The sequence below is a fragment of the Rattus norvegicus genome, chromosome 11 (genome assembly GCF_036323735.1).
Source record: "Rattus norvegicus strain BN/NHsdMcwi chromosome 11, GRCr8, whole genome shotgun sequence".
Classification (NCBI taxonomy): Eukaryota; Metazoa; Chordata; class Mammalia; order Rodentia; family Muridae; genus Rattus; species Rattus norvegicus.
The window spans coordinates 92,367,516-92,486,555 of record NC_086029.1 but is presented as its reverse complement, the minus strand read 5'-3'; the positions used below and the strand labels follow the sequence as shown (position 1 = coordinate 92,486,555).

General features: G+C 46.8%; 1 protein-coding gene and 1 long non-coding RNA gene across 3 annotated transcripts; both read right to left on the bottom strand.

Annotated features, from left to right (window-relative positions):
- Positions 1 to 7,662: 7,662 nt before the first annotated feature.
- Igf2bp2 (insulin-like growth factor 2 mRNA binding protein 2) lies at positions 7,663 to 107,648 on the bottom strand. 2 transcript variants are annotated; one of them, NM_001270598.1, is made up of 16 exons: positions 107,392 to 107,648; positions 105,846 to 105,906; positions 38,203 to 38,251; positions 36,663 to 36,714; positions 33,119 to 33,182; positions 31,022 to 31,273; positions 29,378 to 29,512; positions 28,654 to 28,776; positions 27,943 to 28,078; positions 25,675 to 25,803; positions 19,215 to 19,283; positions 17,568 to 17,684; positions 13,804 to 13,878; positions 12,235 to 12,366; positions 10,492 to 10,605; positions 7,663 to 9,526 (listed from the first exon to the last, which is right to left on the bottom strand). In NM_001270598.1, the coding sequence occupies exons 1-16, from the start codon at positions 107,567 to 107,569 to the stop codon at positions 9,434 to 9,436; spliced, it is 1,779 nt and encodes a 592-aa protein (NP_001257527.1). In that variant the 5' UTR covers positions 107,570 to 107,648; the 3' UTR covers positions 7,663 to 9,433. Both variants share the same exon structure in this region, with proteins under 2 accessions (NP_001257527.1, NP_001257528.1).
- LOC134481028 (uncharacterized) lies at positions 59,715 to 70,410 on the bottom strand. The gene is made up of 2 exons (XR_010056196.1): positions 63,467 to 70,410; positions 59,715 to 61,652 (listed from the first exon to the last, which is right to left on the bottom strand). It is a non-coding gene; the product is annotated as an uncharacterized LOC134481028 (long non-coding RNA).
- Positions 107,649 to 119,040: the final 11,392 nt, after the last annotated feature.

Here is a 119,040-nt window from a genome sequence, read left to right as displayed (position 1 = left end):
GCTGATGGATATCCTCAAGCTTGCCCTGTGTGTGCTCTTGACAGGTGTTCTTAAGCTTCAGAAAGGAAGATGGAGAGATGGTTCAGTGGTGAGGCCAGAATTGACTTTTAGTCTCAGGCCAGCACATCCATAGCAAACAAGCTGGGCTCCTGCTCACAACGATAGTCCCAGTTCCCAGCGAAGAGAGGCAGGGTGATTAGACCCTTCCTCAGGATCAGGAGGAATGACAGGACAACCTCGCCTCCCTCGGCCTCGCTCATCCGCTTCAGGTGCATACGCCGCGAGACTTTTACAGAACACGGTAAAACACGCACGTAGAGAACGTTAAACTACGACGCACTGCTTTACCTCAGTTTGTGACTCCAAGCTCAGATGCCGGAAGCCATGGCTCTCAAGGCACTGATGTCTCTCTCTGTACAAACAAGTGTGTGGGTAACAGAATTGTTACATTCAGCTTGTGAGAAGAGTAAATAAGTGATAAACAGCCCTTGGTGTAACTAGTGAGTCAGCAAAATTAAAGCAAGTAACGTTTTTTGTGGAATTTCAACTTTGGAACCTGAAAGAAATGTTGCATTGTTCTGTTTAGCCCATAGTCTCTCTAAAAATGAGTAAAAATTTAAGAAACACACTTTCTGCTGCCGAGTGCTTTATACTTCTACTTTACCCTATGTTGGAGCCGATACGGAGAAAGCCATCTGACGGCATCCCTGATTACAGATTCTACCTGAGCCAAATAAGGCTGTTAAGAACCCCTGCTCCTTCTCTGAAGTCCTGGACACAACTTGGGGACTGCTGGGGTTTGCTGAGTGTTCCCTTTCACTTACAGGATGACCACCATGCTGTGACCTTGTGTGAGTGTGGGGAGTCTTCCCAGGAACCCCAAAAACAGACACAATTTAAAGTACCGTAGTCAACCCACATTATTTAAATGACTCGGTGAACTAACTTTGAGAAAAAGTCCATGTCAAATAAGTTTTCAGAACTTATTACGTTGGCTTGCTGTGACACGGACACATGGTGGCTGAGCCTACCACTGAGACCAGGTTAGCCAGACCTGAGGGCGTGTGGCCTAACATTCAGGGGAAGCCATGAATTTACAGTTTTTAATTATTTAATATACACAAATGCTTTGGGGTGTGTTGGAATACTAGTTTTATCTACTTTCCAACAAATTAATCTCAAGTGGTTTTTAGATTTTTTTTTATTGAAACTCATTAATAAATGTTATCCAATGTCCATTACACAACACAGATATATTACTTGCTTTTAACCCCAAGGGATGCAATGCTCTCTGCTCTGGCCTCCTTGGACAACTGCACTCACTTGTGCAAAACCACATACATATATAATTAAAAACAAGTTGAGACCAGGCCCTGCCTGTTTTATGATAGGTAAATGAGACTGGTCTTGAATCAATAGAGGTCTGTCCAGCTCTAAATTTTCTGTTTCATTTCTTAGTGTGGAGGTTCTAATCCAGGGACTTTGGTATTCTGGGCAAGTGCCATCACTGAACTATAAACTATAAACTCTAAACCCTTAGCCAATAGTTGAAAACACTGGTTTTCAACTAATGACTTGAAAACAACATGAAAAGGTTTTTGTTTTTAGACAGGGAAGGAGGGAGAAAGAGAGAGGCACAATGAGTTTAAAGATGATCCATCTAACCAAACAGGCCAGAAGTTTCCAGATCCTTGATGGAAATCTGTGGGCTAATTACTCTGGTTTGTACAGCGGCCTTTCCTAAATGTGTTCAGTAGAAGTCCTGTTACTTATCTATATAAGTGACAAGACAGGAAATCTGAGATTGACACGATGGCTCAACAGGAAACTGAGTTCACTCTCCAGAATTTGGGGGGGGGAGGGGGGGGGGAGGAGAACACCAACTTCTAGATCCTTTTTTTTTTTTTTTTTTTTCTTTCGAGCTGGGGACCGAACCCAGGGCCTTGCGCTTGCTAGGCAAGCGCTCTACCACTGAGCTAAATCCCCAACCCCGAACACCAACTTCTAAATGTTCTCTGACCTCTATATGTACACCAACACACACATGCACGCGCGCACACACACACACACACACATGCACACAAAAACACACACATTCCGATTTAGAAAGCAATCTGGCTCATGACTATGGAGAATCTTTTCTGCCTGGAGATGCGTAGCCAACATGAGAGTTTTATGTTAATTATGTCTTTTGCTTTTATTTTGTATTGAGAAAGGTTTCTATAATCAAGGCTGGCCTGGAACGCACTGCCTCAACATACTGTTCTCAAGCCTGCAACAATCCCCCTGCCCCAGCTTCCTGAGTGCTGGGCTCACAGGCATGTACAACTATGCCTAGCTAAATGCCTTAGCCTAGCATTTTTCAGTGTAGATATCGAGTCTGTATCCCTAGAGACTTCCTGTCTCCAGGAAGCTGCCAGAACAACGTAGAATTTTAGGGAGCATGTGCTTCAAGTGTATCAAGAAAAGCTCTACCATCCCAAGCACACACTATGTATATGTCACATATCAAACACATGGCAGTTATACAGTGTGATTTCCAAGTAACTGATGCCTTTTACAGCATCCTTTAATATCAATATGTACCTACGATAGGAAAATAAGGTGTTGATAGAAGATAAAAAGATAAAAATTCTGGGGACCTCCACGCCCAGACCTCCCACATCTTTCAGGGTCTCACCTGGTGAGTACACCCTAGCACCCCAAATTGTTTTGTTTTTGTTTTGCAACTTGCCAGATCTAGTCAAGGTCCTACCTCTTTACCTCTCCTGAAGTCAACCTCTAGACTTCCACCAAAACCTGCACTACCTACATCCATCCACAAGACCCTTTCTCTGCCTGTACCACCCCACTCTATACCCCAACTTCCCACATCAGCCCAGTCTTACTAGCCAATTTCAATAGCCTACTCTCATCAATAGGTCATCTGAACAAAAAATAAACATACTAGTTAATTGGCATCAAGTGGACTTAACAGATACTAGAGAATATTCTATCTAGGGCTGGAGAGATGGCTCAGCGACCAAGAACACTGACTGCTCTTCCAGAGGTCCTGAGTTCAATTCCCAGCAATCACATGGTGGCTCACAACCATCTGTAATGAGATCTGATGCCCTCTTCTGGTGTGACCGAAGACAGCAACAGTGTGCTCATATAAATGTTTTTAAAAAAGAAAAAAAATTATTCTCTCCAAACACCAAAGAATACTCATTCTACTCAACAGCTTGTGGACACTTCTAAAATAGGCCACATCCTGAGACAAATCAAATAAAAAAATATTGATATAACTCCTTGTATCCTATTTGACCACATGCAATAAAACTTAAAATTGATAGCATTTAAATCTCAAACACACAAACTTGTTGACAAACTCATAAAAAAATTAGGAAGTTGAAACAGTAATAAAAAAGCTTTTGGAAAAAGGAGGAGGAGGAGGAGGAGGAAGAGGAGGAGGAGGAAAAAGAGGAGGAAGAAGAGGGGAAGAAGAGAAGAGAAGAAGAAGCCAGAACCAGATAGATTCACAGCAGAATTCTAGACATTCAGAGAAGATCCTTTTTAAACCATTCAAAGGGGGTGGGGTTGGGGAGGGGAGTGCTCCACAAAGCCAGTATCACTCTGATTAGTAAACCAGGTAAAGGCAAAACAAACAAACAAACAAACAAACAAAAAAACTATGGGCCAATATAACTCATGAACATGGACTCAAAAACAATGCTTGCAAGCATAATAATAAAAAAGATTATCCACCAAGTTGGAATTATCCCCCAAAAGCAGGGATGGATCAACCTATACAAGTTGATAAATGCAGTAAATCACATAAACAAACTTGAAGACAAAAATCACATGATCATCTCAATAGAAACAGAAAAAATACTTTGATGAAATCCAAGTTTATCATAAAAGGTACTAGAGAATATAAAGCTAGAGAGAACACACCTCGATATAATACAAGCCACATACAAGTAACCCACGGCCAACTTCGTCATACATGGAGAAAACCTTGAAGCAATCCCACCAGAGTCAGAATGAGACGGCATATCCACTATCCCCACTCCTTTTCAACACTGCTGGCAGCGCTAGCGGGAGCAGTAAGTCACGGAAATCGAAGGAATAGAAACAGGGAAAGAGGTCAAACTATCTCTATTTGCAGATGATAGGATACTATTCATTAGAGATTCCAAAAATCCCACCAGAAAACTTCTGGGAAGAAATGCAGCTCTGTGAGGACACAGAGTCAACCTACACAAATCAATAGTTTTTCCTTTGGTATTTTCTATTCCAACGTCAAGCACTGACAATAGCCTGAAAGAAAATGCAGAATCTAGGAATAAACCTAGCCAAGGGTGACGGTTTGAACGGACATGCCCCCTCCCCCCCAGACTCATGCATGCATTTGAATGTTTGGCCTGTAGTAGTGGTACTGTTAGGAAGAATGGCCTTGTTGGAGTAGGTGTGGCCAGTCTTAAGGAAATGTGTCATTGCACATGCTTGGAGGTCTCATATATGCTCCAGCCACTCCAAGTGACACAAATCTCCTTGCTGCCTGCAGCTCAAGGTATAGAAGAACTCTTAGCTGCTCCAGGATCACATCTGCCTACATGTGCTGTGCTCCCCACCGTGAGATAATGGACTGACCCTCTGAATCTGTAAGCCAGCGCCAATTTAATGTCCTTATAGGAGCTGCCCTGGTCATGGTGTGTGTTCATACCAATGGAAACCCTAACCAAGACACCATTGGAAGGGTAAGATCTCTACATAAAAACTCTAAGAAATGCCCCAATGCCATACAGGAGAAGCCCTCTTTTGAGTTGTTGTCCAGGGCTAAGGGACTCCTGACCTGTCACCCAGCCTATCGCTGTTACCCTTGGTTTCTCCCCAGGGCTGGAAGGCACTATGCACTTCAGAATCGGGGCCCAGAGATCCATGGGCTTAAACAGACCTGAAAAGTCCTCTTCCTGAGGACTGACTAGCTTTCATGGTATCAGAAGGTTCTATGTACACTTCCACCGAGGGAGGTGACCAACAGTCCTTCCCAGCCATAACACCCATGAACCACAGAAGTGACCAGCAGGGCACTGGTGTGTCTGAAGGGAATGACAGTGTACTCACATACATAAAATAAAAAAAAATAAATCTTAAAAAAAACCTTCCTTTTTGAGTAGGGGTTGAGTAAAGTTTAAGTTCCCAAAACCTCCCTGGGAACTGATATCCTACTTGGCAAAACCAGACATGAGGGAAGATAACTGACATTCTGGATAAGACATGAATGTTAGACAAGGCAAGTCCCCTGCCTGACACAGTTGAATACCCCAGCCAGTGGGAGCAGGATAAGTGTACAACAAAGACATGTTCCTGAGGAAATCCCCTATCCCTAAATCCTGATTGGTGGAGTAACTTGGCACAGATGTTTGTGGATTTTAGGCTTAAAAGCTCTGTAATCTTAACTCAGTGTCTCAGTCAGCTCTCAAGTCTGACCTACAGCCCTGATCAATCTTGGGACATATGCTCAATAAATTATCCCTGTCTGATTGAGATCGGAGTTCACATGGTTTGTGGGGCAGCTCCTGGACCCCAACAAAGTTATCTTACTGATCCTTTTCTATATTTTGTGTTGAGATTTTGCCTTTTATTGTCTATTAAAATGCTAAGTATTGGGGAGGGGGCCCTCAAGACCTGGAGTCTGCACATAGATCCTGTGACCCTGCCCTAAATTATTTCTGATTGGTGAATAAAGATGCTAATAGTCAATAGCTGGGCAGAAGAGACATGGGTGGGGTTTAGGGTTCCCTCACTTAGGGACGGAGAAGGTGGTGCAGGAGAGAAGGAAAAACCGCCACGGATTAGGTGAGTCATAAAATTGTAGCCCTGTGGGCTGTCCAACTGGAGTTAAGAGCAGCCCAGATGAAACATAGTAATAATTCAGGGTTATCAATATGAAGGCAGATTCTGATAGCATGGAGGGTAGGCTTTTGCACTGATTAAGGAATACTGTAAATATGAAAGGATGAGTGTGGTTTTGATCCAGGAACTCAATGATCAAGGCAGGGTAGAAGCCTTGGGTCAGGAATTAAAATAATTTCTACAATTTGAGACAAGAGTCTCACCGTGCAGCCCAGCTTGGCTTTGACCGTGGCCCTCCACCCTCGGCCTCCTGAAAGCTGGGACTGCAGGGTGAGCCACTATTCGTGACCTGAGAATACTCTTGGTTGAATCCTTACAAAGGAAAACCTTTCTAAAGCTTTCACACATGAAAAAGTTTGGGTATAAAAGGCTTCAGTGACATCTTACCTCCTTGGGCCTGTGCATGAGTCTTGACCAGCTGACACTATAAAGCATGGACTCCCTCAAATCCAACATGGAGTCCTTGGTTGTCCCCGGCAGGTTGGTTTTGATCCTTCAACTGGGTGAGACCGTTGGTGTCTTTTCTTGCTGAGCTGCCTGCATCACATCTTATAACACTTTGAAAATTAGCCGACAAGGAGAACACTTCCAGCTTCCTTTCCATACTGCAACCAAGATGTGGTGTTTTCCACAGAGGCTTTATCCTCTAGCGCTGGTGAGCAACCAGGATGACTGACAAGAGCCAGTATTGCTTTAGAGCTCTCTGAGCCCTCCCTGACTAGATCCTGTGGTGGTTAAAGCTGTGTTTTAAGTTTGGATTACTGTGTTTAAGAGATGCATAAAACAAAAATGGCTCTAACCTGTAAGCTCCACTTCCCACGAACAGATCTACCCTGAACGCCAGGAAGATTGCGGAGTTCCTAGGCAGCACATCCAGTACCACATCAGCCAGGGCTGCACACCAGGACCTTATCTTATAAAACAAACAACAAAAACCAAGCAAAGCAAATCCCACTTTCTTCTAATCTGTGTTCCTGCTGGCTATGCCAGTTCCACCACAGTACCCAGCTCCATATTCACATCGCTTCTGATGTGGCTGGGGCAATTGGTGAGCCCCTCCTGGAGATGGCAACTAGTCATCTTCCAACAGTCGTCTTAGCAGGCAAACAGCCGGGCACCAGGAGCTCCTCACTTCTTGCCACTCCTTTGCTCTGTGTACTGACAGCACCTACCACTGAGCTACACGCCCACAGAGCTTGGAACATGAAAAGTTGTTAAGTTTGTATATTTTAAAGCTTTTGTTTCCATTGCTTTAAAGAAGGACAATTAGAAGGGATGTGGCTAACTCAATCTGTGGGTGGTCAAACCCCTTCATGACTCAGAGGTTGCCTAAGGAGACTACAAGACACATTTACACTACAATTCAGTAACAGTAGCAAAACTAGTTACGAGGTAGCCACAAAATAATCTTAGGAGGAACTGTACTAAAGGGTCACAGCATTAGGAAGGTTGACAGCCACAGAGGCTGCGGCCCAGCTTGCAATGCAGTTTGCCCTCTAGTTCTATGATCAGCACCTCAATCACCCAGGGGGCTTAAACACTGCCATTCCAAAGGACCCAGGGGTGAGGGTTCCCCCCCTCAATACCTCAGGGAAGGCTGCAAGGGCTGCCTGCACAGCGGCTTGCTGAACCCTGTAGCCAAGGAGCTGTCCAGCTCTGACTGTCTACCTGCTATTCCCCCAGGCCTTCAGTCGATATTCTGGGAGACCCAACACTCAGAAAATGAGACACCAAGACACCAGCATCTTGTTAGCTTGGATATATTTTTTTTTCCTTTTTTTTTTTTTGTCACAGAACACTGTTTGCAGTAGAGGAAACCGGCATCACAGGCTGGTAGTTGTCATGGTTTCTTCACAATAACCAGGACGTGGTCATCCTTCAGCGCAAAAGCCCTCACGGCACGTACCCTATTGAAATTCAGGACGGCTCCAATATTCTCTGTTTTTCTTTCACCATTTTTTTTAAAAATAAACATTTTTTTAGGTTTGTCCACAAGAAGGCCACGTAGGCTCTTGGCTAGCGGAAGACAGAAGAGCTGCACACCTGGGCTGCCGCCCGCGCTGGGCTGGCAGTTTCGTCTTTTTTTTTTTTCAACTCATTTTTATTAAAAAAATAAAAAATGCTCCAACTATCAGTTTTACAAAATCTCTAAGGGAAACACAAGAGCAAGGTGCTGAGGTAAAAAACACCTGAGGTAGCTTTATTTGTGTGTGTTTTTTTTTTTTTCTCATTTAAAAAAAAAATCTGTAAATTTAACGCCCTGGGCCAACGACCTCGTATAAATTGCTATTCTCCTGCGCTTTAAATTTTTAAAGAAAGAAATAATTTCACTAAACGTTGATGGCTTATAGACCAAGATGTAAAAAAGAGAGTACATTCTTTCTTTGTGGGGTTTTTCTTTGTCTGGTTGGCTGGTTTGTTTGGTGGGTTCCTGCTTTCCTCTTCCAAATGCTAGGACAAGTTACCTCCGGCTCTTGTTAGCTTGCGTAACCAAGTGTAAGCTGAGGCTGGTCTGTGCGGTTTGCATCTGATCCGTGTGTGTGGTGTGGTACTCAGAACACTGCTTTGCCTGGGGTGGGGGCAGGGGTGCACAGATATGGGGGAACAGAGAAAGGATGAAGGAACTCAAAAGAATTTCGGGTAAAGAGGACGGAGGAAGGCAGGGGAGGGAGCTAAAGAGAGAGAGACAGAGAAATATATAGCGGTATGCAAAAAAATAAAAATAAAAAAATAAAATAAAAACCAGTCTAAAACCTGTGAAGCTGAGAAGTGGGTGTAGGGGACAGACAGGTGACGAGGGCCTAGGGCCCCTCCTCAGGGACGGTATCCCTTCTGTTGACAGACACAGGTGACCCACAACTGCCAGTAAGTGTCCTTGACAAGATTTCCCTCCAAGTGACTTTCGTGGGGGTGGCTCAAAGTTCCTTTCTGTACCAATGGACCTCACCCGAGACTTTATTCTTTGAAGTCTAGAAAAGCCTGCTTTCTCTTCAAAAAGAAAACAAAATTAATCACTGAGTAAAAAAATTGGAGTTAGTTGAGTTATTTGATATATTATTTCTAAAATATATTAACGCTGCAGGCGCCCTGTGTAACCCACAGGCCACATTTCCTAACATCCTTCCCCTTCCGATATGTACAGACATGCGCAGAGACAGCTTTCTCACAACAAAGAAACCGCTAGGACTCTCACTTTGCTTTGAGCATGTCACCTATGTTAGTTCAACTGAAAGGGATAGCGTCCTGGGAGCTGAGGAGAAATCTGAGTGGATGGGCAGTGGATGGCTGGTAAGCCTGCAGAAGCCAGGGGAAGCTGGGGACAGGCCGAGCGATGTTTCTGGAGATCCTGGCCTTCCCTGTGCCCTCCTGGATCCCAGGATGTGCAGGGGTCTGCAGGCCCTGGCTTCTCTGCAGACTTCTCACTCCTCGGGATGGTCTTTGGTTTGCTCCCGGTCTGCTGGCTGTTTGGTCTCATCTGTCAGGTGTTGGGAGGGCTACATTCATCTGTTGTTTGCTGGTGCCTGTGGGAGCCTCACTTGCTGCGCTGTGGGGCGACTCCCTGAGGGTATTTCTGCGCCTGCTGCTTCACCTGCTGTACAATTTCCCTGATCTTGCGTTGTGCAGTCTGCAGTAGAGAGAACGGAACAATGCCAGTCCTGAGGCTCCATAGGAAACAGAGGGTCTGGGGCTTGAGAAAGGAAACGTTGGATGCTTGAGCCAACTTCGCCTCCCCCCAGGCCTGGCAGTCAAGGGCAGAATTTCTCTCCACCTCACCCCAAGCCTGCCGGGTACAAGGTAGGGGTCGGGGAGCTCACAGGAGTGGGAGGGGGAGGAACCAGCAGCCTAGAGTTCACAGTAATCGGACTGGCCACGAAGCAGCAGTAGCGGGTCAGTGACTGGGGAAGAGGCCGAGGGCCCTGCCACTCACAGCTGAGTTCTGCTATGACCCACTTGCCTTTCCAAAGCACTAAAAACACCAGGAAAGGAGGGAGAGACTAGAACCCGGGCATAGCCTGAACATCTCGAGCTCGACTGTGAGCCCCAGCTCCCCACAGGATGAACTCTGAGACTGACCCAGGCAGCAACTGCTGGGGTCAGGTCAGAGAGCATCTGGGCAAGTCACCGACAAGTATGAGAAGAGCTCTTGGAGGTTCACGGTTGCTCTCTTCCAAAACCCACTCAGCAAATCGCAAAGCCATCAAGACAGCAAGGCCATGTCACCTGCAGTGCTTTTCTCCAAGCACTGGGGAGGCAGGGAAGAGAGCCACGGAAACTAGGGGCTTCCTGAGTATTCCTGAATCTTCCAGTGAAACCTGCCATCTGGCTGCTGTGGTGGCTTGCCCAACAGACATGCGGCTCCTGAGGAAGCCTGGGAGGGCTAGGGATGCTACACTCCCAACTTAAGCATGCCAAAGGGCCTTGCACCAACAGTTTCCCATCCCTGAGGGCAGGGGGCCTGGGAGGGGTTCCACAGTGTGTGTGGCAGCGGGGAGGAGCTCAAGCAGGTGGCCTGGAGACACAAATACAAAATCTGAACTAGTGGGAACAGCTGGGCAGGAGGCAGGGTTCTCACAGAATAGTTAGTAGTACCTGGCTAGCAAAAAAATGCCCGATAATTCTGACGATCACTTCCTCGTTCTCATCTGGCGTTTGGTCACGAGGCACTATAACTTCTGCACTTGTCAAGTTCTGCAGCTCATTTACCTGGGAAGGCCAAGAAGGCAGTGATCAGTGATCGAGGCGAGTCCCCACCCCCACCCCAAAGCCAACACTCTGGCTGTGGAGGGAGGGGCTAGGGAGAGAGGGGGAGTGGCTAGGGAGGCAGGGGGAGGGGCTTAGCAAACAGGAGTAAAGGAGGCAATGGGGCTCAATCCTCTTTGCTTTTGTTCTGCCTAAGCCAGGTGTGGGCTTGGGCTCCAAATAGCTGATTGACAGAAAAATGAAGGGTAGTCCTGACTCCATGGAGCCACCTCTAAGCCAAACGTTCTAATTCCGCAGATACTCGTGGGGACCCCAGTGACAGCCCACATTTGAAGCCTGCTTCTGAACCTGCTTCTTGGCTGCTAGTCATGATTTATGTGGTCTGTTGTCTGGCACAGCATAAACCACCAACTTCCTTTTCCCTCCCTCCCTCCCCTTTCTTCTGAGACAAGGCTGGCCTTGAACTTGGTACTCAGGGGAGGATGACTATCTACTTCTGATCCTCCGTGCTCCATTTCCAGAGGGCTGGGATTACAAACGCAGAGAGGTCCTGTCTGTCCCTAATCCTTGGCATGATGGGGAGAGCCAAGCACAGTTGGGGACTCAGAGAACTCAGTGACTGGTTCTAACAGGTTCAGGCTTCAACTCCACAGGGCGCTCGGTTGTGTGTAATCTGCAGTCTTTTTGTGTGTATTCTTTTGCACACACATGACTCACCACATCTCTAATCTGAGCTCCCCGGGGCACTGCAGTTCCAACAAAGTCACACCCAGTTCTACAGGGGCTGGTCCAGTCGCCCACTTGGCTAGTGAGGAAGTCAACTTCCAGAACACACTCATACCCAACATACACCCTATTCAGGTCTGGGATTAATATATGTTTCTCTGAGAGTCTGATCATTGAACCCAGGGTCCCATACTTGATAAGTGCACATTCTATCACCGAAAACATAAATTACAAATACATTTTTCTCACCTTTTGCTGAGTCAACTCCCCTAGAGCAGACATCAGACTTGTCAAGGAACCAAAGGACAGGATTTTAGGGAGGGAGGGAGGGAGGGAGGGAGGGAGGGGTCCTTGAGACGGCCATCTGGAGAAAGCATAGGTCAGGGCTGTAGCCTCTGAACTTGGAAACCAGGTAGAGTGCTGGTGTGTGTGTGTGTGTGTGTGTGTGTGTGTGTGTGTGTAGTGTATGTGTTAGAGTGAGGATGTAGATGAGTGTGTATATGAGAGTGTATGTGATTGTGTGTGAATGTGTGTGGTAGCGTGAGTATGTATGTGAGTGTATATGTACGAGTGTGCATATGATTGTGTGTGTGCTTGTATGTATGTATGTATGTATGTATGTATGTATGTATGTATGTATGTATGTCAGAAGGCCTTCTTGTCTTTGGTGTCTGAAACAAGGCTAGGAGGTACAGAGTGGTTCCTGTTCTGGGCCCTCAGTGTCAGAGCAGTGCTAATGATCTTCATGCCTCACCCACGAGCATGTGTCAGGAGAACCCAAGTCTGTCGGCCCAAGGCCCTTGCATATGCTGCGAGTGAGCAGAAGAGGCAGTGAGGATCTGAGGGAAATCAGGCCTGGCCAGGGCAGGGGAGGCATCTAGGGGAGGGAGTCAGGAGCCAACTTACGGTTTTACCGCCTTTGCCAATCACCCGGCCAGCTGTCGAGGAGGGAACTCGGATGTGGGCCTCCAGCTTCACCTCTTCTTTGGGATTAAAGAAGTTTTCTTCTTTCAGTTTCCCAAAGATCCGTCCCTGAGCCTGAGAACAAGATCCATCCCTGAGAAGAAGCAGGTGACTGGGCCAGCAGCTGGCCACGCTACTCTGCCAGTGCGAGGAGGGAGCTAGGAGCCTCAGGGATGAGTGCGGTTCTCCGTCCAAGCACAGCTGTCTCAGGGCCAGGGGTGCCTGTGCATTGCCTCACTCTGCAATCTGAGCTTCATGGCTTGTGACTGCCTCCTCTAGAAAACATGCGTGTCCATGTTGGGCCAACTGGTCCACCGCAACTCCATTCTTATTTCCACATCCCCAGTGCCTATAAGGGTTTGTTTGGTTGCACTGGTCTAAGCCTTCCATAACTGCCCCTCCACTGCATGCTCAGCTCTCTTGTTACTGAAGGCTGTGAGGGCGGTGGTGACAGGATGTGGCAAGTCTGAACCTGCTGCTACTGCTGCTTTAGTTCCCGTCTGTGGTGCTGGGAACTAAACTCATGGCCCCACATGTGCTAGTAAAGTCATCGTCTCAGCACGCACGTCAGTGGCAGGCCGTGCTGTGGGACCATCGCCAGTATCTGTGATACTCTGGTTCTATCCCTTTACCCATTAGTGGCACCAGCCCATAATCTCAGTTTCTCAGGAGGCTGAAGACAAAAATTACGAGGTCAAAAAATAAATTTGTAAGGTCAAGGCCAACCTGAGCGACCTAGTGAGACCCTGTATTAAACTTGAAAAAAAACAAAATAAAAAAACTTGGAAGGGGGCAAGGAGTATGGCTCAGTGGCCAAGAGCTTGCTACCCGCTATGTATGAGGCCCTGGGACTGGCCCTGCTGCCCCAACCACCACCACCACCAGGGCAGTCAGCAGTTGGTCCCACCCCTTCCTACTCCCATTCTCCAACAACCTCCAGTTCCCCTTCTTTCTCCACAGGTTGCTATGCAACACTTCCTGTCTGGGAAGCCATGCCTACATGCTCTCATGTGCATAGGCTCATCCCTGGGCATACATGGATACTTCATTCTTTCATGACAAAATAATAGTCTTTCACGTGATATATTTTATTTTGTTTGTCCATTACAAATTAATACACATTTCTGACTTCTCGATATTCAAGTTTTTAATTTTCCCAGAGGAAGGGCATCAGAAACAAGGGGATGCTCCTCACAGAAGAAGAACTCTCCCCAGCGTTACCAGAATTCCCTCATGGCTGTCAGAACTCCCACTACATCAGGCTTCTCTTCTGCACCCACACTAATGCCCACAGCTGGAGGCTGAAGGCCAACAGATTGGACACTAACTGACAGCCTATCTTTCTGAGGAGAGAAGGCAGAGCACAGAGGAGAAGTGAGGGATCAGGCTGAAGTCTGACGCCCACAAGCAGCAGGAGAAACGGACACTAGGGTCCCCCCAGAACTTCAGTATCTCTGAGCGGTCTGCCCTGGACCCAGAGCCTGCAGGGCTAACGTGGTCCTTAGCACTGACCTTGAACTGGGCTTCAGGAGGCCCGGTGATGATGACCATCCTCTCACTGACATCTGGACCTTCCGCTGGAGCGATCTGCGGTTCAAGGAAAGAGGAATGGTTGATGCCAGGACCCTCTGCTGACACTGGTTGATGAGAAGTTTCTGCCTTCAGATCCCAGGCACTGTCTGACATGATGCTGCCTCAGCCCCGGGTCTTAGGAAGTCACGACCTTAATTCTCAGTACTAAATCTGGGCCATTGGCTGGTTAGAGCAGGTTAAGCAGGTCAGTAGTTACCACTGCTCCCTGCAGTGAGAACTGTCTAGCTACTTGCCTCTCCCCCAGCCAATTCCTACAAAACACAGGCTCTGCCCACCGCCAGGGCCTAGAGGGAGTCAGCAGCACTGTCCAATCCTATGTAGCTGCAGGAAAGATCAGCCTGGCTCCAACTCACAATACCCATGAGCCAGCTGTAAAGGACAAGGGGGACAGTGCAGCCATGTCCGTCAGTAAATGATGAGGCTGCCTTGGTTCCACTCACAGCTCTGCAAACCCTTTCCTTGTGCACTTCCTCCCTCATTCGGGAAGACCGAGCCGGCAAGCTTTTTAATCCAGGGAGAATACAGAGACCACACCAACAGTTTGACTAGAGGTGTCTGGTGGTTTGAATGAGAATGGCCCCCATAGGTTCATGTACTTGATTGCTTAGGGAGTGGCATTAGTTTGGAAGGATTAGGAGGTGTGGCTTTGTTGGAGGAAAGGGTTTAGGAGCCTAGGTCAGGCCCATTCTCTCTCTCTTCCTACTACCTGTGGTACTAGATGTAAAACTCCAGAACACCGTGTCTGGCCATGTGACTGTGTTTCTTGTCACGATGGGAATGGACTAAATCTCCGAGCTTGTAAGCCAGTCCCAAATGAATGCTTTATGAGTTGCCAGGCTCATGACATCTCTTCACAGCACTACAACACAGACTAAGACGTGGAGTGAGTGTGGCCGGGACAGGCCTGACAACCCTGTTTGGTGGACTTTGGATGAGGAAAGCAGCTGAATGGTTTAAGCAGGGCTCACGGAGCATGAAGACAATGCCGAGAGCGATTTGAACCGTGGAGGCCCAAGTGACGACATTTCATAGGGAAGAATATTAGTACATGACCTGGAGACCATTCTTGGGATATTTTAGGGGGAAAGTGGTGGCTTTATACACTTATCCAAAAAAAAACCAAAAAACAAAAAACCTGTCTGAGGCTAAATTAGAGAGTTTTGGATTAATGTCAGCCTAGGACTGACTCTGTCACGTGGTTATCAGTGGCCACTCTCATAAGCCGACCAGGGAAAAATATAAAAAAACGTACAGTCTGAGGAGAAAAGGAGCGCCCGTATGTGTAATAGAACTAAGTCTTGTGCTCGAAGATAAAAAGTTTAAAGAAAAGCGGATGCTAAATGGAGTAAAGAATACTGTGACCTCGGGGCAAGGCTGTATCCAGCTAAGCCTCCAACTTGTGGAAAGGGATTAAACAAAGGCTTAAGCAGTGAAGAAAACCACCAAAACCAGAAAGTGGATGAAAGTGAACTTGATGGGCCGAGTTCCAGTTCCAGTAAGCATGAGAACTTGGCAGCTTCAGCCACGGGGTTCTGGCTTTAGAGTCAAGGACAGGGCTGTATCCCTCTGCAGCTACGGAAAGCCACAAGGGCCAAGCCTGTGTCAGGTTCTTATTACATTTTCCTCCCAGCACATTCTGATTTAAAAAAAAAAAATCTTTACAGGAGGAGGAAGAGACGCTGACAACAGACTTGAGCTGGATCTGGTAGTTCCAGGCAGCAGTTCTACCTACCGAGGAGGCCAAGATGGGAGAAGCATTTGAGACTAGGGTTAGAGGTCAGCTCAACAGGACCTTATGGGTGATCCAGGAGTGACACGTGCGCACATAGTGCATCGTGCAAGGACCTACGCAATTCTCAACTCTCAGCTTCTTTAGGGCATTTATTTGCACAGAGGAGCATAGACAGTACCAACCACACTCGGGGTTGGAAGCACAGAATCAAGAGTTCAAGGTCATCACAGGATACACGGTTTACAGTTAGCCTAGGCTTTTTAAAGCCATGTCCCAGGCAGGCAGGCAGGCAGGCAGGCAGGCAGGCAGGCAGGCAGGCAGGCAGGCAGGCAGGCAATCCATTAAAGAGTCACTCAGAAAGGAAGCCCAGGCTCTGGGAGGTGGCACTCCCATCACATTGTGAGTATGCAGTCTCTAGATCACCTCATCTATGCTCTAAGACCAGGTCTACTCTGGGACTTCAGGGTCTAGGGCTGCCCCAGTTTTCTTGTGAACACTCGTCCTCAGCATATGGTCACCTGCACTGGTCTAGGAGGAGGCTAGACCTCTGAGGAATTCTCTGGCCTTGATTACTTATACTCTGTGGTATGAGGATGAATGGGAGCTTCCAGGACCATCTAGGCAAACCTTGGTTGTCACACACTAGTTCTGTGGCCTTGGATAGATCAGTCAGATCTCCTGGGCCCCACTTCTCAAAGCATCAGCAAATGGGGAAGGTGTTGTGGTCACCCGAGCAGACCCTCAGAATCCCAGTGGTCAATGGAATCTCTGAGATTGAGGCTGACCACTTAGGTGTCCCAGTGAGCCCTATTCTCTGTGTGTCTTGCTTTTTTCCTGTAAAGTGAGGTTTGGGTAAAGGAAGCCCTTTGGTCCAAACTGTCTAACAAAGGTCTCCTGGGCGCTCCAGGCTGCGGTCACCCTTGCTTTCTGTATTATCTAGGCCAGGGCATTACCTGTGCCAAGCCATCGGGCATAGAGCACCTCATGCCCTCATCACACCCACAGCCCACTGGGCTAGCTAACCGCCAGTATGAGTGTGAGCCTCTAACTGCAATCACAGAAGGATGTAGCCTTAGAGTGCAGCAAGACACCATCTTTCCCAGGGGCACCACTGTCCTCATAATGTGCAACTCTGATTATTCTGGTCTTGGTTTTGTCACACTTGCTGTGGGAAAACTCCAGATCTTAGGGAGAGAGAGTAGGCTCGTGCTCTCGCGCTCTCTCTCTCTCTCTCTCTCTCTCTCTCTCTCTCTCTCTACTCTCTCTCTCTCTCTCTCTCTCTAAGTCATGAGGCTTGGCATAATTCTGGGTTGTCTCATGGCAGCAAATTCTCTCCCGTAACAACGGAAAGCGTCTCCGGAAGCATTTCACGGGGCTTTCGGAGCCACAGTCGCGTGCTGGGCCAGAGCAACAGCTGGGCTGGAGGCAGGTCTGTGGCAAACAATCCCTGATGACTGGGGGCCAGGGGTGGGGCAAAACGGGGGCTAATTACAGCCACATCTGCACACACCAGTGTTACACACCAAGGGGACTTCCCTCTTCCAGCCTTCAGCTCAGACCTGGCCTCTGTCTGTCTACGACTTTATCACCACTTCCCAGAAAGTTTTTTAATTTGCTTTCTCATAGTCTGCAAGTCCTTGAAGCCTGGGCTAAAAGAAGCATCAACGTGCTGAGCGCTAGGCACGGATGCTCGTTCTGCTTAAGCGCATCCCTTAGCTTGGGACGAACTTTGACCTTTTTTTCCTTTATCTCCAATCCTTGGGGGACCAGGCTTGGTCATTACTAGTGTCTTTAACTTCACTGTTTGGCCAAACAGGAAAGGGCTAAGATGATGAATGGAGCAGACAGGAGTGGTCGTGGGAATACATCATGCAGATCCCGTCTTTGGGTGCTCTGAGAATTCCCTCGCACTGACAAGGACACCGTGGGGACGGGCAGCCAACAATCTTACCTTGATGGAGGCACCGGCAAATCGAGCCAGCTGTTTGATGTGTGCCCCCTTTTTCCCGATGATAGCACCCACAGCCTGCGTTGGGATGAAGAGACTCACCGTCTCTTGCTCTGGGTACTAGGAGAGAACAGGCACACGGCTGTCACTGACCTGTCACCCCACAGCCCAGCCAAGTACCCAAGAGTCCCAACATAGAAGGGAGATGCCAAAATGGCTTGTCAGTGTGTGGCCTGGTGCCCTATCTACAGATGAACCTGAGGAATGAAGTTGAGCCCAAGCGAGGTTGCATGAGCCTGCAAGGACCTCTGGGTACCTGTGTTTGCAGGGCACACACAGCTGTCTGTCCCTGACAGACAGATTTGATCTATATGCTTCCTGGGTCTTCCTCCAAGAACCAAAATGGGTTCACTTGTAATGGCCCAGCGGATTTTTTTTTTTTAAAATGCTTGTCATGCAAGCTTGACGACACAAGTTCAATCCCGGGGGAGGGAGAAAATTCCTGAAAGTTGCCCTGACCCCCACAGGGTGCTGTGGTGGGTGTGAGGCTGCATACACAATACTACATAAAACTGAAAAAAGTCACTGAACACTCCTGGCTTAAGGACAGAGGGAAAGCTGTGCAGCCCGTCCTAGAACTAGGGACTCACCCTGCTGTGACCAGGCCCCACCACTCCTGGTAACCCCTGGAGAAAGTCAGAAGCTCTTAGGCCAGGCTGCCAGTGGTTGATGCTCTAGGGGTCTGTGGGAACGATGTGTCTTTGGTGGCTAGAATTTGATTAAAGATCACCGGCACAAAAATGTGTGGTGTGTCGGGACACCTGTGTACATGTTCATATGTGTGCATGCATGTTACAGGCCAGAGGCTGATGCTGGTATCTCCCTGAATGACCCTCTCTGCTCTGCCTTAGGGTTGATGTGAAGTGTCCTGTGGAACCTGGAGCTCACTGACCTAGACTCAGGGATCCCCTATGACAGCCTCTCAGAGCACCTGGCATACGTGGCTTTTATGTGGATGCTCAGAATCTGAACCGAGGCCCACACTTGTACGGCAAGCCCTTTACCAACTGAGCCACACACCCTGCCCACTGGCAGCTTTTCCTTAGTTTATTAACATTCTAACTGGTTTGTCCTTTGTGTTTTTAGTATGTCTTAAAAAGTAAGTAAGTAAGTAAGTGTGTGTGTGTGTGTGTGTGTGTGTGTGTGTGTGTGTGTGTGTACACATGAGTGCAGATAGATGCCGGCAAAAACTGGAGCCCATAGACCTGGAGTTACAAGTGACTGGGCCAGCTGATGTGGGTGCTGGGGACTCCAGTCTTCCTGAACAGTAGCATGCACTCTTAATGACGGAGCCCTAGTCTTTTTGTTCTTTAAGGAAGGATTTTACTCTGTATGCAGCTTGGGCTGGCTTGAAGCTCACTGCATAGCCCAGGCTCAGCTTGAACTGCTAGCACCACCTAAGAGGCCACAGAGGTCAGGGGGCGCCCAGGGTGGCTTGGTGCTTACACTCTGAGCTGGATTACTCCTGGGGCAGCCTGGGGACATGGCAGAGAACATTCATAGGCCCAGTAAGCAGGGATTTGTGTAGCTGTCCATGGAGCAGGAAGAACTGGGCAGGAAGTGGCTGGGGCAGAAATGAGGGGCACTTACCGAGTGGTGATGCGGGAATGGGCCGAAATGGTGATGAGGGTACAGACTGGAGAAGTATCCGGAGTGGGTCTGCATGTTAACAAGACATTCAGTGAGTCTATGAGCCAATACCACCATCACATCTACAAACATACACCTTTGTGGTCCTATTCTCTGCTCAACTCCCTTTACCATGAGACCACTAAACCCGGGGCAAGGTGCCGGCTGGCTGCAAGGCCCAGACCACTGCACTTCTAAGACGCCCTTTTTCCCTAGGAACTCAGCACACGCACACACTCACTGCCCTGACCTGCTTTGCTGGAGACAGGGCCGGTGGCTCCCATATTACAGGGGAATTACGAGTTGAGTTGTGCATTACAAGCAACAGAGAATACTGGAATAAAATCCAAGAGTTACTCAGAACAAGCAAATGTGATCCTAGGAAGACAGACCACTTAGCTGCATCAGAGGTTTCCAGAAGGAACAGAAAGTCAGTGGAAAAACTGAAAGCAACAGTAAGGGAAAGGAAGCAGACAGATAAAGGTATTGTGTGTAGATGTGGGGAGGGGAGGAGGAGGGCAGATGTGGGGAGGGGAGGAGGAGGGCAGATGTGGGGAGGGGAGGAGGAGGGCAGATGTGGGGAGGGCAGATGTGGGGAGGGGAGGGGGCAGATGAGGGGAGGAAGAGGGCAGATGTGGGGAGGGGAGGAGGAGGATGGATGTGGAGAGGGGAGGAGGAGGACAGATGTAGGGAAAGGAGGGGGCAGATGTGGGGAGGGAAGGGGGATTGATGTGGGGAAGGGAGGAGGGCAAATGTGGGGAGGGGAGGAGGGCAGATGTTGGGAAGGGAGGGGGCAGATGTGGGGATGGCAGATATGAGGGCAGATGTGGGGAGGGAGAAATGGAGCAGGAAGGCAGATGTAGACTCATGAAGTGGAGCTAGCTATTAAGAAAATCAAAGTTCAAACAGTTGTTATTTTTAACTGAATACCTACAATACAGCAAAGACCGATACAATTATTTATAAATTCTTTACCGTCATAGTGGTCCCAGGAGACATATCTGAGTCCATGTTCTTATGGGCCGGGCCCTTACTGAAGTCACCCAAACTCTGTTAATTACGCTTTACATAAGAGTAAACTCTTCTCTCATTGTCACGGCCAGGAAGGCAGTGACAGGTGCAAGGCACCAAGGTACACAGCCCTGCCGGACACATGTGGCTAAGGCTTGGGAGTCTGAGGAGAGCTGAGGGCTCTGAAGACATTTCAGAGTAACGGGCACGTCTTCCAGCTAGACCCAGTCCAGATCAAGCTACACCCACGACCCCTTAGTAACAAAACTAAGTAACTTAGTAACTGCTCTTCTGAGTTCAGAGAGAAAAGAGAGTTCTGAGCACCTGCGTGCTTCTCAGGTTCCAGGGAGGGGCCCCTCACCTGTGGCATCCCCGCTCATGCTTGGGTTGGACTGAGAGACTGAAGAGATATCTCAGTCCACAGGAGAGTGTTACCCGACCAGTGGCCTCAGGGAAACCTCAGATTTTGAAGGAATGTGAGCCAAAAGGCTCTCTACCTGCCTCAGGCCCAAAGCAACTCAGCTCTCACAGCAAAAGTGGTCACTGAACTGCGAGTCTAACAGCCACGCACGGCCAAGAACAGACCCACCCCACAGATGGTATTCTGGGGTCTCAAGGGACCCAACAGGAACACTGCCAGTCCCACCGTGGGGCAGAGATTTCTAATCTTCAGCTTGTAGAACAAGAATGAGGCCAGACTCCCTTCATCCCTAAGTCAGAGCTGAAGGGTGGCTAGAAGGAGGTCACTTCCGGCCGAGGCCCAGGCTGCAGCTGGGTCTGAATCTCTACAAACAGGACCACTTTCCTGGGTCTGCCCAGACTCAGATGCCTATTTCTGGTTGTGTTTGTTCCATTCACTTAAGAGCTACTGAGTCCACCATGTGGAAGGCATGGGACACATAGGGACTTAAGGTCTACTCGGGAGACAAAGGTTAACTTCGGAGAGGTCTTAAACCAGGGTGACCAAGGTGGAAGAGTGAGCAGCCCAGGGCCTTGTGGACCTGGGACAGTCGTGGCTTGACCTCAAGAACATCCAGGAAACAAAAAAAGTATGGGTTGTTTTCAGGAGAGTAAATTGTAAAGCCCAACCGACTCCCTTTTTGAAGAAACTCCATTTTGTAGGAGACCAGGGGCTAAACTCCAGTTCCAGGAAGAAAACCACGAGTCCACTTGAGCAAACATCCCAGTGGCAGGTCAAGGTACACAGAGACACCTAAGACATCCCGCAGAGAATAGATAACTCGGCCATCCTGTTTGTCGGGTGGGTTTGCCCCTGTGTCCGGTCCCTGCAGATCACATCGGAAATGCAGTTTTTAAAATATTAACTTGCTGACCCAAATAGAAATTCCCCAAGTTTGCTGTACAATAAATACCCTACAGCCCTAGACTTGGGGCTCTCACCCTGACTCACTGCAACGGGGAACGGAGAGAATCCTTGCTCACAAGCTCCCAATAAAAAAAAAAAAAAACCAATAAAAGAGTTTGCATCGGAATTGGCTCCTTGGTGGTCTTTGGGGTCCCTATGACTTGGGCATAACATGAATGGGTATTTATTTACAATGATGTAGGGTTCTAACCAGTGTCCTTTCTGTTTCCCATCTCCCCGTGCTAAGACAGAGTTGACAGCATCTAATGGGAAGGGATTTTCAAACTAATGTTTCCTCTGGTGATCAGAAAGCAATCTATCAATGACCTAAGGAAGGCAGGATGCAATCACCTGCCAAAAAGGCCAAGGCCTGACTTATATGTTTGTAAACATGTACACACACGCACGCACACACGCACACACCACGCGCACACACACACATATACACACACACACCCCACACACGCATGCACACACGCACACACACGCACACACACACACACCATGCACACACGACGCACACACACATACACACACACACACCCCACACGCACGCACACACGCACACACCACGCACACACACACACACCATGCACACACACCCCACACACACATACACACACACCACACACGCACGCACACACGCACACACGCACGCACACACACACACCACGCGAACACACACACACATACACACACACCACACACGCACGCACACACGCACACACCACGCGCACACACACACATATACACACACACCCCACACACGCATGCACACACGCACACACCACGCGCACACACACACATACATACACACACCCCACACACGCATGCACACACGCACACACCACGCGCACACACACACACATGCATGCACACACGCACACACCACGCACACACACACACATACCATGCACACACACCCCACACACACATACACACACACACCACACACGCACGCACACACGCACGCACACACACACACCACGCGCACACACACACATACACACACACCACACATGCACGCACACACGCACACACCACGCGCACACACACACATATACACACACACCCCACACACGCATGCACACACGCACACACCATGCACACACGACGCACACACACATACACACACACACACCACACACGCATGCACACACACACACCATGCACACACGCACACACCACGCACACACACACACACACACACACCCCACACACACATACACACACACCACACACGCACGCACACACGCACACACGCACGCACACACACACACCACGCGCACACACATACACACACACACACCACACACGCATGCACACACACACACCATGCACACACGCACACACCCCGCGCACACACACACACACACACACACCCCACACACGCATGCACACACGCACACACACCATACATACCAGTGTATGCGTATGGGGGTAATGGTTTTATGCAGGTGACAGCTAGGTGTGCCCCATGACTGACAAGGGAGAGAGGAGGAGGAGGTCTTTTTCATACACTGGTCATTAAAACCTCCCCTGTCATGCTGATGTGGGCAGATATACGGCAGACACACAGGAGTGAACATTCACCAGCTTCCTTACTTTCCTGGAAGAACTGCAGAGCGCAAAGTAGAGGCAAAAGATGGGCTGACACCTGAGTTAGGAAGAATCTTCAAGCAGGAGAAACCACAGACCAGAGGTATGAACAGTGAGAAAGGAGTATAGGAGGCCTGGGCCCGGCTTCCGCATTATACTCAAATGTCTCAACGTAGTGACAGACTCATCCCTGGCTGAGAAGAGAGTAGGTGTTCCCTCGGGGAACCGGGAAAAGCAAGGACACGGGCGGTTTTACAAGGTTAGAAAGGTTGACTGGTCTATCCCAGACTGTCAAAATGTCGATGTCCACTTATCCCAGCTTATCCACTCTGGGTTCTCTTAGGACAAGTGGGGAGAGCATGAGAGGGCTGGACACCGAGAAGCAAGAACCACAAGAAGGTGTGAACCTGGATCTATACCTGACCCTGCAGCCTGAGGTCTTAACCCTGCTGGCTTCCTTGATCTGCACACGCCTAGAGTAGTCTCAGTGAGGTGAGGGGGCCTAGGAGAAGGCTATCAGTAAACTCCTCTGGGGACTCGATAACATATCCTCTCCCGTTAAATTTTTTCCAAACAAAAGTTGCCAGGCCAAGGTGTTTTACAAATAGGACTGATCATATCTAAAATCAGTGAAAAAAATATTATAGTTTCTTCAATTTGTCAAATAGCAAAAGCTGCCATTTTTCCAATTCACTCTTTGAGGAAAGCCACATCATCAAAAGCAAGCTTTCTTTTTTTTTTTTTTTTTTTTTGGAGCTGGGGACCGAACCCAGGGCCTTGCGCTTCCTAGGCAAGCGAAAAGCAAGCTTTCTTGTTGAAGCTGCCATTAACTATGAATCTGCAGTGACTTCCGTGGAGACACGGTTGACCAGACTAAGGAAGAAGCCCAGACACAGGCTGTGAGACGGGGAACTGGGCACGGTGCTGCACTCATCCTCGGGGAGGCGGAGGCAGGAGCTCAGCAGCTCAGAGCCATCCTCAGCCACAGAGAGAGCGGGAGACCAGCCTGGGCTACAAGAGACCCTGGCTCTAAGAATCGAAGCTAAAACAAAGGGCAGAGTCTGATTTCAAGCTGATTGATAAAACAGCAGATTTCTCAATAACACACTTTGGAAAACTGGCTATATACTTGACTTGGTTAGGTCAAGATAATTTCCCCGTTAACTACAGTATAAATACCCCTAGCAAAATCAACAATTGAAAATCAGTATAAGGAAAACATTTTTATAATCTTGGATGAAGAAGGGGCTTTTTCCTTAGCATTACTTTAAAGGCCGAAACCCCCAGAGAAACTATCACATCTTTAGACCTTATTTATCTATTTCATTTTTTGAGACAGGGTCTAACCATGTCACACCCAGGGTGGCACAAAACTTTTGGAATCTTCCCCGTTCAGACTCCCGGTGCTGTGAGCCACCCGTGATATTTAAACTGCACACATCATTTTCAACTGTAATTCCCGTTATGGAGGACTCTAACTTTCAGCCAGGTTCTACAGGGCTCCCTCTGCAGCGTCTGTCCCAGGAAGTAACACATCCTTCCCTGTCTAAGGTGGTTACTACATCTCACAGCGAAGGAAAAGGATGTGACCTCCACACCATGGCTTTTGCCATGACCCCTCCCCCCATCACAGATGCACATACAGACCAGTGGCAGCGCTATCCTTCAGTTTAAGGGTGTTAAGTACAGTATGCTGCACTCTCGAACACCCCACAAGAGCTTCTGGGAGCAAGGCAGGATGGGTCGTGTCTGGGATGTGGTGACAACTCATGTCTGTTTTGAGGGTGAGCACAGGGCGCCCCACAGAGCCACCAGCAATGTCTACAGCAAACAGCACCAATCGGCAAAGAGCTCACTCACTCACTCGCTCACTCCCCCATCTACCCACAAAATAAGTCCTCGTGTTTAGAGAGGAATACATTGGGGGGAAGGTAGCTGTCACGTGGTCAGTGTCTTCAGCCTCCGTTTGGTAATGTATTAATCTTGAATGATGTTTGTGAGTAAGACTGAAAACATACCACCCGCATTCTGCTGAGAAGACTCGAACATCAGGGAGGGTACTGCTCGGACACAGACACTGTGGTGTCCTGTTTCTAAAATCTTCCTTTCAATAAAGTGTATTTGAGTATCTACTCAGGACTAATTTGCATTAAATGACCAAGGCTCATCGGAGTTGCTTGAACTAACAACTCTTGTTTTCATGCAATGTGCCCCAAGTTAAAGAATCAGTGAAGCAGGTCCTTCCTCTGTGGCTGACACCACGTTTGAGAGCCCACGTTCGGAGCTCGGTTCCATGTTTTTCCTGCAGGAAAAGCTCCTATCCAAGTCATAATCGCTCATTAGGACAGGCTGCAAACAAAAGCGTTGCCTTCCTCATCACAGGGGAGTAGCTGTGCTGCCTGAGGGGTGCCAGCACAGTGGCTCTCGGGACACCGGGTTACTTACAGCAAATGGGTGATAGGGGGGACTCGGGGGAGCTCCACGGGGCCCTGCTGGTGGAGGAAGCACAGACAGTCCTGTCGAAAAGATGCCGAGTGCACTGAGGTTCAGCCCTGGGATCAGATTGGCTTGTTGCTGGGAACAGAAGAGAAGAAAAAAAAGATGGGGGAGAGAAGCCACAGCGAGCCTCCATCTCCTGTCTGCAGTCGGCTCCAGCCAGGTACATGGACTTCCTCGCCCCGTACTGAGAGCGGAAAACGAATCTCAACCTGGCTGCTGCATCTCTTCAAAGTTTCCTTGCCAACAACACTGGGTATAGCTACATCTTACCGTGGCTAACAACGTCGTCACCAGCCCTGGTAAGCCCTGACCCCCACCCCACTAATCCTCCCTGAATACCCTGTGCCCTCTCAACTCCGAACTCTTGTGCCCCGCCGCTGCTCCTCCTTCCCCTATCTCGGCCGGTCCTACACGCCCAACACACACACATTCTAACCCTCCCGTGTCCTCAAAGGTACAAGGTGGGGTCACAAGGCTCAGAGCCTCACCCCCGCCTCACTCCCTTGAGATGGATGGCTGTTTAGAGTTGTATTCAGTGTCTGCTCAATAAATATTTGTTGAATGAAAGAGAACACCAGTCTTTTCTAATTACCCAAGGATGAGTCAGAGTCTGAGCTAGCACTGGCTCACAAGGCAAGCCTCATCGTGACTGGAGGGTGGCTCCTTTGGCATTTAGCTTCAGCTGCAAGAACATGTTACTTCACATCTCAACCTAGGATGCTCACCAGGGCTGGAGGCAGGGAAATGTTCCTATGCTGGCCCGGGCCCAGCCTGCCCCAATCCTTGGCTTCATGAAATGAAGCAATTGTCTAAGATTTTTCTGCCTTGTTTCTCTGTGGGTAAAGTCACCCTGGAAAGTGCCCCTTTATGTAAGCATTCGGAATGGCCAACTTGGATCCTTCCCCTTGTGCTGTATGTTAGGACCTGGCGACTTTGTGATTTCCCTCACGGAGCATGGATTTGGCATGGATATCTAGTGCCACGTTCGGATACGGTGATGTGAAGCACTCACACCTCTTCTGAACATCCAGATTCCACGGAAAGAGATGTTCAGCAAAGTCCACAGGAATGAGACGGCTAGAGGGTATCCGCACAGAAGGACCTCCTCTCTCTCCCTCCTCCCACTTCCTGTCCTACAATTACTGAGCGGTATGGGGTGATCAGGTGGGGCTGTACTAGGTCTCTCCATTAATATTCACTTCTCTGAAGTGTGGGGACGAAGAGTCAAGCAAGGGGCAATGAGTTGGTATTGGCTGACCCTTTCCATTCTCAGAAGGTTATAGTGAAAAAAGAACGATTTTCACTCTTCCAAGCTGAGCTTGGCTGGTGGGTAAATATCTTAGACAATTATAAATAAAGTGAGAATAATGGGAAGAATGTCGTCTTATACCAGTGACGCAGAACATTCAAGTAGGTGACGGCATTTACTAAGGGAGCTAAGAGTGCCAACCAGCGAGCAAGAGATGCCAGTCAGAAGCGAGCGCCTTCTTTTCTCCCACAGGCCAGCCTGAAATGCTTGCTCCACACAGCCCTCAGCTCTACCCCACAAGCAGCCCAGGCTAGACAAGGCCTCTGTGCCCTGGGTGGCATGTTTTTGACTCTATATAGTGAACTCTAGGCCTTATGCAGGCTGCATACATAGTACCTCAGGAGAGTACCTCCAGAGCTCAGTAGATATAAACAAACAAACAGAATAGAAACAGGGTCTCACTATGTTGCCCCGGTCTGGACCTGCTTCTGTCCTTCAAGTTCTGAGATTAAAGCTATGTGCCACTAGGCCTGGCTAAACTACATACTTGAGCTTTTAAAGAGAGAGAAGACACGACAACATTATTCAAGTTTAGAGACTAGGGGAATCCCACTTTCCTGGCCCTGTTATTTTTATTCTCATATCCAGCACCCAGTCCTGTTTGCCTACACGCTTGGCACACATATGTGTAGCCCAGCTCTGACAGCTTCCTTTTCTAATACAGTGGTCATGGGCATCACTCCACGTCATGGTCTGGATGGTAGGATTTCATTGGCTCACACGGGCTTGTGTCTACCACAGTTTTACTGACTGTTTTCTTGTTTTGATGCCTTTATCCTAAGAGGCCAGAAGCTCTTCACTTCTCCCAAGGTGCTTCCCCATCATCGAGGACAGCTCTCCTTCCAGAGCTTGTGACTGTCTCAGCTGCAGGAAAACTAGCAGAGACAGAAGCACCAGGCACTTACATTAACGGCCAGCATGTCGTTTTCAAAGGCCTCGCGTAGCTTCTTCATAATCTCCATCTCAGCACTGGCACAGGCTTCAATGGTACCTTTCACCGTGATGGTTCTCTCGGGGTTATATATGCTCAAATCCTGCAAGCTAGCCGACGGGGAAGAGATGAGAAAACTAAAATTCCAGACCACAGACACATCCTGGTCAAGATAGAGACTGGATTTCTCCTAACAGCACAGGATCTCAGCTATCTAATCGGAAGTCCTACTAGTGACATCGACGGCATACATGTAATATATGGGAGGGAAGGGGGTTCTGTGGCTTGAACCTAGGGACTCACTAGGAAAAGCCTTCTGCCTCTGAGCTGTATCCCCAGCCCCAGGTCTTACTTTGTATTTTGAGAGAAGTCTCACTAAGTCTCTCTTTTAGTTCACTGTGTTAATTAACTTCAGCTTTTGGTTCAGCTGTCTCTTCCCTCGAGAGCCTAGATTACAGAGCTGACTAATTTTCATTTCAAAGATTCCATGGTGCTGGGGATGGAGCCTGGGGCCTCCCTTGTGCTGGTGAGTGCTTTGGTGGCTATGTGGTCACATGTGTCTGCTTCCCATGATGCTCAGGGTGATCATGGCATGGCTGAGTGTATTCCCCTCTGAAGAAAGGCAGGAGATAGGAAACCTAGGACCTCTCTCTCCTGCACACAATCAGTCTGAAGGGAAGCTTACGATGAGATAGTTATCTTGGTCCCTGTCTCGTGTTCAATTTTCTTCAGGTTTCTGCCTTCTTTGCCAATCAGTCTTCCGACGAAGCCGTTGTGGGCCAAGATTTTCAAAGGAACCTCTTCTGCCCTGGAAAAAAAAAAAAAACAGAGAGGACCCAGCACTTAGGACAGCTGCTGTCTGAGCTCCCAACGATCATCACACTCGCTTTTTATGAATGGAAACCTATTTTTTTTGGAGTTCTTTCCCAACCTCAGCTTATGAGTTCTGGCTAAAATGAGCTACATGGTGGTAGTAACTGGGCTTCCATTCTGTAGTCACTAAATGGCAGGGGGGGTCCATGTGTCAAGCCGGCCAGAAGTAAATGAAAAAACAATCCCATATAATCTAGCAATCCCTACTTCTGGGTATATATATCAAAAAATAAAAATCTTGAGATTATATATATTCATATATATATGTGTGTGTGTGTGTATGTGTGTGTATGTATATAATACATATTATATGCACATATATACAATACATATATGTATGATATATTACATATATATTAATATCTTTATCTACCTCTCTATACATCTATATTCATTCTTTCACTTTTGTCCCTCTACAGAATTCTGGGTAACACAAACATGATCCCTCTGCCTTCATGGAGTAACACGCTTAGCTCTTTTAAACCCGTCTCTCAACCTGACAGCGCCCGAGTGGCCTGGGCGTTGTACAGACTTACAGTTTGGTCTCATCAGCCTCTTTCTGCATAATCTCAAGAATCATGCGGCAGGCTTCAGATGTCCCTTCTGGGGTGGCGTGGATTGTGACAGGCTTCTCGGCAGCCCCAGAGTTCTCCTTCCTGTGGATGTCTACCCTATAGGAGAAGAATCGGGAGCCATGACAGCAGTATCGATCGTGCTCCTTCTAACAGGAGCACTGCAGGACTAAGGCACCATGAGCCAGATTGGTCAAGGAGGTATTTTTTGGTAGCCTTTCAAATGCCTGTAGAAAGTGGAGGGGTAAAGAGAGAAGGGGGCCACACAATGGAACAGTGCAGGCCTCTGCACTGATCACAGCCTTTAAAAGCCATATGCGAACCCAAACTCCAGCACCCAATTCAAGCGTGCTTTACAAATCTGAGCAACCCTCTCTCTGTAAGCGTTTGGTTTCCTTCCTATCGTGGTCTGCCGTCTTCCAGGCTAATGGGCTAAAAGTCTGATGACTTCCTCAGGCCTCTCTGGGTCCCGCTTGCTTTGAACTTTCAGACTCACAGGACAGATCGAAGCTCCTTCTACTTCGACCGTTAGAAGGGATCCGCCCTCCAGGCCACGACTCAAACTGGCACGTATTTTGAGAACTAATTTCACTTCACTGAAACTTGTTGGCTTTTTAAAACCACCATACACAACTTCTGGAATCAGAACAGTGATAAATAAAAATGACTTTACAGTGGTGGCAACTTGGGGCAGGAGGAGCTGGGTTTTAGCATGGAGGGAACATCAGGATCACAGCTTACTTCAGCGTTCCTCCGAGGAGTCTGCACACTGGGTCTTACCGACGCCAGCGCCTGCAGCTGGAGGGAACCCTCTCAGGTTACAGGGTGCTCACTCCATGACTGGAGTAAGGCGCACCAGCTCAGCTGGATATCTATTTGCTGGTCCTGACGCCTTGCAGTAGGCGCTCATTCGATCTGCCCAGTGGTTTGCATTCTCACAGTAACCCTGGTAAAACATTGTGGCTTCCTTTTTCCCAGAAGCAACTGATACTCAAAGAGGTGAAATATTTTATGAAAGCCTGAGCATGAGTCGCTGTTCTCAAGACCTGTGTATTTTCCTCACAGTGTGCTATGCCCTTACAAACATATAAAAATCAACAACTGTATAAATCATTTTGCTCACTGACTGCTACCTCCTGTTCAGTCTCCTTAAACAGAACACACACAGAATCAGACACAAAGCCAGATACTCTCTTGCTTGATGGAGCGGTAACCCACAGCTTCTATGAGACAACTCAGATGGCCATACCAAGGCTGACTTGGCAAGAGGAAAAAAACCCAGACTGGAGCGTCCTATGACCCCACAGAGTACATCTCAGCTGCTGTGAAACTAGGTGTGTTTGCAGAATGTTAGCATAAAGGACCATCTTTCCTGGAGGTCCTCTGCTCTCTTCATAAGCTTAGCCCTTCGGGGATGATGGTTATGTCATTAGCATGAACGCCCCTCACAGCCCCCAGCCTGAGGTGAGTCTGTTAGTAGTCCACTGACAGAAGCACAGTTCCGTGGGGCACAGCCTCCCACTACAGCAACAGAGGACTCGAGCATGGCTTAGACGGGATGCAGACGACCCCTCAGAAGGAAGCGGAGGAAGCTCTGGAGGCACGTACCGGGACTGGGTCTGTTTAGTGATGTTCTTTATGGTCAAGCCCTCCTTTCCGATGATGGCACCAACAAACTGGGTGGGGACCAGGATCCTCAGCGGGAAGTCAATCTGTCTGGCCTGAGAAGAGCTCCCGGGGCCATGGCCTTGTTCCCGGGCTCGATGAGGGGGTGAAGGGGAGCTCAATTCTTCGTCGGGGATGTAGGAAATCTTGAAGGAGTAGTCCTCGAACTGATGCCCACTTAACTTCTCAATAGCTCTGAAATACAGCAGGGGAGAAAGGCCTATCAGAGGGTAGAGGGAAGACTCTCTAGAAGGCCGACCCATCTTGCTCACAGACATTCTGTGGTGCCCGTGCCAAGCATTAGGGCTACAGAGGTGAGCGAGACCAACACCACCTCTGCCCCTGGAGTCTCAGGTAACAGAACAACAAGCTCTTGCAGTGTTTAGACCCGGGTGACATAGATATGGTTCTGCACCTTGCTTTTTCCTTTCCCCCTCACCAAAAACTGTAGATAAGAGTCCAAAATAATTGCTTTTTTTAAGTCGTAGCACATCTTCATGATTATTTTAGCCATATCACGAAATTTAAATACATTCGAGACATTCAGAAACACCTAAGCACGGATTAAGGAACATATTTATTTGATATCTTCCCTATCTTTATTATGTACCATTTAACTAAAATCTATTATTTCAAATCCTTAAAATCCAGCTAACACTATAAACATTTTACATTATCAACCATTTTGATATAATTCACCGCCCACTCCGCTTGACACAACTTTAAAATGAGATCAGCCCTCTCTGGGTTCATGTTAACTTTTACTATCGCGCTTCCCTTTGTAAATTATGCCCGACTGTCAAAAATCACACGTGTTGTCACGGATACATCGGAAGTTATAGCTCCTCCTCTGGGGCAAATACCCAGAGACCAGAAGGCCCAGGGTCCATCCGGCAATGTTTCGGTATCTACCACGCTATAGAAATTAGAGCATATTTATACCTTAACCCTCAAGGTTACAGATTATCTAAAAATAACTATTATAAACAACACTTCATTAAAGTATTTAAAAAGTATACTTCACATGTTTCTGTGGCAATCCTACTAGGGTAATGAGAGGGTTTGCAAATTCATTGTAAAACAGAACCTTTAGAATTCAATGAAGGTGAGGGAGTACTGTGCAGACACCACCCAGGGGGCACTGGGCTATGGCTGCGTTAGCCAGTGACGGCACAGGCTGCCAAGCGTCACAGCAGACGTGCCCACACTTTCAACAAGGCCGTTGGCGTGAGAATGGGTAAACTATGTGTTCACAAGGGCAGTGGGCTTATTACCTCAGGAATGCTGTGGCTATGCCACAAGCCATGAAGAACGCCCATCTGTCAGATTTCTAAGTTACACTACCAATGAGGCACTTCACGGACCTCCTACCAGGAGAGCCTTCTTAGCTAGGCATGGTGTCCATGGCTACAATCTCCCCACCCCCCAAAAAAAAGGCCCCAAAAAGAAACTTTTTTGCTATTGCTTAAAAAACTTAATCCCAATCTATTAATAGTAAACTCAAAATCATTATTGGAGCATCAAACTCATGAATGAGAGTAGGGAGTTCAAGCCAGGCACCTGGGTGGAACACACTCCCAGATAACCAAGCCCACCGTTGTCACGGGGGTGGGCCCTCGTTTTAATATCACACATAGGAAAACTGATGTTTTAATCTCCATCCACTGAGTGTGGAGGGAAAACCGTGCACACTCCTCGTGGAGAACAGAGCACTCTCCAGGTAAAGGGGGCCCCATAATGTTTGTCAAAGGTGCAGCAGCTTCCTGACATGGTTCCTGTCTTTGCTGATGCCAAGGCTCAACCCTGATCAAGACAGTTTCTGCAACAATCACCAACAGCCTGGTATTCTCCCCAGGGTTGTACTGACCGACACACCAAAAGCAGCAAGAACCCCTCGGAATTAATCGTACTTGCAAGTCCGAGAGGACTCGGACTGGCTGGTACCCGTCTGCTCTGCAAAGGTTTCCCGGTGCAGCATTCAAAGGGCACCAAAGAGAAACCCACAAACACCTGCAAGGAGGGAAGACCAAGCACACTTACACCTTTGCCTCTTCCCTTGTCATATAGGTGACGTTGACAACGGCTGTTTCTGTGTCCGTGTTGACTAGGGAAAAAAAGTAAAAACTGTGTCATCATTTAAAAATAGCTCTCGTCCTCGGGGCCAAGGAAAGGCCGGAACTTCAGAGGGAAATGCAAGAAACACCACATCATCCTAACTGGTTATGTGCACCCCTGTGTCTCTTAATGTGCATTTGTAGGATTTGTAAACCAGACGCATGGACTACTACTCTGCAATCAGCCGCAGATGTAAATGCTGCCCTCTACATCACTAAGTACCTCTCTAAGTACTTCTGAGTAAGCATGTGCACACGGATTACCTCTGTGTATTATGTATTTTTTTCACCTAATATTCATAGAACTGCAGAAGTAATCAGGGCACAGGCTGCTTTGTCATTAGCCCCTTGGGAATATGCTGTGCCCATCGTGTCTGTCATCCTAAGTGCTGCCGAGTCACCTCCGGTATAAACACTATCTGATCTTGTATTCTTCTTAGTTTACTGCTTTAGACTAAAACTACAGAGGAAAAACGGGTGAAGAACATGACACCATGAAAGTAAGTGAAGAAAAAAAAGTCACGATTCCTTGTGTTTCGTGTTCAAAGTCTTCTTCTAGACCTATTTATTATTAATTTTAATTGTTAACTCCAAACACACGGACTGTTTCCTATATTCGGCTTCTCTAGAGCTACGGAGAAGGCTATGTGTCTGTGTATTGTAATATATGCACACACATATGTATATGCGTATTATATATGTATATCATATATACATGATAAGGAAAATCACATCTAGTAAAATGTATCTGTGGCATGTGATATGTATCTATATTCTTCCATCTAACCATCATCTATCCACTGAGACAGGATAGCAAGGCTGGGATACACAGCTAGGCCTTCTCTATAAACACCGCTCTCCCCCATTCATTTGAAGGGCTTGATTGACAAAGCCTGCTTTAACCCAAAACACCTAAATGAAAAATATGTTTTCACAAAACAAAAACAAAAACAAAAACAAAAACAAAAACAAAAACAAAACAAGAATGACAATCAGGTCCACCCTTCAAAATATGACATCAGGGGATTTAAAGTTAACAGTATTCAAGATAATTCCACAAAAATCACAATAAAGTTGACTTTCAGAGTAGCAATATTCAGGGCTGGAGAGAGGGGTCAGTGCTTAAGAACACTGGCTGCTTTTCTAGAGGATCTGGGTTCAATTCCCAGCACCCACGTGGCAGTTCACAACTATTTGTAACTCCAGTTCTGGGGGATTCAACATGTTCACACAGACATAGATGCAGGAAAAACACCAAAGCACACAAATTATTCATCCTTAATCTTTAGGAGTGAGTTCCCACTTGCTACCTCAATAAAGGTAAAGAAACGTGACTCGATTCTCAAATCAATTAATTGGGCAACCCCCAAATGTTAAAAACTCTGGGATAAAAACATTTTGTCCAGAAATTTCAAGGCAGCTACAGCCTTGGAGAGAGCTGGGGAGGGACGGACTGGAGGACAGGTAGGACATACAGTCATCACTAGTAACTGAGCAATGATCTACATACCACCACCAGCACCAATCCCAGCCCTGGCCTCTGCCCAGGAGCACTCTGGCTGCCCTCTAAAGATACCTATTCAGGGATGTCCGTGAGGTGCAAAACGGGGCCTTGTGGTACATAACTGTCCTCACTCGGTGTCAAACCAATCTCTGGGGTTGACTATCTGTAGCCTTCTAGACTGAAAGAGAAGGCTGTAGACTCAGACTCCCAGAAAAGGCATCGTCTAGGGATTCCGGATTCTTAATTTTGCCCTCGCTTTTTATTACTATTCTTTGGTCAGAGAAGTTTGTCTTCTGATAACAAGCTGAGCTCCACTTAAGTCATTTACTTAGCTGCTCCTTAAATTCATGTTCCTAAGACTCCACTGGTTGGTTCTGCTGGGACAGAATCATCCACAAAGTGGGAGGCAAAAGAGCAGTTCAATATAGTTCGCTCTGTGGTTTGAAGTGTTAGAAGCTAGGCCGTCTCCAGGGCACAGGCAATGAGGGGTTGTGTGTTGTCCCAGCATTCTTGAACACATCCTCAGGTAGCACCACCCTGAACTGATTTCCAGGTTTTAGCTGCTAATTCATCTCCACCTCTTCAAACTGGGGTTTCAGGCATGCGCCACCACATCCAGACCAGCTACGGATGTTGTTTTTTTAAATTGTTTTCAAGTTTGTACCTGTAAAGCCATCTTGCCCACTCTCTCCACTAGAATGTCTTCCATTCAATAAGTGAAAACTTTTTAGAAAACATGTTTCCTTCCGAGTGCTTTCCTTTCAACTCTGAGCATGTGCAGGCAGCATTAAGAAAGAATAATGTTCTTAACAATCGGAGGGGAGAGAACACCCAAATAATTGGGGCTTCAAAGCAAGTATGTTAACTGCCCAGACAGACTGGACCATTGGTGAGACACTGGATTGTGTATGATCTTTTCCTGAGCACTTTATAATCCCTTACACTTGTCTACAAAATGTTTGCATTGAATGATGCAAACCATTCGATGAAGGGGAGAAATTCCCCTTCAGAAAGGGGAGAAACTCTAGTCATTTTATACAAGTGGAAACTGAGTCAGTGAGCTTTGGTGGGTAAAGCTGAGCTCACAGGATCACGGACTTGAAGAGGTGATCAAGACCAGTGTAAAAATCATCTTTACCATACTTTGCTGTTTTCATCGTTAGGATCTTAAGATCCACCTCTCTAGGATGCCTAGAGAGGTGCACAAGGCAGCAGCTCCAGGAGCTTCCTGGTCCCCCTTAAAACATCAGTGGTTCCAGGCTTTACCAGAAAAGGAAGTATTTCCGGGCATTTGCAACGCTGTTCCTATGAAGGTAGGTCTCAGATCTGCGTGCACACGAAACCACTCAGATTCTTCGTTCACGAGGAACGAGCCACTCCCCCACCCTGAGTTTCCAGAGGTATGTGGCGAACCCTACGAACCTGCATTTTTGTAAGTGCCCCCAGGAATCTCAGTGTGGAAATCGTACCTCACAGTAAACAGATGTTAGGTTGTAGTCTCACCTCCTAGTGAGCTGCAGCTAGTTAAGGGGCAGCAGTGTAAACTCACCCATTCTCAGACACAGTAAGTTTGCCCCAGTCCCACTGTGTCTGTCCAGCACTAAAGTTCTCTGCGGGTTTAATAAGCCTGAATGCTAGGCATGGTGGCCATGGCTTTAAGCCCAGCATTTGGAGTCAAGAGGGAGATGGGTGTCTGAGAGCTGGAGACCAGTCTAGTCTATATAGAGTTCAGGTCAACCGGGGCTACACAGAGAGACCCTGAAATAATATTCCTTGAATAACTACACTATTCAGATTTCAGAGCCGGACAGCTGCCTCTGACAGGCAGGTGGACAAGTACACTAGAGGAAGCCCACTCCAGGGGTGCTGGGACTTAGTACTGCTCCCATGACCCCAACCTGTAAGAAACGGCAGACGAGGTTCAGGAGGCTAATCTCACTCGGGGCTTAACTTCTTCACTTCTTACCTTGCTCCACGTTCTCTACCGTCCCATACTCAGCCAACAGGCCATCCAACACCTGTAAAGAAACAGGAAGAAAAGGTCACTAAAATGACATCATTTCCCCTGCAAGTAAAACACGCTAATACAAGGGCTCAGGAGTAAAGTAATTAATTAAGCAGGCACCTCGGGGCCTCCATGAAAAATGAACTCAATGAATCTGAGGACTCGGGGCACTTTTTTCCCTTTTCTTTCTTTCTTTCTTTCTTTCTTTCTTTCTTTCTTTCTTTCTTTCTTTCTTTCTTTCTTTCCTGACTGGTCCCTGACTGTCTATTCACTAAGGTGACAGCCTTGGTAAGTGATCAGTCATAGTCCTATGCCAGCCAGACGAAGGACAGAGCTCCTACTGCCTTAGGGGTTAACAATGGTCCCTTTGGCTTTCCTCTAGGGATGATCTTATGTTTCCAAGTAACAGACTGTGTATGCTTCAGATTTGCCAAAGTAAAAAAAAAAAAATGTTCTTGAGGATGGAGAGATGGGGGCAAGGAGTACACACTGCTCTGGCAGAGGTCACGACCTATAACTGGAGTTCTTTTGGCCTCCTGCACAAATGCAGTGTACGGTGACCCACACTGGGACACATAAAAAGTAATAAATCTTTCAAAAAGGTTTGTTCTTTTTAAGATTTATTTTTGAGACAAGGTTTGGCTGGCTGTCAGTAGCTCTGGCTGCCCTGGAAATCCCTATGTAAACCAGGCTAGCCTTAGACTCAAGAGATCTGCCTGCCTCAGCCTCCTAAGTCTAGAATTAAAGTCATACAGCACTGTGCTTGGCTGTTTTGTATTTTAGAGTGGGTGCGTGTGTGTGTGCGTGCGTGTGTGTGTGCGTGTGTGTGTGTGTGTGTGTGTGTGTGTGTGTGTGTGTGTGTGTATACCTGTATGTACATGAGGACAGGTGCCTACAAAGGCCAGAAGTATTGGATTTGGAGTTATAGGTAATTTTAAGCCACCTACTATGACTGGAAATTGAACTCCAGTAAGAACTCCAAAAAGATAGCTTAGACTCTTGACCACTGAGCCAGCTCTCCGGCTTGGACCTTCTCCCTCCCTCCCTCCCTCCCTCCCTCCCTCCCTCCCTCCCTCCCTCCCTCCCTCCCATCCTTCCTTCCCTCCCTTAAGGTTGCCTTGGTTTCCCGTGGGCCAGGTCAGTTTGTTCTTAACAGTGAGGCCACTCCTTAAATTCAACTGTATTTTATATCAAGATTGCAATCTCAGAACTTTTAGTGCTCTGAAAATATAAAATAGCAACTAACTCAAAACAAAACAAAAGACTATATTCCAACAACGAATTTTGTTTCCACAGGCTTCCTGGTGCCAATTAGAAAGGGAAAAGATAAAAATCCGCTCATCAAACCCTGTGGTAACATGTTGTTTCCTGGATGGTGGTTGGTACTTGGTGGCTGGGTACCTGAGGAGCCGACTGTGAGGGGTCAGAGAGGGAAGTCTGAGGCCTTTAATTCCTAAAGCACAAGGAAGCAGGATCGAGGAGGCCTGTGTGCCCGACTTACCTCCCACTGCAGGTGAGGCGGGATGTTTCGAATCTGGATTTTTCTGCTCCTGTAAAGACAAGACCAGTCTAGAACTTTTCCTCCACATACTCAAACTTCAGCAAATAACAAAATCAGATGTAAGTTCCCTGTCCAACTGTATCCACCAAACCATACACAGATATTTCTACGGGAAATCGTAGGTCCCGTGTATCCCCCAAGCCATACAGAGCCCATTCCGACTGTAAATAGCAGGCACCATGCTTTAAGCTTTCCAATTATCTTGGGCGGGAAAAAAAAATCCTGAAATAGTCACAAGTTAAAGTACAACTTAAATACAGCCTCGCGGTTCCAATTTCCTACCAAGGCAGTCTAAAGTTAAACCATCATATATTGTTTCTAAAGTCATTTTCTCAAAATATATAAGCTGGCAACTGGTCCTATCCTTAGGCTCAAGCACACAACTGGTAAAAATCACAAATGCTATGGGTTTAAACAGAACCAGATTTTGTTTTAATTTTCATTTAAAATTTTATTTCTGGAAGGTGATTTTTCATAATTGAATATTAAAACATCATAAAAAAAAATCTTGGACCTCCCAATCCCAGCAGAAATCAACACTTGTTTCAGGGTATCCTCCGGTTCTATGTAAATGAAAGCGTACATCTCTTACAAATGCACCGGCAGGCTGTCCACGCTGCCTGCCCCTCTATGCTGCCTGCCCCTCTACGCTGCCTGCCCCTCCATGCTTCCGTACTCGCCACACACCGACAATCTTCCCATCTCAGACAGGAAGCTTCCTCTGCACTTACCCTGCCCAGCCAGTTTCCTTGGCACAGCCATCTGGGCCTTTCACTACGCTTCATTCTTTAGATGCTCTAACTAGGACGGCCTGCTAGTTTGATGGCTCTAAGTGATTTGGGTATCTTCTGTCTTTTAATGTAATCATTAAAGTTACATAGAGGAAAAAAAAAAAACAAGTCTGGCATGGTGATCCAGGTTTCTTACACTAACACTCATGAGGCAGAAGGGGTTCAAGGCCAGCCTGGGAAGCAAGCAAGCATGGTCCTTCTATTTCTACCTTCTGAGAGGATGCTAAACCCTGAGAAGAAGGTCCGTCGGTGTGCAGAGGTGCACACATTTGGGGGAATGCTGGAGAAGAGATGTGTTCACAGTGGACCCCCATTCCTTTCTTTCTTGTGCCAGATTATCAAATAATACAACCCCCTCCATGGCTTCAACCCAGGCAGGGCCTCAGAAAAAATGCTGTAATTTTAAGCAGTGAGTGGAGGAGAAATACAGAAGAACAGAATAGGAAAACCAGTAAGGTGTAGGTCACACGCAGCTTCTGGAAGTTCTGTTCCCTCAGACAACAGTAGCCTTGAGCCTCTGCACATGGATGAGACTTACTTCTTCCCAGGGCTTAACATGGTCTCAGAAGTTAGGTCATTTGCTGGCTGGGAGCTCATCAAGGCCACTAGGTAAACCAGGTTGGCTAGGGTGAGATCGCATGTGTGAACTGCTAGTTAATGTATGAAGGATGTTCGAGAGACAGTCTCTCTGTGTAGCCCTGGCTGTCCTGAAACACTCTTTGTAGACAAGGCTGGCCCCGAACTCACAGAGGTCCGCTTGGAGTGCTGGGATTGAAGGCCTGCACCACCAGGTCAAACCATTGTGTAATTTTTATAGTGTGAACATGCTTTGTTAACGACTAGGGTGGGCTAGGAAGTAGAACCCCATATGTCTGGCCTCTGCACTGGGAAGGCTGGACTCCCATTCTTCAGCCGTAGTTTTTGATAAAGACGCTATGGTGGCTACATAGGACTTCCCTACATAAGGTATTCATATTGCTGCCTTGTTCATACATAGCCAGAGATTGAAATCAGCCTAGATGTCTGTCTACAGATGAATGGATAGAGAAAATGTGGCAAAATATTACTCGGCTTTTAAACTGAAATCACAATAGTCACAGGTAAATGGATGGAGCTAGAAAAAGAAAAATCATCCTGAAGGAACTCTGACCCCAAAAGACAAATATTGTTAAGTATCTGCTTACATGTCAGCTGTTAAAGTCTTTGATAAGCGGGCTCCAATCAGTATAACCCCTCCTGTCATTTTTACCAACACTCAAGAGTTAATCTTCAGAGTAGAGTGGAACTCTCTGTAAGGAGGGGATGGGCTGCTTCAGCCAACACTCATGTGTCTTGTTCTACAAGCTGCAGGGTATCCGTTTATTTGGTAAAGCCTCTGTCCCCCTGAAGCAGCAGAGAACCTACAAAGGGTAGCCCACCCCTTCCCTATCCAAACTGAATGGATCTAAAAGAATGGTGCCCACCGCAACAGATGCTGCTTTCGCATGAAGGCTGCATTTCAGGTAAGTGGAAACCGGTTGTTCGCTGTCTGTTCACCACAGAGCCCTCCTGACCTACAACAGAGCCGTGCTGTGTGCCTCTCCGGTGAGGTGAGCCGGGTCAGAGCTCTACACGTGTGGCTTAGCGTTTGGCTCAAATGGGACACGCACTTCTCCGTTCCTTTAAACCCATGGATGTGGGCCTTGCTTTAAAAGCTAAACTTAGGACTTAGCGATGTGGTCGATTATAAGAGATGCTCCCCTTTTTGGTGTGATATTGTTGAGACGGGGTCCCACTACATGACCTTGAACTCACGATCGTCTGTCTCTTGAGGACAAGGATTACAGGTGTGCCACCATGCTCTCTATGGTGGTTTGAAAATACTTGGCCCAGGGAGTGGCACTGTTAGGAGGCGTGGCCTTGTTGAAGGAGGTGTGGCCTTTTGGAGGAGGTGTGGTCTTGATGGAAAAATGACACTATGGGCGTGGGCTTTGAGAGACTTTCCTCCTAGCTGCCTGGAAGTCAATCTCTCCTGTTGCCTTTGGAAAAAGATGTAGAACTCTTATCTCCTCCTACACCATGCCTGCCTGGATGTTGCCATGTTCCCACCTTGATGATACTGGACTGAACCTCTGAACCTGTAAGGCAGCCCCAGTTAAATGCTGTCCTTATAAGAGTTGCCTTAGTCACGGTGTCTGTTCGTAGTAAAACCCTAAGACACTCACCAAGAAAATACATCTTTGTCCCTTACAAAAACAAGAGAATGACTTCCCAGATTGGTTGGGTTTCTGCCTATTTTTAAAGCAAACAAATATCTTTGACCACAAGAATGGCAGCCATCACCCTCACTGCCACACGTCTAGAGAGAGGTTTACTGGCTGTCTCTGCCTTGGCTCCAGGAACTTTCTAAAGCAGAGGTATATACCAGGTACCCCATTTTCATTGATTGGGCTCTTGACAACCACTTCTAATCATTCCCTGTGTTTAAATTTTGGTGTTTTTTTTTTTTTAATTATGCAGCCCGTGTCGTCTCTTTGCCTTCTCTGATAATCTCTCTACCCTTGTTTCTGCAATGTGGGTTGTATCTGGGGCTGAGCCCTCCACTGGCCTCAACAAGTTGTGGTCCCCGGTCTTTTGCATTGACTTCTGTTTGCTGAGAGAAGAGGCTTCTCAGATTACAGCTCAGGGTCTTTGTGGTTAATTTGAATAAAAACAGTCCTCATAGCTCACAGGAAGTAACATTTTAGGAGGTGTGGCCTTATTGGAGGAAGTGTCACTGGGGGTGGACTTTGAGCTTTCAAATACTCAGCAGGTGCCCAGTGTTGCTGTCTCTTCCTGATGCCTGCCAATCCAGATGTAGACATCCTAGCTTCCTGTCCAGCACCATGTCTACCCGTGTGCTTTCATGCTTCCTTCCCTGACAATAATGGACTAAACCTCTGAAACTGTAAGCCAGCTCTAATTAAATGTTTTCCTTATTAAGAGTTGCCATGGTTACAGTGTCCGTTCGCACTAATAATAAAAACCATAACTAAGATAGTCTTCCTTTATTTTTTGAGACTCTGTAGCCCAGGGTGGCTTTGAACCTGCAGCAACCTCCTGCCTCACCTCTCAAGGGCTGGGATTAGAGGTTATGAGTCACCAAATTTTCTTTTCTGAACCTGCGATTTCCTTCTTCCCCATCCCTCTCCCTAATACAATACCACCTGCACACTGTCTTTCCCCACTCTACTGTGAAGAGACACCAAGACCATGGTAACTCTAGTAAAAGAAAGCATTTAATTGGGGCTGGCTTACAGTTTCAGAGGTTTAGTCCACTACTATTATGGCTGAAAACACGGTAGCACACAGGCAGACATGGTGCTGGGCAAGTAGTTTAGAGTTCTAGATCTTGATCCACGGTCAGCAGGGAAAGAGAGACAGACACTGGCTTGGGCTCTTGAAACCTCGAAGCCCTCCCCCAGTGACACGCTTCCTCCAACACGGCCACCCCTCCTAGTCCTAATCCTTTCCAATCGTGCCCCTCCCTGGTGACTAAGCGTCCAGATGTGTGAGCCTACCGGTCCCACCCACTCCTATTCCAACCACCACACACAGCTTTATTATGTTTGTGTGTATATGTTTACAGACATATGTGCATTTCCATGTGTGTGTGTGTAAAGGACACATGTTAAGAGGACAGCCTTGGTGTTCTTACATGGTATCCATCTTGTTTTTGAGACAGGGTTTCTCAATGGTCTAGGGCTCACCAAGCAGGCTAGATCGGCTGGCCAGCAGGCCTGTGGATCCAGCCACTTGTCTTTTTCTCCCCAGAGTGAGGATTGCTAACTCACAGCACCATTCCCAGCTTTTCCAGAGGGGTTCTGGGGATGAAACTCAGGTCCTGACGCTTGCACTATCCTGACTAGTGCTTCCCCCCAATTCCACACCTGTAGTTCAGGTTGCAGGCTGATCATCCCGCCTGCACCTTCACTCTGAGAGCAAGAGCGAAGGCGGCGGTGGGTCCTTCCCCCCTTGTGTTTTAACTGAAAGCAGAGTAGGACCCTCAGTTAGCAAAAGGTGCCCTTAATAAAACTACGGTTGCTTTCCCTGTGGCTTTAAAATGCAGGAGGACCAGTTCCACACCAGGACAAGGCAAGTCCAGTCCTGTGATGGCTGATTCTGCATCCTGTTCAATTGTACTCACAGCTCCTCTGTAGATCCCCTCATTGCAAACCACTGGAAAACAAAACACGTGTGACCCCAACTGGCACACGGATGTCTCAGGGTATTCTCTGTGAATGCCACTATTTCTGTACTCTATAGATTCCCAAAGGTGAAGAACGTTGCAGCTGGGTGAATTTCAGATGAAATAGATGTCAATTACAGACACCAAGAACTGAAAAAATATTACTTTCCTCATGACAGAATTTGTTAAAAGCTTTGACCACGCCGGGCTGGCCATTTCAGAAGAGAATGAGTTAACACGATTTGTGGGAGCCCAGCTCATTGCACCCCAGGTTCCATTTTAAATCTAGGCTCAGGGATCCCCAGGGAAACTGTAGACATATGGAGAAGCCAAGGAAGCCAAGAGCATCCTGTGGGATTCAATGAGAAATTCTACCTAATAGATCCCACTTGTTTCTATGGCAACTCTGAGATCCATCAGATGGCATGGGGGGAAATTGGAGCACTTTGGAAAACCTGCTGTCTGCACAACATGGCAGGTGTGTTAACCAACTGTAGGACTCAGGCAAAGCTCGCCTGCTCCAGTCACGTAGGCAGGTGCTGCGGATCTCACAAACTCAGCACAGTTCCTACTCCTTAGCTTCGAAGATTCTCTTTAAAACTTCTGTGATCATCTGACCGATTATAGGAGACAAGAACCCTGACAAGAGCCACGTCTCACTCTGAACCTACATCCATTATGGTTTGCCTTCCAACACGTACATGCCTACTACAGGGTGAGCAGGAGCAATCATACAACAGATGGATCATACGGTGAATGACTAAGATATTGCGGTGATCCCTCGCAGAGCGCTGTCCGTGGAACAACTGCGGTCACGAATGCAGCAAGCCCTCCTTACTCTGTAAACATGTACCCATAAAGCCATATGTCCCCAGTAGCTTACAACTTACATCTCCATATCGGACAGGACTCCTGAAAGCCATGGTATGGTCTATGGTAACAAAGCACTGTGGACTGGGTGGCCGGTATACAGTTGTGGGGCCGGCCTTCAGCCAGGGCCCTTTGCTGGGTCACCGTGTAGCAAAGAGTTGCAAGGGCATCACTCTGAACCACCACTCTGAGGACCAGGATTTCAGCATAGGACCTTGATGGAGGTGGGCACAACAAAAACTTTCAGACCAAAGCATTAAGATGACGAGGAGGAAGGGAAGATTGGGAGGTGGGGATGCCGGCACACGAAAATGCCAACACTCTTCCGAAACTTCAGATACAATTTCCTATAGATACCTCGCCCTGTCACTCTCCTCAACTCATACTTCACTATATAAAGAATAGCTCCAGCGTTCCCATCTCCTCTGTGGGCTGATACTCTCTCTCTCCACTGCTCCTTCAGGAGTGTAACAGGATGCAGAGGCATGGAGAAAAACAGCCATTCTTCTGCTGTTAGCAGGAAGGTTTCCCCAAACTACAAACTGCCATTTACACATCCCCGAGTTCTCACTACAGCCCAGCTGCTACAGACTCTGACTGAATCTGTGTGGTAAGGAACCTTCAATCTTTATAAACTCAGCTGCCTTTGGTATCCGTCATAGCAATGAAAAGGTAATATAGAACATGTTGGTTTTTTTAAATTCGCTTCTAGAGCTCACATTACACGATTTGAATACAGAGAAATCTACTGAGACTAGGGGCACAGCTCCTAGTCAGTCAGTAGACTGACTACCTGGTGTGATCAAGGCCTTGGGCTCAGTCTCCTAGCGCCAAGACAAGGGTAGGGATTTAAACTTACCTAAAACAAGCAAACAAACAAAAACAAAAATAAAAAAAAAAAACCACTAAACTTGTTTTCTCCAAATTTCAAATATATCTACTGCATTTAAACTGGGAAAAATTAATTAGGGGTAACTTCCTGGACAAAAGTGTGAGTTATAACGGATGCAGAGGATTTTGTCAAGGATGCTTTTCCCCCAGTGGCACTGAAGGAGGTGCAAGGTCCTCACGTCTTGCACCGATTCGCCAAGGCTGCTGCTCCCAGCAGGCAATGGGAGTAACATCATTTGTTGCTATGCCCTGAATTTCCTCTTTTGGAATAAAGAACTTGGTCTTTCAATTTATAAGAGCTCACAGTTCAAAGACTGGGGACTTTTAAAGTTGGACAGAACACAGTTTACATTACAACACAGTCATGAGCCTACAAGGGCAAGGGGTGGGAGATAATGGCTCAAGAGTATGTGTGTGGGTGTCAAGTTGACCGGGGTGGGTCTTGTGATGGTTAATGCTAATGGCCGACTTCACAGGACCTAGAGTAACCTGAGAAAGAGGATTCTGGTTAAGCCTGAGACATTGCACTGATTACATTAATTGATGTGGGAAAATCAGTCTTAACTGTAGGCAGAAGCATTCTCTGATCAGAGGATTCTGAATCGTATAAAAATGGAAAATGGTGTGGGAGGTGTAGATGTCAGCCTTGTGAAGGAAAAAGTGGGGTGGAGAGCAGGCCCCTGAGACTCCTCGAAGAATCCTAAGACGGCTCCCTGCTCCCGGAACACCCATGAGACAGCGAAAAGAAACTGAGGCCAGGGCGGTAGCTGCTTCCCCCATCTTCACAGATATGCACCCTGATGCTGGTCTCTGGAGTCGGATTCCAAAGATTCCTCACACTTGACTCTGTTACCTCTCACCCCCCTTCCTCCACCCTGTTCCCACAGATTCACCGCTTTTGACTTAGCTGTAGACACAATGTAACTAGCGGCTTCAAACCTGGCTTCCCCATTATCACCGACTCTACTCCTGAACTGTCAGAATAAATCCTTTATCCTTTGAGTTACATTTGTTGGAGTATTTTATCACAGCAAATGGTGGGGATGGGGGTGGGGGTAAGACACCACCCTAAACATGTGGAGCCTAGATGATGTCTACGCGATCTGTGGAGGACCCTATATGTCGACATGCATGACTAGAAGCTGACTAATGATTTTTGGCTGAAATCTTAGAAACAAAAGAGACCATCCTAAGAGAACGCTTGGCCTCCAGATGCCTATATTCAGTGGAACAGAAAGTGAGAGGGAGCAGGGCTGCTCCAAAGAGGCAGATACTCCAAGTCCCAACCAACTTTTGGGAGGATATAATTGAAGAGGCCCTGGTGCAAAAGACTGGAGCGCATAAAAAGGAGAGGAGGCAGGAGGAAGTGAGGAAGGGACCAAAGGTTAAAGGAAAGCCTCTTCGATCAAGAGGCTGTTTTGTGAAAGATTCTCTGATATGGACAAGGGGAAGGGCAGATTCTGACTGAGGAACAATAGAATTCCGGAAACGAGGGGTGTTCTATAAGCAGCAAGCAGGAGCACTTGGAGTTGAGCAGGAGGCGACCCATGCCACTGCTAACCCTGCTTCTCCACGGTGGGCAGACACAGCATGAAACTCTCGGGCTGGACTGGGTCTCTGAGCCTCAGACACAGCACAGCAATCAGCTCAACAGAGAGGTGGCTCTGCGTCCCCAGCAAGAGCGGAAGGAAAGAGGTTATGGTTTTACAAACCTGGTAGAAGTTCCAGGAAAGGGAGCATTAACGTTCCTCTGGTTCTGTGTCTGCTTTTTCCTTAAACACTGTTTTCAATAAAGGTTACAGCAAGGATGACAGTCCTTCAGTAGTATCTGGAGGCTTTTTATAAATGAGGAGGTGAGGTTTAAGAAAAAGAAAGCAGGCCTAAGGAAGGCAGGAGGCTTCTGGCTGCCCACTGTATACTTTTTGGTTTAACACTTACAATACTCTCAGGAAATACTGGCAGTCCCACTTCAGACAGCAAATGCAGGCTTAGTGGGTGTGGCTGTGCTGCTGAGGCTGTATGGCTAGACCATGCCTGGACATGTCTGCTTCAGCGACCACGGCCTGGACAGGTCAATCTCTGTTAAAAGCAGCCTCTCAGCAGAAACAAGTTCAACATTATCAAGTGTTAACTAATGGGTTTTGTGGTTCTGCGCCAACAATGGCTATATCCTACAACTGGAGACTGTATGGAGGGACACACAGACAGACATACACAATCAACCATGACAGCAATTCATATACGACAAGGGACAGGACCACCCTACTGTGTGAGAGGCAAAATTCCTGGCATCATCCTTGTCCCAGGAAAGGCTCTCAGCACTCCCATGCTACCAGCACATCTTCCCTGCTCCACGGTATCCATCTCAACCTGCAATCAAGGACTTTCTTTTCTCTGTTCCTTCAAAGTCTGACTCAGGAAGGAAGCGTTGCTAGAGTCAACAGACAGAGCAATCTCTGTCAAGCTGTGAGCTGACATACATCTGAGACACGAGTTTTAATGGAGCTAAGATGGGTTGTACAATCACAGGGACACTGTACGGAAACAACCGTAATGACGGATGTCTTGAGCATTCTAGAGGGCGACTTATGGCAAGCAGATCTTTGGACATTTCTGCAGCCAATCAACCAACCAACTATGGGATCCTACTTGTACTTGCTTGTGAGTTATCTACTGGGCAGATCAACTCGGGAAGTGGCTCTTACTATCACACCCACTTAGTGACAGGCAACATTAACAGCCCCCTAAAGTCACAGCCAATATAGGAAGCAGAAGCAAGATTCTCTCACACTCCAGAGACACCAATTACCCTTCCTCAGTAATCCCTGAAGCTCTGAGTAATCTGAAGGAACCCGGTGTCCCCAAGACCCTTTCGGGAATCCACCATTTTCCTCATCATGAAAAGACGCATCCCACTTGCTGATATCTGCGAAGGTTGTGCAAATTAACAGCAAATCCAACTACAGGTACCGCAACCCGATTGGAGGCACGGGCACTGGGCTGTACGGAGACTCGTCAAGTTCCAAGTCATATGCTGTTGAAGCAGTAGAGATTATTATTAAAGTATGCAGACTCCAGGGTCAAATTCACACACAGGGAAAGGCGATGACGCAACAGGAAGCATGAACACCGGCCGCATGGGGAAGACGACTGGGAGAGAGATGGGAAAGTTGGATTCTGGGAAATCCAAACCCACCAACAGAGACTAGCAATGGCAGATGCTGAGAATTGGGTGTGAGACAGACATTTCCTGAAAATGGACACAGTGAAACACGAGAGTTTGTCTACGGTGCTGGAATTTGGCATCTCAAGTGGAACTCAGAATTTCACATACACGTGTGTACCGGTCACGAGCCTGTGGCTTCCTCAGACCTGGAGGTTTGCGAGTTGTCACGCAGCGAGGCATGGACTTTCATGACACTAACATAGCACACGGACATTTGCAAGCTCCGAGCTGCTCAAGCGTCCATCAGTTTTCAAGTGACCACGGCATCCTGCAGTCATCAACGGTTTTAGAGTAGAAGTATATTAGGAGTCACTCATGGGGCTGAAGATCGCTCACTCAGTGGTTAAGAGCACTGCTCTTCCAGAGGTCCTGAGTTCAAATCCCAGCAACCACATGGTGGCTCACAACCATCTGTAATGGGATCCGATGCCCTCTTCTGGTATGTCTGAAGACAGCTACAGTGTACTCATATACATATAATAACAAATAATAAATAAATCTTTATAAAGAGAGAGAGAGACCACTATTCGTCAGCTCGGGGGCAGCATCAAAGATAATCACACGGGCTGGAGAGATGGCTCAGCGGTTAAGAGCACCCGACTACTCTTCCAGAGGTCATGAGTTCAATTCCCAGCAACCACATGGTGGCTCACAACCATCTGTAAAGAGATCTGATGCCCTCTTCTGGTGTGTCTGAAGACAGCTACAGTGTACTTATATATAATAAATGAATAAATCTTAAAAAAAAGATAATCACACGATAAGCTAAAAGCTATTAAAACATTCTTTCTGAGGTGATGTAGGTTGATGTTGTTATGTAGATGAAGGCAGACAAGATAAAAAAAACGTGGCCTGTCATTTGACAATAAGGAAGGGAGGCGGGAACAGGTTTAAGGAGGGAGGGAGAAGCAGGAGAAAAGGAACCAAAGGAGGAAGGAGCTGGGGGAACATGGCGGCAGATGTTAAGATTCTTCTCTGCGCACAGATACAGGTTGTTATGACTACTCTTAAGGGATGGGTGTGTACAGGATTTTGTGCTGTCTAGATGGGCAAATTATATCTTAACAATTGGATCAAAGGATACTGTGTGGTGTGTTCTTTCTCTCATGTGGCACCTTAATTGAGTTCAAGAGAATGTGTGGTGGCAGGGCACACAGGGCCCACCACAGAATTGTGAGGTGTACATCTGGCATGGGAACAACCCGCCAAGGGAACTGTGAGTAAAAGCAAAGCAGTATGGCAAGGTGCCAGGCTGGAACGGCTCACGAACTGCCTGGGTTAGAGGGAGCCCGGGACAGAGAGCGCGGAGCAGTGTGCACGGAACCAGTCGAGACATGCCCTTCTTTTTTACCGCAAAAGGACGATGAGTAGTCCTGATGGGTACAAGAGCCCGGTCACCTGAGTTTGACCTCTGGAAACCACGTGGTAGAAGCAGAGAGGTGACTTCTCTTGACCTTTACACGCGGGCTCCCCCACGAACACCACAGATATAGAGAATGGAGTCGTGAGAGAGGCTCACACTCCTCAGCCTGCTCCAGCTTCCTTTGCTTGCACTGCCGGGGTCCACCCTGCCCCTTACCATGATGCTCTGTCTCCTTGCTGTTCATCTTGCCTCTTCTCTCCTACTGCACCTGGCTCTGCCGCTCTCTTGCATTCACTGAGGAACTTGGGAAGGCTGCCGTGAAGAGGCATCTCAGGTCTGTGGAAAACTGATCTTGCTTCTTTATCCTCACAGGTAACAGCCTTAGACCTCACCTAGGCTCACCCCTTTATCTTACTGCAGACTCCACAAGCAATGGCAGGGAACAGAAACGTCCTACCTCCCCAACTTCTACGTTTCAGGGAAACTGAGGCCTGATGACAATGGGTTAAGAAGCTAAGTAACAGTTAGAGAAATGTCAGTACACACTTAATCCCACCTGAATGACACACTGTGGACCAAAGTAGAGGCTGTACTGCTGGTCGGTGTTTTGCTCAGACTGGACACATACTAAATCAGAACAAAATAAATGAAATGAACATAAACATCTCACCCCCTAAAAACATTTAGTAATGTGGAGAAATAAAAGGCCTAAGAGACTCTGTAGAGATGGGATGGGAAAAAAAAAAAGAAAAATTTACAACAAACTTGGTGGTAAGTAGATAACATGCAGATTGCAATTTAAGAATTCGGTTACTCAGAAAGGATTCGGGTATTCAAGCTTTACAAGGACTCTAGGGCTGTCTGACGCTCTTAACATCTTTGTCACAAGGGGGCGCAACTTCCCTTACAGATTCAGCAGCCAGAGGCAAGCTCTCAGTCGCTGCTGACCTCTGCCGGAGTCTCTCTGGGTCTGGTCATTACTGCAGGAACCAGCCATCTGCTGGTGGGCAGGTTAAATGCCTTCCCTCAATCTCTATTGGTAAATTCTACCAATAGCTTCAAGTTGGACAAAAAGTAACAACTCCTTCCAGCCGGGATCACAAAGTAAACCCTACCTTAAAAATCCAAAGTACCCACTACTTTTAGAAGGAGGAAGAAGGAAAAAGGCTGACCTACCCAAGGCCAGAGAGATCGTGTTCTCTTGGGTTTTATGATATTTCTTTATCTTTGTTGTCACGTGCATGTCTAATGGGAAGCCAAGACCTTGGTCAGGCAAATAAGAGCTTAATTACAGGGCTCCTGTGGGAAGACGCAGCAGGTATGAGGTCAAAAAAGGGGAACCCACAGTCAGTAAACACTTCTAACGTCGATTTGAAGCTGCCAAGTCTCGGAAACCTACTTCATCTTCATCCCCAGTCCTACCTCCGTGATCATCACCACAGACGCCAAACTAGTGACCCTCGTAGAGTGAGTGAACAAGGAAGACACTAGAAGCAAAAACAGTATGGTGGCAGATGAGCCTAAACCGTGTGCACACACTTCCTTAACTCCACTGACCACACTGCTCGCTCCAGTAAGACTCCTCTGAAAACTAGCTGGCTTGCTCCCGCCCAGGGGTTTTTCTCAGTGGACCCTCAGGTTAGCTTTTACAATACTGCTGTTGGAGTGACCCAACCAGACTATAAAGTAGGTTGCCCGACATCTGGTTGAATCTAAACAAGTCCTCACTGGGACTGCATGCCAGCTAAGCTCCTTCAGAGAGTGGCAGTGGGCTCCCGATGGCCCCCTCACATCAGACGCCACATCCCCTGCAGGTTTCTGCTGAGTTGAGGGTACCTCCCTTGCCTGACCGCCACAAAGCAGACTTCCGAGGCTACCTTGCAATTGTCCGGTCAGGAATAAAGGTATATCCTACGAGACACTTCTGCCTCCTGTCCCTGGCTATAAGACATCCGGTTTCCCAGGAGTCTCCTGCTAGGAAATGCAAGGGCTGGGGTCCAGCCACATGCGGGAGCTGATTTCAGTTTGACAGACTGGTGGCCTAACTACAGTGATGGGGTGGGCCACGCTTTTACTAGGATTGATTAGCTACTCAAGCCTCCTGCCTGCCAGCTAACCTCAACTGCACGTCAGGACAGGGAGACAGCCTGAGGGAGAGCACTCGTGCTCGCTCTCCTGCTCGCTCTCACGCTCGCGCTCTCTCTCTCTCTCTCTCTCTCTCTCTGGATCTCTGTTTGTTCTTCCTCCTAATGTGGTCGCACTGAATAAACTTCTTTTTCTACCTTTCATAATTATTTGCTTAATTGCCCTGTTGAGGTTGGGTGGCCGAACCTGGCTAAGGTTTGCCAGAGCCGGGGCTCTGATCCTGTACACTCCTGGCAACAAACAGTGAATGCTTCTGGCAGCTGTAGCCTGAGATTTTATGTGAACCTCGCTTCAGCTCGGGTGAATGTCCCCTCCTGGGACAGTATGTACAAGACTGTTGCATACCCACGCAGGGACAATCCAAGGGTAACTGAACTGAGACTGTGTAAGCAACCTGCTGTCTGTCCCATTTTGTCCAATGTGGTTGTTTAATCCCTACACTCCCATCCTGTTTATAATCTGAGATCCCAGCAGGGGGCACCACGAGAGAGGAAGTCGATAGAATTGAAAACCCCCATTGCCCATGACATTCTCTGTGACATCCATCGGGCTGAGTCAGCCTAGCTTTCCCCCAGCTGCAACCAGACTCCGCCTTCTGACCCTGATATGCAAAACTGTGTAATCAGAACTGGGTGGCAAATGCATGCTAGGGAGAGCACGCATGACCTCAGCCTTCAAGATTAGAACTGCAGGAGCCCTCAGCAGCTCAGGGCCTCCTACGCAGGAGCTCTGCCCACTCCCCTTAGTACTTCACATTTCAAGCTAATAAATTCCACCATAAGGATAAAATAATTTTTTACACTGAACATTGTTTTTTTCTTTCAGGGTTTTTTAAAAATTAGTTTTAGGAGCTAATTTTTAGTTGACTCGGTTGTTAAGAGCGCCGGCTACCTCTAGAAGAAGAACCTGGGTTCAGTTCCCAGCACCCACATGGCAGCTCACAGTTGTTTGTGACTCTAGTTCCAAGGATCCAAGGTCATTTTCTGGACATACATGATTTTTTTTAATTAGTGTTTTAGGTTAGTGCGTGAAGTGGTTTTATTATAGCGTTTTCACACACAGCATTCATCTTCACTTCCTGTTTCGATGATTCTCAAGATGTGACGTTTGTGTCGTTCACATTCATTCCCGAGGGCCATTACACATCTTCCGGCGGGCGCCCTTTGGCCGAGCTGTACTCGTTACTGAGCTCCTTTCCCCTTTCCTACCGGTGTCAGCTTCTCTTTAAATCCCCTCCTATCTGCTGACACCTTTCTGTCACCAATGCATGCCCCCAACCTGAAGAAACACTCTAGGTGGTTCCGTTTCTCAGGAGCTCAGGAGTCAAAGGGCAACTTTGATTTCCGTGATCGACTCCAGGCATTGACGGAAGTCTATACAACACCACGCATAAACGTGTGCATGTCTTACCAGGGTAATTATACAAAAATACAGAGAAGCAGATACACTAAATTATAACAGCCGTCGAATGGGGGCTTCCACTGTCCCGATGCAGAGGGACTGCTCCAGAGAGACACTACTCTGTAGCCTGTCCCTCCCTGCTTACATTGAAACCAGAGACGGCAAAGACTACCCACCGTAAGACATGAGAGAAGGAAGTGAGGCGGCTGTGCTGTGCAGGCTGCAGGCTCACGTCTTTGTTTTTAAGAGATGGGATCACAGTTTCCATCTTTCATCCAGAAAAAAAAAATTTTTTTTTAATCTACTTCTTAATAAAATGAACCCTGGTTTACTGAGCCGCCTGTGCTGAGCAGCCTCACCGTGCATCTAAGAGAGCTAAAGGGAGGACTGTGGAAGACAATCTTCTTGCACTATTTCCCATGAACTCTGACCCAAAAATGGCAGGATTCAGTTCCGGGTTAGGATCAGGCGGGATGGATGAGCCCCCAAGGGCCGAGCAGAACCACCACGGTTCTTTCTAAAGTGTACTGCCAGGACAAGGAAGCCGCCCTGTGGGCCCCAGAGGAAAAACAGACTTCAAAGGTATAAGGTTACAGGGTGCAAGGTTAGGGACAGTCTTTTCTAAGTTATTCTGACTCCCCCCATCCCGCGCCCCCGTGCGTGTGCGTGTCTGTGTGTGTGTATGTGTGTGTGTGTGTGCGCATGCTTGGATGTGTGTGGTCTCATGCGTGTGCGTCTGGAAGCTGGAGGCTGAGGTCAGGTTCTCTTCAGTCTCTCACTGAAGATGGGGGTTGCCAGTCTAAGCTAGCTTGCCCTGAGGTGCTGGGCTGGGCTCACAGGCAGTTGTCATGCCCACCTGCTTTATGTAAATTAAGACTAGATTTTCTTTTTTTTTAAGGAGCTGGAGAGATGGCTCAGCGGTTAAGAGCACTGAGTTGTTCATCCAGATGTCCTAAGTTCAATTCCCAGCAACCACGTGGCTCACAACCAACCGTCTGTAGTGCGTCTGATGCTTGCTTCTGTCATGCAGACGCACAGGCAAGTGGGGAACTTATGGTGAGCGTGGACTCCAGAAAGCTGCCCTCTGACCTCTGCACCCAGGCCACGGTCCCACACACTCAAACCCAAATGATACATCAAAAACTGACAAATAAAAGGTTCTCTAGCAGAGTGTGGTAGCTCCTGACCGCACCCGCACTCGACAGAAACACAACTGCCACAAATCTGAGGCCACTGACTATCCTCACGCGTCCCAGGTTAAACCTACAACATAAGACCCTGTCTCAAAAGAACAGACCTATTTTTCACACCATCGTGCTGTGGTGAATATTTTTTTTTAAAGGCGGAATCTTTTACCCCGTTCTGGCGCCGACACCCGTAGAGCCACGTGGTGCTGCGGGGTACTTTTATCTAGCAGCTCCTTGCTGGCCCCACGTACTCTCTGAGAACCTTTTAACCTGCTCTAGTGCAGGGCCGCATGGTACTCACTGTGGGCTATCTTCATTCCAGTGGCTCCTTACTGCTCCTGAGTTCTCTCAGACTCAGGCGGTCGGCAGGCCGTTTCAGCATGGCGCCTCGCCATGCTTGGTCCCTGGAGTTAGTTCTGGTGCTGGAGGGCCATAGGGAACTAACCATAATCCACCTCTGGTTAGTAACTCTCCAGGCGGTTCTCTGCTAGCTGTGAACTCTCTGGTTCCAGCTACCCAGTAAAATCAAGATTCAAACTGTAACCCATCCATTAGTTTAACAATTTGTATGTTTAATTCTCAATCCACAACACATCCACCCGATAAACTCACAACCAGTGGATAAGGATATAAACTGCCCACCTAGATAAGATAAACTTACCTATAAAAATCCATCCCTTAAGAAATATTCAAGACCTCCTGGACCTGGGTCTTCCTCCTCGGTCTCGACCTCGAGTCTCTTCCTCCTCTCTCCTTCCTAGACTTTTCCCCGCCTACCCTTCCTTCTCATCCAATGATAGGCTTCACCTTATCCTGGACCGGCCTTGCTATGTAATGTCATCATCCCACACCATCATGCTGCCTTCGGCTGTCCCTTGTCCGTAGTAACTCCCTCTCCCTCAACTCTCCTCAGATCCATCTCTTTCCCAATCCATCCAACTCTTTGTCCTTTTTTTATCCCCAGGTTCATGATACAAAGAGCTCAAGGTCACTGATAAACTCGGAAATCTCACAACACCTCAGGTCAGCCACCAAAGCTGTTATACTCTAAGAACTCCTCTCTTCCCCAAAGAGGAATCTCTCTTATCGAGAAAGGTACCACTACTTGGTATATGCCCATGCACACCTGTCCTGTGGTGCAGGCAGGATGGTTAGTTAGGTCAGAGGATGGCCAGGGAACTGAAGTCTATGCTCTCCTCCCAGGTTGCAGCTCAAACTCAAGGCTTAGAGGCAGGCACCCACCCACTGAGCTATCTTGCCAACCCAAGAACAGCACTTTAAACATTTACATATCAAGTCCAGGTTGGTAGAGGATACTGGACTCTTGGTTCATTTATGAGTTGTCTGAACTTAAGAAATATCATGGGGGGAAACCACTAAGAGGTTGAGGTCCTCGATTGACTAGGGAGTTGAAACGCATAAACACCACTGCTTAGACACTAGCGATGATAATGAACTGAACTCCAGAGCCTGCAGTTCAAACAAGCTACTACCCTGGATACAGATGTAAGCCATGAATGGAGATTGGCCTGTCGTCGTCCTAGCCTCTGACTCTATGGTGGCTCCCGGCTGGCTACCTCCTCTCAGGTCCAGCCTTGGGCAAACCTGTTTCTTGTGGGCATCTCTTTGTCTCAGGGAAAGTCTGAGCAGGAGAAAGTTTTTCAAGTCTTTTTCCCTTCCCAGCCAAAGATGAGATGCAGAATAAATCTGGATGTGGGGTTCCATTAAAAGGCAAATTAAAATTTACAACTAAAAGCCACGGTGTGTTCAAAAGGTTTCTGCATATTCTAACATAGGTGGGTAGAGTCTTTAAATTCCTTATTCATTCTCCAAAGCAGCCGTTGCTACTTCCTGCCAGTTTTAATGGAAGGTCTAACTTTGTTAGTAAAATCTGTTTAAAAAGCAAAGTGTATTTTCCACGTGTGGTGGCTTGAATAGGCTTGGTCCAGGGTGTGGCACTACTAGGAGGTGTGGCCTCGTCGGAGGAAGTGAGTCTGTAGTGCTCGAGCCACGGCTAGTGAGGAAGAGTCAGATTCTCCCTGGCTACCTTCAGATGAAGACGTAGAGCCCTCAGCTCCTTCTCCAGCACCAAGTCTGCCTGCACACTGCCATGTTGCCTGCCTTGATGATAATGGACTGAACCCTTTGAATCTGTAAGCCAGGCCCAATTAAATGTTGTCCTTCGTAAGAGTTGCCTTGGTCATGGCGTCTGTTCACAGCAGTAAAACCCTAAGACATCACATATGTCCTACAGGCTGAATACAGTAAGAGCATATCGTAAAGCCTTTCTTTTCAGTAAGGAAGGCAGGATATTAAGATATAGGATATTTACACTGTTTTAATCTCTCGTTCACCTGAGAAAATGTAAGGCTGAGGTTGGTGAGAGGGAATGAACAAGCACCACGCCGTATGTCCTAATTAGAAAATAGCACCAAAATACCAAGACCGTGGGAAGAGGGACACTTTCTGCTTCACTGCGGTGCTCAAAGGTTTCTCATCAAACTGAATACCTCAGTGGAGGGATTACCTAACCAATGTTTGAGCTCCACGGCTAACATTGCTTCCCCTAGTGCTAGCCGTGACTAGTGTCACTCCTGGAGACTGCCAGCTTTCACAGGAATGCTCTCTCCTCTCTCCAAGTCTGACCCCCCCCCCCAACTTCTCATCTTCTATTGTCTCCGGGGATCAACATCATTGGGTAAGATAAAGGAAAGATAGTACAAAATTATCTTCGGGAAAAGCCAATTCACATATCCCTTGTAAAAAAAAAAACTAATTATCATCTCCCAAAATAAATTGTTCTTGAGCTGAGCCCACTTGGCCACTATGTCATGAGAACTCAGGAAGCTCTCTGACCCAAATCCAGCATGGCACAGCCACTGTCTCTAGCACCACAATTTAAAACCCTATCTTCTGAAGACGATCTCCCATTAATACCCACATTAGACCTAATCTACACAGCAGCAGTAGCAGAATCCTTCTCCCACCATCCCCAGCTCAGGAGCAGGGGAGCCATCTTGATTGTCCTCCTAACCTTTGTGAAACTCAAGTGTCTACCCACTGATTCAACTCCTGGTCTCTCTTCCCAACCTCCATCTGTCTCCTTGGAGCTTTCGCAGCCAATATCTCAGTACACAACTTTTTACTCAGCTCCTTCCTAGTCATCCTCTGTCTCCCCTACCTGCTGTCCATTTCACCCAGGTAGTACACCCACTCCACATCTCTGCCGATCAGAAACAGAAGCATCTACAGAATGAATTCTGCCTGCCTTGTCCTGTACTCAGAATTCTCTATAGTCCCAGCCAGTGACTCGAATACATTCTAAAGACACCTGGCCAGCAAGCGCCACCTTTCCCACAATGAACGTAACCAGTTCACCTTTGGCTCTGAGTACTCTGTGCAACCCTGATCCATGCAAGTACACAGCACACTTCTGAGCGGCAATGCAAGGCATGGCGCCGTCTTTACATGGCTGGACAACAAAGCCAAGAGCTCCACTCATTGTCTTTCACCAGCTTCAGAGACTCACCACCATCTCACGTAACCTTATGAAGTATTCAAAGACCTTTCAATTCATCACTTTTCAAACACCAGAAAGATAGACAACATTCAAGGAAAATCATGGCCTTTGGACTAAGATCTTATGAGTGACCACTATCTAGTTATGTGGAAAGATCTCTAACTTTGCCCCAGTTTGGTTTCCTTCTCTGTCGTAGAATTTGCTTTAAGAATTAAGCAAGGTGATTCTTATGCAATTCATATGGGTCACTGAGGGAGGCCAGGCAGGTACCCAAGGGGGAAGCCAGCTACAGGAACTGAAGCAGAGTTGGGATGCAGCACCTGTTCGGAAGTGCATGAAAGGCTGTGTGGGGTTGGCTCCAGAAGACTCGGGGCCACAGCGGCTGAGGTGCTGAGTGGTGCTGAGCTTTGGGTCATCATGACTGCATAGTCAACCAGACAATTCCTAAGACTTTTGGCTCTAAGCGAAATAGGATAGACACATGCCAAACCGTCCTATGCCTTTGATTTTGTGTTCAAGTGACATGAAACTTCAGATGTTCTGTTTGTGCCAAAGCAAAATTATCTCACACCATTTATTAAGTAAAATAACTTCTTACCAGCAAACTTTTCCAGAAGATAGACAGCTCAGGGACAGATCCTCTGGCTACACTTCAAAGCTCTTGGTTTTCCTAAGGATAAATGCAGCTCGTAACCTTTTAGAAGGCTACTGCTATTCCTAAAACACCACTCTTTTCTTTTCCCCAGAGAAGGCAATACCGGGACTAAAAGCAGTCTAAGAATTCAGCTCGATGCAGGCCACTGTGAAAAGGACACACCTGGCATGTAGCACACACACAAATGTTTGCTGAAGCGAAGTGTATTCCGAATACGGCTCACCTGGGAACTTAGGACATTATTATTGTGAGTCCTAGTCACCAGAATTGGGGACAGGCATGAGGCAAAGGCAAGCACCCACTCTCGATCTCTCTGGAGAGTAAGCAGAAAGCACTGAGCCACGCTGGTTTTCATTCTAAACACTTGTCACATCACCCTAGCTCATGTCCTCCACAGTGCCAAGGGCTTGTGTGTGCACATTTTAGTAGACTGGCCTTCAAGTTCATAGAGGGAGCTGAGAATAAATGCCACTCTTCCAGAATCTTGCTATAAGATGTAGAACCACTCCCAAGGATATATTACATTTAAGCAGGTTGGCATTAAAACTCCATGATCAAAAGTCACTAGAGGTGGACAGGTTTATCTCCTCTCACAACTCCTAGGCTACGTTCAACCAGAGGGAGGTCAGGCAGGTACTCGAGGGGGAAGCTACAGGAACTACGCAGAGGCCATGAGGAGCACTGCTTACTGGTTTTCGCCACCTGCTTTTTTTTACAACCCAGGCCCACCTGCTAAGGAGGGGCACCACGCCCTCCCACGTCAGTTAAGCAAGAAATGACCTACAGAGCTGCCTACGGGCCAGTCTGAGAGGCATTCTTTCCTTAATTACGATTTCTCTTTCTCAATCTTGAGTCTTCACGTGCAAAGGCAGCTGTCTTGCCTTTTACTGTCAGTGGGGACACAGGTCACGGCATTACACATGGTTTCTGGCGCCAGCATCTGTGGTACCCTGCCCCCACCCCCCACCGAAGCAGCAGCCTAGACAGGAAGCCACTGAAGAGAACACAAAAAAGTTGTGAGAGGGATGCTGAAGGGTAGTTCTCCACAGCTGATGGCTTCTGACAGGGGTGCAGGTAGGGAAGGACACAGTTTTCTTTAGGGGTTGGCTACTGGGAATTTGACCATGGTCCAGTGAATATATGGACAATACAAACTGGACTTATGGTTTCTTTTCTTCTTTTCTTATTGTTGGGGGGAGGGTGTCATAAAGGCTTGGGTGGGACCTAGGAGGACTAGGAAGTGTGATCATGGTGTGTTTTGTGAAATTCCCAAATAATCAGTAAAAACATTATGCTTTTTTTGGGGGGAAGGGGAGATCTCTTCCAGTCAAGCAGATAAAACTCAACCAGTGCACACCAAGAGCAGAGAGACAAGAAACTGTCATAGGCAAACCCTGAAGGGATAAGGCCGCCCTGCCCTGCCCTCCGGCTTCTGCAGAGAAGTTTCCCTCCCATAATCCCATGCAGTCATCTCCTAGAATGCCACACTTTCACAAGTAACTTGGAGGCCATACCTGGGCTGCCAGTCTCTCAGGAGCCACCAGTAAGTCGGCAATGAGATAAGGGCTGCAATAGCAGTGTTTCTCATGGGCAAGAGATGTGAGAGTCTTTCTGTACTGACAATGTAATCCTAAAATCTTTCCGTAAATGTCCTAACTCATATAAAACAGAGAACAATTAATCACCCTAGGCAATTTTACATCATATATCTATCCCCTAGCCCACACAGGCATGCCTAACCTGTGGTCCACAAGCCACATACGCCCCAGATAACCATGGATGTGGCCCAACCAAACCATAGATGTAAGGAAAACACTACAAAGCCTTTTTTGTTTTTGTTTGGTAACTTGACTGAATGGTTCTCACATGTGAACTCTGCACAGGGTGGTGTCAAGAAGTAGAACATGCCAGTGGGTAAACCAGATTTTTTTGTAGTATTTTACTTAGAAGTATGTCAGTCTGTCTTATTAAACGGTAAATATTTTTAAAGATGTTTATTTCATTTTAAAATAATGTGTTGTGGGTGTCTGTGCGCATGAGTGCACTGCCCTCAGAAGCCAGAAGGGGGCGCCTGGACTTTTGGGTGGTTGTGAGCTTACTAACACTGGTGCTGGGAACTGAACTAAGGTCCTGTGGAAGTAGACAGTCTTAACCACAGAGTTACCTCCCAGCCCCCCAAAATATTTCCAGTTACTCATTACTACTAATTAAAGAACTAAAAGAGGCTCCTTTATATGTATCAGTGTTCAAATTTCTCCACTGATTTCAACCTCATAATCTCCTCGCAGCTTGTTAATATCTGACCACAGTGAAAAGGAACTTAGAAATGGCTTGGTTCCCTTTCTGCCATCTCTGAAAGCAAGGTCTGGGTGTTCTTTGTTTGTTCCAATGCTAAACATCCAACCCATTTTCCACTGTAGCAAAAATGCTTCCACTTGGATGTGAACTCTAGTGTATGACACTTCTGTTTCAGTTTAGCAGAGTAACACTTCCTGTATTCAATCCAGAGGTTTAAAACACGCTACTGTATCTGCACCTCCACTCATACAAAGAAAAGTAAGGGGTTTTTGGAGAGAGGTTTTATTGGGTCGCACATAGGGGTGTTAAATTTTGAGATACAATGTAATCCTAGCACTTGGGAGGCAGATGCAGGTGGATCTCTGTGAATGAGGCCAACCTGATGTACAACAGCAAGTTCCAGGCCAGCAAGGGCTCAATAGTGATGAGACCCTGTCTCACAAGAGACTTTTTTTGAGATACAAATATGGGGAATACTATATCTGAAACTGAGCTGAGAGTATCTGAATATAGGTCAACCCTTGAAAGAGGTGTGGCCATCGCCAAGGTCTTCTATGTCAGAGCCGGATGCGATCAGATAAAGTCATACCTGTCTACACTAGCTATTGCTCTAGGAGAATGCAGGACACTGAGGGAAGCGATGGGGTGATGGGGTCGTTTAAGACACACAAAAGCTATTTTCTCAAAACAGTTCATGGCAAGATAGCTCAGCGGGTAAAGGTGCTTGCTGACATGTCCAGCGACCTGATTTTGATCTCCAACATCTATCTGGTGGGAGGAGAGGCAATTCCTGAAACCTGTCCTCGACTCCGCACACAGACATCCATGTCACGCACCTACAATAAATAAATAAATAAATAAAAAGTTAAAATGTGTGTGTGTGTTTACAAGTATGTCTGTGCATCACATTCATGTAGTGCCTGTAGAAACCAGAAGAGGGCATTGGATCCCCAGGAACTGGAGAGATTGACAGTTACTAGCTGCCACATGGGTGCTGGGAACCGAACCTGGATTTTCAGCAAGACCAGCAAGTGCTCTTAACAGCTGAGCTATCCCTCCAGCCCTCTACATTAAAATTCATAAAGTCTGTATTTCATAGAACAAACCCTATCCCCTGGTCTCTCAGCCCATCCTCACACCGAACCAATTTCCTGGTTTCTTAAAGAGTTTTTACTTTACCAAAAAAAAAAAAAAAAAAAAATGGATCTGGGCAGTAGTGGCAAACACCTTCAATCCCAGCTCTCAGGGCTCTGACTTTGAGGCCAGCCTAGTCTATAGAGTGAGTTCCAGGACAGCCAGGGCTACAGAGAAACCATGGGAGGGAGGGAGGGAGGAAGGGAGGGAGGGGGGGAGAAAAGGAGACACTGTAGCTGCCTTCAAACACACCAGAAGGCATTAGATTCATTACAATACAGATGGTTGTGAGCCACCATGTGGTTGCTGGGAATTGAACCCAGGACCTCTGAAAGAGCAGTCAGCTCTCTTAACTGCTGCTGAGCCATCTCTCCAGCTGAGAAATACTGTTAATAAGAGGTGGAACGGGGAGTACCATGAGAGACAAGTGAGGCTAGGGAGTGCTGTGGAGCTAACCCTGCTCCCGGCTCATGCTTCGAATGTCTGGTATCCAGCCAGTGGGGCTACTTTAAGAGCTTGTAGAACTTAGAAGGAGAGCTCTGGCTCCAGCAAACTCTTGGTTTCCATCCACCATGATGTGAACAACATCCACCACACTCTCCGGCTGCCTCCAAACTGCCAAGCTATAGTGGACAGACACTCTCTCAAACCGACGGAAATAACCTTTCCTCCCTTAGGCTGTCTCTCACAATTGCAAGAAAGTAACCAATGCAGAGAGATTGGAGGAACACCACAGACAGCGAGGCCAGGCCTGCTATTCCAGCCACAGGAGAAGCTGAGGTAGGAGGATATTCCAGGCTTCGGAGTTCAAGAACAGCCAGGATGGCACTGAGGCTGCTTTTAATTATTAAGATAATAAATAACTTTCTGGGGCTAGGGATGGAGTCAGCTAGAAGAATGCCCGTCTACCACCATGTACTGAAGCCCTTGGTGTGGTCCCCAGCACCATATAAAGAGCCATATAAACAGCATATATGCTGACAATCTCAGCTCTCAGGAGACAGAGGCAAGGTCATCCTTGGCTCGATGCATGGTTTTGAGTTCAAATCTGAGCTTGAGGCTCTGTCTCAAACAAACAAAAACCACAAACACCTTTTGGGAGGACGGAGAAGACCAGCCCGCCTTACAGAGAGCAGGGTTTATGTTTACGTCAGGTTTAGGTTTACGTCTAATGACTAAAATATAGACAATTAGCAAAACAGGCTTTAACAGACGACACAATTGTGTCAGGCCAGAGACACCCATGTATCTTAGCCTCTCCAGGAGGACCACTTAAAATTATCTAGCACAACGAGTAAGTGCCCTAAGCTCTCCCCACCACATGCTTCTAAACCGAGTAAGCGGTCAGGAGGTAGGTGGGTGTGGAATCATCCCCAAGGGGGCAGAGCTCAAGCAACAGCAAGGGGCAGAGGTTATAAGGCTGTATTCACTGAGCAGCTCCAAGTGCCTTGCTATTGATCAAGCAATTGAACCAGACGGAAACAGACAAGTTATTAGCAGGAAAATCCTCACTCACTCTAACATCATCGTTGGTATCTTGGCACACTTCGGACTTCTCTCAATGCAGGGTGCTAAGAGGAAGCCTCTAAGCGGTAAGGACTCTAAGGAGGGCCTTGGCTCCGGTGCCTGACTTACTGGACACCCTGGGTGCAAAGTAGACTTTCAGACAAAGGCACAAGCATGTCAGGTCTCCATTCACATCTGCAGCAACTTCTGCTGTGCTGGCTTCACACCCGGAACCTGGCTGTTTCACTCAGGTTTACAAACACCCGCGCCTCTTGAACAACTCAGACCTCAAGCGCTAGACAGTGTGATCTCAGAGCACCAGCAGTTCGCCAGGAGGGGGTTCTGTCTTGGGAGGAGACTTCCGCCCAGGCCTGGAAGTGGTTTTCTGCAGACTATGTTCACCATGATTCCCAGAAGGGAGATCCCTAAAAATAGGCACTGACCGTCTCTCCGTTGTGTCGTTACGTTACGATGCAGCAGCTGACACTATGACGAGCCATTAGTCACAAGCCATACTGACTCAGATTCCGGCCTGCACGGGGATGACCTGTGACAAGTCACTGAGGGTTCGACTTGACAGCTTTCACTGTGCTCGGCCTTAGCCTTGCTGGGAGACCGTGTGGCTGTAAGAGTAGAAACTATGTATGTCTCCCTCCCACCATGAGGTGTCTACTATTTGGCTTCCAAATCACTTGAGTCCAGTGATTTATTTCTTACCCCTTCCTCCTTCCTCTTGCTAATTTTAAACTCAATTCCAAATTAATATTTTGTGAGAGATAGTGCGATGCCCGGCCCCTCCTACCTTCTCATGACTGAGGAATAAACATCAGCACAAAACATCTGGCAATAGCCTCAGAATAGAAAGCACACTTTAAAGTTTTAGGGTTTTTTTTGGCCCAAAGCCGCCAAAGCATTGATTTGCCCTAACTTCTGTTCTATACACAGGCTTCCTCCCCTCCCCTCCCATCCAGCTATATATTTAGTGATACACACAAACTAAATTAAGACACATGTTCTTTGGATCAGTAAAGCCCAGTTTATACAGCAGCAATGAGGGCTGGAGGGATGGCTCAGAGGTTAAGAGCACTGACTGCTCTTGCAGAGGCCCTGAGTTCAAATCCCAGCAACCACATGGTGGCTCACAGCCATCTGTAATGGAACCCGATCTTCCGGCGTGTCTGAAGACAAGGACAGTGTACCGTGTACTTACATATACGGCAGCCATGAGAGCAGCATCCAGTGGACACCGGTGAGAAGCAGCGAGCAGAGGCCAGCGGAGGTGCGTGAGTGCTGCGAGGCCACAGGCCGCCTCCCCTGCTCAGGCTCTGACCACTCTCTCCCTGTGTGCTCTCTGCCCTCTTTTCAGTGTGCTAGATGCTGATGTGTGAGCGCCTGAAGGATAGGGACCCATGGAGAAGACTCGTCCAAAGGCAGGAAAGCACGGAGAGCACGGAGAGGTGCCGGGAGACTGGGGAAGCAGAGCCATGCTTCCTCAGACACATCCCACGTAGGGGCCTCAACCACAAAGTCACTGCCAGTCCCTGGTTCCATCCTTAGCTTAAGCTCACTGACTATAGAGGTCCTGCGGAACCTGACAACGGAGAAGGCACGCTGGTTCTGGTTTTCTAGACAGACAACGAGACTGTGATGGCAACTGAGTTCTCTAGGGTGAAATTCCTACCCATCAGGAATTTCCATGCTCATACTTACTCATTCCACAGCCTGGAGGTAAGGGGCGACTGCTGTCATGGGTACCAACCACACCACACAAGGCTTCAGTCCTGTGAAAACATTACCTGCTTGCTTCACTTCTTCCCCCAAACCAAAGGCACACCTGACGGCTGCAGCCAGAGGAAAGGAAGAAGCCGTTCTCGTTCTCGAAAGTTCAGATTCTAAGGAGCTAATAGCTAGGTAATGAGTTTATTTATTGTCCACAACTGTTGACCACAACAATGGAGCCCACATTGTCAGCTACTATGAAATGGGAGCTCTTATCAAGTGTAATTTAAATAGCAATAAAGAACAAAATAATGTGTCTATGGGGCTGTTTAGATCTGTCTCTCCCTTTATCTGCTGATGGTTCCTTTTGTCCTACCAAAGAGTCACCTTTTTTGCACACTCGAGTACAGACACAGACACAGACACAGACACACAGACACACAGACACACACACACACACACACACAATTTTTCTCCCCTTTCTTATCCCTCACTCTCCCCTCCATCTAGCCCCTTCTCTCTCCTCACACAGCCTCCTTCCATGACCTTTATACAGTTTAAAATGTAGAGCAGACGTAGGAGCGAACACCTGGTCTTCGTCTTTCCGACCAAACACCTGGTCTTTGTCTTTCTGCGCCTCGGGTCTTTCGCTTAACAGATCTCCTGCTCCATCAGTCTCCTGCTAATGGCATTCCACTCTTTACAGCTGAACAGTATTCTGTGCATACGTGCTGGGGATATCCACTGAGCATATTTGCCAAAGCTTTTAATCCATTCACCTGCTGCCCGGTCGTATCTTGGCCGCTGTGAACGATGCGTGCCCTGTGCTGCTATGTCGTTGGCACACTGACTTAGATTCCTCCCAGCCTATGCACAAGAATGGTTCAGCTGAGTCATACGGTTCTATTTTCAGCGATTCTTGAGGAACCTCCACACTGATTTCCACGGTGGCTACACTCGTTTCCAAACGGCAGTGTCTTGAGAGGACCCCTTTCCCCACGGGCAGTGTAAATAGCATCCTAAATTATTTACTACTAAATTAAAATCCGTTCAAACGACTGCACACTTCTCCCTCTGCCATTTGCTGTGCTTTCTTTTGAGTTTGTACTGTGTTTTAGAGAAGAGGCTTACTACATAACACCACCAGACTGAAATTCAGAGATCACAGGCCTATGCTACTGTGTTCAGTCCTTACAATAAAAGTATTTTAAGTAGACATATGTCAGCAGGCAGGGCTGGGAGGCCAAACTCAACCAGCCAGCCACCTGCCTTTGTCTTGGAGTTCTGTTTTAATATTCAACAAGCTAAGAATACCTTTTAATTTTTTGTTAAAGATTTATTTATTTATTATATATGAGTACATTGTAGCTGCCTTCAGACACATCAGAAGAGGGCATCAGATCTCATTACAGATGGTTGTGAGCCACCACGTGGTTGCTGGGAATTGAACCCGGGACCTCTGGAAGAGCAGTCAGTGCTCTTAACCGCTGAGCCACCTCTCCAGCCCACCATTAATTTTTTAAAATTTCATAGGTTGAAGTGTTTATCGGTTGTGTATACACATATAAAGGTCAGACAGCAAACTGCAGGATTCTGTTCCCTGGTCCCAGGAACTGACCATCAGGCTTGGCACTGGGATATCGTCCCACCCCAAGAAATGATTTTAACTTAAAAAAAAAGTTTGAAAGGGCTGGCATCAGGGCTACTTCAGTAGAGACGCTTGCCACCAGGACTGATAGCCCAAGTTCAAGCCCAGGATCCAAGTGGAAGGAGAAAAGCAACTCTGACAAACTATCATACATGTACATACACACATTACACATACATACACACCTACACATACACACATATACACACACCCCAAATAAATGCATGTGATATAAACACAAACACAAATACATCTTTTCATCTTGTCATTCTTCACGGGTGTTTTGCTATGTTCTGATTACTGCTTTCATTTTCTCTTTACTCCATGTCTGAATGAGGAGTCGATGTGAACCACTTACAGCATCTTCTTAGTATTAGAGAAGTTTGATGCTGGATTTGTTCAAGATCACAGCCCTGATAAACAGCAAGACCAGGAATATCCCCATTTCCTTACCTGTGCTCTGAGGTGTTCCCATCACAACTTCCCTCCAGGATGTCTTCCGAGTGTGGCTGCCCTAAGTATCTTAAACATTCTCCGCGTATCTGATAGCTCGCTATAGTGTAAAATTTATCCTTAAATAGGTGGAGAGCAGACTCCCAACACATCTCCTGCAGAGTAGACGGCTCAGTGGTGCCCTGCCTGACGACAAGGTGAGCATCCTTGGCAGACCGCTCCCAACCAGTTCCTAGAAGCTCTGCCTGGGGTCTGTCTCTTCAGGCCCGCCTCGCTTCTCCTTCAGGCTTTGCTACGTAACCTCACTACCACAGACCCTCCGCTCCGTAAATATGACCACCAACTCCGGAAGGAACTTTTATGACACTTGACGGTGTTTTATTCCATGCATTTATTCATATGGAGATGGAAGCTAGTAGAAGCTGGTTCTCGACCACCATGTTAAGGTCAGGCTTGGCAGCTTGAGTCTTTTTCTGCTGACCCATGTCACCAGCCTTAAAAGACTACTTTCTCAAAACTTCCAGGACATCTTCCCACCTTGCAAACCACAGTCCTGCTTCCACCAGCCGTCGCCCTTAAAAAGGACCCTGTGACTAAGCAAAGGCTAAACAGATCTTCTTCTTGCCTCGATCCTTGGGGCCTCACCATGCACATGTGCCTCACACATTCCCAGCAGAGGAATAAAGAACACACATCTGAAATGGTTACCTGACCACCGAGCCATTTCCTGATACTCTTCACCAACTAGGAGTGTACTTTCAAAGTAGAAATAAAAGGATCCACTACTTAGAAAAATGCTTGTAATTATAAAAATACCACGAAGATAAATAAAGCCATTGAAGTGGGGAGTGTAATCCCGGAATATGTGTCGGGTCAAACGTGCTTCCCTACACTCTCTTGGGAAATTAGATTTGGTAGTAATCAGCAAGAACCTTTATGATTAGACTTCAACACATCGATTCGACATCCAGGAATTTATACAGTAAAGATGTGAAATGTGGACAAAACCAGATCCCGAGCCCTTGAAGGACGCCCGTGCCTTCATGGGAAAGGGAGAAAGTATTATCTCTTGAGAGAAACGCATCTCTCTACTCACCTGCCAGGTACAGGAAACAAGTGGGGTTTGTATGCTTGGGGCCATCACAACAGAACAAACATGTATTTAACCCCCACCTTTCCCAAGAGAAGACTGCTGTTACAGATCCCCACAGGGCATAAGAACCCAGTACGAAGATTCCCCAGACATAAATATACGGGAGAGGTGTTCTGAGGCACCAACCTGTGGGCTCGGGGAGATCCAGGAGCCCTGGTATGAAGGCTTCCTTCAGGACTAACTTAGAACCAAACATGATACTGAGAAGAATAGCTGTATGCTAAACCCTTTCAGAAAGCTAACGATTTAGCTATCCCAGGAGGTCATTTAATACCAATACACGTGTTCACATTATAAGTACATGCATATAGTGATCCCCTATGAGGGAATACAGAAGTGAAGAAGCTTCCGGCACAGGAACGGACAGGTTCGGATCATGTGACTAAGGCCACGCTGCCCTCTAGTGGTGGAGGGCCACACTCACCCTGAGGCTCCTTGCAGATCAATAAGCCCTTTTTCATTTAAGGATTTAAATTCACAAAGTTATGAAGAGACAACAGAGTTTCTAAAAACCCATAACTCTCAAATGCTGAATTCAACTGGCCAAACCAGGACATTCGGTTTTAAAGCCACCGCGTCCGTGTTTATTCTCCAGTGTTCTGTGCACATGGACAAAGCCGGGCCTCAAGAGATAAGCAGTAAGCGGGGCTTGGTGGCACATGCTTTTAAACCCAGCACTCCAGAGCTGGAGCAGGCAGATTTGTGCGAGTTCCAAGCCAGCCAGCTCTATGGGGTAAGACCCTGCCACAAAAAGGGAAAACATCGGAAATCATTTATTTCCAGCTAGAAAGACTACACGAACCAAGGAGCTCAAACATCCACCTCACTTAGAGCCCAGTAGACAATGGCCAGACGTGAGTGAGTGAGTGAGTGAGTGAGTGAGTGAGTGAGTGAACGAACGAAGACTTTTTCAGTCGTCTTTCCAGCCAAGTGCCATAAGCCTTCAATGGTGGCTGCCACGTTCTTCCCTCTGTAAGTTCAGCCCTAGTGATTTGTGCCAGGTTCTGATGGTCTCCCTCTCAGACTCATTCACCAACAATGCTGTCCCGTCAGAACGGAGATTGTGGGTGTGTAGCTCCCTCAGAAATGAAGCCCCTACTCCTGCCTACCAGGACACCACACAGTTGAGAGGAAGACTGGCTAGGGGAAACCCAACTTCATGGAACTTATCTGGAGATTCACGGGGACCTCGGAAAATAGGCTTAGTCACAAGAGGCAAAATCAAAGGGCAGGCCCACCACAAAAGCAGCCGGGTCTACCTGCAAAGCATTTTAAATGTTACAGTGTTTCCTTTGCTTCTTGAGTTACAAGCCTGCAGGCTCTCACTTCAAGGAAACGGACAGGAGGATAAACGCCTGCCTGTGAAGCCTAAGTGGCTGACTCACGTCAGAGCTACTTATGCCCCTCAGCACCTGTGAGTCACACGGGAGGTGCCACTGGGCCAGCAAACGCACAGGAGAAGTCTCTACAGGTGAGCTCGTACTGCAGCAGGTGACAAGGGCTTTTCACGGAACTTAAAAGCAAAGAGAAGCACCATCAGTCCTAGAGAGGTCAAAGTAGGAGGGTCACCACAAGCTGGAGGCCAGCTTGGACTACACAGTAAGACTTAACACCCACCCCCAAAAGAAAATGATTTAAGTTAAAAATTTACAAGAGACCTAGCAGACTGCAAAACCTGAAAACAGCATAAGGAAACCAGGACCAGAATATTAATTATGATTCAAGTATGTTGTCAGATTCTTCTAAGAAGCAGGGAGCGGCGGGGCTGGAGGGGCAGGGGCTTTCGGGGCAAACCTGGCAACCTTGGTTCCATCTTCAGAACCCAAATAAAAAGAGAAAGGGACACCCCAGCCTCAAAATTACAGAGTAAGTTCCAGAACAGCTAGGGCTACACAGAGAAACCCTGCTTGAAAAACCAGAAAGAAAGGAAAGAAAGGAAAGAAAAAGAAAGAAAGAAAGAAAGAAAGAAAGAAAGAAAGAGGGGAAGGGAAGGAGAGGACGGAGGGAGGGAGAGAAGGAGGAAAGGAGGGAAAGAAGGAGGGAGGAGGGAGAGAGGAAGGAGAGAGGGAGGGAGGGAGGGAGAGAGAGAGGAAGGGAAGGAGAGAAGGGAGGGAGAGAGAGAGGAAGGGAAGGAGAGGAGGGAGGGAGGGAGAGAGAGAGGAAGGGAAGGAGAGGAGGGAGGGAGGGAGAGAGAGAGAGAGAGAGGAAGGGAAGGAGAGAAGGGAGGGAGGGAGGGAAGGAGAGAAGGAGGGAGGGAGGGAGAGAGAGAGAGGGAGGGAAGGAGAGGAGGGAGGGAGGGAAGGATAGAAGGAGGGAGGGAGGGAGAGAGGGAGGGAGGGAAGGATAGAAGGAGGGAGGGAGGGAGAGAGGGAGGGAGGGAGAGAGAGAGGGAGGGAAGGAGAGGAGGGAGGGAGGGAAGGATAGAAGGAGGGAGGGAGGGAGAGAGGGAGGGAGGGAGAGAGAGAGAGAGGAAGGGAAGGAGAGGAGGAAGGGAGGGAGGGAGGGAGGGAGGGAGGGAGGGAGGGAGGGAGGGAGGGAAGAGTGCCGGCTCCACAGATGAAGGGTGTGTGGTTTTAAGCACTTAGCTAACACATTGGACAGTAGTGCTTCAGGTATCCTGCAGAACGGTATTTTAAAGCAACTATTCAGTTGTATTTGTGTTGAGAAAACCTAGCCAAGGCAAGTTAGAACGGGCAAAATGGCTCAGCAAATAAATGTTTGGTCTCTGAGCCTGAATCAATCTCTGGGATCCACGTAGTAGAAGATGCGAATCAACTTCTCCAAGTTGTCCTCTGACCTCCACAGGAGCATGTGCACACATGGACACACCTGCATGCAAATGACTGGAAAGAGCTAAGAGTAAGAAACGCCCCTGGCAGGGCTGGAGAGAAGGCTCAGCAGTTAAGAGCGCTGACCGCTCTTCCAGAAGTCCTAGGTTCAATCCCCAGTGCTGACATGGTAGCCCACGACTGTAACTCTGACACCCTCACACAGACATACGTCCAAACAATGCACATAAAGTAAAAATAAGTACTTTTTAAAAATTGGCAAACCGGGCTGGAGAGATGGCTCAGTGGTTAAGAGCACTGACTGCTCTTCCAGAGGTCCTGAGTTCAAATCCCAGCAACCACATGGTGGCTCACAACCATCTGTAATGAGATCTGATGCCCTCTTCTGGTGTGAACAAAGACAGCTACAGTGTACTTATATACATAAAATGAATAAATAATTTAAAAAAAAATTGGCAAACCGTGGACATTTCAAACTTAAGCATGCTACGGATCTCTATAATGAATCTTTTTATTAATTTTTAATAAAACTTTTAGGGGCTGGAGAGATGGCTCAGTGGTTAAGAGCAAACACTGACTGCTCTTCCAGAGGTCCTGAGTTCAAATCCCAGCAACCACATGGTGGCTCACAACCATCTTTAATGAGGTCTGATGCCCTCTTCTGGTGTGTCTGAGGACAGCTACAGTGTACTTATATATAAAACTAAATAAATAAATCTTTAATAAAACTTTTAGACTTATGACTATGTGTGAGTTTTCAGCTGCATGTAAGTATGTGCACCACATGCACGCCTGGTGCCCTTGGAGATCAGAAAAGGGAGTCAGATCCCCTAGAGCTGAAATCACAAAGAGCTGCAAACCACAGCCTAGGCCAACTGCAAGAACAAGTATTCCTAACCACTGAGCCATCTCCAGCTCTAAATACGTAAAATGCTATAAATGTATGTGGCACACATGTGGAGACCAGCGGACAACCTCCAGTGTGCTCCCCGGGAACAATGCCCACCTCATTTGAGGCAGGATCTCACACAGGTCTGAACTCACCAGTCAGGCTCGCCTGCCAGGCAGCAGCCTGCAGGGATCCTGTCTCCACCTCCCCAGTGCTGGGACTGCAAGGCCATGCTACTGTGCCCAGCAATTTTATACAGGTCCTGGAGGTTAAATTCCGGTCTTTGTCCTTGTAAGACAGGTGCTTTATTGACTGAGCCCTGCTCCCCAAACCCCTTATCTACATTGAAAGGCAGTTTTAGGTAATCCTCAAGTTAGAAATTCTCAGAACTATTTGAACACAGGTAATAAACACGCATTTGAGATCTCAAATATAAAAGTTTGTTCTGAGCCTTTAAGTATTTTCTACGCGCGCGCACGCACACACACATGCACACGAACACACACACACACACACACACACACACACACACACACACACACACCCCTACCTTGCTGTCAATAGCCCAAGATATCAAATGGAGGGTATACAACCACTCTATCCTCATCATAATGGGAAAAAAAGCAGGCCAAAGTTGATGATCCAACCCCTGGGACCCACAGGGTGAAAGGAGAAAAACAAATTCCCCTAAGTTTTCCTCTGACCTCTAAAGGAGCTGTGGCACACACAGGAACACACGCACACATAGTAAATAAATACAATAAATAGTTCAAGTCCAGCTACTGTTTCCTTGTATAACTTACGAATTGATTACAGAAAACATAAGCAGATACAGGAGTAGACAGTCGCTATGTACCCATCTCATTCAGTCATTCTCTCAGCAAATTAAAAACTCGACAATGTGAGCGGTGTCTGGGGAGTTGGAGGAAGAGAATCTAATTATCCGTCTTTAAAATGCTGAGAAAGGGGTTGGGGATTTAGCTCAGTGGTAGAGCGCTTGCCTAGCAAGCGCAGGGTCCTGGGTTCGGTTCCCAGCTCCGAAAAAAAGAAAAGAGAAAAAAAAAAAAAAGAATCCCATGATGAACAGGGCTGGAGAGATGGCTCAGTGGTTAAGAGCACCGACTGCTTTTCCAGAGGTCCTGAGTTCAAATCCCAGCAACCACCTGGTGGCTTACAACCATCTGTAATGAGATCTGATGCCCTCCCTCTTCTAGTCTTGTCTGAAAACAGCTACAGTGCACTCACCTAAAATAAAAAAGTAAATCTTTTTTTTTTTAAAAAAGATCATGTTGGGAAGCTCACAGAATGTCTGATAAATGAATTACCTTGTGGTTTTGGTTTTGTTTAGAATTTATCAGAACTTATATAAAAGAATCAGGGAACTAGAAAGATGATTCGGCATTTATGAACACACCTTGTCTTTATAAGAACACAGAATCAGTTCCAGCATCCACATGGCAGCCCAATCACCTGTAATTATGTAGTGCTCCAGGAGATCTGCTGCCCTCTTCGGCTGTCTGCGGGCATCCACTCACATGGTGTGTACACACACACACACACACACACACACAGAGTTTTAAAATAGCCAAGAGTCATGTGCAACTGGATTCAAATGGAAGGCATGGTTCTCATAGCCATAAATATATGCACTGCCCTGAGATCTTGGTGTGTTTAACCCCTGACCCAGCAGAGTAAAGCAAGCCCTTTTGGGGGGTTGGGGATGGTGGTGGTTGAGGTAGAAGAAGCTGCTAAAAGCACCTTCTGGGTGTCAGGAACAGTGGAATCAGCACTATTTAATACTGTAGTGGACCATCAAATAAAGAAATACACAGTACAAGGACTTCAGTTCCGGATCCCAGCTCATTGTGAGCGCTGGTTATCATGACTCCAGAATGTGCGCTTTTCTTTCTGACACCGAATAGCTCAAAGTGACATGTTTGCTACGGAGGGTCTTCAAGGAAGTCTTTCTGACCGCTATTGCTTGGAACTGGCCTCAGGTCACCATCTGTTCTACCATACCGTGTTTAAAAAGCCTGCATACATTTTATAGGGGAAGCTGCAGTGCCCACCCCTAACTTCACAGGTCTGGAAAAGGTGTTCATCCTACATAGGTGCACATTTACAAGGAGGTCATTAAAAACAGGCAGTGCAGAGGGCGCGGATAGAAGTCATTCGGCAGAATGATTGCTGAACATGCGAGAAGCACCACATGCTAAAAGGTAGGAGCTTAGCACCCTGGAAGTGGAGGTAAATAATCACAAGTTCAAGGTCATCCTCATCTGCTAGTCCTAGTAATTTTATTCCACCCTGAGGAATTAATGGTCACGGCTCCCCTAGTCTAGTCTCTGTGACTGTCGTGGTTTGAATGAAAATGGCCCCCACAGGCTCATAGGGAGTGGACTATTGGGAGGTGTGGCTTTGTTGGAGGAAGCGTGTCGTGTCGAGGCGGAGAGGGCACTTTGAGGATTCAGAGGCTCAGGCCAGGCCTAGTGACTCACTGTCACTTCCTGCTGCCTGCAGGCTAGATGTAGAACTCTCAGCTACCTTTCCAGCTCCATGTCTGCCTGCTTCTGTCAAGCCATGATAATTAGGGACTAAACCTCTCAAAGTGTGAGCAAACTGCAATTAAATGTTTTTCTTAATAAAACTTGCCATGGTCTTGGTATCTCATCACAGCAAAACAAACCCAAACTAAGACAATGACTGTCCACACAATAGAATATGTCAAACACAAGGCAGGGTGAGGGTCTGCAGAGTGTCCAGGGCTGCCGTGCAAGTCCACTGAAGTCCAGGTTGGGCTGGCAGGTGGACATCCTGGCCTTGGAGCTCAGTCAACAAGCAGCATCTACTTGAGATTCTTACCCAAAAGTCTCACAGCAGTATCTTCTGACATTGTCTCAGGACATGCACACGAAGAAGCCATAGCCATACGGTTGTGGTTAGGCACCTGACTATAGCCCAGTGTCATCAAATTAGAGGCTTTCTCAATTTGTCCTTTTAATGTGTTTAATACCGGGCTAGAGAGATGGCTCAGTGGTTAAGAGCACTGACTGCTCTTCCAGAGGTCCTGAGTTCCAATCCCAGCAACCACGTGGTGACTCATAACCATCTGTAATGGGATCTGATGCCCTCTTGTGGTGTGTCTGAAGACAGCTACAGTGTACTTATATATAATAAATAAATCTTAATGTTTAGTACCTACCTCACCCAGTACATTGTAATACCAGAGACTTTCGTTTTTATGTACAGTCCCCTGGGAGTGGACAAACACAGTGTCTAAGAATCACCCAAGAATCAGTCTCCACTCCCCTGGAGGTAACGTGACCCAGCTGAAGAATCAGGATATGTGGGGGAGAGGTAGACAACCATTCGTGCTTTTCAAATCCTTAAAGAACTTCAGCATTTTAAAAGATTAGGACCAGGGCCAGAGTTAGAGGACATGTGCGCTGTGAAGAAGCAGTGAACAGGTTTCTGAGGTGGTGTGGGGGCCACATCCCATCTCTGAGGCATCTTCTCTACCTTTTGTTTTGTTCCTACTTTGTTTTGCAAATGCAAACACCTGTTTTAGTTCAGGGACCCTACCCAAACATGCTATGACCCAGTTTGGCCCCATGGGCAGGGGGTTACTTAACGATAAGGACCACAGCAGACAGCTTTGGAGATCCTAATACTGTGATGTAAAAAGGAAACACATCTGTTTACAGATGGCTGCCAGCCTTTAGGGAGAGGGAGATGGGAAGTTAGCATTTAATGGGCATAAGGTTTCTTACTAGCAAGTTGAAAAGCTCTCTGTAGATCAACAGTGCTGACAGTCACGGCAGCCAGGCACACTGAATACACTGCTTAACGGTGATTAGAATGGGAAGGTGTATGTATTTATCTTATTCGTGTCTGTGTACGTAACTGTCTGTCTGTGTGTATGAACACATACATGTGGTTGCTTCAGAGGCCAGAAGAAAGCATCAGATCCTTTGGAACCTGAGTTACAGGTGGCTATGAACCATGCGTCATGGGTACTGAAACTTGAACTTCAGTCCTCACTACTGTTCTTGTAGACGACCTAGGTTTAGTTCCTAGCACCCACATGGCAGCTTAGAACCATCGATAACTCAAGCCTAGGGGAGCCCTTGGTGCTCTCTCTTCTGGCCTCTGCAGGCACCATGCACACCGTGCACATATACATGCGGGCAAGACGCTGATACATAATGGAAATAAACCTCAGAGAAATACAGAGTAGTTATCTTCAAAGCTAAAGACTAGGAAGCAAAATAACCCTGATCACCTGCCCTTGTTACAAAACTGTGAAATCAAGGCACGACCCCCTCTCCATCTGTCAGTCCACTGCAGCAGACAGCTCTAAGCACAACGATGCCTAAGATCCCAGCAACCGGAGCTGCAGCCCGAGGACTGCAAGTGTTCTAGCCCTGCCCTGACTGAGTAGTGAGACTCTGCCTCAGACAAAAACAAAACAAAATAAAACAAATCCACATAACAAACAAATGGACCCCCCCTTCCCCCGAGTGTAGACACTGGGTTTGCAGGATTCCCACCACCAGGGACCTCTTTGATTATTTTCTTTTACAGAGATCATATTCTAAAATATTTTATTGTTGGCTTAGTGAGATGGATGAGGGGGTAAGGTACCACCCATGCAAGCTCATGGGGGCTCACAGAGACTGAACCAAAATTCAGGGAGTCTAGCATGGGTCTAACCTAGGCCTCTGCATAGATCTTAGAGTTGCAAGCGGGGCTATTTCTGACACCTCGGCCTGCTTTTGGGACCCTTCTTCTCCGACCGGGCTGTGGAGGTGCCTAGCGTTCCTGCAACTTGATGTTCGGTGTTTGGTTGAGAGTCCTGGGAGGCCCACCCTGTTCTGAAGGGAAAAGGGGGAGGGAATGAGGATGGGTTAAGAGGAGAGGATGGAGGGGAAAATGTGGCTGGGATGTACTATACGAGGGAATGAATTAATTTAAATAGTAACATAAAAAAAGAAATAATATCAGGAAAAAAAAACAAAAAAAACAAAAAAAAACAAAAAAACAACCAAACCCCACAGGCCATTACTAGAAACAAAGAAACCAGTAGCAAGGTTACCAGACATGGAAGGTAGAATAACGTCCCTGACTAAGTATGCCAAAGGTCACCAGCACCCAGCTCACGCCAGGCTTGCTCCTGCCCTTCCTGCCCTCCAGTTCGAATCTAGGGAACTAGGTTAAACCCCTTTGCTGCCAGGTGTTCAGGAGTGCAGCAGACAGGCAAGCTGAACCCTGTGTGCTTAATCAGGTCTTGCACCCATGGCTACCCCCGCACCAAACACAGAAACGTCAACATCTTTCTTTACCTCTAGAACAGAGCCCTTCAGACAAGCATCATAGCCCTAGGCTTCAGGCTACACACGGCACCGAGCTTGGAGTGGCGCTGAAAACACAGCTCCTTTAAATGCAGCTAGTGTAAGTGACATTCATCTAGAGAAAGAAATCTTTTATCACAAATAGAGGAACAAGAAAAAAATTCTATTTTCTTCCCACTGGCCAATTACTCTACCTGGCTAATTTTGTATTATAATTTCCTTTAATATTTTTTCAGTATTGTGGTATTTTATTTTTTCTCCATTAAAGACTCATGTTTAAAATATTTACAATATCAATTAAGTCACCCTAAGAATTCATGTTTTTATATCTCAACATCGGGGATTCAGAAGAGAAGGCAGTCAACATAACACAGGGTGAATCACTCAGTTCAAAACTTGAAAGGTTTGGTCCTAAAGTATTTACACACAGCTTGGGTTTAGCTGTAAAGTCCTTGGGCTTTAAGAAAGAACATTCTGTCTACTTCACTATTAGAATACCTCTTAATGCTGGACAGCACCTTTTTGAGAGGTTGTTGTTCTTAATTTTTAGCTGCTATCTGTGACTGTGTGAACTTAAGTAGAAAGGAACTCACTGAGTAAGAACACCAATTAAGATAGGAAAAAGGGGAAGGTCTCAGTGACCTTGAGACCAATAGGGATGTTCAGGCAAGACTCAGGAGTAGAAGCCCAAATGAGGTACAATGCCAGGATAGGAGCTGACAGAGAAGAAACAGACAGACAGACAGATGCACATGGAGAGAAAGACACTTGTACACAGACACACACAAAACACAGGCACACAGACATACGCACATGTATACCGAATGAAAAAGGGGAAAAGAACAGGTCCTAGGAATAGAGATGGAGGTTTACTGTAGACATGTGGGAGAGCAGCAGAGCCAGAGGCAGGGACATCTGGGAGAGTCCAGAGTGGTCAGTGGCCCTAAGTCATGTGGGGAGATAGGGAGAGGAACCAGATGCAGCAGCAGTCAGGAGACCTAAGGAGAGACGAAAGGCCAGGTAACCAAAACGACTGAATTATTATGGAAAGGGTAGCGCAGCCCCTGGGCTAGGGAGTTTAGAGTAGGGCTGTGGTGTGCCAGGCAGGAAAGCCCTGAAACCGGTGGGGACTGAGGGATGGATACGGGATACGGGATACGGGGAAACCTGGTGGCCAGTGTCCGCTTTGATGTGCTAAACAGGCACTTTAGTCATTTGACCCAGGCTTGAAACCTAACACAGACACACACACACACACACACACACACACACACACACACAGAGAGAGAGAGAGAGAGACAGAAATAAACACAGACACACATGTACACACAAAGACACACACTCTTAAATAAGAAAGAGAACAAATGCCATACACTGCTCTTTCTGGCTTGCTGGTGATGAATTTTCCACCATTCCCGGGCAGCTTTACACACTCCCATCCCTTCTTGACTAGTTCCCGGCCATTCTCACCATCTCTTCTTTTGCTTTTGTTTTCTTCCACAGGAAACTACAGTGTAACTGTTCAGTGTTACCTATGCTATGAATAGAACTGGTTTGTGACCATGAGTCACCAGCCCCGAGAAACTCAGGAAATAAATAATTAATGGGACACTTGAAAAGTGTTCAGAAGGAGGGAAAAATGGGTGAGTGGGCAGATGGGTGGGTGGGCAGGCCAATCCAGCTTCGCTGAGTGGTGTCTCCGCAGGCTGGTGTACTTGAAACCGGGGCCACACATAAGCTCCAGGCCAGCCTGGGTTACATGATGAGAGCCTGTCAGAAAGAGGGGGAAGGAGAAGAGGAATCACAGACTTCTATGTTAGGACTTTATCTGAAAAGCAGAGACATAATAATTACTTTCTAACTGGAGAGTACGCAGAGGGAAGCCGCTCATTCCAGACGCTCTACCAATTTAATATTATTAAATTATTGTATATTATCATATATTTATATTATTTACATACCTATGTACTTTGTAACACAAGATATATTATTTATTATAATATAAATATATTATATATACATTGTCTAGATATACACTATAATTAATATTAAGGATATATTAAAATTAATATTAAATATGGTTTTAAATAATTATGAAACTCTGTCACTAGTTTTGAGGAAAGAAAAGACATTTTTGCCATTAGAAATGTGAGCTAGGGCTGGAGAGATGGCTCAGTGGTTAAGAGCACTGACTGCTCTTCCAGAGGTTCTGAGTTCAATTCCCAGCAACCACATGGTGGCTCACAACCATCTGTAATGGGATCTGATGCCCTCTTCTGGTGTGTCTGAAGACAGCTACAGTGTACATGTATAAATAAAATAAATAAATCTTAAAAAAGAAAAAAAGAAAAAGAAAGAAATGTGAGCTAGGGGGCTGGAGAGAGCACTGTCTGCTCTTCCAGAGGTCCTGAGTTCAATTCCCAGCAACCACATGCCATCTGTAGTGTGATCTAGACCTGATGCCAACCAATGACAACAAAGCAGCTTGCCTGAGGTGCATATCAGAGGTCTCCTGCCACCCCCCACTGAGGCCCTATCCACTCATCAATACGACTATAAAAATCTGGGGAACGGAAGGCAGACCACGAAATAGTTCAGAAAATACGACTTTTAAATGTACTTAAGTATTCTAGAGAATAGAAGCGTGTGGTAGCACATGGCCTTTGACCCCAATAATGATATTTCTACAAAAAAAATATCCAACAGAGAGACATGCTATAGTTCTAGTGACAGCCACACATTTCTAATTCCTCTGGTGAGAATGTCGGTCAGTCAGACACAGAGGAGTGTAGAAGGAACAATCTCCAAGGATGGGAAAAAATCAGAAGAAAAAGTAGACAGTACAATATCGGCAGATATGACGCGGGTAAGAGGGGATGTCACAGAACCTTTGCTTCCATGCAGCATTAAACCCACGCAGGTTTCATACTGAGTCCCATCTTCATGGAAGCTCGTGGAAGCTACTACGGCCATCTGCTTGTGTGCATGATTACAGCAAAGTCGCTTATCAAATTCTAACAAGTCCTGCTAAAAGCAGGCTATTTTCTTAGGGGGTTCAGGTATCACCAAATTAATATCAAAAATGAAAGAAAAAAAGGAAAGGAAAAGTAAAAAGAAATGGTATGGCCAGTATATTTATTTATCATAGACACTATTGAGGCTACAGCCAATGATTTGAGGGTAGGGTGTGGCTCTGTAGTGGAATGTTTACCATGAGCACCACAGGGGATTCAGAAACAGAACCTGTAAGCTCTCTCACAGACCCACCCACCCGTCCCTGGACCACATCCTACATTAGCCTACATTAGCAAAGAGAAGACAGAGGGGTGGTCCATGAAGTCCTCTGCCAGTCTCTTCAAGTAGCCTTCTTGCTCCTTGAGTTGTTCAAGCCTTACTGGAGGGCTGACTGAAACAGGGAGGTAAGAAAAGCTCCCAGCCCTATCAGATGCTAGCAGACACTAAAAATAGAAGGGAGCCGCTGCTCTTTACAAACACACAGGTGCAGACAAAATGAGAAGAGCTTTTGGTCACCACCATCGGCGTTCCTAAAAGACCATAAATAGGCCCACAAGAAACAGTGACATCAGACTCCCGACAGCTCCAAGACAGCGCCGAGTCGAGAACTGCCCTTCCCTCAGAAGGAGTCTAGACTCTTCTCCCTCAGCCTCAACTAAAACCTCGCACTGCCCTCACACATAGCAGTGCCGAGCAGTACTTAATGCTTCAGTAGGTCCGATGACCACAAACTAGCCATAGCTGCAGAACTATTCATCCCCCAGTGTTACAGGAAGCTACAGACAAAGCCCTCCTGGGTCTCTTAAAGCCTTCTTGATTTAGAGGCCAACTATCTGCTCTAAATTACCCAGGCTGCTTGATCGTGGGCCTTCCTATATAAAGAAGCTTGGTAATGAAGTTTTTACAGTCAGACTAACATAGATTGCATCTCGAGGTTTTTCTCTTCTTTCTTAATGGTGGACTTAAGTCTGCTCCTGTGGGGTTCGAATTAAGGCTGCCACCACAGAGCTATTGGTACTAAAGCAATAGTCCTTCTAAAGTGGCCTGCTCTTCCTGCTAGGCTAGCTATACCTCATCCTTCCTGTCATAAATCTATGTGCTGACCACACACAGAGCAGTGGACTCCTGTTCAAAAGAGCTCCGGCTGTCAATCAGCGGGTGCTTCACAGAGGGAGAAGTCAGCGACTTAAGCCCACATGAGATGTATACTACAAGATTAACAAGGCTTGTCTCCAACTAAGCCACCTTCCCAGCTTGGCACACAATATAGAGTAGGCTGCCTCCCGGCTCCACAGAGGCCTAAGTGAAGACACGGACCCCCAGTCTCTCCTCCTGGCCCTGCTTTCTATCAGCTGAATGGAGATTAGAGCCCGGAAACAGTACACTCTTTGCAAGGGGCTGCTAGGAAAGGGCTTTCAAATATATTTTTGTAGAGGTGGCCAAGTTGGCACAGCTTGCGAGTGTGGGCAAACGGTGTGTGGAAAATAGGCCAGAAGACCTGGTCCAACCTGGCTGTGCGCCTTGCTGCTCTCGTGGCCAGCCCAGGCCAGCAGACTCAGCTTCTACTGCTGCTTGTGTGTGAGTACCTACCTGCCTCGCCTGAAGGACTGGAGAAGTTACTATCTTTCATTGCACCAGCTAGGAAGCACTCAATAAAATGATCTTAAGTAGCTGGAATGTTGGTGAGACTAGGAATTCTACCTGCCCTTCTTGCCCCTGCAGCAGATAGATGCCTAAACAGAGGGGGGGAAAAAAAGCTTCCAAGGGAGCCAGGGAAAACAGGAAGGTGTTTTTCTCTCTGAAAAACCCTTCTCTGGAGAGAGTAATGTCTCCAGCCTGGAAAAGGTCTGAGGGTAGGTGCCAAGCCCCTGGAGTGTGTTGTTGTTGTGTCTTACCTGGAACCCAATCTGCATTTAACTCAGAACACACTGTCAATAAGGGACCTTGATGATAATGGCATGTTGCTAAGTAACGGAAGTATTGTTTGAATCAAACTATTGTAGCAATCATTTCTTGGCAGATGCCCACTATTGCTACAGAGCCGGGCACACACCGACAGTCTTGGGGCAACTGCTACAAAATTGCCACAATTCAGTGGTCCATTTACACTGTTACACAGTTACACTGTGACTGGGGTATGCACAGTGCTGTAGACATTCTAAGGCAATGATCAATAGATTACCACTGGAGAAAAGCATTCTTGTTTAAATTGGTCTCTGTGGTGTTCTTCTAGCTCAGGAGCTCTACCTCTAAAACTTAGTGTGTGGGGGGAACACACCAAATTCTTTACCTAGAACAGTTCTTTTGGTTTTCTGAGATGTCCCACTCTTTAGCACAAGCTGGTCTCATACAAGCTCAAATTCCCCTGCCTCAGCCTCTTAAAAGTGCTGGCATTCATTAGAGGTAATGGTAAAAACAGGGATTTCCCCTTTACATTTTACTTTCTGTGCAGTTGCACGTACCACAGATCGGTGTAAACGTCAGAGGGACAGTTTGAGCTGGCACTCACCTTCTACCATGCTGGGCCAGGGGCTCGAATTCAGGGTCAGGCCACCAGCACGACTGCAAACGCCTTTACCTGCTGAATGTCTCACTGGTCCAGAGGAATGGATCTAACCTAAACCCTAATCTGGGTTTGTCAGCAGCCAGCTCTGTGAGCAACCCACCTGACATTTGTTTTCTCTCACACCAAGTCTTCCAGTTTGCTGCTAGTCTATGACAAGTTCCCTTGCCTATAATGGTGTGCTTGCACACTCCTGCACATTCACACACACACACACACGCATGCCCGCGTGTACACACACACACACACCCGCGTGTACACACACACACACACACACACACACACACACAATGTTTAATCTTTAAATACATATAAAAAAGAAAGACTAAAGACATTTCCCATCAACCTCTGGCCTACACACACACACACACGCGCGCGCGCGCGCATATACCACATACATATGCTTTTCAGAGACCCCTTGTTCTCCCTGTCTCTAGCAGCCACTGCTGGGCCCTTACCCTGAAGCAAACTGTGGGGAAGACATTCTTCAAGACCTCCTGAGACAAACTGAATAGCTCAGACTCTCCAAATCTTTCCTGTCCAAATTCTCCAAGCACAGTATATTAAACACTAGATTCAGAAGCTGTTGCCGAGATGATCCACGTTTTTCCCCTCGCTGCTGAGACCTCTGGGGAGGCAGCCCCCAAGTGTATACTATATTCATACATGCTGATGTATCTGTGGGTGGTGCAACATTCACATTTTAAATTACTAAGGATGCCCACAATTACTGTGTCCTTTATTTCATCACGTGTCACAGGCCCACTCTGATTTACTGGATACCGAGAGGCCTTGATAAGGGAGTTAAACATTGAAATGTGACACTATGGGGAAATATTACTGCTCTACAACACCTATATAATGCGCGCGCGCGCGCGCATACACACACACACACACACACACACACACACACACACACACACACACACCTCCACCCCTCTCATGCACATACACATGCCAGAATGCATATGGAAGTCAGAGGACAACCTTAGGTATCAGCAGTAGCCTTCCATCCATCTTGAACCAGGTTCTCTGCTGTTTTCCTACTGTGTACACCACACTAGAATTCAAAGGAGACCCACGGAGTCTCCTGTCTCTGTCTCCCATCTCCCCCACAGGAGCACTGAGATTAGAGCTTCCAGTATGCATCTGGTTTTCTATGTGGATTCTGGGCTTACTCTCAGGTCCCCAAGCCTTTAAGACAAATGTGTTTGCCCACTGAGCCAATTCCCTATACCCTGCTTTGGGGCTGTGCAGATGGCTCACCAGATAAAAGTATTTGCTGCTAAGCATGAAGACCTGAGTTCCAATCCTCCATACCCACATAAAAGCCGGGCCTGGCAAAGTAAGCCTGTGACCTCGGATCCCCAGGGTTTGCTGGCCAGCCATTCTACCCAGCTAAATCACTAAGCACCAGGTTTTCTGAGAGATCCTGTCTCAAAAAAATGAAGAGAGCAATAGAGGAAGACACCCAAGGTTGACCCTTCACCTCTGCAGGCTCCCTACACGGGGGCGCAGGGGGTGGGGGGGTACTCCCACAAACATATCCACATACACTAAACTATTTAAGACGTATGTTTGTGGTAGTGCTTTGCCTACATATGTGTCTGTGTACTATGTTCATGCCTGGTGCCCAGAAGATGGTGTCAAATCTCCTACAGCTGGAGTTTCATAGAGCTGTAAGATTCCTGTCCTGGGAACCAAAGCAGGGTCCTCTGGAAGAACAGCATACTCTTAAACACTGAGCCATCCGTCACCCCAGCTTCCCCCACCCCCAAACTATTTCTATAGGGTGTTTTCTCTTGGGGGATGTTTATAATGCGATATCGTGAAAAGCAGTGCCCGCTTATTCAGCGAAACCCAACGAAACAAGTTTTCTTTACTGAACTTTCAGGAGGAAGATACTTCAGGGACAGCAGGAAGTGTGTTCTGAACATCTCCATCTGGCCACCCCATGTCAGTACTGGCTGTACACTAGCATCATGTGGGGCACCTAGACAAAGCTGTGCCAGAGCCCAGCCCCCAGACCAGGTGGGCTATGCTCACTCCCCACCTACTCAGCATGTCATTCCCGACACAGCTATACACCCTCTCGGGCAGCTCTGGTTCCGCATACACTTGGCGTTTACATTTCCCACCCCAACTCCAACCTCACACCTCTAACAAATCCCCACCTGGTGCAGATGTGCCTGGCCCACAAGCCACATGGAGAACCATCAAGTCAGCCGTCTCTGGTTTAAAAAAACATCATTGTTATCCTAATCTACCCTCCTTAAAATTAACCTACATTTTAGAAAGGAGTGCTAAGTTTTCAGATTGGTTCTCAGGTGTGTTGACAGAGAACAGGGTTTTTGCCTGTGTGGTGATATAAGCCCGTAATCCCAGCAATGGGGAAGTAGAGGCTTGCGTTCAAGGCCCTTGCCTGAAACTACACAGAAAGGTCAAGGCTAGCCCGGGCTACAAGAGACTAAAACAGAAGAAAAGCATTTTCTGCTTACCAGTCAATTCAAAAAGGTAACAGTTTTATTCGAGTGTGCTTTCCCCTAAGAATGGTACCAAAATTAAACCATAATAAACCAGATACAATGTATTTCCATCCTTAGGAATCCCCTCCCACAGTCAGTTTGAGCATAGTGTGAGTGAGCCATTCCTTCCTATAGGGTGTAAGCAGACACACAGGTCCATGACTGAGAGGGTAACTGAGTTCTGGAGAGAGCCACTCAGAAGGACCAGAAGACACTTGATCCAGGACAAGGCCTTTAAATGGGTGTTCAAGGAGACTGTGGAGCTGAAGGGAGCCGCCGATTTACCAGAGTTCACAACAACCTTTACAGCACAGCACCTCTGTGGTTTACTGCCTGCCCCACGAGCTCTGTCTGGACCTTGTCCCCAGCCATTTCAGGAATGATCATGCTAGTGACACATGCTAGTTTGGATTCTAGGCTGACAGGCTCTCTGGTTTCCCTACCTTTGGACTTTCCAGTATTAATCCAGTGAGTGCTTCCCACCCAGAAATCCCTTGCTGAATGCTTGGCAGTAAATGATAGAGGATGCATGTGGAAAACAGGAACTGCATCCCAGGGGTACCCCCAGGTAGAAGGCATACCAGGTTTTGACTACCTTTTGATTTGAACAGCATACCAACCTTAAACGGACCACAGGCATTTAGAAGTGTTCCAGAGGGCTGTGTAGCCTCTGCAAGTTGCACAAGTGACTATCAAATACAATGAAGCACACACAAGAGACAAGAAAACAGGGCTGGGGGGAATGGGGTGGGAATGAGTTTTTGCAACACAATTGTAACATCGCCAATGAGGTTGAGAAGCCCCTTCTTCCCACCAGGGAACTAAAGCACCACCCACAATGTTTAGGTCTCTAAAAGAAATATCCTGGCGGAGACAATGCCTAGAAGGAAACTGTTTCTCAAGGAAAGCACTCATAAATACCTCTGTGGTTGTCCGAATGAGAGAGGCCCCTATAGACTCTGATGTTTGAATACTTGGTCTCCAGTTGGTAAAACTGTTTGGGAAGGATGGAGTGGTATGAGCTTACTGAAGGAGGTGTGTCACTGGGAGTGGGCTTTGAGGTTTCAAAGACTCCTGCCATCCCCAGTGAGCTCCTCCTGTTGTGGTTTGAGATGTGAGCACTCAGCTGTTCCTGCTGTCCCGTCTTTGATCCACCACCACAGACTCCAACGCTCTGAAACCCCAACTAAATACTCTTGCATAAGTTGCCTTGGTCATAATGTTTTTATCACAGCAACAAAAAAGCAATCTTGTTTGAGCTGAAATAAATTTAGACGTTAACTGGTATAAAGCTTGCTCTGGCAAGCTGATGTGGAGGTACAGACAGACTAAGAAGATACAAGCCCTGTGAGCCTCTCTTGCCTACCAACTATAAATGTCTTCCCACAAACACAAACCTTTCGACTCAGTCTCACACTGAGTGGGGGCTCGTAGCTCACCCTTGACATCCCAAGCACTCAGGAGGCTTGATGCAATGAGAAAATCAGTATACCACCATCAGAAAGAGGACACTTTAAACCACACCAGAGGAACAAGCTAAACACGTTTCCAGAGCATTTGTACTGCACTCACACCAGAAACCAGTCATATTTCTACTCAAAGAGAACTCGTGTTAGGGGTTTAACATGGCCACGTCTGACAAATACCTGGGCTGTAGTATGAAAGTGATGTTTAAATGCACCTGGACAGGAACTGTCGCTGCCTTCCTTCTCAACTAGTTTCAACTGTCAAACTGTGTATCAAGGAGTGAACTGTACCCATTCAACTCAGGGAAATTTAACTTGCTTAAATAGCTTTTATTTTCAGGGTGGAGGTTCAGACATTTGTGCTGAAGGACACATGGGAAATGGGACCTACTTCCTGTGGCTCCTAGGGGCTGGGAACACAAAGCAAGAACTAGAGGCTCACGTATTAGCCGGTGTTAACACAAAGGCATTTCTCAAAGTCCATACAGAAGCTACTTCACAGAGGGGTTGCCTTGTACAAGGAAAGCAAAGCAAACTGCTTTTCTGAGGCTCAGGGGCCACCAGTCAGCCCTCTTGGAGTTGCAGGCCAGATGAGACTGTCTTCCAGCCAAGGTTGCCCTCCGACCTTTACTTGCAGGCACACGCATGTGCAGGCATTCAGACAAACATGTGACAGACCCTGTCTCCAAAGGCAAACTGCACAGCTCTTGAGGAATGACATCCAAGGCTGACCTCTGGTTTCCATCACGTACACATAGTCAACATTTTAAACTGTAGAGGAGTTGGTAAGCCACTCAGCTCACAGCCCAGAAGCCAGCCATGACGAACATCAGATGTTGGCACTTAGCAGCAGAGACAGGAGGATCTGTGAGCCTCAAGGACAGGTTGATTGGTTTAGATAGTGAACTCCAGTCTAGTCTCAAACAAGGAGAGAAAGGAGTAAGAAGAATAATTCAGAATATACACCAGTTGAGCAGAACATGTAAACTTGCAGAAAATTTAGCATTGCTAGAATAAAAATTTTAAAAAAAAGCAGACAATACTAAGGGACTAGGATTCTAAGATTCACTCTGTACAGCACGGAGGAAACAACCAGGGCTGGAAGATAGCTCGGCAGTTAAAGGCAATCATATTTCTCTCCTAGGGGACAGGGGCTTGGTTCCTAGAACCCACAGGAGGAAGCTCATGAATACTCATTAACTAACTCCAGGGGATCTCACACTCACACACACACACACACACACACATACACACACTCACATACATACATACATACACACACACACTCACACACACACTCTCACACATATACATACACACATATACACACACATACATACACACTCATACACATATATACACACACTCACATACACACACACTCTCACACATATATACACACACATATACACACACTCACATACATACATACACTCATACACACTCTCACATATACATATACACACATACATACACACACTCATACACACTCTCACATATACACACACTCTCTCACATACACACACACTCTCTCTCACATACACACACACACTTACATACACATACTCTCACACATATACACACTCACATACACACACACTCACACACACTCACATACACACTCATACACACACTCACACACACTCTCATACATATACACACACTCATATACACACACTCACATACACACACTCATACACACACTCATACACTCTCACACATATATACACACACACTCACTCACACACACACACACAGAGGCTTCCACAGATACCTCAGTACCTGATGCACAAAAAACTCACATGTGCACACTTATATACATACGTGTGCTGGCTGGTTTTATGCCAACTTGACATAATCTAAAGTCATCGGAGAGGAGGGAGCCTCAATTGAGAAAATTATCTGTAAGATCAGGTTGTAGACAAATCTGTAAGGCATTTCCCTAATTTAGTGATTGATGGAGTAGGGACCAGACCAGTGTGGATGTTACAAACCCTGGGCTGGTGGTCCTAGGTTCTATAAGAAAGCAGGCTAAGAAGCCATGAGGATCAAGCCAGTAGGCAGCACCCACCATGGCCTCAGCTCCTGCCTCCAGCATTCTGCCCTGCTCGAGTTCCTGTTCTGACTTCCTTCAGTGATGGACTATGATATGGGAGAGTGAGATAAATCCTTTTCTTCCCAAGTTGCTTTTGGTCATGGTGTTTCCTCCCAGCAATGAGAACCATAACTAAGACAAATAAAAATAAGTAAGTTTTATTTTTAAAAGGAAGCAGAAACTCCCCATGCCACATAACTTATGTTACCAGACACCTTTTTCTTAAGTTGCATGTATTCCAGGAATAAGTACATTGCAGATAGTGACAGCTAAAGATAAGTTTGAAATCGGGACTGTCAGTACACACTCTGACTAAATCAAGTAGCCCAGAGCAGCCTAGATGGAAAGCTGTGCAAAGCTGAGAAGCTGGCACGAGTTTGCTAACATACAGAGCAAATCACCTGATGTGCACATGACTCAGAGGCCATATTTGCTTACAATGCTGCAGGCCCTGGCTTCCAGTGACAAACGTGGAGATGCTTGACAACTCTAAACACTCTCGGATCTCTCCAAACATGCTAGGTACCATGAGCAGCGTCTGCAGTGTGTTTCTAGTGTGTGACAAAGGTAGGGACCAAAGATCTGAGGGCCCCACGGCTTTCGGCTTCTAGTAGGGGGAGAGAACTGCACGTGTCTAATACCCAAGTGACCACTGTGCTCTGCTGGAGAAAGATGTTCATGTTTGGATAGTAAACGGCACATTTCTTAGAAAACCCATGATTTTAAAGAGTAAATCTATTTCCCTCTTGTAGGCCATGGCTAACCACAGTATGGCGTAATTCTGGAGAAATCAGACCTCACCCAGTTACAAAAATAGCAGAAAGGACTCTCTGTTGCTGGCAGAACTGTAGCAAACATCTGTATTGATAGTAACGTGTTTTTTTGTGTCTTCAATTAGGTATTTAAAAACATCGGCTCTTTCAGGCGAGGCAGGGAGGGAACAGTTGTTTTTTACAAAAAGGGCTGAGCAAAAATTACTCTTCAGAGAAGAGAAAGAGGTTAAAACAATAACAACAACAAAAATTTAAAACTGAGGTTGAGAGTAAAAATGTATCCTCGCCGGAGGCACTAAAAACTTGAGCCTCATTCTGTAGTCTCTGTCGTGGAGACAGTTGGTGTTTTCTTACCCTACAGGTGTACAGAGGAGTTAACACGATTCGGTAGTCCACAAATGGTATGACTGTCGTTCCAACAGAGTCCACTTTCACTCTGAAAGGCGCTAACTATAAAGGCATCCTTGTCATTCAGTGTATGTCACAAAGAAAGCACACATCTGCTTGTCACTTCCTGATTGACGTCTATCTATGTCACCACAGCTCCCAAAGTTGTCACCTCCTGACAACATTCAATGTCCTGAGAGTGGACTAGATTTAGTGTCTCGTGTCTAATGAAGGGAGGACATGGAAAAACAACATCGAGATCATGGAAGGCGGCTGGTGGCGCCACTCTCCCGTGTCCTGACGTCGGAAGCCTGCTGTCATAATCCCAACAGAACGAAAAAGCAGGTTTTGCTGTCAGGAGCCACAAAACCAAGCCTTTTGTCGATAGCAGCAGCAGCTCAAGCTGCTGTCTCTGTCAATCTGTCTGTCTGTGTGGAATCTCTAAGAGTGCACCTTGCCCCATAAAACTAGGAAGGCTGAGGCAGGTCAATCTCTATGAGTTCAAGGCTAGCCTGGTCTGCATGGTGATGGGGAAAAAGTGTTTATGTTCAGAAGAGCAGCCCAGACCAGGAAGGGGGACATGCATGCACTGAATCCCAACATTTGCCCAGTAGTGATGGCCTATGCTTTTAATCCCAGCACTGAGAGGCGGAGTCAGGCTGATCTCTGAGTTTTAAGTCAGCCTGGTCTATAGAAAAAATCCCAGGGCAGCCAGGGCTACAAAGGTGTCTCAAATAAACAAACAAACAACAACCAAAACCTCCAACATTCCAGAGGCAGATTTCTGTGAGTTCTAGGCCAGCCTGGTTGACACAGGCCAGCCAGGGTAACATAGTAAGATCCTGTCTTTAAGAAAAAGAAATGTGGGGGTTGGGGATTTAGCTCAGTGGTAGAGCGCTTGCCTAGCAAGCACAAGGCCCTGGGTTCGGTCCCCAGCTCCGAAAAAAAGAAAAAGGAAAAAAAAAAAAAGAAAGAAAAAGAAATGTGGGTTGGAGAGATAGCTTTGAGTTTAAGAGCACGGACTGCTCTTCCAGAGGTCCTGAGTTCAATTCCAACAACCACATGGTGGCTCACAACCATTTGTAACGGGGATCTGATGCCCTCTTCTGGTATGTCTGAAGATAGCAACAGAGTACTCACAAAATTAAAAAAAAGTTTAAAAAAAAAAGAGGAAGAAAAATGTGGCCAAAGACCAGTCCTCCCCAGTCCTCCCTCTCTTCATCATCCTGCCTTGCAAAGCGGGACTGGCCGGTCTGTGGAACCACCTGGATCCTGAACTTCCAAACTGGTATCTGACCTCTGCTGGCTGGAGTCTCAGTGACCAGCGTCTTCTGCAAGCTTGTGAGTTAGAGTATAAGACACATTTTTAAAGTGGTAATTCCTGTTTTCAGAGTAGTATCTGTAGTGACACAAACAGGCTAGCCTCTGACTCGACACGCAAAAGATTAACTTCTAACAGCTCCCCCCTGAAATGCTGGGATGACAGGGGACCCACAGCACCCCCTGCTGGGATGACAGGGGACCCACTGCACCAGGTTTATGCAGTACTGGAGACTGAATCCGGGCTTCCTGATGCTAGGCCAGCACTGTATCAACTGAGCTACATCCCCAGCCCTCAGAGCAGTTTTTATTTTTGTTTTTTTGAAAACGTCTCTTAAGTCAACAATCTTTACTTTGGCCTTAATGAGTATTTATTGCACCCAGAGCCAAAGAACAGAATCTAAACAGCCTTCAAGTGTCTCAATTTAAACACACAGAGAGGACAACCCTAAACAGAGCACTTTCAAATGTGTTTAAACGCACCACCTTTCACTAATATATTTCTTTACCGGTATACTTTACTTTCAAAGCCGCCTGCCTTTTCCGGGAGTGGTAGGTGGGGCACACCTGTCATCCTAGCACTTGGGAAAGCGGGGCTGAGATGATTACAAACCTCAGGCCAGCCAGCCTGGTGACCTGCGTTAGACCCCAGAACCTAGAGAGGAGGTAAGAACACATTCCTGTAGGACGCCCTCTGACCTCTACCGCACGCCCACATACACGCTCACAAAGAAATGTAAGACAAAACTTTAAAGTATTTGCCAGACATAGAGAATCGCGGTTCCCTAGCATATGAATTATATATGAATTATATAGCACATGCTGGTGCCTCGGTGTGGATCAGAAAGTGGGACCACATTCCTCCAATTAAATGGAGACAGAGGGCTGTATTTTATCATACGGGCCTGTATTGTGCAATACATACACATCAGACAGTGTTGCCTAGTCAGTATATGTACTTCCTATATTGAAAAAGATTTTAGATGGCCTCACAAAGCAAGTATTCAGGGAGTCCTGCAGCTGGCAGGCCGGGTGGTATGGCAGAACTGGCAAGCTCCAGGTTTAATGAAACACTCTGTCTGCAAACCAGCTGATGTCAACCTCTGGTCCCCAGGGGCACACGCAGAGGGTATGGGGATGAGGACACGAATGCACCCAGCCTCTTATTCCTCACTCGTGGCTACACTAAGAGAGTAGCACTCGGGGGAGCAGAGGCAGGATGACTTCTGTGTGAGCTTCAGGACAGCTGGGGCCACACAGAGACTGTCTCAGAATCCCTTCACTCCTCACTCACTCACTCTCTCACTCACACTCAAACTCACTCACTCACACTCATTCACGCACGCACACACTCATTCAGTCACATACACACATGCCTACTCACACACTCACAGACACATTCACACGATTCACATGAACGCAACATACATTCATACACACTCACACTTTCACACACAGAGACACGCGCGCACACACACACACACACACAGTGTCTTCATCTCTGTGTGTTCACGTTATAGATATAGATACTCACACGGTAGGGAACAGCAAATGCCAACCCATGAGCTAAATAGACGCTCGGCAGTTAAGAGCACTGGCTACACTGCCAGAGGATGCAGGTTCAAGTCCCAGCACCCACACAGTGGCTCACAACAGGGGATCCAGTGCCCTATTTGAACCTCCATGAGCACCAGGCACGTCCGTGGTTAACACACATATATGCAGGCAAAATACATTATAAAATATAAATGGGCATTCTGCATTAAAAACTTTAATCTTTCTCTTGGAAATTGTACTTGGAAACGCTGGGCCTGGACTTCCCAGTGGTCACACTCTCTCGAGTATACTCCAGAAACCTCCCTGCCACCACCTATGGCTGTGCACGACAGAGTGCCGAGAATGGGTCCCTGTAAGCTCTCATCTGTATGTATGAGGTCACCGATCCAGGAAGGTAGGAGGCGGGAGGAACGAAGAGCACAGACACAGAAAGCAGAGCGCCAAGATGGACACCACCCCTGGGGTTCTGCAAAAAGGCAAAGCCCTGCAGACTCCATGACAGTCCTTCCTCAGGGTAAGAGTAATCCCAAAAAGACACAGGTAAAGGTTAAAGAAGGCTCCTGGGTTGGCGTCGGCTGCTCTCTACCGTGTGACTCATGCTTTTTTTTTTTTTTTTAATTATTTTTTCATTCCAGGTTTTGTCAATAGACAAAGCCAATAGGAGAAGGCAGAATCCACATATTCCTAGGAGACTCAGGGAGGGTTTTCTAATCAGGGCAGCACAGACGGCTGTGGAGTATGAGCTCCCACCTGTGCTTGCCTGCGCATGGTCAAGCCAATGAACATCCCAGGATGGAGATGGGGAGAGGCTCCCAAGCTCACCCACCCTAGCTGAGGAGCTACTGCCAGCCCCGAAGCTGCTGGACAAGGAAGGAAGGAGAAGCAGTTTTCTGTGGTCACCGGGTTCACCACACTCCGATAGAAGGCCTCACACTGATGAGCATATACGGGGGCGCAAACTGGGTTTGGTGGATTTTATTTAGTTATAAGCTTTTAAAGACTGAAGTGAGGACAGGGAGGAGGAGGAGGTGGATCTGAGGCGTTTGGAAGGGGAGTGAGGAGCATGTACAAAATTCTCAGCGTTAAAAATAAGAACTGACATTTAAAAAATTTGTATTTGACATATAATCACTCTCGCAGGTAATTAGTTATTATTGGAACCTATAAAGTGATCAAAAAAATAACTGTGTAAGAGTGGGGAAATTATTTTACATGGTATGGCCGCTGATCATATCTCACTACCACTATGATTTAAAGGCTTCTTTATAGTTTATTCAAAACACTCAGTCATCAATAATGTAACCGTGGGTCAGTAACATGGCTGGGCAGGTGCAGGTGCTTGCCTGGCAACCTGAGTTTAACCCTGCAACCCACAAGGCAGAAGAAACCCCTCTCAGTCTCTGTGGCACACGTGACTCCCCAGTAATAAAAGTTTACATGGTAAGTGTAACCATGACTTCTTTTTCACCCTCTGTTTACCATCTTTAATTAATTTCAAACTTGTTTTTATGTGTGTGTGCATGTGTGCACATGTGCAGTGTTTGTGAGTGTGAGCACAGGTGTACCACAGCATGCTCATGGAGGTCCAAGGACAGCTTGCAGGAGTCGATTCTCAGAGGCTGAGTTCAGATTATCAGGTTTGATTGACGAGTGCTTTTGCCTGCTGAGCCATCTTGCTGGCCCTTTCTTAAAGGAAGGCTTTTATTAACAGACTTTAGTTACACAGAGCACATGGATTTCATTAGGACATGTTCATGTTGTTACATACATGTACGTAATGTACTTTGCTCACGCTCACCCACTGTCCTCCTTACATTCCTGTGAGCCCCCTTCCACTTTCCAATCAGCTACCTCTCTGTTTTTAACCTCTTTTAGGGTAATGCCCTTTTTCTGAAAAAGCCCCATGTGATATGGACAGAGGAGGACAACTCCTGCCCCATCTGACTCGCTGGCTGTCAATCGAACCCGTTTCAATGTTTTCAAGATTATGTTACTCCTGTGCAGAAAGTGTCCCAGCTGTAACTGGTAAGAGACCTGTCCTGTTCTGGAAGGGAGCATGAAAACCTGAAGGGAAAGCTTGTCCCACACAGGTGAGGCTCCCAAGTCACTACTCACTCTTGACTCCAGGGGAGTCAGTAGGCTGGCTAGCCTACAAGTCCCTAAAAGACACTGTTGTCCTACAGGAAAATCCATAGATTTAGGAGCCTGCCACGCAGTTTCCAAAGTGAAAGTGACACTGAGACCAGAAGGCCACCACGAAAGAGGGAAGGTGTCTAAGGGAGAGAAGGAAGGAGAGGGGCTGGGTGCTCTGTAAGCCAATCAGAGCCTGGCTTGTCTTGCAGACCTCACACACTGGTAGGCTTTTTTTTTTTTTTTTTTTTTTTTTTTTTTTTTTTTTTTTTTAATACCACACTCCTTTCTAAACCAAATTTGAGAGGCAACCCCGGCATCTACAGCAGCCGTGAGCATAGCTGCAAGAATGGGGCTCTCAAGAACACACAGCTACTCCTGTGGACCCCCCAAACTCAAACATCCTCAGTCACAGGCTCTGCGGAACAGTGCTAAAAACCACTGCCATGGAAAGTCAAACTCAAAGATTGGCCCTGAAATCTGTCAGGTAGGCATAAATAACACTGCTGTCATAATCATCACATGTAAACTAACCCAATAGTAGCCTCTAATCCCAGCACTGAGGAGGCAGAGGCAGGCGGATCTCTGAGTTCAAGGCCAGCCTGGTCTACAGAACGAGTTACAGGACAGCCAAGGCAACATGGAGAAACCTTGTCTAGAAAAATAAAAACAGGGGTTGGGGATTTAGCTCAGTGGTAGAGCGCTTGCCTAGGAAGTGCAAGGCCCTGGGTTCGGTCCCCAGCTCCGAAAAAAAGAACCAAAATAATAATAATAATAATAATAATAATAATAATAATAATAATAAAAACAAACACAACAACAACAAAACCCACTAAAGCCACAAACCAATTTTGATAGCATTTCTGAACTAGATACACATATTGAACCATTTATATGAAAATCAGTGAACAAAAGAACTAATTTCTCCGTGGCAAAAGTCTGAAGACGTAACTACCTGTTCCCAGGCCTCTTTAACGCAGAAAACAAGATGCCCTTTTTACTAAATCTCTTATTTCTGTCATCTTGGATATTTTGCGACAGACAAAATGTGTAAAATTTGAAGAATAGAAGCAGCTAAAAATTTAAAACTCTTAAGCCATTTGACTTCCTCCAATTCCCTAAAAGGAAGAAGAGGTTGTGTATTTCTAAAGAAGCTTGATTCCCTCTGACTCAGGTGTCCACAAGGCACCGTGTCAAAGAGCCCAGGCGACAAGGCATCGCTGTCAATCAAAGAGAGAGGGAGGGAAAGGCTGGCTGGAACTGGAAGGCAGATGAGTTATAGGTCCAGATTTCTTTTCTATCCTTCAATAATTAAGAAAGAAATGGGAAAGATGTTTTCTCTTCACAAAGAATGAGGATAACTGCACTTCATGGGGGAAAGCCTTCAGTACAGAGGAACTCTTTCCCAATCTTTCAACCACTTACAAAAAATCTGTAGTTTGTGGCCCCACACCCACAGGAGCTGGTGTGTCGGCTGCACAGTTCAAGGAAGTGTATGCCACAGAGATCATACATTCCAACACACTGAGCAAGCACACACGTGCCTCCTGAGCTGCCCCAAACCTCAGCTGGCGAGGGACACTGGGGCTAGCACACACACTAGGCCGGCAACCCAGATTTCCTCAAAAATGCAAAGGGAAGGCAGGCAGAGAGAGAGGAAGCCTCAGTGCAGGGGCTTAAAGAAAGAAACTTTGTGAGCAGATCAGTCTCACCAGGAGTTTTCAATTGTCAAGGAAAGAAAGGTTACAGAGTTCCTCGGCCCTGGCTGCTCTAGAAACACCAACCACACAACTCTTGTGTTCTGGAATTCCAGAGAACACAGCTGCACCGCAGGCTTTAGCCACCCAGTGCCCTGTTTCTGTGGCATCTCTTCCCCTTTTCTCCCTCCTTTCTTTCTTAATCAATGAAAGGACTAAACGCTTTCTGTGTTAATCTTTCATCATCGACATCTGACAAAGACAAACACAAGCGCTGCACTTCAGAACTCTGCCCATACAATATGAAGAAAAACATCCATTTTTCAAAGTAAGGTTGTTAACATCAGAGACAAAAAACTAAAGAAAAAGGTTCCAAGAGAGACAAAAATCCCACACGGTGGCTGCATTTCCACCATTTCATTCAATGGCGGCTGATAGGAAACTACCTGCACGTACACAGGAAAGTCATTCAGTTTTTTGCTTCATTTCTCAAAGAGAAAAGGCTAAAAGAAGATATGTATTAAAAATGTATTTTCTAAGTCAGGTGTGTGGTGCATGCCTTTAATGCCAGGCAGGCTCTGAGTTCAAGGCTAGCCTGATCTACAAAGTAAGTCCAGGACAACCAGGGCTCACCGAGAAAGCCTGCCTTGAAAAACCACAAACACAACACGAACACACGCGCGCGCGCGCACACACACACACACACACACACACACACACACACACACACACCAAGTATCTTCTGATCCATTCAGGATCTTGACTGAGGAAAGAAGTCATCCTTTACAATGTAACACATTTTGTAATGTTACCTTACAGTTAAAATGTATCACCTTCACTGTTAGGCTTGTGAGACAGCTGTCCAGCCTGTTCTGCTGCAGGATGTACATGACACAGCACAGCAACAGGACAACCCGGAAGAGAGCCGCTGAGGATCCAGTATTGATGGTATCACAGAAGCCAGAGACCTCAAACCAGACCAGTGACTCATTGCAACGAACAAACATCTGGAAGTGAAGACGTGTGGACAGAGAGCTATACCGTGGGACACACTGTGACATACTACAGCATCCATGATGACCTGTTTTCTGTGCTTGTATTTTTTATTTTGGGGGGAGATTACAAGGGTTGGGGAGGATGAGTCAGAGTGGGGTGCATGTTGTAAAATTCACAAAGAATCAATAAAAAGTTAATTTAAAAAGTGTACCACCTCCCTCTATAGAAGAAAATGGGTTTCATCATGTTACTAAAGGAAAACAGCCACAAATGCCCAAGATCCAGCTACCACTCAGTAATTATTAGTTACTCTCTTCCTGCCCTATCTTCTGAGTCACAACTGCACAGAAAATGACACATCGAGCCCTGACCCATACAACTTGAAGACACACATAAGGGGTTGGAAATAACCCTTCACTTACTTCTTTTTCTTGGTAACTCCACCCTCTGTCCCACCACTACTACCATGAGAGTCCACAAAAGTCAAAGGAAACCCAACGGTGAGTTCAGAAAACCACTACAGTTCAGAGACGAAGGGTGCTTCACACGCACTCAGTTGCTGAGTGATTACGTCACTAAGAACTTGACTCCATTGATGGCGGACCTCCATTCATACTCCCAGCAGAGGTAAAAGACCTTCATGCAAAAAATGAAGCAGAAGAAGGCAGACTGGCAGCTCCCACCAAGGAAACAAGTCAAAACACAGCACTGCCTCCTACAAGGCCAAGCCTTGAGGAGCCCTCCAGGTGAATTCTTCACTTTACCGAAAGGGATACAATGTCGACCAGAACCAAAGTCAGTGCCTAATTTGTGTGCCTCACATATTGAAAGAACTGTCCTATTTCGGTTTTATGACTTACTGGGACAGACAGGGTCTCTCTATGTAGCCCTGGCTGCCCTTAAATTTCCTATGCAAACCAGGCTGGCCTGGGATCAAAGGTGTGTGTGCGCCACTGTCCCCAGTGAGGAAGGTCCTTCTTAGCACTGTCTCATTTCTTAATACAAAGAATCCAACCACTAAAAAAACAAAACAGCATAAACAGCATCCAAACAAAACCACCAAACACCTCCCTGGATAAATGCCCCACTCACACTGTCCACGGCAAGCAGAGAGAAAGCCGGACCAATGCTGCTTTTAAAATGACTTGCTTGCCTATGCCTTTAATCCCAGCACTCAGAGGCAGAGGTGGGTGGATCTCCATGAGTTTGAGGCCAGCCTGATGTACAAAGTGAGTTCCAGGAAAGCCAGGGCTGGTACACATAGAAACCCTGCCTTGAAAAACAAATAACAAAAACAACAACAACAAAAAATGAATAATAAAATTTTGTGCCTATTTCTAACTATTTTTCCTATAAAAATAGTGTAGTGAAGAAGAACAGATCATTTGGACCAGGGTAAGAATGAGGGAGTTGGAAGTTTGAGCATTTGACAAACAAGTTCTATCCCTCCTGAGGGGATCTGGGCCTTCTGACACAGCTGATTCGGGACCTCTTGCCTGGGTTCTTCCCTGCTACTGAATGTACTTATCTACCTTAGACAAATTACTCCATTTCTCTAAGACTAAGTTTTCTCAGATGAGAAAAGAACTCGTCCCCCCGCCCTTTTCAAATCTTACTTAGAAAAAGTAAATTTTCTGTCAGCGAGGCCATAATAGCTTTATTACTAATATGAACTTAGGATGCAGCCACAGGAGCTATGCCTCACCACAACCATCTCTGATGCTGTGTTCATAGCGGAAAACCTTTAAAAATTGTAAAGCCAATTCACACTTCCACATGTATTAAATACATACACGACAGTGAGAAAAATGGCAACCGTCCCTCAGGTTGCAACAGTTCTCTGCACACGTGTTTCTATTTGCTAGGTAAAGCACTGAACAAAATGCCCACTTTAAGAGACCAGGCAAACTAAGTGTTTGCACTTTAGGAAATAAAAACATGAGAGACATAAACAATTAGAAGATGCGAGAGTAAGCAAACCCCACAACTCAAGGATACAAAATTATTACTTGGGGGGTGGAGGTGGGAATGGGGGATGGGCGGGGCGTCATTGCTTCAGACAGCGATGTCTAACCATGGACTTAGTTAGGGACAGCTTATGGACATGACGGTCCTTTAACAGAGACACACTCCTTTCTGAGCTACGTATCCAGTGTCAACATGCCACCCAACTCTGCCATAGATTAATGACACATTATTACAATATTTTTTGTCTTCTTCGACAGTAAAAGCAACAGAACCTAAGGTTTTCTGTAATAAAAAAAATAATTTCCCCTATTTTGTGTGAGGCAACCAGACTAAAATCCATAATCAAAACATGAAAAGTAAAAACCTTAAAAATAATTCAGAACACTCTGCAATTTGCTGCCCAAAATAAAACCCATACCATGCACGCCACCAAGCGAAAATTATAAGTCTGTAAGCATCAAGTCAGATTATAAAGCAAAGACTAAAAATGCTTTAATGAAATAAACAGAGGGGGGATTGTCTTTACTGGTAGATATGTGCTGTTGGCTTGCTTTTATGTGTTCATTAACATTGTCTAATATTCCCCCAAACTAATTTGTACTTCCCAGTGACTGTAAAAAAATAAAACCGGACCAATCCTTTACTTAGGCATGCCTTCTTAAACACAACTCTTCTGCTGTCCCTCAAATTAAGAAGTCAGACATAGTTTTTGAGATATTATGCTTTTGACTAGAAGTTTCAAAGCACAACTTCTTTTAAAGTTAGTTTTCAGCCAAGGCTGAACAGTATCTTAAAAAACAAAAACAAAACACACTCAAGATGTTTAAATACATTCTTTAAAATTATATCTTAAAATCTATAATTTTCCAGGCAGCTTCCAATTCTACACCTCTTTTAATAAAAACTGATAAATAATTGGTTGTGGAAAAATAACAAAACATCCTCCCAAGTACAGCATTTCTAAGTGAACACTCGCATTCAGCAACACACACTCTGTAAGCTGGACACAGTATGTGTGCCTACGACCCCAGCATTCAGGAGGCTCAGGCAAAGAGGTTTACAGGTTCAGGAACAGCTGGGGCTGCACAGAGAGACTCTGTATCTTAAAAAGAAGAGTGAGTGAGTGAGTGAGTGTAAGGGACAGCAAAGCCTTCATGGAATTGAATTTGAGAGAAACCTAAGAAGGTAGTTTGCACTGTAGTCTTCTGAGCAATGTGCTCCTTGAAAACGCTGCAGATTTCCTTGCCCTGACTGGCAGGAGTGATGGCCCCTGTAAGAGTTTAGGCATCACTCTGGGAAGATGGCATTATGTGTGCCTTCTTCCTTTGTGAGTTCCAGTCATCTAGTGATTTTCATTAGCTTTGTCTGGACTAAAACTCAGAGTAACGGGTGCTCAATTAAAGATCTCCTCTTTGGGCTGGAGAGATGGCTCAGCGGTTAAGAGCACCCGACTGCTCTTCCAGAGGTTATGAGTTCAATTCCCAGCAACCACATGGTGGCTCACAACCATCTGTAAAGAGATCCGATGCCCTCTTCTGGTGTATCTGAGGACAGCTACAGTGTGTACTTATATATAATAAATAAATAAATCTTTAAAAAAAAAAAAAAAAAAAAAAGATCTCCTCTTTGTCTTGCTACTTGATCTGTGCAAAACTAGTGCCCCCCACAGAATGCACAGAGCGCTGAATCAGAGGGATGACAGCTCAGTAACGACTGACCAACTGTTCCTCTACAGCGCTGCATTATGGAAGTGATTCGTTGTAGATGGCAGATATTTAGAAAATACTGAACATTTATAAATAGTTCTAAAAGAAAAAAAAATTTTTACTGTTTTTCTGTCTTGTGATAAATTTGCCCTGGTCCCTGTTCTTTTAAACACAACACAGAATCGTTAACATTCCTCTTCAACACACTAAGAAACTTAGAGCAACCTGCACGTGCGCACATACACACACACACACACACACACACACACACATATTTAAAATAGAAATAATTTTCACATGTAGTTAGTTTTGAATCTTCTAATCTTTTAAATGTATCTTAAAAGGTAAAATCATTCCTTAAAAAAAAAAAATACTTCAGACCATGATATATAAAAGGCTTTTTCCAAATATTAATTTCCCCTCATCTATGAAATGACAACCTCACACATATGGTCATTTTATTCTCTATAGTTACAAACAAATATTGTTATTATTATAAAAAACAATGTAGCAAATGGACTATGTATCAATTCTCTTTTAGAATTAAAGTTTAAGTATTTAAATACTACATTGTTATCTAAATATGGAATAATTTTTTCTTTACCATTTCTATTCCAACCCTAACACATTTCTAGAGATCAGGAAAATGTGTGCTCTCTAGAAAATAAAAAGTTCCTTTTTTAAAAATGTGCTACTGCAATTTCAAAACTAAATCTAAGGGACTTTACAGTTTGATATCATGTGACGTTGTATTAATCTATCCAAATATGTAATTAAGTCCTGCCATTACTTTCTAATTCAACAAGGTCTTGAAATAGACAGCTACTAAAGAAGATTTAAAACTAATAAAATCTTTTCTGTTTCTAGAAAATTAAAAATTAATGCAGAAAAAGCCTTTGTTACAGGGAGGGTTGGAAGTAGGGTGGTTTTGGGGGGGTTGGTATTTAATTCAGCTATACACAATGTGGTACATACAAGCAAAATACAATTGGGATACTGTTTTCTTTAGCATTCCTATAGGAGCTCAAATTCATTTGCATTGGAGAGAAGACAATTACTGATTTTTACCTCATGAAAGACAGATTCACAGCTTTCCCTGCACCTCCTCAGAGAATCTAACTGTCCCAGTAGAACCTTTCTACCACTGTTCACTACTTCCTAGAAGTGGGCAGATCCTGCCTGCTTTTTTAAGTTCTCTTTCTCACAGAATCATTCAACTTTAGGGACAAAAGCACATTCAAGTTAGCATGTCTTAGATCAACACGGCTTATGCAGTGTGTGTACCAGTGTACATACATGACGTTTTAAGTGCACTTTCAGTGGTACCCAAAGTAAAATTTCCATCAAGTTCCCATAAGTTTTAACAGCACTTTTAAAGTTATCAATTTTTTCCCTCTTAAAATCTTTGACCTACAGGTACTATATGAATACAGAAAAAAATACTTGTATTCAGCAGACTGAAACCAAGCAGAATGTAAGCGGAACAAATGAAGGACATGCCTTACCGTACTATTGTACTATTTGCACTCACAACGGATGAAACATATGTAGCAAAAAGAATAAGAATTTTCTACTCCAGAGTGACTGAGAAGCAGTGGTGTCTAGAATGTCTACTTTGTAGCCACTGGGTCTAATCTGTCTACTTTGTAGCCACTGGTAGAAAGTGATGCTCTGTGATTTAACTGAAGCCCCAGTGGTAAGCAAACACTACGCCAATAATTCCACAAAGACTAAAGCATCTTACAAACTGTCATTAGCTTTAAAAAAAGTATTTGGGATATAGATATTAAAATAGCTCCCTAAAAAAAAAAAATCAAAGAACCAAGCACAATAGGAAAAAGTTTAGCACTCAATTGTTGAATCATTTTTTCAAGGAGGCAATCAAGAATGACTTGTTTCCCTCCAGTTCTATAAAACCCAAAAAAACCACATATAGAACTGACCCATAGTTCACAAATTTACTTCCAACTTCTCAATTTGCATCGAAAAACACAACAAAAGAACAACAACACCAACCAAAAAAAAAAAAAAAAAACCCATCACTGTATAACATGAAAGCTTGGTCTTAAATGTCAAAGTACTTCTGGTTTTTTTTTGGGGGGGGGGAGTGTTTGTTTTGTTTTTGTTGTTTTCTTAAGACACAGGCATAGTTGTACCCAGAATTATGGAGAATTTACTGATGTCTCATCCCAGAGGGCTGACTTCAGCTAACCAATTTCAACCAGTTTAACCTTCTCCCCCTTAGCTTGCACTGAAAGTAAGTAACTTGCATATTTAAAAAAAAATTAGAGAGGTGGACGGGGGAGAGAAGAGAGTATGTTGGGGCCACTCTCTCTAGCAGGCTACCCATGCATTTGGTATGTTAACTGTCTTCAGGTGGAGTCAATCACACAGCCTGCTCTCAGATTTCCTCCAAGTTATTTCTTAGTGTCAACATGTTCAAAGAAATCGTTTATTCCTAGGACTATAGAAGCCCTAGACCGTTTATTTAATTTATGCTAAAACTTGTGACATGACTACTCTTGAGCTCACATAAGCAGAATTACATTACACTTCAGCCAAAAAAGCAAACAAGCCCTACATTTAAAAACAAAAACAAAGCCAGAGTGGTATTTTTGTTGATAAGCTTTAGATGATCACGATGACTTTAAATAAACTAGTACTTCACTTATTTTGAAAATTAAATGATAGACACTTCGTCATGGAATAATGGGGACATCAAATAACCTCAGTTAAATGTTAGTGACTTTTGTTAGTTTCAATCTCCAAACAAATTCACGAGAGCAAGACAGCCAAGAAAAATGAAATATTTCTAGATGCATAATGCCTTAAGGATTCTCAGGGGTTCTAAAATTATTCATCAAATCTTCAACTCTTTACAATCGACTGGTTTAAACTTACAGTAAGTAGCATCTCAGAAAACATTCCCTTACACATCCCAACTTAAAATAACAGCATAATATATAAGCATAATAACAGCAAAATATATAAGCATAAAAACTTTACAGAGAGCCAGAACTTTCAACATAAGAATCCATTCAGTATAATAGCCCAGACTACAAATCATAATCCTTAACTTTTCAAAACCAAAACAAGCAGCCGTTTTCTAACAATCATTTCCAAACAGATTCTGTGACATTACGATGTATGTAGAAGTGTGCACATGCACACGATGTTTTTTAAAAACCCTCCAACACATCCACGTATTTATAAAAGTAATTTCTTTTAAAATGTTCTCAAACCTGAGCATCTACCTCAGACTAAGAAGGTGGAAAAAAAAAATCTGACTTAGCCTCCCAGATTCAGATACTTAATGAAGAACGGTAAAGAAATAACGTTAGATAATGGGATTTAAAAAAAAAAAAAAAAACTACGTTAGGACACGTGGTGGGTGGGGGTAGAAAAAATAAAGGCTCCCAATTTAAAGTTCACAATGAGCTTTAAACAAAGATGTTCTCCTTCATTCTTTCTTAGAGAAGCACTGGGGAAACCCAACCCCCACAAAGCCTGTTACTCCTTCATTAACAATAGCTAACTATCGACTTCACCGCGACATTTGTTTATCCCCCAGCGTCTCTCAAAAGCAACAGTAACAACAAAGTGCTCGGAAGCCAAACCCAGCGCTTCAGTTATTAAAGTCTGGCTTCCCCCTGAATCCAATACAAACAGGCTACTTCTTTAGAATACTGTGCAAAAAAACCCTCCTTATTTACTAAATTATGTTATAATTCATCACTAAACTATGCAAAAGAGTAATTAATCGCGTGGTTTAGTTAAGCAATTCAGCTGACACAGTAAATATTTACTCTTAGCATCTCACAGGAAGTTTGCTATTGTGCTGGGGTTAGGGGTGGTAGTGGGGAGTTGAAAGGCAATTTCTGATAAACAACTTAATCGGTCACAGCCAACTGAATCTACCTAGTGTTCTCCATCCCGACCCCTAATTAGGCACCAAACAGTTTGCAAGCACAGAAAACACCTTCTAGAATGAAAGTAAACTAATAAATAATAACAATAATAACTTTCTACGCTATGCATCGCCACTGACGAAACCACCAAAAGCCCCTTTAAAAACCATATAGACAGTTTTTTTTTTTTTTAAAGCTGAGCGTATTCTTTTAGTTAGGCGTACGGAAGACCAATCACAGAAGGGGTAAAGAAAAAAAGAAACTAGGCAAAATATATTTACCTTAGCTTTTTAGAGACTGAGTAATCAACTTCCATGATTTTCCCATGCAACTCCACTTTACCTTTAAAACAGAAATTTAAAGCACTCAGAACCTCCCAGAGTCAAATCCGCGGGGGTCAAGGAGGGGCACGCACACTACTCCACGCTCGGGCTCCGCCTTCTGGAGCCTTCAAGGGGTCCTCCACCCGGCCGCAGCTGGGCGAACTTAGCGCCAACTGTGATAAAAAGTGGGCGCCCCGGGTGGCGGGCGAGGAGGGAAGGGCGCAAGCCGGGTTCCGACCCCAGGTATAGCTGTGGGTGGCATTACCGGAAAAACACATTTAATAAAGAGCGGCGCCAATTTGAAAAGATGAGCTCATTTGAAACTCAAGCTGCAGGGTGGCGCGCCTCGGTCTCTCCGGCCCCCAGCACCCCATCCCGCCACCCTGGGACCCCGAGGCTCCTGGGTGCTCTCCCCCTGCCCTCCCTGCCAGCAGTCTCGGGGACACGCGCAGGAGTCCCAGGCTCTGCGGCCGCCTGCTTTGGGATGACCCCCCCCCCCCAAGGTCTCGCCAGCTCGCCCCGCCTCAAAGGTTTCTCAAGGAAGGGGGTTCCCTTGCGGGTCGGGGGTCTCAGGCCCCCGGGAGCGTGGCCCGCCGCGTGCGTGTGCGGGATGCGAGCTGGGAGCGCGCGCGCGGGCGAGTGTGTCGCGCTCCGACTCCGGTCTGGGCTCCAGCGCGCTCGCGGGCCCCCCGGTCGCCTCTTTCCCGGTTCTCAGCCCGGGCCCCCACCGAGTTGAGACAGGGTACCTCGTAAAAAGGTGCTTCTGGCCGAGCAGGAGGCGGGGAGACGGGAGGCGGAAAGCCCCCAGCCCCGAGTTCTTCTCAATAAAATCGGACAAAAAATTCAGGGAAAAATAGGAGCGCTTCCGAGACCAGAGAGAGGGAACTGAGCTTCGGGAAAAGGACCGAGGGAGGTGTGCGGTCCGACAAGGGCCGGGTGGGAGAAACCCTAAGACCTCGAAGGGTTCAGTCGATTTAGTCGAGGAGATGCCGAAAGTGGGGGGCCAGAAGACAAGAGGGGGTCTCCAAAGGAGTGCGACTTGGGAGACGACAGAGGGCGAGAGGTCTTTGGCACGAGGCATGGGAAGAAGGAAGGTCTGGCTAGGAGGAGAGGAGATGCTGGATTTGGGGGTTCCCTGGCAAAGGGGGTGCTAGAAGGGTCGAAAGAAGAAAAACGGGGGACTCTGCAAAGGTGGGGGCGGGGGAAGCTCCGGAGAGCAGCTGGGCACTTCGGGGGCGCTCCTAGGGAGCCAGCGAGCCTGGGGACCCTCAGAGGGGCACAGGGTCGCCCCGACTCTGAGGCCCGAGGGTCTCTTAGCCCCCGCAGTGGGGGCAGGGCAGACGGCCATTCCGGAGCCAGCCCGCCGCGAGAGTCGCGGGGCTGGTGCGTGAAAGTGAGCGTGTGGGCTTCGGGAGTCGCGGCGGGCGCGGCCCATGGGGCTCGGCCTCCCTGCTGCCGCTGTCCCGAGCCGGCGAGGCGCGGCGAGGGCAACGCGAGTGCTCACCCGAGAGGGTCTCGATGGCGCGGATGGCCCAGTTCTGGTCGGGGTAGTCCACGAAGGCGTAGCCGGACTTGAGTAGGACCTGTCCCGCCAGGGGCAGCTTCCTGTCCCCGAAGAGCTGCCGGAGGTCGTCCGCAGTGACGGCGGGGCTCAGGTTCCCGATGTACAGCTTGTTCATCATCCGCGTCTTCCCGAGAGCCCGCGGCTCCCCCGGCCCGGCACCCGGCGCTCCCGCCGCCTCCGCTGCCCTCCTCTCTCCTCCTGCGCCCGCCCCCGCCCCCACCCTCGCCCTCAGCCTGGCTCCCCCCACCGCGGCCGGCCCGGCCCGCCCGGGGGCAGAGGCGGAGGCGGGGACTCGGCGCGGCTGCCTCCTCCGGGCAGAGTCCCGGGCGGGCGTGCGGACAAAGCGCTCGCTCTGCCTCCCGGTGCCGGGGCGGCGGCGGCGGGCGGACGCACCCCGCGCGCCTGAGAGTTGGAGCGGCGTGTGCACCGCCGAGAGTGCGCGCCCTGCCCGTCCCGCGCCGCGCGCTCCGAGGGCTCGGCGCTCCCAGGCTGCGCGCCCAGCGGGCGGAAGCGGCGGCGGCCCGAGCGAGGCCGGGAGCGGCGGAGCGAGACGGCGCGCGGAAAGTGAAGGGTGCGGGCGTGGGTGGGGTATGTGCAAGGTGGACGCGACGTGGGTGCGGGGCCAGTGAGGTGCACCTCGAGTAGAGCTCTGCACGCCACGGCTGACAACTTTCCCGGCGCGTTCCGAGCCATTCACGGATCCGGAGACTCGCTGTGAGCCAAGCTCTTGGAGAAGGGGGCGCATGTGGTCAAAGGACTAAGGAACACACGGGTCCCCTCCCCCAGACTGTGTATCCTAGGAAAGTTACCGTGGCGCCAAGCCTCGGTTTCCCCAATCAGGAAAGGAAAGCCAGACCCGAGTCCAGCGGAGGCCAGGTGGTGGCGGAGGAGACGACGCCTGGCTGAGTGGCCGGTTTCAGTCCCAGGCTTGGTAGGCGTTCCCTGAGCTCTGGAAGGGACTAGAGAGCAAAGTTGTCCTTCCTCGCGGAGGACGGAAGAGGCAGGGTCCTAGACCCTCTCCCGGGAAGGAGCCAGACAGATTGCCAAGCGGCAATCTAAGTCACATGGCCCCGTGGGAATCGTGGAAATGAAGGGCTGCAGAAGAGAATGGAGGGATTTCGAGGTGATATGGCTCTGGACTTCTGGGTATAATCCGGGAAGCCTTCCTCGGTTTTTAGAGGGAGGTATGTCTGGGTGGAGAAGGCACCTTAGGCCATAGTAGGCTTGTCTACTCCATACTCAGACCCAGCAGAATGCCACAAATTGTGCCCATATCCCTGAGCCTGACTTTTTTCCCTAAAGGAAATAAAACAACCACCCCTAGCTGAGTAACGTGTAACACACTGCACTTTGCTTCCATGTCTTTGCCCAGGGAACTTAAAAACTAAGGGACTGTGATGATTTGCTTATCCTTGGCCCAGGGAATGGCACTATTAGAAGGTGTGGCCTTGTTGGAGGAAGTGTGTCACTGTGGGGGTGGGCTTGGAGACCCTCCACCTAGCTGCCCGAGGATGCTCAGTCTGTTCCTGGCTTTCTTCTGGTGAAGATGTAGAGCTCAGCTCCTCCTTCACCATGCCTGCCTGGATGCTGCCATGCATAATGGACCGAACCTCTGAACCTGTAAGCCAGCCCCAATTAAATGTTGTCCTTTATAAGACTTGCATTGATCATGGTGTCTGTTCACAGCAATAAAACCCTAACTAAGACAGGGACTTTGAGGACTGTTCTTAATTGCTTGCCTTGATAAGGAAATGATAAATTCTTTCTCATCTAGATATTCACTGACGTTCCAATTCTAGCTTTCATTAAATAGTCACACATTTTCCTCTCTGGATTTTACTGCTCCTCAAACTGGGAATAGGGCTTTGATAGTGTTCCTCAGACTGACAGATAAACCAGGGATAGATGCTTCCTAAGTAAAATGTGGAGAAGAAAAAAACTCGCAAATGAAAACAACTTGTTTGTACACAAATCACTGTGGACTGGAAGCCACCTTCAGATTACTTACAGGGACACTCCTAATAAGGCTGGTCGTCTTGGTGAGGATATGTATTCCTACTCACAGTAAATCATCATTACAGACTACAGAAGACAAGGCATTGCCACAGGTTGGTGGTCTCCCTTGCTGAAAGGGTAGCAAGCCTTTTATGTTGCATTACATTTTCAAACATGTCAAGTGTTTGTGGGCAAACCATGACTGCTCTGCAGAGCGGCATTCACAGTACACCGATTCTTTCACAGCATAGGTGGGTTCTGGGGGGGGGGCTCTTTTACACTGTCAGTGGGTTACCCTCAGACTCCTTTCTGGGAAATAGCTGCTTTTTGCTGTCTTTGGTGTATTCTGTCCTGCTGCCATCTTGTAAACTGTGCTTCAAAAGAAAGTGCAGGATTAGTAATCACAAAGGACACTTTTCTCTGTACCTCTTGTGTTTTTCACTTTTCTTGGTGCTGCAACAAAGTGTCAGTCAAAAGAAGTTGAAGGAAAGAAGGGCTTAGTTTGACTCACAGTTTGAGGATACAGTCTTTCCTGGCCACAGGAACAGGAAGCAGCGTGGCTTTCACCACCGGGATGCAAAGCCAGATGCTGGAGTTCAGCCCACTTTCTTTTTATGTAGCCTAGGACCCCTGCCCATGAAACTGTGCCACCTATATCTATAGTGGGTCCTCCCCCCTAAACCCAGCCCCTGAGTCATCCGTTAGTGATTCAAAATCTCATCGAATTAACAAGATTAGGCATCATAACATTCCACCCCAGCCCCCTAAGTTTTGCTTTCTTCTCATAATAAAATTACATATAGCCCAATTCTAAAAGCTCCTTATAGTGTTAAATATTCCTGACACTGCTTGAAAGTGTCAAGCCTCTCTAAAGACTGAGGGTTATCACTTGCCACCATAAGGTTAATAAACAAGGCCGGTTTCCAGTAACGAGGACACTATAAAGACTCCCATTCTGGGCTGGAGAGATGGCTCAGCGGTTAAGAGCGCCCGACTGCTCTTCCAGAGGTCATGAGTTCAATTCCCAGCAACCACATGGTGGCTCACAACCATCTGTAAAGAGATCTGATGCCCTCTTCTGGTGTATCTGAAGACAGCTACAGTGTACTTATATATAATAAATAAATAAATCTTTAAAAAAAAAAAAAAAGACTCCCATTCTAGGGCTGGAAAGATGGCTCAGTGGTTAAGAGCACTGACTGCTCTTCCAGAGGCCCTGAGTTCAAATCCCAGCAACCACATGGTAGCTCACAACCATGTGTAATGAAATCCAATGCCCTCTTCTGGTGTGTCTGAAGACAGCAACAGTGTACTCATATAGAATTAATAAATCAAAAAAAAAAAAAAAAGACTCCCATTCCAGAGGAAGGAAAATCATAGGGGGAGGGGGCGTTGACTAAAACAGAGGCAAAATGACACAGGGTAAACAAGGTCCTACAGCTCCTGGCCATCTGGGACTCCTAAGGAACCCTCTGGGCTCTAGAGAGCTTGGGTGGCCCTGCTCTGCCAGCCCTGCCAACCTGCAGCAAGCATGTCCTCTCTGCCGTCTGGACGCAGAGAAGCGCCCCCCCTTCACGTAACACATGAAGCTCTCCCTCCTGGATTTGCCTTTTCATCATCTCCAGCATTTTGGAGTCTCCCTTGCAGGCTTCATCCCGTTAGCGTTCACAGAGGGGGCTCACAGGGATTCTTTGCAGCAACATCAACTCTGACATAGTTCAGCCTTGGTGACTCTGGAACTGTGATGTTCTGTTCTGTGACACCTTCCCCCTCTATCTGTCTATCTGTTATGCTTACAACTAGTGCCATGCTGATGCCAGGTTCTGCTGCCAGCTCAAGATGGAGCCTGCCCCCACAGCTCCCTCTTGGACCTCGGTTCTGTTGGCCTTGGTGTTCTGATCCTGCAAAAACACATTTTCCTAAGTAGTTTTTGTTGTTGTTTTTGGTTTTGTTTTGGGGTTTTGGTTTTTTTGTTTTGTTTTGAGTCCCTTTAGTAGCATTAGCTCCTTTCAGATGAATTTGTATTTTGGAAATCTTAATCAATGGGATCTTCCCCTGAGAATATCTCTCCTGTAGTCCCAGTGCCGAGACCCAAGTTTCATGACGGTACTTTTTCCTTTAACAGTTTCAGTGGCTTTCAAGTCCGCCTTGTCTGAAACTGTAGCTTGTTTACATTCTTTTCCTCGTCAAACTTTAAGTTTTTCCTCTTTTTGCTTTCTCTGACTCTAAGCCTGAAGAAGAGCAGTAGAGTGCAGTTATGCTACAGTTTGAGTGTTGGCCTGTCTGGAAATTCCCTCCACCAAGCACATTAGTCCCATTACTTTGAATTCAGCATCATTCAGGTTCTCGGGACACAGTCAAGGGGCGGCCCCAGGGTTTGCAGTAGAACATAAACGGCCCCTGACCCAGCTGTTGATAGGGTTCTTGTTCTCCTCAGGAACCTCATGATCTGGGTTTCCACTGCCCACATTTGACATTCTAGTTTTCCAAATTCCCACCAGCCTGGCCTATTAAGTTCTGCCTACAGCATTCTAGGGCTTTTCTAGCCCAAAATTCCAAACTTACAGGTTGCCAGTTCCAAGTTCTTACAGACCATACAGTCAGGATTGTGAAACCTGCGGGCCCTCTACCCAGTACCAGTTTCCTATGCTCGTCATCTCTCACGTTTTGAGAGTACTGTCCTCCTGGGAGGGAAGGCGTGGCAGCTGGGCTGTGAAGACGCTGCCTGCCTTGGGTGTACGGTCAGGAAGCAGGGAGAGTAAGGCTGATGTTCAACATGCTTTCTCTTTGGCAGCTTCGTGGCCCAGCCCATAAAGGACGCTGCCACTAAGGATGGCTCTTCCCACTTCAACCAAGTCCCTCAGAGTCACGCCCAGGTATTCATTTCCCTGAAGATCCCAAGTCCCATCTGACATCAAGATCATCATGCAGTAGCCACAGTTCTTACAGGCAGTAGGTTTTCTGTGATGGGGAAGGGGCCAGGAAATCTCTGGAGATGGCAGGGGCAACCTCCAAGGGAAAGCCAGAAAACTATAGAGGTCCTCCATCCTACCTAACAAAACTCACTGCTGGCTATTTCTCTGGAGCTTCCCTACTCAGCCCTACCTAGGAGCCTGAAAGAGTTGCCAGCTTGAGTTCCTGAGTGCTATGTAAACCTAGAAAAGCAAGATGGAAGTTTAGGATCAGGCTGGAGAGATGGCTCAGTGGTTAAGAGCACCGACTGCTCTTCCTGAGGTCCTGAGTTCAAATCCCAGCAACCACATGGTGGCTCACAACCATCTGTAGTGGGATCTGATGCCCTCTTCTGGTACATCTGAAGACAGTGAAATATATATATATATATATATATATATATATATATATATATATATATGAAGTTTGGGGACATTCTTCAAGTATTTATATTTTTTCTTTTATTTTTTTTACAAGAAAATCTTTTTTCCCCTCAAGATTTATTTTATGAATGAGTACTCTATCTGCGTGTACACCATGAGGTTGCTGGGAATTGAACTCAGGACCTCTGGAAGAGCAGCCAGTGCTCTTAACCACTGAGCCACCTCTCCAGCCCTCACATTTCTTTCTAAAAGCTATGTGTGGTGGTTTGAATATGTTTAACCCATAGGGAATGGTACTGTTAGGATGGGTGGCCTAGTTAGAGGAAGTACGTCAATGTTTGGGTGGGCTTTGGAGGTCTCCTTCTATTCTCAGGACCCACCTATTGCAGAAGATCCTCCCAGCTGCCTGAGATTGCCAGTCTCAACTGGTCGCCTGTGGATCAAGACGCAGAACACCCAGCTCCTTCTCCAGCACCGTGTCTGCCTGCATCCTGCCATGCTTCCTGCCATGATGATACTGGACTAAACCTCTGAATCCGTCAGCCAGCCACAGTTAAACGTTGGCTTTTATAAGAGTTGCTTTGGTCATGGTGTCTGTTCACAGCAGTGGAAACCCTAACTAAGACACTACATTAACCTTTTCCCCAAGAGTTTCGGAAGCAGCAGAGAAGTCTACAGCCTCCCGTTGATTCTCTGTGGCACAGTAGCAAACAGGTGGCCAGGACAACATTTCCTAATCCCACTTTGCAGGTGGGAGTACTGAGGCCCTGGGAATGAGCAAGCAGTTCCTGGTCATACACGGCTTAAGACACACATGGTAAACACAGTTGAGCCTGACGGTCCATAAAGGACCAAGTCTTCATCCTGGATTTTCACTACAGACACACATCTGCCTCTGGCCATGGGTACTTTTGGATGGAATCATGTTAGCGCTAACTCTTTGAAGCTACGTGGCCCCAGGGGAAATGGTTATCCCTATCGAGTCAGTGTTTTTAGATAATGTGAGAAGCTGGAAGAGAAAATGAAACCATACTGGAAGATGGGGCCAAAGCCAGCGTGGTGTAACTTTGTGATGTCACACCAGCATCTGTGTGTACGGTAGGGTTTAGTAGTGTCCCTTGGAAGCCTTCCATTGTGCCAGTACAGGGAAAGTGCTCCATTCAGGTTCCTCACTTGTGAAAGAACTGAGCCATTCCCTCACCATAAACTCCACCTCCCCTGCACTTTCCAAAGCCTGGGCCTTCTCAGAACTCCGTTCCCTTTGCACATACTGTTCCATTTCCCCGGAGTAACCTGCCCTTGAATGTTGCTTTCTCGGAATGACCTACCCTCGAACTCGCTGTTCCCTGTCCTGGAGTGCATTTCTTCCTCTGTAACCCCCTTCCTCCTCCCATCTTGGCACCAGGATGCGTTCAGTACTTCGCACAGATAAGGAAAGATCCTGGCTAGCACTCGTAGTCGCTTGCTGTTATAAATATGCTAAAAAGAACCCACTAAAGGACGGATCCTCGGTGCTCTTGCGCTTGCTTTTTGTAGGCAGATGCTCAACTGCTGACCGAAGGGATGTGAATTATATCTTATTTTTTTTTAATTAACAAGGGGCTGGGGAGGAGGCACAGAAGGTTAAGGTGCTTCCTGCCAAGGCGGAGGACATGATTTAATCCCTGGGGTGCACAGAGTGGAAGGAGAGAACCAAGTGGTCCTTTGACCATCACCTGCATGCCACAGCATGGCACATGCACACACACACACACACACACACACACACACACACACACACACACACCTGTAAATATTAAAACTTCTTGTACTTGAGGCTTCAGGGTGCAAAGCAGTAAGGATACACAAGAAAGCATTTTCTTTTCTTTCTTTGTTTTTTTAGATTTATTTATTTATATGTAAGTACACTGTAGCTGTCAGACACACCAGAAGAGGCATCGGATCCCATTACAGATGGTTGTGAGCCACCATGTGGTTGCTGGGAATTGAACTCAGGGCCTCTGGAAGAGCAGTCAGTGCTCTTAACCCCTGAGCCAACTCTCCAGCCCAAGAAAGCATTTTCTAGACGTGACAGTTTATTGGCAAACAGACGTCATTCAGGCTTACCAGGGGTCATCATGGGAAAACTGATACAGGTAATGGGGTTTGAAAGATAAGTAGGTGTCCTAGGGTTACGGTTGCTGTGATGAAACGCTATGACATAAAGAAGTCGGGAAGGGGGTTGGGGATTTAGCTCAGTGGTAGAGCGCTTACGTAGGAAGCGCAAGGCCCTGGGTTCGGTCCCCAGCTCCGGAAAAAAAAGAACTAAAAAAAAAAAAAAAAGAAGTCGGGAAGGAAAGGATTTATTCAGCTTCTCTTCCATATCACAGCTCATTGTCAAAGGGCGTCAGGGCAGGAACCTGAGGCAGGAGCTGATTCAGAGGCCATGAAGGGGTGCTGCTCACTGGCTTGCCCCCCCCCCCCCCCCCCCGTGGCTTGCTCAGCCTTATAGAACCAAGGACCGCAGGTTCAGGGATGGCACCACCCACAGTGGTCTGGGCCCTCCTCCAACAATCACTAAAAATGCTCTACAATCCGATCTTATGAAGGTATTTTCTCAGTTTCTCAAAGGAGGTTCCCTCCTTTCAGATTACAAGTTGACATAAAAGTGGCCAGCACAGCAGGGGTTTACTAGGCCAGGAAAAGGCATGAAGGAAGTATAAATCTGTAGTGATTTGAAGGAAAATGGACCCCATCGGCTTGTAGGGAGTGGCACTATTAGGAGGTGTGGCCTTGTTGGAATAAATATGGCTCCGTTGGAGAAAGTGTGTCACAAAAGATGGGCTTTAGGTCTCATGCTCAAGCCAGGCCCAGTGTGGCATTTTCTCTTCCTGCTGCCTGTTGTTCCAGATACAGAACTCTGAGCTCCTTATCCAGCAACATGTCTACCTGCACACTGCCGTACTTCCTATTATGACGATAATGGACTCAGTCTCTTCACGCCAATAAAACCCTAACTAATACAATATCCTAGACCAAAAGTAGAGCATGTGAGGGGTTAGAGAGATGGTTCTGTGGTTAAGAGCACTGACTGCTCTTCCCAGCAGCCACATGGACGCTCACAACTGTCTCTAACTCTAGTCTGAGGTGACCTGATGCCTTCTGGATCCAAAGGCACTGCATGCACAGACATGCATGCCACCAAAACACCCACAAACGGATGGATGGATGGATAACAGATGGATAGAGATAGATAGATAGATAGATAGATAGATAGATAGATAGATAGACAGACAGACAACGGATAGAGATAGGTAGGTAGGTAGATAGATAGACAGACAGACAGACAGACAGACAGATGATAGATAGATAGATAAAAACATCTCTACCCCTGTCTTCCATTGCTGTGAAGAGACACCATGACCATGGCAACGCTTATAAAGAAAACATTTCATTGGGATGGCTTACAGTTTCAGAGGTTTGGTCCATTATCATCATAGCAGAATCATGGCACGATCCAGGCAGGCATAGTACTGGAGAAGGAGCCGAGAGTTCTGCATCCTGGTGTTACAGTAGTTGATTAATGTTGCACGAATTGCTCTGGCAGCAACAGCGTGAGTTCCTCACTACCACCCCGATGTTCTGAGTTCCTGAATGAAAGACACACACACACACACACACACACACACACACACACACACACACAGAGCCTTCTATTTTAGTATGCCTTCATCAGCTCAATGGCTGGACCACTCCCCAACTTCCACATTGCTTAACACCTCTTTGCCAATACTCCTGAGTTATTAATTACTAAAATCTATACTCCATCTTTGCTGCCCCAGACCCAATCAAGGGGCCCTGGGGCTGCTCCTCCCTGGCTCTAACATGATTGGTGCTCTCTCTTCTGCACCCCTCAGGTCTGGACCTAACTGCTTTCCTGGCTTGGCCCTCCTATCCCCTCAGTCCCCTTGCCCATTAATCCTGAAGTCCTGGCTCTGTCTCTCTGCCCACCCATTGGCCACACTCAACTTTATTAACCAATCAGAACCAACTGGGGGGGCAGGGACCCTCAGTGTCTTCACTACGGGAATCTCCTGCAATTTTGGGAATTCAAATAACATAATGTAAGCATTGAACCAAATCTACAGCATCTTGATCCAAAGGCAAAGGGGAGAGACCGTTTTCCAGGCAGCTAGGAAGATGGTCTCAAAGCCCACCCCCACAGTGATACACTTCTACAACAAGGTCACACCTACTCCAACAAAGACGCACCTCCTAATAGTGCCAGTCCCTGGGCCAAGCATTCAAAGTCATGAGTCTCTGGGGGCCAAACCTATTCAAACCACTACAACCCCCAAAGTCAAACACCCATAGATTGAGAAATAAAAGCAATAAGATGAGAAGAGAAATAATGAAAGCCAAAGTTGCCAAAATCAAAGACAACTCCTGACTGAAGGGTATGCAGAAGGCACATTGCAAGCAGGACTTGTCCAGAGCAAAAGCACATCACTCTGACACCTAGCACTCGAATGATAAAAGCATATGTTGGCGGAGTAAACAGTGTGCAAAGGATTCGGAAAGAGAATGGCAAGGTATTTTTCTGAAACAAAGGAAATTGGAGGGTAATGGGGCAATGCCTTTACAACAGAGACTAGTTTCATCCGGCATTCTAATGGTAGACCAATGACAAAGTCACACAAAGATACAATTATGCCTTCTGGGAGATGAGTCCCAGCCACACAGAAAGAAGGCAGGGGCATGGGAAGTAGGGTCTCCAATCCGGAATATTCTGCATAGACACCAGAATGCTGTCATGAAGCCATCCAGAAAACACTGAGTACACATCACATCAGAAGAGAGAAGGCATGGCTTGGAATGAGAATGAGAAGGACACCCCATGCCCCAGGAAAAGAGGGACTCATTATATTCCTGATAAAATGACAGACTTATGGAAGACACAATAAATGGGAAAATACAGGACCATCCAAGCCAGGAGCCTTGGCTGTGGGCTCAACTGTGGAAATGTTTGTTGAGTCACAGCACACGCACTGGTATAGTACAGAAGCAGCTACGAGAGAATTGTACAGAACAATCAGGAAAGCGATGCCAGTAGAAAAATAAACGAAGACTATGAGCGGACTAACTCACAGAAGACAGAATGCAAATAGGCATTGAGAAATGCCAGTGGTTGAGAAAAGTAAAACCACTCCCCAAGTGGTAAATTGACCAAAGTTTTTAAATTCTGAGTCATTGGAGGTGCAGAGCATCAGAAATGTTCCTCTACCACTGTCCTGGGTGACACTTTGACCTGCAGAGCTAAGATACCTCTTCAGCCCTACACCTGGTAACCCTGATGTCATTACAGAAGGCCTCAGCACATCTGCTCTCTCCCTCTCTCCCTTCACATCATTGTTTATGATCTAGAAGACAGGAAGCAGGCAAGAATCAAGCAGTTCAAAATCTGAAGGGACGACATTGAGCCCCGGTGAGGGAGAATAGAAAATGGGGGCCAGAATTTCACTTTTATGTGTTCGTTTGAATAAGCAGGTGCCATTTCCTGGGTGCACAGGTCTGCTGCCTTCTGGCTTCTGATGGCTGGAGGCCGATGGCAGGAATTAGTTGTCACGATTTTTAAGTCAAATTACTAATCTTATTTTAGAAACAATAATAAAACTGGGTGATAAATATATGGATATTTATCTTTTAAAAATATTGCTAACAAATACTTATTACAAGGCAAAGAAGGTTTCCCAAGTTTGACTTTACATCATAGTCATCAGGATAACTTTTAAAAACTCTGATTTCTGAGCTGGCAAGATGGCTTGACAGTTAAAGGCACTCGTAGGCAACCCTGATGACCTGCATTCCATCCTCAGGACCAACATGGTGTAAGAAAAGAACCAACTTCCACGAGGTGTCCTCTGGCCTCCACATGTGCTTTCTGGCATGTACTGGTGCTCTCCCAAAATAAATGTCATTTTAAAGAATACAGATTTTCAAGATCTATCACTGTGATTTTTTTATTGGAGATAGATTTTTTTTACTTTAAAGATTTATTTATTTCATGTATGTGAGTACACTGTCGCTCTCTTCAGACACACCAGAAGTGTCTGATCCCATTGTAGATGGTTGCGGGTCACCATGTGGCTGCTGGGATTTGGACTCAGGACCTCCGGAAGAACACTCAGTGCTCTTAGCTGCTGAGCCATCTCTCCAGCCCTGGAAATAGATTTTCTTTTTTAAGGTCCCGTCTCCTAAATCTTCCCAGGTCCTCCACATC

Excerpts from the sequence above, each read along its gene's own strand:
- Igf2bp2 (NM_001270598.1), bottom strand. The coding sequence starts at position 107,569 with ATGATGAACAAGCTGTACATCGGGAACCTGAGCCCCGCCGTCACTGCG. Across the intron at positions 25,804-27,942 it reads ACGACATGCTGGCCGTTAAT|CAACAAGCCAATCTGATCCC; the intron begins GTAAGTGCCTGG and ends TTCTGTTCCCAG. Across the intron at positions 19,284-25,674 it reads CCCCCTATCACCCATTTGCT|ACCCACTCCGGATACTTCTC; the intron begins GTAAGTAACCCG and ends GTTAACATGCAG.